We start from the raw sequence: 110,032 nt of genomic DNA, 5'->3' as shown, positions 1-110,032 counted from the left end.
TGTTAGTTTCAACATCACTTACAACCTGATTTCCCCCCTAATCGATTATCAGTGATTTATTGCTACTTGTCAAAACAAGGTGCTTGTTTAAAAAAAAATACAAGTAATATGATTATTGTGGCAGATGTTTGTGTATATAGCACATTTTATGTTTAGTTTTTCAATTTATCCCAAACTGTTTCTGCATATTGGTTATTGATTTGGACACGTTAAAACTGTGTTTTGACATTGGGGCTATTTCATATTTTCATTTCATGTAACATTTAGTAATCATGATTATTCAACCAACTGACAATTTTTTTGGTACAATTATATTGACATTGTTATCCTGTTTTTAGAACATCAGGGTTCATTCTCAGATGTGCCAACCCAAATGTACTAGAGCATGACATTGGGGACTGGGCCCCGATCCAACAACATGCCTATCTAGTGAACCCTGAAAAGAGAGAGAAACTCTACAGTGAGGTGGAAAGTTACTATGGATATTGCAGGAGTTTCCTCTTGAAATCAGACATGTCTGTGTCCTATTGGAGATGAGTTTTGTTTGGGCTCGTTCCAAGAGGACGAGAGTTCTAGAAGCTAAGGAAGGATTGTATAGAACGAAAGATGAAGGAGAAAAGATACTGTATATTATTTAGACATTTTTTTTCTTGTTTTTAATTGTTGACAGCCAGTAGACACCATGTTTATATTGTAGAAGGGAATCATTTTAGTTGATTATAATGTGAAATGGAAGTTGTTTTCTGTTGGTGGTGAGCAAACTTGTCCAAAAGAAATATAGGATATATTTGTTGTCTTAAGGGGGAAGGTGTTACAGGCTTTGGTTTTTCCATTTATGTTTTGAGGTTGAACTTTAGCTCGTTAGCACGTCTAGCTCGTTAGCACGTCTAGCTTGTTAGCACGTCTAGCCCTTTAGCACGTCTAGCTCGTTAGCATGTATAGCACGTCTAGCTTGTTAGCACGTCTAGCCCTTTAGCACGTCTAGCTCGTTAGCATGTATAGCACGTCTAGTTCCGTCAGCACGTCTAGTTCCGCCAGCACGTCTAGCCCGTTAGCACGTCTAGCTCGTTAGCATGTATAGCACGTCTAGCTCGTTAGCACGTCTAGTTCTGTCAGCACGTCTAGTTCCGTCAGCACGTCTAGCTCGTTAGCACGTAGGACGCACTGATTGGTGTCACCTCGTTAGTCAGTATGTGTTACACCTGTGCTGGCTTGTCCATCTCGTTAGTGGGAAGGTGTTTCACCTGAGCTGGTCCAGGTTCTATTTAAGAGTGTCTGGCCCAGTGCTCCAGTTGTCTTGATACATGTGGAGAGTCAACACCTTTAGTTGCTCCACCTTTTTGGTTTACTTCCTGTCTTTAAGTTTGGTGTGGGATTTTCTTTTGTTTTCCTCTTCTTGGGCAGATTTAGTGGGTCTCATGGTGGGTGTCTTTTAGGTCCCAGTTGTTGTTACTAGTCAACTTCCAGTGGACACCCCCATAGTGTCTTTCAGAGCCCCTCCTAAAAAACAAGGTATATTTTGGGTTGGATATTGCATCATATTGTTGATATTTTAATCAATGGCATTTCCTTACAATGCTCATTAGTCTTTCAGTTGTTATTGTGGTTTTTTATCCTCATATTTGTGTACTAAATATTTCTGATTATGTTCATAGTTTTTTCCTGTGAAGCCATTGTGTTGCATCCATGTCTGACATGTGCTGTATAAATAAAGCTTGATTTGATTTGAACATATTGTAAAACAAATTAACCCAATGACTGACCAATCAACAGACTCTTGCAAAACCAATGAACAAATATGTGCAAAAGCAACACATATTGGTCCATCTTAGTATAAATTCAATATATCTTCCACTGTCAAAATAGTGCAAATGGTATGCATGTTTAGTATCACTTTTCAACCAACCCAGTTCATTTGTTGAAAATGAAAAATGTTGAACTCAACAATACATCAGAGGATTCAACTACTGAGAACTGAAACAAACAAATGGATCATTCCCACCTTTCCAGCCTGCTGAAGGCGTGGTGGAGTGGTAAACACCACCCCCGGCTCTACCAGGGGCTTGAGGTGGTCTCCCACAGCTCTGATTATGTCATGTTCTGTTGCCTTGCTGTTCCATTTATTGACTGTCCCTGCAACACAGAAACACATTTAGTCTTATTATATAAACACTCAAAGTAATGTATATGGAGCATCTATGGCCTCAGTTACACCTGGCACCTAAATGACTTCTGTCATCTGATCACTCCAAGCTGCATGTCACAGTTGTCGTCGGTGAATGAGGACCAAAACGCAGCAGGTACGTGAATGCTCATCTTGATTTTTAATTACTCTCAAAATGAACATACAAAATAACAAAACCGAAAAACGAACAACTAACAAACAGTCTGCAAAGCATAGGCTCAACACAGAACAATCACCCACCAATCACACACACAAACACACCCTAATATATGGGACTCTCAATCAAAGGCAGATAGACAACACCTGCCTTCAACTGAGAGTCCCAACCCCAATTAACCAAACATAGAAACACACACACCAGACTAACCATAGAATACAAACACATAGACCATCAACCAAAAACCCGGAAATACTAAATCAAACACCCTTTACACAAACACACCACCCCGAACCACATAAAACAAATACCCTCTGCCACGTCCTGACCAAACTACAAAAACAATTAACTTTATACTGGCCAGGACGTGACAGTACCCCCCCTTAAAGGTGCTACCCCAGAAGCACCTTAACAAAAAATAACCCCAAGCAACACCAAAAAAAATTCCCCTTTTCTAAAGGGAGGGAAGGGAGGGTGGCTGCCGTCAACGACGGCACTGTGCTACACCCCCCCTCCCCAACCCACCTATTTCTGGAGGTGGCTCCGGCTCAGGCCGTTCCAGGCTGTCGGGGCAGGCTGGCAGCTCGGGACAGTCTGGGCAGTCTGGCAGCTCGGGGCAGTCTGGCAACTCGGGACAGTCTGGCAACTCGGGACAGTCTGGCAACTCGGGACAGTCTGGGCAGTCCGGCAACTCGGGACAGTCTGGGCAGTCCGGCAACTCGGGACAGTCTGGGCAGTCCGGCAACTCGGGACAGTCTGGGCAGTCCGGCAACTCGGGACAGTCTGGGCAGTCCGGCAACTCGGGACAGTCTGGGCAGTCCGGCAACTCGGGACAGTCTGGGCAGTCCGGCAACTCGGGACAGTCTGGGCAGTCCGGCAACTCGGGACAGTCTGGGCAGTCCGGCAACTCGGGACAGTCTGGGCAGTCCGGCAACTCGGGACAGTCTGGGCAGTCCGGCAACTCGGGACAGTCTGGGCAGTCCGGCAACTCGGGACAGTCTGGGCAGTCCGGCAACTCGGGACAGTCTGGGCAGTCCGGCAACTCGGGACAGTCTGGGCAGTCCGGCAACTCGGGACAGTCTGGGCAGTCCGGCAACTCGGGACAGTCTGGGCAGTCCGGCAACTCGGGACAGTCTGGGCAGTCCGGCAACTCGGGACAGTCTGGGCAGTCCGGCAACTCGGGACAGTCTGGGCAGTCCGGCAACTCGGGACAGTCTGGCCACTCCGGCAGCTCGGGACAGTCTGGCCACTCCGGCAGCTCGGGACAGTCTGGCCACTCCGGCAGTTCGGGGCAGTCTGGCCACTCCGGCAGTTCGGGGCAGTCTGGCCACTCCGGCAGTTCGGGGCAGTCTGGCCACTCCGGCAGTTCGGGGCAGTCTGGCCACTCCGGCAGTTCGGGGCAGTCTGGCCACTCCGGCAGTTCGGGGCAGTCTGGCCACTCCGGCAGTTCAGCGCAGTCTGGCCACTCCGGCAGTTCAGCGCAGTCTGGCCACTCCGGCAGTTCAGCGCAGTCTGACCTCTCTGACGACTGTTGACTGGCGGGCAGCTCTGGTGATGACTGTTGACTGGCGGGCAGCTCTGGTGACGACTGTTGACTGGCGGGCAGCTCTGGTGACGACTGTTGACTGGCGGGCAGCTCTGGTGACGACTGTTGACTGGCGGGCAGCTCTGGTGACGACTGTTGACTGGCGGGCAGCTCTGGTGACGACTGTTGACTGGCGGGCAGCTCTGGTGACGACTGTTGACTGGCGGGCAGCTCTGGTGACTGTTGACTGGCGTGGCTGGGTTGACGCACTTGTAGCCTCGTGCGTGGTGCTGGTACTGGGCTTACCAGATTATGTACACACACCTCCAGGCTAGTGCGGGGAGCGGGAACAGGACGAGTCGGACTGGGTTGACGCACTTCCGGGTCCGCACGAGAGACAGGAGCTGGAAACCCAGGGCTATGGAGGCGCACAGTCGGTCTAGATCTTACCTCCTGCACAACCCGCCTTGGCTGGATGGAACTAGTAGCCCTGTACGAGCGGGGTGCTCGTACAGGGCAGACTGGGCTGTGCAGGGGCCTGATGGTAGCCGTGCGTAGAGCGGGAGTTGGGTCGCCTGGTCCTCGGAGGCGTACCGGCGACCAGATGCGCTGCGCAGGCATCCTCCTACCAGGCTGGATGCCCGCTCTAGCACGGCACCTGCGAGGGGCTGGAATAACGCGCACCGGACTGTGCGTGCGTATGGGTGAGATAGTGCGCTCCTCAGCGACACATGGCGCTCTCCACCTCATACGCTCCTCCATATAACCACGGGTAGCTGGCTTCCGGCTCTTCTTACGCCTAGCCAAACTACCCGTGTGCCCCCCCAAAAAAAATTATTGGGGGTGCCTCTCGTGCTTCTCCTTCAGCGCGTCCATGGCCTCGTACCTCCGCCTCTCTGCCTTGGCTGCCTCAATTTCCCACTGCGGGCGGCGATAATCCCCAGCCTGGTGCCAAGGTCCGGCCCCGTCCAGAACTTCCTCCCAGGTCCACTTCTCCCGCCAGTCCAACTCGAAGTCCCTCTGCTCCTTCCTCTGCTGCTTGGTCCTTGAGAGGTGGGTGATTCTGTCACAGTTGTCGTCGGTGAATGAGGACCAAAACGCAGCAGGTACGTGAATGCTCATCTTGATTTTTAATTACTCTCAAAATGAACATACAAAATAACAAAACCGAAAAATGAACAACTAACAAACAGTCTGCAAAGCATAGGCTCAACACAGAACAATCACCCACCAATCACACACACAAACACACCCTAATATATGGGACTCTCAATCAAAGGCAGATAGACAACACCTGCCTTCAACTGAGAGTCCCAACCCCAATTAACCAAACATAGAAACACACACACCAGACTAACCATAGAATACAAACACATAGACCATCAACCAAAAACCCGGAAATACTAAATCAAACACCCTTTACACAAACACACCACCCCGAACCACATAAAACAAATACCCTCTGCCACGTCCTGACCAAACTACAAAAACAATTAACCTTATACTGGCCAGGACGTGACACTGCATTAGGTTTAGATCTACCAGGATGGGCATTGTGTTCGGAATTTCAGTCAGGCCACTGAATATGCATAAGCAATGTAAAGAGATGGGGTGAATGAGTGGGGAAAAGTACATTTGACACAAATGACCTTCATAATATCAAAGAACAAATGTGTGTCTGAGGGGAAATTAACTTTCATACAGCCAAAAGGGTTGAGAAATTACACCAATATCAGTGGACAATTTGCACTAATGTAAATAAACATAGATGATGGAACATTTTCCCTTTTGCTGACGTGATGAACCACTAAGGGGACATAAATATTTACCATCTAAACCATGTGTGACCTCTCACCTCTCTGGCTGTAGAAGTGTTCTTCCTAACCAGTCCCTCAACAGCTCTCTGACTGAGTTCCACCCTCACTGGGTCTTCAGAGGAGAGGAAGGCTGAGGAGGGATGGAAGGATGAATGGATCAGTCACTCAATAAAGTGTAGAGCTGCTGTCTGACAAAATCACTATTTTAGTAGTTCATTAAAGTAAATAAGGCTTTATGACTGCTGAATACCAACTATCAATCACTTAGATTATGTATTTTCAGGTAGAGATACATCCTTGGGATGTCCCTAGCCCGTTGAAGTTGACATTTTAAATGGTTAAGGTTAGGGTTTAAGGGTAGGGATGTCCCAAGGATCCCAGAAAGCATTGACCATCGTGCATTCTTCTGTCTCTTTTACATAGCAGGTGTAAAAGAAACACAAACAAGACAAGTAGGCACGCAGTGCATTATGGTCATTGTAGTTTAAAAATAGCATCTAATTATGTAGGGTGACCATACGTCCCCTTTTTCCCGGACATGTCCTCTTTTTGGACCAAAAAAAATGCGTCCGGCCGGGATTTCTAAATCGCCCAAAATGTCCGGGATTCGGCTTTTGCTTCCTACAGTCGCCATTCATTGTGTGCGTTTTGGGGTTTTTGCATTGCTTTGACCGCTTTCAAGCGCTCGTACTAAGACCGAAACAATTGTTAACGCTGTGATAGCACCACATTCTGTCGACATAGCTCAGAAAGCACTAGAAGACATACCTTACTGTGGTGTTTCTACTGATGGGAGCAATCACGGTGCTGTGGAAATATTCCCTCTGCTTATTCAGTATTTTGATTGGAAGAATGGTGGCGTGCAAAGTAAATTAGTCGAAGTTAAAAACACTCCAAATGAGACAGCTGATACGATCGCGCAATACATCAAAGAAACACTGGAAAATAATGGGATTTTTTCCAAATATATTGCATTTACAGTAGGGTGACCATACGTCCGCTTTTTCCCGGACATGTCCTCTTTTTGGAAAACTAAAATTTGGTCACCCTAAATTATGCCAATCTGCATGTGGGGTTGTTAGAGAAGAATGTGATTGTCAGCCCTAACAATCCATTCTAGCAGCTCATCAGGCTCTGAAAAAGTCTTCATTGATGACGTGTTCCATCTATTCCAGGGGACAGCAGAGGAACTTCATCGATTCCACTCCTTCATCAATACAAGCAGTGAACATCTGAAATTCACCCTCACCTTTGATACGCATGAAACAAGTTACCCGATGGTTGGACAATACTTTTCTCGTTAATCATCTTAAATACTTCAACTGGAAATCAACCAATCCTCTATTGTTAACGCAGTGGAAAGGTCAAATGCTTTATTATCTACACATGTAAAGTGGGTGAGACGGAGAGAAATAAAATGGTTAGGTTATGGTAAAGTTTATAAAAGATCAAATAAAATATTTTTCCCACAAATTGTTTTAAGTCCCAATGCAAAGTTACACCTCACTGTTCTATTTTTGGAGTTATTACATAAAACCAATAAGAATTCAGAAGAATGATAAAGGCAGGTGTGATGTAATATGGAAGACCGGTCTATTCCCTGTGATGTAAACAACAACAGAAAGAACTTCAAATTAAACCAATCGTTTAAACCAACGTTTTGGAAATACATAACGCTATCTAACCAAATATCAAAGAATGTTAGCTATATGCAGTTATCTTAGCCAGCCAGCTAACATTAGCTATTTAGCCAACTAGTTATGGTCAGCGAGCTGGAGCCCAACTACAAGAGACCAGTTAGAACCCGATTAACAAAACCCAACTAAAACATAACTGCAGATCAAAAGAGCAGAGACATAGAGAATGATGGCTGGGAAAATCCTCAACATCCAAAATAGATAGATTCCAGAAGTCAGTCAGCTAGTGCGCTAGCAGTAAGCCAAGGTGGAAAAAGTGACAAAACTCCCGTAGTCGACTTCACAGAGAACATGCTGAAAAGTAGTGATGGGGAAACAAAGCTTCCTGAAGCATTGACGCTTTTCAGCCTGTTGTGTCAACAAAAAAAACAAAAAAACGAGCAAGCAGGTTGATATCCCACGGCAAGAGGCACCAGAGCTACTGTGCTAACGGGTTCCCTCTAGATAACACAACCACACAGTTCATGAAAAGCATGAGGTGTGACTAACGTTTGCAAGCTTGAGCTAGATATCAACCTAGTGTGACCTTCCTGGTCCCGTCTCTCAAGTCAGTGAGTCAACACAGGAAGGAGCAATGGATGGATAGTTCATTTATTTCCAAAGCTGCAATGATGGGACACACACAGTATGGATGAATGATCAGTAGTGACGGGATATAAATAGCACTCCGATAGTAATTCTCCACAAATCTGCCGTATAATATACTAACAAAAAACAATCAAGATGTCTGTCAAAGTTATTATGATCATATAGTGGATTTAACAGTTCCTAATAATTCCTAATTTACTATAATAAAATAAATACATCGTTTCCATGTGTAATCTCATATTCACAACATCAGAATAAACTGTCATCCATTTTAGTATCAAAATATATCAAATTAACCTGAAATATTACTCAATGTCCCCCTATGGTGGTGAAGAAGTATAATCCACCTAAACTAACAGAACCGGGCTGATAAACTGGCTGGTGTTCATGAGTTTATAAAACACATACTTTATACATGTCATAAATTACCTGCATTGATGACACACAGAGTGTGGATGAATGATCAGTAGTGACAGGATATAAATAGCACTCCTAAAGAAGATGCAGTGTGGATGAATGATCAGGATATAAATAGCACTCCTAAAGAAGATGCAGTGTGGATGAATGATCAGTAGTCGACAGGATATAAATAGCACTCCTAAAGAAGATGCAGTGTGGATGAATGATCAGGATATAAATAGCACTCCTAAAGAAGATGCAGTGAGGATGAATGATCAGGAAATAAATAGCACTCCTAAAGAAGATGCAGTGTGGATGAATGATCAGGATATACATAGCACTCCTAAAGAAGATGCAGTGTGGATGAATGATCAGGATATAAATAGCACTCCTAAAGAAGATGCAGTGTGGATGAATGATCAGGATATAAATAGCACTCCTAAAGAAGATGCGGTGTGGATGAATGATCAGTAGTGACAGGATATAAATATCACTCCTAAAGAAGATGCAGTGTGGATGAATGATCAGGATATAAATAGCATTCCTAAAGAAGATGCAGTGTGGATGAATGATCAGGATATAAATAGCACTCCTAAAGAAGATGCAGTGTGGATGAATGATCAGGATATAAATAGCACTCCTATAGAAGATGCAGTGTGGATGAATGATCAGGATATAAATAGCACTCCTAAAGAAGATGCAGTGTGGATGATTGATCAGGATATAAATAGCACTCCTAAAGAAGATGCAGTGTGGATGAATGATCAGTAGTCGACAGGATATAAATAGCACTCCTAAAGAAGATGCAGTGTGGATGAATGATCAGGATATAAATAGCACTCCTAAAGAAGATGCAGTGTGGATGAATGATCAGGATATAAATAGCACTCCTAAAGAAGATGCAGTGTGGATGAATGATCAGGATATAAATAGCACTCCTAAAGAAGATGCAGTGTGGATGAATGATCAGGATATAAATAGCACTCCTAAAGAAGATGCAGTGTGGATGAATGATCAGGATATAAATAGCACTCCTAAAGAAGATGCAGTGTGGATGAATGATCAGGATATAAATAGCACTCCTAAAGAAGATGCAGTGTGGATGAATGATCAGGATATAAATAGCACTCCTATAGAAGATGCAGTGTGGATGAATGATCAGGATATAAATAGCACTCCTAAAGAAGATGCAGTGTGGATGAATGATCAGGATATAAATAGCACTCCTAAAGAAGATGCAGTGTGGATGAATGATCAGGATATAAATAGCACTCCTAAAGAAGATGCAGTGTGGATGAATGATCAGGATATAAATAGCACTCCTAAAGAAGATGCAGTGAGGATGAATGATCAGTAGTGACAGGATATAAATAGCACTCCTAAAGAAGATGCAGTGTGGATGAATGATCAGGATATAAATAGCACTCCTAAAGAAGATGCAGTGTGGATGAATGATCAGGATATAAATAGCACTCCTAAAGAAGATGCAGTGTGGATGAATGATCAGGATATAAATAGCACTCCTATAGAAGATGCAGTGTGGATGAATGATCAGGATATAAATAGCACTCCTAAAGAAGATGCAGTGTGGATGAATGATCAGGATATAAATAGCACTCCTAAAGAAGATGCAGTGTGGATGAATGATCAGGATATAAATAGCACTCCTAAAGAAGATGCAGTGTGGATGAATGATCAGGATATAAATAGCACTCCTAAAGAAGATGCAGTGTGGATGAATGATCAGTAGTCAATAGGATATAAATAGCACTCCTAAAGAAGATGCAGTGTGGATGAATGATCAGGATATAAATAGCACTCCTATAGAAGATGCAGTGTGGATGAATGATCAGGATATAAATAGCACTCCTAAAGAAGATGCAGTGTGGATGAATGATCAGTAATGGCAGGTTATAAATAGCACTCCTAAAGAAGATGCAGTGTGGATGAATGATCGGGATATAAATAGCACTCCTAAAGATGATGCATTTTCCAGTTTGCTACCAACTTGAAAGAGGGAACTTTAGCATAAAACCCACATGGAAGAAGTTACTAAAACATAAATTGCTAATTTATGATGTAAAAGGTGGATTTTATGATGTAATGTCAACTTTATACATTTGTATCCCAGGACAACTCAATTTCCAATTTCTCCAGAAATCTGCTGTGGGTTACCCAGAATCACATTGGGTTACCCAGAATAACATCCTTTATCACTGACTGTAATGTAAACACACGAGCAGCGATCTAAGGTACTGCATCTCAGTGCTAGAGGCGTCACTACAGACCCTGGTTCAAAACTAGGCTGTATCATAACAGGCCGTGATAGGGAGTCCCATAGGGCAACGCACAGTGGCCCAGCATCGTCTGGGTTAGGGTTTGGCCGGGGTTTGGCAGGGGTTTGGCCGTCATTGTAAATAATAATTTGTCCTTAGCAGGCTTTCCTGGTTAAATAAAGGTTAAATACATTTTTTAAATGTAACTGCATTACACCGTTACACTGGCATACAAACTCGGTAGCATAGAGTTGATCATCCATATGACGTTAAGAAATAGTGCATTGTGGGAAGTTTAGAAGATTTCCATAAATAAGTGAATAAATATGTAATAACACAAAAACATAACTGTTTGTACTTATAGGTAACCATATCGTGACTACAACTAGGCTACTAAGTCTTTAACCACACTGTGTTGTTATGCTGGTGAGTAAAAACTCATGCTTCCTACAATTAAACTTGTCTGAAACTAAAATAAACATTTTACTCAACTGTGTTACCCACTCCAGTCAGCAGATGGCGGTCTGGGAATTTAAGGCGATGCTGTTGGTGTGACGTATAATCTAGTGGACGGAACGCTTCTTTCAACAGCAACAACAGTTATTCACAAGCAGGCTTTAATGTGCTGGGCTTTGTTGTATAAACACAACTTTTCACCTCATAAATGTTTTATTTGGAACAATGGGTCAATATTACATAGAAATAAGATGTTATTTAACCATAAATGGTTCTCGAAAAACATTGTTCTTGTCAGCCAATTGGTTAATAACAGTGGGAATCTATTTACACAGAGAGAATTTATGGAAATATACAACTTTGAGGTTTCAAGCAAGGAATATGACACTGTTATTAAAGCTATACCTAGTGGGATAAAAACTTTACTTCAGAATAATGCATATTTTGGAATATCTCCGATTGTAAGCGATATTCAGTTGAATGGCATTGGTCTACTAGATACGAAATTCAACAATCGTTTAATAAGGGATATTTTCTACAGGAAGTCTATTCCCTCTGCTATATTTTGTTGGGCTTCATCGTTTGATGTAAACTGGCGCCGTGCTTGGCTCACTCCACACAGAAAGAAGAAAAAGACGCGTTCAGAGTGAAAGAGGAGGAGGATGTTACAGTAAAAGAAGAGGAGGATGCAGTTTATGGAGTGAAAGAGGAAGAGGGGGAGATGACTGTTACATCGATAGAGGAGGAAACTGGACATCTGGGCCCGGTTTCCCAAACGCATCTTAAGGCGTCCAATGGTTCTAACGGTGAACTTAGCCATAAGATGGTTTTGAGAAACCGTTCCCTGATTAACACTAGTAAGTACTGTCTTAAATACAGAGGCACAAACTCTGCAGTTGTTGAACTGATGTGTGGTGTTAAATCGGAAATCTGCAATTGCTACATCCATATTTGGACTTTTAAATTATTTATTTATAGGCATTGATTCTTGAAGAATATAACACATGCTTCATGAGCTTAGTTCAACTGTTGTACCCCATCAGATCCCCAAATAAGCTTGGTTCTAAACATTAGAGTAAAGAAATGTAAATCAACACTGTATACCCTCAACATGGTTAAAACTATAATGTTGATATCATGGATGGTCAGTCCTTGCATCCATAGGTCTGTCTATGAATTTGAAAGTAGTTACATTTCTCCAACCCCATAATCATCTTATTACCAAAACAGTGGTGGAATGACAGCTTTGTTATTGTTTGAACTGCAGATTGATGGGTTGTGTGGGTTTTTTAAACGGCAACAAAATGGCTGCCCAGAGGCTTGGTTTGGTAAACAGCTGAGGAATGGGGGAAGAAGTGTAACCACTCTCAAATTCATAGAGAAAGCTATTGTAGAAACCGTAACCCAACACCTAGCAACCTCTTCAAGAAGAATAGACATCTTGGCGTAACAGTTATAAGGTGTTGGCATGACAGTCGCTGGACCCAGGTTTGAGTTCAGCTCAGGGCCTCCCCCTGAATTCACTACACTATAAATACAAAGACTGGCCATCCATGATGTCATAATGATAGTTTAACCAGGTTTCTAGGCTATATAGTATATTCTAGAATTCATCCATGATGTTATAATGATAGTTTACCCTGTTTGGGATAGGGGGCAGTATTTTCACGTCCGGATAAAAAACGTACCCGATTTAATCTGGTTACTACTCCTGCCCAGAAACTAGAATATGCATATAATTAGTAGATTTGGATAGAAAACACTCTAAAGTTTCTAAAACTGTTTGAATGGTGTCTGTGAGTATAACAGAACTCATATGGCAGGCAAAAACCTGAGAAGATTCCATACAGGAAGGCCCTGTCTGATAATTTGTTGTCCTTCTGCATCTCTATCGACATTACAGCATCTGTGCTGTAACGTGACACTTTCTAAGGCTTCCATTTGCTCTCTAAAGCCACCAGAAAGTGGAATGGGGTGTCTGCTGTCTCTGGGCAAAGTACAGCAGCTCTGTTTGTGATCAGTCAGCCTGGGGACAGTGAGACTGAGATGCGCGTTCACGAGAATTCAATTTTTTTTTCTTTCAGCCTTTGAATGAATACAACGTTGCCCGGTTGTAATATTATCGCTATTTTACGAGAAAAGTAGCATAAAAATTGATTTTAAACAGCGTTTGATATGTCACAAAAACCAAAACCACAGCTAAATGCAGCACTAACCTTTGATGATCTTCATCAGATGACACTCCTAGGACATTATGTTATACAATACATGCATGTTTTGTTCAATCAAGTTCATATTTATATCAAAAACCAGCTTTTTACATTAGCATGTGACGTTCAGAACTAGCAAACTTCCGGGGAATTCGCTAACATTTTACTAAATTACTCACGATAAACGTTCACAAAAAGCATAACAATTATTTTAAGAATTATAGATACAGACCTCCTCTATGCACTCGATATGTCCGATTTTAAAATAGCTTTTTGGTGAAAGCACATTTTGCAATATTCTAAGTACATAGCCCAGGCATCACGGGCTCGCTATTTAGACACCCGGCAAGTTTAGCACTCACCATAATCATATTTACTATTATAAAAGTTTGATTACCTTTTGTTGTCTTCGTCAGAATGCACACCCAGGACTGCTACTTCAATAACAAATGTTGGTTTGGTCCAAAATAATCCATCGTTATATCCGAATAGCGGCGTTTTGTTCGTGCGTTCCAGACACTATCCGAAATAGTAAAGAAGTGTCGCGCGCATGGCGCAATTCGTGACAATAAAATTCTAAATATTCCATTACCGTACTTCGAAGCATGTCAACCGCTGTTTAAAATCAATTTTTACGACATTTTTCTCGTAGAAAAGCGATAATATTCCGACAGGGAATCTCCTTTTCGGCAAACAGAGGAAAAAATCCCAAAGGCGGGGGCGGTCGGGTCACGCGCCTAAGCCCAGTGTCCCTTGATCGGCCACTTGAGAAAGGCGATAATGTGTTTCAGCCTGGGGCTGGAATGACGACATTCTGTTTTTTCCCGGGCTCTGAGCGCCTATGGACGACGTGGGAAGTGTCACGTTAGAGCAGAGATCCTTAGTAAATGATAGAGATGGAAAAGAAGTTCAAGAAATGGTCAGACAGGCCACTTCCTGTAAAGGAATCTCTCAGGTTTTGACCTGCCATTTGAGTTCTGTTATACTCAGACACCATTCAAACAGTTTTAGAAAATTTAGGGTGTTTTCTATCCATATTTAATAAGTATATGCATATTCTAGTTACTGGGTAGGAGTGGTAACCAGATTAAATCGGGTATGTTTTTTATCCAGCCGTGTCAATACTGCCCCCTAGCCCTAACAGGTTAACTTCGGCGATGTCATTTTCAAAATAGCCTCCAACACTCTACTCAGCAAACTGGATGCAGTCTATCACAGTGCCATCCGTTTTGTCACCAATGCCCCATATACCACCCACCACTGCGACCTGTACGCTCTCGTCGGCTGGCCCTCGCTACATATTCGTCGCCAAACCCACTGGCTCCAGGTCATCTATAAGTCTTTGCTATGTAAAGCTCCGCCTTAACTCAGCTCACTGGTCACCATAGCAACACCCACCCATAGCACACGCTCCAGGAGGTATATCTCACTGGTCATCCCCAAAGCCAACACCTACTTTGGCCGCATTTCCTTCCAGTTCTCTGCTGCCAATGACTGGAACGAATTGCAAAAATTGCTGAAGTTGGAGACATATATCTCCCTCACTAACTTTAAGCATCAGCTATCTGATCAGCTTACCGATCGCTGCAGCTGTACACAGCCCATCTGTAAATAGCCCATCCAACTGCCTACCTCATCCCCATGTTTTTATTTACGTTTTTGCTCTTTTGCACACCAGTATTTCTACTTGCACATCATCATCTGCACATCTATCTCTCCAGTGTTAATTTGCTAAATTGTAATTACTTCACTACTATGGTCTATTTATTGCCTTGCCTCCGTACTCCATTTGCACACATTGTATGTAGATTTTTCTATTGTGTTATTGACTGTACGTTTGTTTATCCAACGTGTAACTCTGTTGTTTTTTTGTCGCACTGCTTTGCTTTATCTTGGCCAGGTCACAGTTGTAAATGAGAACTTGTTCTCAACTGGCCTACCTGGTTAAATAAATAAATAAAATCTTAACTTTATTGACAACACCCAAATGGATACTGTCATTAACGCGGTTCTTCAATAATTACACATAATTCTTAATGCTTTAGCAAGCATTATATTAAACAGGACATTCAAATATCCTTACAATTTTAATCCAAGGTAGTGTGAAATGCATTCATAAGCAACCTGGAAATGGAGGTTACTCCCCTGAATTTCCCCCATTCACATTCAGAATACATTGTGAAAAACTAAAATCTTTGCTCAACATTTTTGCTCCAGGCAGATATAGTACATCCATAACTATTGGTTTCCTCATTAGCAGGGAGGAGTTTCTGCAATCAAATTGCCCTCGTGCCGCAATTTTAGCAAATACAGAAAGGGGCCTATATTGGAGACCAAAAGTCGTCCGGCACACTGCTTAGAGTTTCAACAACATGAATAACGTATTTCTTGCCTACAATCATCAATGACACTACGAATGTGAAAACAAGACAAAATATGACTATTCTTGCTCATTTTAAGGCAAATATCAAATAATTTTAACATTCATTACAGACGTCAATTGTTGTCCAACATCATGGCTCCGCTGTTGGCATCACCTTTTACAGTGGATTACCGCTGTTGTGGGCCTTTAATCATCTGTCTGACTTTGTTGTTCACACAGGAGAGATACGGGACTATCGTGGATCCTCTGGGGCGCCTCAACAACCTCATGATGCTGACAAGGCAAAGAAGAGTCTCTCCAGATCAGAACACCTCAAGAAACACCTGCAGAGATCCACAAGGAAGAGAACTCACTGCTGCTCTCACTGTGGGAAGAGATGCACCTCCCCAGCAGGCATTAAAATTCACCAGAGAATCCACACAGGAGAGAGACCTTATAGCTGTAATCAATGTGGGAAGAGTTTTGGTCAATCTGGAAATCTGACTGCACACCAGAGAATACACACAGGAGAGAAACCTTATAACTGTGGTCAATGTGGGAGGAGTTTTACTCAGTCATGCAGCCTGATATCACACCAGAGAACACACACAGGAGAGAAACCTTATAGCTGTGATCAGTGTGGGAAGAGTTTTGCTGCATCCTGCTCTCTGACTCGACACCAAAGAACACACACAGGAGAGAAACCTTATAGCTGTGGTCAATGTGGGAGGAGTTTTACAACATCTGACCATCTGACTCGACACCAGAGAACACACACAGGAGAGAAACCTTATAGCTGTGGTCAATGTGGCAGGAGTTTTACAACATCTGACCATCTGACTCGACACCAGAGAACACACACAGGAGAGAAATCTTATAGCTGTGATCAGTGTGACAAGAGATTCTCCGGTAAAAGACATCTGATCAAACATCAGAAAATACATGAAGGAGTTGTTTCATGATATCAATGATATAATGTCACAATGTAGAATGTTTAAACATTGTAGTAGGAGTATTTTAATGATGTCACAATGTAGAATGTTTTAACATTGTAGTAGGAGTATTTTAATGATGTCACAATGTAGAATGTTTTAACATTGTAGTAGGAGTATTTTAATGATGTCACAATGTAGAATGTTTAAACATTGTAGTAGGAGTATTTTAATGATGTCACAATGTAGAATGTTTTAACATTGTAGTAGGAGTATTTTAATGATGTCACAATGTAGAACCCTAAACGTTTGTCCCCTGTTCTATTGATTTCAACATGATATGGATATTAACCTCGGGGAAATCCAGGCTCTGAAATGGAAGAGTACTATTTATGAGATTTAACAAAAAGTGACTAACAAAAAAAGAGCTGTGTTACACTTACCACGTTGGTGACCCACTTGAATCAAAATGCAACACTTCAAAATGTAGCGATCTGTTTTCTACAAGTTGTCCTCTAACCAGTGATATACACATTATTCCCAGATTCCATGTGGTTTTTGAGCTGTTAGTTTTAACAGGATGAGTAACCTCATCTCCCTTCTGTCACACAAATGATTTTAGCATGATATCGATGAGTTATGACATAAGTGTTGTGTTCCTTTGTTTAGCGACCCCTAAATTTAAATCCATCACTCACAAATGTAGCTGACTGTCTTCTGCAGGTTGTCCTCTAACCAGTGAGGTAAAATATATCTCCATTTCCATGTGTTTTTTAGTTGTGTTAGTTTCAACAGCACGTACAACCTGATTTCCCCCCTAATCGATATCAGTGATTTATTGCTACTTGTCAAAACAACAGTGTTTCTGGTGCTTGTGCAGTTTATAAGGAGCTTGTTTAAAAAATACAAGTAATATGATTATTTTCAGATGTTTGTGTATATAGCACATTTTATGTTTAGGTTTTCAATTTATCACAAACTGTTTCTGCATATTGGTTATTGATTAGGACACGTTAAAACTGTGTTTTGACATCGGGGATATCCCATCTAGCAACATGTAATTGAAAATATGACTATGCAATCAAATATTTCATATTTACATTTCATGTAACATTTAGTAGTGATAATTATTTATGCAACCAACTGACAATTTTTTGGTACAATTATAATGACATTGTTGCCCTGCTTTTATAATATCAGGGTTCATTCTCAGATGTGCCAACCCAAATGTACTAGAGCATGACATTGGGGACTGGGCCCTGATCCAACAACATGCCTATCTAGTGAACCCTGAAAAGAGAGAGAAGCTCCGCAGTGAGGTGGAAAGTTACTACGGATATTGCAGGAGTTTCCTCTTGAAATCAGACATGTCTGTGGTGAGGACAACTTGGTTGCTGATTGTCTCAAGGGTGGGCAGTTAAAAAGTTTTGTGTTTTGCGTTTAGCCAGTCCGTTGCCATGGATCACAATTTATTTTGACTGCATGTTTTTCCGTATTGGAGATGAGTTTTGTTTGGGCTCGTTCCAAGTGGACGAGAGTTCTAGAAGCTAGTGAGTTTTAGGAAGACGAGAGTTCTAGAAGCTAGTGAGTTTTAGGAAGACGAGAGTTCTAGAAGCTAGTGAGTTTTAGGAAGATGAGAGTTCTAGAAGCTAGGGGGGAGAATATATATATTTTTTCTTGTTTTTAATTGTTGACATCCAGTAGACACCATGTTTATATTGGTGAAGGTGAAGCATTGTAGTTGATTATAATGTGAAATAGAAGTTATTTTCAACTAGTAGAAAAATGAGGAAGGGAAGCGCTACTGAGGTACACAATAGTAAATGTTGGTAGACAGAAGGTGCTCTTTGGTAAAGGGGGTGAATTGGTCATCAAAAAGAAAGGAGGACCAAGGCACTCTTCATATAATTGATTAAAATGCCTTTATTAGTATGGCAGGTTCAATAGAAACAATGTTAAAAAAAAATCCAACGCGTTTCGGCTGCATGGCCTTCGTCAGGGAGTACAAAGAAATGATACAATGTCCTCTTTTTAACAGCTTTTCCAATTAGCCCTAATTGGAGAGGGAGTGGTTACAAAATTGATTGGACACACCTAGTAAGCAATACTATACACATTAAAAAGTGAAACACTGTGGCTGTGTCATCACAAAAAAGGAAAGATAATACAACTCCAAGCTAGAGGCACTAGAACACCCAGCAAGGTAGTTCCAACCCTAAACATGTCTGGGAGAGAAGTCAAGAACAAGAAAGCAATCTATTCCCTAGTACACTTGAACCCAACAAAACATGAACAACAGTCTAAACATAGCTGAGGGCAATTGAGAAGAAAGACCACTAAATGACAGCAAATGGACCTATCACAACCCTACAGGAATGGACCTATCACAACCCTACAGGAAGGGTGAGAAATCCATATCTTCATGTAAACCAGGGTATTTAGTGGCCTGTAGTTTGTAAATCCATATCTTCATGTAAACCAGGGTATTTAGTGGCCTGTAGTTTGTAAATCCATATCTTCATGTAAACCAGGGTATTTAGTGGCTTGTAGTTTGTAAATCCATATCTTCATGTAAACCAGGGTATTTAGTGGCCTGTAGTTTGTAAATCCATATCTTCATGTAAACCAGGGTATTTAGTGGCCTGTAGTTTGTAAATCCATATCTTCATGTAAACCAGGGTATTTAGTGGCCTGTAGTTTGTAAATCCATATCTTCATGTAAACCAGGGTATTTAGTGGCCTGTAGTTTGTAAATCCATATCTTCATGTAAACCAGGGTATTTAGTGGCCTGTAGTTTGTAAATCCATATCTTCATGTAAACCAGGGTATTTAGTGGCTTGTAGTTTGTAAATCCATATCTTCATGTAAACCAGGGTATTTAGTGGCCTGTAGTTTGTAAATCCATATCTTCATGTAAACCAGGGTATTTAGTGGCCTGTAGTTTGTAAATCCATATCTTCATGTAAACCAGGGTATTTAGTGGCTTGTAGTTTGTAAATCCATATCTTCATGTAAACCAGGGTATTTAGTGGCTTGTAGTTTGTAAATCCATATCTTCATTTAAACCAGGGTATTTAGTGGCCTGTAGTTTGTAAATCCATATCTTCATGTAAACCAGGGTATTTAGTGGCCTGTAGTTTGTAAATCCATATCTTCATGTAAACCAGGGTATTTAGTGGCCTGTAGTTTGTAAATCCATATCTTCATGTAAACCAGGGTATTTAGTGGCCTGTAGTTTGTAAATCCATATCTTCATGTAAACCAGGGTATTTAGTGGCCTGTAGTTTGTAAATCCATATCTTCATGTAAACCAGGGTATTTAGTGGCCTGTAGTTTGTAAATCCATGTCTTCATTTAAACCAGGGTATTTAGTGGCCTGTAGTTTGTAAATCCATATCTTCATGTAAACCAGGGTATTTAGTGGCTTGTAGTTTGTAAATCCATATCTTCATGTAAACCAGGGTATTTAGTGGCTTGTAGTTTGTAAATCCATATCTTCATGTAAACCAGGGTATTTAGTGGCCTGTAGTTTGTAAATCCATATCTTCATGTAAACCAGGGTATTTAGTGGCCTGTAGTTTGTAAATCCATATCTTCATGTAAACCAGGGTATTTAGTGGCCTGTAGTTTGTAAATCCATATCTTCATGTAAACCAGGGTATTTAGTGGCCTGTAGTTTGTAAATCCATATCTTCATGTAAACCAGGGTATTTAGTGGCCTGTAGTTTGTAAATCCATATCTTCATGTAAACCAGGGTATTTAGTGGCCTGTAGTTTGTAAATCCATATCTTCATGTAAACCAGGGTATTTAGTGGCCTGTAGTTTGTAAATCCATATCTTCATGTAAACCAGGGTATTTAGTGGCTTGTAGTTTGTAAATCCATATCTTCATGTAAACCAGGGTATTTAGTGGCCTGTAGTTTGTAAATCCATATCTTCATGTAAACCAGGGTATTTAGTGGCTTGTAGTTTGTAAATCCATATCTTCATGTAAACCAGGGTATTTAGTGGCCTGTAGTTTGTAAATCCATATCTTCATGTAAACCAGGGTATTTAGTGGCTTGTAGTTTGTAAATCCATATCTTCATGTAAACCAGGGTATTTAGTGGCCTGTAGTTTGTAAATCCATATCTTCATGTAAACCAGGGTATTTAGTGGCTTGTAGTTTGTAAATCCATATCTTCATGTAAACCAGGGTATTTAGTGGCCTGTAGTTTGTAAATCCATATCTTCATGTAAACCAGGGTATTTAGTGGCCTGTAGTTTGTAAATCCAAAAACTTTCCCTTTGGTTTAACTGTTTAAGACGGTCCCCTTTTCTAATAGAGGCCGGGATGTGATCAATACCCACAAAATACAGTACTGAAGCAGAGAACATTTAAAAGAATCATTAAAAATAATTGGGGAATTATCCAAAGTGATACTCTACTACGCCAAGTCTTTCCTGAGCCACCAGTCATAAGCTTTAAAAGATGTCCTACCCTAAATGATAAATTAGTACACAGTTATCTTCCGGGTGACTCTCAAAAAAAAAACTTGGCTTGACCACAAACCCAAGGGCTCTTTTAAATATAACCACTGCAGAAATATTGCACAGAAAAATTATTTTGTAGACACAGCTTCCAAAATGGAGTATTACGTCAAGCATTTCATTAACTGCAAAACCACTCATGTCATCTATAGATTGGAATGTCCACAGTGCAAGGTGTTCTACATTGGACGGACAAAGAGACGCCTTCAAGACCGTTTAGCGGAACACAAGTACGCCATACGGGTAGGCAATGACGACTACCCCATGGCAAGGCACTATAAGTCCTTACACCAAGGCAACCCTGCCTCCCTCTCTTCGCCCCAACCCGGGCTCAAACCAGGGAGCCTTGCACACATCAACAACTGACACCCCACGAAGCATCGTTACCCATCGCGCCACAAAAGCCACGGCCCTTGCAACGCAAGGGGAAACCCTACTTCAAGTCTCAGAGCGAGTGACGTCACTGATTGAAATGCTATTAGCGCGCACCACCGCTAACTAACTAGCCATTTCACATCGGTTACACCTACAAGCTGTGGGTATTGATCACATCCCGGCCTCTATTAGAAAAGGGGACCGTCTTAAACAGTTAAAACAAAGGGAAAGTTTTGGGATTAAATATTTATGTCCCCTTAGTGGTTCATCACGTCAGCAAAAGGGAATATGTTCCATTTATGTTTATTTAGTGCAAATTGTCCACTGGTATTGCTGTATGAAAGTGAATTTCCCCCCAGGCATACATACATGTTCTTTGTTATTACCCGAGCCACCTGAGCCACTGCCTGTTCACCCCGCTATCATTCAGAAGGCGAGATCAGTACAGGTGCATCAAAGCTGAGACCGAAAGACTGAAAAACAGCTTCTATCTCCAGACCATCAGACTGTTAAACAGCTTCTATCTCCAGACCATCAGACTGTTAAACAGCTTCTATCTCCAGACCATCAGACTGTTAAACAGGCATCATGAAATCATTGGCCCTTTAATAATGTTTACATATCATTTCTCATCTCATATGTATAAACTGTATCTCAGTCTATGCTGCTCTGACATTGTTTATCCATATATTCCTAATTCCATTACGAACCAGCTCTGAGTTCGCAACAAAAGGGAGACAATGTGGAGAATCAAAAATATATATTTATTAGATAACACAACCAAAATCAACAAGGTGTCTGCATGGAGAGAGTCTCCCTTCATGACTGTGGAAGAGGTCTATTTATCCTGGGACACACCCGGGCCCAGGTGTTTCCCATTTAGCTGACGACCCTCCCAGCTCCGCCCACCGGCATCCTAATAAGGAAACAAGAGCAGAGAGAATACGGCAGACAGAGGGAGGGGCGTTAAATATATTACTCTATTGTTATCATATAGAAACATCACTTGTTAGATATTACTGCACTGTGGGAACTAGAAGGACAAGCATTTCACTACACCTGCAATAACATCTGCTGAACACCTGTATGTGACCAACAACATTTATTTATTACGAAGGTAATTTGTGTCAAATGTACTTTTCCCCTCATTCACCCCACCTCTTTACATTGCTTATGCATATTCAGTGGCCTGACTGCGTCCAGACTATGTCAAAGGCCCATCCTGGTAGATCTGAACCTAATGCAGCTTGGAGTGATCAGATGACAGAAGTCACATTTAGGTGCCAGGTGTAACTAAGGCCATAGATGCTCCATATCCATTACTTTGAGTGTTATATATAACTAAATGTGTTTCTGTGTTGCAGGGACAGTCAATAAATGGAACAGCAAGGCCACAGAACATGACATAAGCAGAGCTGTGGGAGACCACCTCAAGCCCCTGGTAGAGCCGGGGGTGGTGTTTACCACTCCACCACGCCTTCAGCAGGCTGGAAACGTGATACTGTTTTTCATACCAAGAGTCTGTTGATTGGCCAGTCATTGGGTTAATTTGTTGAAATCAAATCCAGCTTTATTTATACAGCACATTTCAGACATGGATGCAACACAATGGCTTCACAGGAAAAAATAAAAAAATGAAAATAAACAGAAATATTTAGTAAACAACAAACAGAAGACTAACAACTGAAAGACTAATGAACATTCTAAGGAAATGCCATTGATTAAAATATTAATTGGATGCAACATCCAACCCAAAATATAAGCTTGTTTTTTAGGAGGGTCTCTGAAAGACACTATGGGGGTGTCCACTGGAAGTTGACTAGTAACAACAACTGGGACATAAAAGACACCCACCATGAGACCCACTAAATCTTCCCAAGAAGAGGCAAACAAAAGAAAAACCCACACCAAACTTAAAGACAGGAAGTAAACCAAAAAGGTGGAGCAACTAAAGGTGTTGACTCTCCACATGTATCAAGACAACTGGAGCACTGGGCCAGACACTCTTAAATAGAACCTGGACCAGCTCAGGTGAAACACCTTCCCACTAACGAGATGGACAAGCCAGCACAGGTGTAACACATACTGACTAACGAGGTGACACCAATCAGTGCGTCCTACGTGCTAACGAGCTAGACGCGCTAACGAGCTAGACGTGCTAACGAGCTAGACGGGCTAACGAGCTAGACGTGCTAACGAGCTAGACGAGCTGACGGAGCTAGACGTGCTAACGAGCTAGACGTGCTAACGAGCTAGACGTGCTAACGAGGTAGACGTGCTAAAGTCCAACCTCAAAACATAAATGGAAAAACCAAAGCCTGTAACACCTTAAGACAACAAATATATCCTATATTTATGTTGGACAAGTTTGCTCACCACCAACAGAAAACAACTTCCATTTCATATTAAAATCAACTAAAATGCTTCACCTCCTGTCAACAATTAAAAACAAGAAAAACACACTTATTTCTAAATAATAATATACAATTGAAATATTTTTTTCTCCTTTTTCTCTTCTTTCTATAGAATCCTAAAACTCACTAGCTTCTAGAACTCTCGTCTTCCTAAAACTCACTAGCTTCTAGAACTCTCCTCTTCCTAAATCCCACTAGCTTCTAGAACTCTGGTCCACTTGGAACGAGCCCAAACAAAACATCTGCAAAACGGAAAAAGTCAAAATGAATTGTGATCAAATGTACACCCTTTTGTTAATATGTATTGGCAATAATTAACTTAAAGGTCAGGCATGGAATAATAAAACGTATATTTTGTCAGGCTGAATGTTTGAAATATGAGGTGATTTGAGACATGATTCTTCAGTAGTGGAATAAAGACAATTAACGCTTGAATGTTGTGAAGAAATACTGGAGTGATGTAGGATTGTTAATAAAATTGATTACAGACCAAATGATTATACTGCGTCCATGTGTATTTATTTCTTTATTTTAACCTTCATTTAACAGTAACCGAAAGGTTGCTGGATTGAATCGCGAGCTGACAAGGTAAATCTGTCGTTCTGCACCTGAACATGGCAGTTAACCCTCTGTTCCCCGGTAGGCAATAATTGTCAATAAGTCAGTTATGAACAAATTCTGATTTACAATGACGGCCCAACGCTCTAACCACTAGGCTACCTGCAACTAAAGTTGAAATTAAGTTTTTTTCAAGTCACTGAAAAAACGGGCATAGTCATATTTTCAATTACATGTTGCTAGATGGGATATCCCCGATGTCAAAACACAGTTTTAACGTGTCCAAATCAATAACCAATATGCAGAAACAGTTTGTGATAAATTGAAAACCTAAACATAAAATGTGCTATATACACAAACATCTGCCACAATAATCATATTACTTGTATTTTTTAAACAAGCACCTTATAAACTGCACCAGAAACGCTGTTGTTTTGACAAGTAGCAATAAATCACTGATATCGATTAGGGGGGAAATCAGGTTGTACTGTTGTTGAAACTAACACAAATAAAATAAACACATGGAAATGGGAGATATATTTTACCTCACTGGTTAGAGGACAACCTGCAGAAGACAGTCAGCTACATTTGTGAGTGATGCATTTAAATTTAGGGGTCGCTAAACAAAGGAACACAACACTTATGTCATAACTCATCGATATAATGCTGAAATCATTAGTTTGACAGAATGGAGATGAGGTTACTCATCCTGTTAAAACTAACAGCTCAAAAACCACATGGAATCTGGGAATAATGTGTACATCCCTGGTTAGAGGACAACTTGTAGAAAGCTGCTAGATACATTTTGAAGAGTTGCATTTTGATTCAAGTGGGTCACCAACGTGATAAGTGTAACACAGCTCTTTTTTTGTTAGTCACTTTTTGTTAAATCTCATAAATAGTACTCTTCCATTTCAGAGCCTGGATTTTTCCCCTGAGGCTAATATCCATATCATGTTGAAATCAATAGAACAGGGGACAAACGTTTAGGTTCTACATTGTGACACTATTAAAATACTCCTACTACAATGTTAAAACATTCTACATTGTGACATTATATCATTGATATCATGAAACAACTCATTCATGTATTTTCTGATGTTTGATCAGATGTCTTTTACCGGAGAATCTCTTGTCACACTGATCACAGCTACAAGGTTTCTCTCCTGTGTGTGTTCTCTGGTGTCGAGTCAGATGGTCAGATGTTGTAAAACTCTTCCCACATTGATCACAGCTATAAGATTTCTCTCCTGTGTGTGTTCTCTGGTGTCGAGTCAGATGGTCAGATGTTGTAAAACTCTTCCCACATTGTTCACAGCTATAAGGTTTCTCTCCTGTGTGTGTTCTCTGGTGTGAAGTCAGAGAGCTAGATGCAGCAAAACTCTTCCCACATTGACCACAGCTATAAGGTTTCTCTCCTGTGTGTGTTCTCTGGTGTGATATCAGGCTGCATGACTGAGTAAAACTCCTCCCACATTGACCACAGTTATAAGGTTTCTCTCCTGTGTGGATTCTCTGGTGTGCAGTCAGATTTCCAGATTGACCAAAACTCTTCCCACATTGAGTACAGCTATAAGGTCTCTCTCCTGTGTGGATTCTCTGATGAATTTTAATGCCTGCTGGGGAGGTGCATCTCTTCCCACAGTCAGAGCAGCAGTGAGTTCTCTTCCTTGTGGGTCTCTGCAGGTGTTTCTTGAGGTGTTCTGATCTGGAGAGACTCTTCTTTGCCTCTTCAGCATCATGAGGTTGTTGAGGCGCCCCAGAGGATCCACGATAGTCCCGTATCTCTCCTGTGTGAACAACAAAGTCAGACAGATGATTAAAGGCCCACAACAGCGGTAATCCACTGTAAAAGGTGATGCCAACAGCGGAGCCATGATGTTGGACAACAATTGACGTCTGTAATGAATGTTAAAATTATTTGATATTTGCCTTAAAATGAGCAAGAATAGTCATATTTTGTCTTGTTTTCACATTCGTAGTGACATTGATGATTGTAGGCTAGAAATACGTTATTCATGTTGTTGAAACTCTAAGCAGTGTGCCGGACGACTTTTGGTCTCCAATATAGGCCCCTTTCTGTGTTTGCTAAAATTGCGGGACGAGGGCAATTTGATTGCAGAAACTCCTCCCTGCTAATGAGGAAACCGATAGTTATGGATGTACTATATCTGCCTGGAGCAAAAATGGTGAGCAAAGATTTTAGTTTTTCACAATGTATTCTGAATGTGAATGGGGGAAATTCAGGGGAGTAACCTCCATTTCCAGGTTGATGAGTTCATTTCACACTACTTTGGATTATAATTGTAAGGATATTTGAATGTCCTGTTTAATATAATGTTTGCTAAAGCATTAAGAATTATGTGTAATTATTGAAGAACCGCGTTAATGACAGTATCCATTTGGGTGTTGTCAATAAAGTTAAGATTTTATTGATTTATTTAACCAGGTAGGCCAGTTGAGAACAAGTTCTCATTTACAACTGCGACCTGGCCAAGATAAAGCAAAGCAGTGCGACACAAACAACACAGAGTTACAAGTGGGATAAACAAACGTACAGTCAATAACACAACAGAAAAATCTATATACAGTGTGTGCAAATGGATTAACCTGTTGGGGATAGGGGGCAGTATTTGCACGGCCGGATAAAAAACGTACCCGATTTAATCTGGTTACTACTCCTGCCCAGAAACTAGAATATGCCTATAATTGTTTGATTTGGATAGAAAACACCCTAAAGTTTCTAAAACTGTTTGAATGGTGTCTGTGAGTATAACAGAACTCATTTGGCAGGCCAAAACCTGAGAAGATTCCAAACAGGAAGCGCTCTCTCTGACCATTTCATGGCCTTCTTGATCATCTCTAACCAAAACAGGGGATCTCTGGCATGACGTGACATTTTCTAACGCTCTCAGAAGGCGCCAGAAAGGTGAATTGTGGCTTTGCAGGCCATGGCTGAAAAACATTAGCGCATTTTGTAAGTGGTCGATCAGAGAACAATGAGACTGGAGGCACGTGTACGAGCCGACACCATGTTTACTTTCTCTCTCTTTGAACGAAAACAACGACTCCCGGTTGGAATATTATCGCTTTTTTTACGAGAAAAATAGCATAAAAATTAATTTTAAACAGCGGTTGACATGCTTCGAAGTACGGTAATGGAATATTTTGAATTTTTTTTGTCACGAAACGCGTCGGGCGCGTCACCCTTCTTTACCCATCGGATAGTGTCTTGAACGCATGAACAAAACGCCACTATTTGGATATAACTATGGATTATTTGGAACCAAACCAACATTTGTTATTGAAGTAGAAGTCCTGGGAGTGCATTCTGACGAAGACAGCAAAGGTAATCAAACTTTTCTAATAGTAAATCTGAGTTTGGTGAGTACCACACTTGGTGGGTGTCTAAATAGATAGCCCTGTGATGGCCGGGCTATCTACTCAGAATATTGCAAAATGTGCTTTCACCCAAAAGCTATTTTAAAATCGGACATAGCGAGTGCATAAAGGAGTTCTGTATCTATAATTCATAAAATAATTGTTATTTTTTTTGTGAACGTTTATCGTGAGTAATTTAGTAAATTCACCGGAAGTGTTCGGTGGGAATGCTAGTCACATGCTAGTCACTTGCTAATTTAAAAAGCTGGTTTTTGATATAAATATGAACTTGATTGAACAAAACATGCATGTATTGTATAACAATGTCCTAGGATTGTCATCTGATGAAGATCATCAAAGGTTAGTGCTGCATTTAGGGGTTGCCACAATGGCGGTGGAACATTTTAGAAAGAGAGGGTCCAGATTGTCTAGCCCAGCTAATTTTTACGGGTCCAGGTTTTGCAACTCTTTCAGAACATCAGCTATCTGAATTTGGGTGAAGGAGAAGCAGGGGAGGCTTGGGGAAGTAGCTGCGAGGGGTGGGGAGCTGTTGGCCGGGGTTGGGTTAGCCAGGAGGAAAGCATGGCCAGCCGTAGAGAAATGCTCGATTATTGTGGAGTTATCGGTGGTGACAGTGTTTCCTAGCCTCAGTGCAGTGGGCAGCTGGGATGAGGTGCTCTTATTCTCCATGGACTTTACAGTGTGCCAAAACTTTTTGGAGTTAGAGCTACGGGATGCAAATTTCTGTTTGAAAAAGCTAGCCTTTGCTTTCCTAACTGACTGTGTATTGGTTCCTGACTTCTCTGAAAAGTTGCATATCGCAGAGACTATTCAATGTTTTTGTGCTGGTCGGGGGCAGTCAGGCCTGGAGTGAACCAAGGGCTATATCTGTTCTTAGTTCTACATTTTTTGAAAGGGGCTTGCTTATTTAAGGTGGTGAGGAAATTATAATGAAAGAAAAATCAGGCATCCTCTACTGACGGGATGAGGTCAAAATCCTTCCAGGATACCCGGGCCAGGTCGATTAGAAAGGCCTGCTTACAGAAGTGTTTTAGGGAGCGTTTGACAGTGATGAGGGTTGGTCGTTTGACCGTGGACCCATAACGGATGCAGTCAACGATCGCTGAGATCCTGATTGAAATCAGCAGAGGTGTATTTGGAGGGCAAGTTGGTCAGGATAATATCTATGAGGGTGCCCATGTTTATGGATTTAGGGTTGTACCTGATGGGTTCCTTGATAATTTGTGTGAGATTGAGGGCATCTATCTTGGATTGTAGGACGGCCGGGGTGTTAAGCATATCCCAGTTTAGGTCACCTAATAGAACCAACTCTGAAGATAGATAGGGGGCAATCAATTCACATATGGTGTCCAGGGCACACCTGGGAGCTGAGGGGGGTCTATAACAGGCGGCAACAGTGAGAGACTTATTTCTGGAGAGATTCATTTTTAAAATTAGAAGCTCGAACTGTTTGGGCATGGACCTGGGAAGTATGACAGAACTTTGCAGGCCATCTCTGCAGTAGATTGCAACTCCTCTCTTTTGACAGTTCTATCTTGACGGAAAATGTTGTGGTTGGGGATGGAAATTTCAGAATTGTTGGTTGCCTTCCTAAGCCAGGATTCAGACACGGCCAGGACATCACACAGGGCCTGGGTTAACCTCTACATCACCCAAGGAACAGAGGAGTAGGATGAGGGTACGGCTAAAGGCTATCAGAATTGGTCGAATAGTGCGTTGGGAACAGAGAATAAAAGGAGCAGATTTCTGGGCGTGGTAGGATAGATTCAAGGAATAATGTACAGACAGGGGTATGGTAGGGTGCGGGTACAGTGGAGGTAAACCTAGGTGTTGAGTGACGATGAGAGAGGTTTCTCCTCTGGAGGCACCAGTTATGCTAGGTGAGGTCACCGCATGTGTGGGAGTTGGGACAAAAGAGTTCTCTGAGCCATGTTGAGTAGGACTAGGGGCTCTGCAGTAAAATAAAACAACGATAACTACCATAAACAACAGTATACAAGGCATATTGACATTAGAGAGACATAAAGCAAGGCATAAAGCAATCACAAGTGTTGATTGGGAGAGCTAGCTAAGACAACAACGGGTAAGACAACAACAGTTAATCAGCTAAGACAACAACAACAGGTAAAGTGGCGATGAATGGGCAGAGAGGGTCGATTAACTACACACAGGGCCTGAGTTCTAGGCTTGGGCCAACAGATAAACAAAATGGAGTACCGTGATTAATGAACAGTCCAGCAGGCATCAGCTATGTAGCCAAGTGATCATAGGGTTCAGTGAACAGCAATATATGAAACAGGAGGGAAACTAGGTACAACATACAATCAAATCCACGCCTCGCTGGAAGCCCCGCCTTCCACAGGTGATGAGAGTGAGGCTTGGATTTATTCCTTAAATGTAATACCGCTCTTCACCGACCCAGGAAGGTGTTGTACCTCGTTTCCCTCCTTCAGGAACAGTAATTATAGTCATAAAGTTACACTCCCTTTCAGTCGGTCAACTTCGGTACAACATACTATGGGACAATACAATCATTCCCCAACTGACCCAAACGGACACTAAATGAAACGGCCCCTGGCAGACCACCCAGACCTGACCCCGCAAGATTGTTGTCAATTTATTAATTGGCTTTTGTTTGAAACACTCCTGTCAATGTTGAGTAAGGACGCACACCTGAATACGCATATAGAAGTAGGACTAGTCTACCTGAATACGCACATAGAAGTAGGACTAATCTACCTGGCCTGTGTGCAAATCATCTGGGGGTGATTCATCTCTCAACGAATCATCTGGGGGTGATTCATCTCTCAATGAATCATCTGGGGGTGATTCATCTCTCAATGAATCATCTGGGGGTGATTCATCTCTCAATGAATCATCTGGGGGTGATTCGTCTACCAGCCATCATTATCGTAGAACACTCAATCGATTCACTTTGTATGTGTGTGTTGTATTGACCTGCTGCCTTATAAGTGAATAAAGATTTAGTTTTAGAGTAACTCTGACTTGTGTGATAAGTTTGTCTCCTCATTTGATATTAAAGAAATTAACCACCACATTTGGCGATGGGGATGTGAATCTTCACTTGGTGACCGCTCCTGATGACCTGGGTAAATGGTGCACCAGGGATCCCTCTAACTTGGGATCTCAGGGAGACCACACTTCAGGAACGGAGCAGATGGACCCACCTTTGATCTGAGAGGCAGCGAGCCGAGTGGATACCACATCTCGAACGTAGTTTAAAAAAAATAAAGAGGTGAGCGAAACACGTTAAGTGGAGTTTTTAGAAAATCCTCGTAGGCTCTGAGTGTGTATTCCTGTGTAGAGGTGTAAACAGGGCCCAGTCAGGAGGCTCTGAGTGTGTATTCCTGTGTGGAGGTGTAAACAGGGCCCAGTCAGGAGGCTCTGAGTGTGTATTCCTGTGTGGAGGTGTAAACAGGGCCCAGTCAGGAGGCTCTGAGTGTGTATTCCTGTGTGGAGGTGTAAACAGGGCCCAGTCAGGAGGCTCTGAGTGTGTATTCCTGTGTGGAGGTGTAAACAGGGCCCAGTCAGGAGGCTCTGAGTGTGTATTCCTGTGTAGAGGTGTAAACAGGGCCCAGTCAGGAGGCTCTGAGTGTGTATTCCTGTGTGGAGGTGTAAACAGGGCCCAGTCAGGAGGCTCTGAGTGTGTATTCCTGTGTGGAGGTGTAAACAGGGCCCAGTCAGTAGGCTCTGAGTGTGTATTCCTGTGTGGAGGTGTAAACAGGGCCCAGTCAGTAGGCTCTGAGTGTGTATTCCTGTGTGGAGGTGTAAACAGGGCCCAGTCAGTAGGCTCTGAGTGTCTATTCCTGTGTGGAGGTGTAAACAGGGCCCAGTCAGTAGGCTCTGAGTGTGTATTCCTGTGTGGAGGTGTAAACAGGGCCCAGTCAGTAGGCTCTGAGTGTGTATTCCTGTGTGGAGGTGTAAACAGGGCCCAGTCAGTAGGCTCTGAGTGTGTATTCCTGTGTGGAGGTGTAAACAGGGCCCAGTCAGGAGGCTCTGAGTGTGTATTCCTGTGTGGAGGTGTAAACAGGGCCCAGTCAGTAGGCTCTGAGTGTGTATTCCTGTGTGGAGGTGTAAACAGGGCCCAGTCAGTAGGCTCTGAGTGTGTATTCCTGTGTGAGGGGGCACCTTGGAGGCGTAAACAGGGCCGAGTCAGTGGAGGATGATCTGAGAGTCAGTCGACTCAGACACCTATCATTGGTCGGTTGCGGGCGACCTAGAGCTGTCCTGACACTGAATTGATCACAGTGGGGATTGGTCTGTAGGGGTGAGGGGCCAGGGTGACTGTGGGTTCTGTGTGAAACACGGTACCTGGTTAAACTCTATTGGAAGAAGGACCTCATTCTGAAAAGTGTCTGTGTGACTCTCAGAAGTGGTGAATTCCAATGATTTTAAACGTGCTGCCAGGTATGCCCTGGGTTCGGTCATTTAGCGTTAAATATCTAGAATCTGTGTGAACGAGATGACAACTAGAATCTGTGTGAACGAGATGACAACTAGAATCTGTGTGAACGAGATGACAACTAGAATCTGTGTGAACGAGATGACAACTAGAATCTGTGTGAACGAGATGACAACTAGAATCTGTGTGAACGAGATGACAACTAGAATCTGTGTGAACGAGATGACAACTAGAATCTGTGTGAACGAGATGACAACTAGAATCTGTGTGAACGAGATGACAACTAGAATCTGTGTGAACGAGATGACAACTAGAATCTGTGTGAACGAGATGACAACTAGAATCTGTGTGAACGAGATGACAACTAGAATCTGTGTGAACGAGATGACAACTAGAATCTGTGTGAACGAGATGACAACTAGAATCTGTGTTTACTAGTTAAGACCATTTATAATATAGTACAAGATAGTAAGGTGCACCTGTAATTGTTTTAAACATGTAATTATTTTAAACCTGGACCCCATTTCATATTTTCTGATATGAGAGTTGTGTGACTGTGATATGAGAGTTGTGTGACTGTGGTATGAGAGTTGTGTGACTGTGGTATGAGAGTTGTGTGACTGAGTCATAATCTGATGTTTGGATAGTAACAGAGATCTATAGTTCCTCCTAGAGATCTATAGTTCCTCATAGAGGTCTATAGTTCCTCCTAGAGATCTATAGTTCCTCCTAGAGGTCTATAGTTCCTCCTAGAGGTCTATAGTTCCTCCTAGAGATCTATAGTTCCTCCTAGAGATCTATAGTTCCTCCTAGAGATCTATAGTTCCTCCTAGAGATCTATAGTTCCACCTAGAGGTCTATAGTTCCTCCTAGAGGTCTATAGTTCCTCCTAGAGGTCTATAGTTCCTCCTAGAGGTCTATAGTTCCTCCTAGAGGTCTATAGTTCCTCCTAGAGATCTATAGTTCCTCATATAGAAATATGCTTAATCAGATGATTGACATGTGGATAATAAGCTTTATTATAACGTTATCTTGGGGTTCCGTTCCTTCACTGCCCATCATAGAAGATCACGGGGTGGTATTGAGAGGGGAATGATATTTTAGAAAGCAGAGGAAGGTCTATAGTTCCTGGGAGGCTTGATTTTGCCGTGGTCTCTGGGAGGTTAGAGAGCCGTTGAGGATCCCATGGTCATTGTCTGGGAAACTAAAGTTTATTTTTTGTTCTGCTGGGAGGATGTTTGGAGAGATGCTTCGTTGCTATGGAGAGTCCCTGAAAAAGCAAATTGAATGGTTGTCGTGACTACCTGAGAATTTCTTACGTTTTATATGGATTCTGTGATGAATTGTATGTGTGTATAATGATTACTAGAGATTTGATGAAGTAATACTGGGAATATAATTAGATACAATTTAAACAACCCATATGTAGATGAACGTAGGTTTTGAGTTGGTATCTTTAATGGATCATTTGATAAAGATGAGGTTTAAGCATTATTAAACTGTCTACAAAGTCTGGGCAGTTGTCTCAGAAACTGATGTTTGTGTGTCCACTTTAGGGTAAGTTGCCCTAAGGATGAAACTATAAAACGTCCGGGTACCTTAATTGAAATAAACTGCCCTTAAGGCGTAGGGTTCTTCCCAGTATGAGAGGAGTTGCTGGATTTATTGAATAAACCTTTTTCCATAAAGTTAGAGTGAACCAAGGTGTCTGACTAGCTGTTGATGTTGAAGAAGCGTCCCGTAAAGGTTCCTGGAGTTTAGGGGTTCTTCAAATTGAACATTGAAACTGTGGGGGAACCCCTATAAGTTCCTCAAAGAACATTTTGGGGTTCATTTTTTTAACTCTCGGTCCACCCACCCTGCATTATAAAAAACATATTTTAATAACAACAATATTGACAATATTGATTTAAATAATTCATTGTTTATTTAGTGGCACCACAAATGTGAATTAATATTTACAAAACACATAAAAAAATTGCAACATTTCTGCAGACATGTCAGACCCTAATAAATAATACATTTACTTTGTATAGTGCTTTTCATGACATTTAAAATATATAAATAATAATGATGTACAATAAAAATAACATTAAAAATGAATCACAGGGAAACTAACAATATTGTAGACTTGATGCTAAATACAGATTTTTCAGCTTTAGTGTGTATATTGTATCCACTTAGTTATGTTAGGAAGTTTTCCATCTTTATGACTGGCCCTGGTAACTTCACCCCAAATTCTCTTATCCCCAGAACACAGTAACTTAACAACATAAGTGTTCTTCTGACATTTTGGGGAAATTTAACATAAAATAAAACATCCAGCCGTAGCAGAGCTCCAAGTCCCATGGGGACGTCCTCGAGGGCCTGGATGTTCTCCCCATCAAAGGCCAGCGGGATTTCACTCTCATGATGAAATGGATTTCCACCGATGTGCAGTAAAGAAGTGAAGAGAGGTGAAATCTGTGTCAACAAAAGTAAGGAAAGATTAATACACATACAATTAACAAAGAACATAACAAATGTTCAGCTGTAGTTTTATATAAGCATGCACACCTATGTTTATGAAGAAACAGATGATTGGTGCATAGACATACCTTGTCACGGACATAAAGGCCACTCGGGTCCTCATTGAAGAGGTAGGGCAAGAGCAGAATCGCTGCTGTGGTCTCCATTTACATTATTTACATTATAGTCATTTAGCAGACGCTCTTATCCAGAGCGACTTACAGTAGTGAATGCATACATTTCATACAATTTCATACATTTTTTTTTTTTTTTTTTTTTTTCTGTGCTGGCCCCCCGTGGGAATCGAACCCACAACCCTGGCGAACCCACAACCCTGGCGTTGCAAACACCATGCTCTACCAACTGAGCTACAGGGAAGGCTAAATGTCTCCAGTCCTAGTAAAGTAAAGCAATGATCTTACTACACTTGATAATTTTATTACAAAATACATTAGAGAAAGGGAAGGAATAAGAGCAGATATACCTCTTCTGTATTGTCCTTCAGGGACTGTCAAAATAGCAGGATGATGTCCTCACCCCTGCCTCGCCTCTCTACCTCTGATAGTCCTTGAATTCTCTTATTGTCTATATCCATTCCATGGACTTGATTCATTTCTGAGAAGATCTGAAAAGATCATTTGCACACATTTGTATGCTAATAGATTTCAGTTTGTATTGACTGCTATGTAGGTTAAATGTACACTTCAAATGCAGCTGTCCTACAACATATCTGTACCTTCTTCTTGATCCCAATTGCATTGTGTCCATGTTCTGTCCTATAAGAGTTTCAAAGGAAGAGAAAATGTGTCAAAGAATAGTCTTTAAAAAAAACAAATATATATATTAAGTAAATATTGAAAGATTAATGGCATCAACATACAATGTAATGTAAAATAGAATAACATATTGGAGAAAGCACTAGCCAATACAGTACTGCCATACAGTAACAGTACTGCCATACAGGCATAATATCACATTTCAAGATATCTTTGTACACAAATTGTTCAATATTTTATCAGGCTGACTTGAAAGATTATACGCAACATTTTGCTGCATGGCAATACTGTGTTTGGATTCTGAAGGGCATTTATACAAAAGAGGTAGTCTAGACACTGTATTAATACCATTATGCATTTGAATCCCATCTACAGCTACCATCAAGATATTAATTTCCCTCCACAAGGGGGCGGACATGTAACGTTTCCAAAATGGGATAGTATTGTACATGTAACGTTTCCAAAATGGGGTAGTATTGGACATGTAACGTTTTCAAAATGGGATAGTATTGTACATGTAACGTTTCCAAAATAGGATAGTATTGTACATGTAACGTTTCCAAAATGGGATAGTATTGTCCATGTAACGTTTCCAAAATGGTATAGTATTGTACATGTAACGTTTCCAAAATGGGATAGTATTGTACATGTAACGTTTCCAAAATGGTATAGTATTGTACATGTAACGTTTCCAAAATGGGATAGTATTGTACATGTAACGTTTCCAAAATGGGATAGTATTGTACATGTAACGTTTCCAAAATGGGATAGTGTTGTACATGTAACGTTTCCAAAATGGGATAGTATTGTACATGTAACGTTTCCAAAATGGGATAGTATTGTCCATGTAACGTTTCCAAAATGGTATAGTATTGTACATGTAACGTTTCAAAAATGGGATAGTATTGTACATGTAATGTTTCCAAAATGGGATAGTATTGTACATGTAACGTTTCCAAAATGGGATAGTATTGTACATGTAACGTTTCCAAAATGGGATAGTATTGTACATGTAACGTTTCCAAAATGGGATAGTATTGTACATGTAACGTTTCCAAAATGGGATAGTATTGTCCATGTAACGTTTCCAAAATGGGATAGTATTGTCCATGTAACGTTTCCAAAATGGGATAGTATTGTCCATGTAACGTGTCCAAAATGGCATAGTATTGTCCATGTAACGTTATGCCCCCTTGTGAGTTAATAGTATTGCATGCTGTAGCAGGCTATATAAAGAGGAAGACCTCCATTGACGATTCAGTTCGTTGTAACATCTCGTCTGGACAGGTCACCGTCCTTAGTTAGTTAGTTAACGAAGCTAACGTTAGTAGAAGCTGCTGCAGCTCCAATACAGTATGAGGTGAGACGGTGAACTGATGTTGAATTACACCTCTGTTGCTAGGCAGAACTTTAGTCACATGAGTTCTTCCTCACTTGACCTGACCTGACCTCAGCCTAAATTCCTCACTCCTCCCCACCTCACGGCTGTCCTGTTGACTTGTTCCAGACTGTGGCCCTTCTCCTCCCCACCTCACGGCTGTCCTGTTGACTTGTTCCAGACTGTGGCCCTTCTCCTCCCCACCTCACGGCTGTCCTGTTGACTTGTTCCAGACTGTGGTCCTTCTCCTCCCCACCTCACGGCTGTCCTGTTGACTTGTTCCAGACTGTGGCCCTTCTCCTCCCCACCTCACGGCTGTCCTGTTGACTTGTTCCAGACTGTGGTCCTTCTCCTCCCCACCTCACGGCTGTCCTGTTGACTTGTTCCAGACTGTGGTCCTTCTCCTCCCCACCTCACGGCTGTCCTGTTGACTTGTTCCAGACTGTGGCCCTTCTCCTCCCCACCTCACGGCTGTCCTGTTGACTTGTTCCAGACTGTGGCCCTTCTCCTCCCCACCTCACGGCTGTCCTGTTGACTTGTTCCAGACTGTGGTCCTTCTCCTCCCCACCTCACGGCTGTCCTGTTGACTTGTTCCAGACTGTGGTCCTTCTCCTCCCCACCTCACGGCTGTCCTGTTGACTTGTTCCAGACTGTGGTCCTTCTCCTCCCCACCTCACGGCTGTCCTGTTGACTTGTTCCAGACTGTGGTCCTTCTCCTCCCCACCTCACGGCTGTCCTGTTGACTTGTTCCAGACTGTGGTCCTTGTCCTCCCCACCTCACGGCTGTCCTGTTGACTTGTTCCAGACTGTGGCCCTTCTCCTCCCCACCTCACGGCTGTCCTGTTGACTTGTTCCAGACTGTGGCCCTTCTCCTCCCCACCTCACGGCTGTCCTGTTGACTTGTTCCAGACTGTGGCCCTTCTCCTCCCCACCTCACGGCTGTCCTGTTGACTTGTTCCAGACTGTGGCCCTTCTCCTCCCCACCTCACGGCTGTCCTGTTGACTTGTTCCAGACTGTGGCCCTTCTCCTCCCCACCTCACGGCTGTCCTGTTGACTTGTTCCAGACTGTGGTCCTTCTCCTCCCCACCTCACGGCTGTCCTGTTGACTTGTTCCAGACTGTGGCCCTTCTTCTTCCATAGGATCCCTGACGTCTAACAATAACACATTCTGACAGAATATAAACGTTCTACATTCCCTTCTCTCAAACAGTGACATGAATAAGGATATTTCATATTTTCAAGTTCAGAACCCATCACCTGCTATGTAAAAGAGACAGAAGAATGCACAATGGTCAATGCTATCTGGGATCCTTGGGACATCTCTACCCTAAACCCTAACCTTAACCCCTACCTTAACCATTATAAAAGTCAACTTCAACAGGCTAGGGACGTCCCAAGGATGCATCTCTACCTGAAAATACATGATCTAAGTGATTGATAGTTGGTATTCAGCAGTCATAAAGCCTTATTTACTTTAATGAACTACTAAAAATAGTGATTTTGTCAGACAGCAGCTCTACACTTTATTGACTGACTGATCCTTCCATCCCTCCTCAGCCTTCCTCTCCTCTGAAGACCCAGTGAGGGTGAAGCTCAGTCAGAGAGCTGTTGAGGGACTGGTTAGGAAGAACACTTCTACAGCCAGAGAGGTGACACATGGTTTATATGGTAAATATTTATGTCCCCTTAGTGGTTCATCACGTCAGCTAAAGGGAATATGTTCCATCATCTATGTTTATTTACATTAGTGCAAATTGTCCACTGATATTGGTGTAATTTCTCACCCCTTTTGGCTGTATGAAGTTAATTTCCCCTCAGACACACACATTTGTTCTTTGATATAATGAAGGTCATTTGTGTCAAATGTATTTTTCCCCACTCATTCACCCCATCTCTTTACATTGCTTATGCATATTCAGTGGCCTGACTGTGTCAAAGGCTCATCCTGGTAGATCTGAACCTAATGCAGCTTGGAGTGATCAGATGTCACATTTTAGTGCCAGGTGTAACTGAGGCCATAGATGCTCCATATCCATTACTTTGAATGTTTTATATATTACTAAGTGTTCATTTCTGTGTTGCAGGGGCAGTCAATGTTTACCACTCCACCACACCTTCAGCAGGCTTCAAAAGTGGGATTGATACTGTTTTCATACTAAGAGTCTGTTGATTGGTCAGTCATTGGGTTAATGTGTTGAAATCAAATCAAGCTTTATTTATACAGCACCTTTCAGACATGGATGCAACACAATGGTTTCACAGAAAAAAAACTAATTAAAAAAATGAAAATAAACAGAAATATTTAGTACACAACAAACAGAAGATTAACAACTGAAAGACTAATGAACATTCTAAGGAATTGCCATTGATTTAAATATTAATTGGATGCAATATCCAACCCAAAATATAACTTGTTTTTTAGGAGGGGCTCTGAAAGACACTATGGGGGTGTCCACTGGAAGTTGACTAGTAACAATAACTGGGACCTAAAAGACACCCACCATGAGACCCACTAAATCTGCCCAAGAAGAGGAAAACAAAAGAAAAACCCACACCAAACTTAAAGACAGGAAGCAAACCAAAAAGGTGGCGCAACTAAAGGTGTTGACTCTCCACATGTATCAAGACAACTGGAGCACTGGGCCAGACACTCTTAAATAGAACCTGGACCAGCTCAGGTGAAACACCTTCCCACTAACAAGATGGACAAGCCAGCACAGGTGTAACACATACTGACTAACGAGGTGACACCAATCAGTGCGTCCTACGTGCTAACGAGCTAGACGTGCTAACGGGCTAGACGCGCTAACGAGCTGGACGGGCTAACGAGCTATACGTGCTAACGAGCTAGACGTGCTAAAGTCCAACCTCAAAACATAAATGGAAAAACCAAAGCCTGTAACACCTTAAGACAACAAATATATCCTATATTTTTGTTGGACAAGTTTGCTCACCACCAACAGAAAACAACTTACATTTCATATTATAATCAACTAAAATGCTTCACCTCCTGTCAACAATTAAAAACAAGAAAAACACACTTATTACTAAATAATAATATACAATAGAAATATTTTTTTCTCCTTTTTCTCTTCTTTCTATAGAATCCTAAAACTCACTAGCTTCTAGAACTCTCGTCTTCCTAAAACTCACTAGCTTCTAGAACTCTCGTCTTCCTAAAACTCACTAGCTTCTAGAACTCTCGTCTTCCTAAAACTCACTAGCTTCTAGAACTCTCGTCTTCCTAAAACTCACTAGCTTCTAGAACTCTCGTCTTCCTAAAACTCACTAGCTTCTAGAACTCTGGTCCACTTGGAACGAGCCCAAACAAAACTCATCTCCAATACGGAAAAAGTCAAAATAAATTGTGATCAAATGTACACCCCTTGGTTAATATGTATTGGCAATAATTAACTTAATGGTGAGGCATGGAATAATAAAACATGTATATTTTGTTTGAAATATGAGATGATGTGAGACATGCTTCTTCAGTAGTGGAATAAAGACAATTAACGCTTGAATGTTGTGAAGAAATACTGGAGTGATGTAGGATTGTTAATAAAATTGATTACAGACCAAATTATTATACTGCGTCCATGTGTATTTATTTCTTTATTTTAACCTTCATTTAACAGTAACCGAAAGGTTGCTGGATTGAATCGCGAGCTGACAAGGTAAATCTGTCGTTCTGCACCTGAACATGGCAGTTAACCCTCTGTTCCCCGGTAGGCAATAATTGTCAATAAGTCAGTTATGAACAAATTCTGATTTACAATGACGGACCAACGCTCTAACCACTAGGCTACCTGCAACTAAAGTTGAAATTAAGTTTTTTTCAAGTCACTGAAAAAACGGGGCATAGTCTTCTTTTCAATTACATTTTTCTAGGTGGGATAGCCCGATGTCAAAACACAGTTTTAACGTGTCCAAATCAATAACCAATAAGCAGAAACAGTTTGGGATGAATTGAAAACCTAAACATAACATGTGCTATATACACAAACATCTGCCACAATAATCATATTACTTGTAATTTTTAAAACAAGCACCTTATAAACTGCACCAGAAACGCTGTTGTTTTGACAAGTAGCAATAAATCACTGATATCGATTAGGGGGGAAATCAGGTTGTACGTGCTGTTGAAACTAACACAACTAAAATAAACACATGGAAATGGGAGATATATTTTACCTCACTGGTTAGAGGACAACCTGCAGAAGAAAGTCAGCTACATTTTGGAGTGATGCATTTAAATTTAGGGGTCGCTAAACAAAGGAACTTATTTGTCATCACTCATCGATATCATGTTGAAATCAATTATGCAAGAGGAGGGACATGAGGTTGCACATCCTGTTAAAACGAACAGCTGAAAAACCACATGGAATCTGGGAGTAATGTGTACATCCCTGGTTAGAGGACAACTTGTAGAAAGCTGCTAGCTACATTTTGAAGTGTTGCATTTTGATTCAAGTGGGTCACCAATATGGTAAGTGTAACAGAACTATTTTTTTGTTACTCACTTTTTGTTAAATCTCATATATAGTAACTCTTCCATTTCAGAGCCTGGATTTTCCCCCTGAGGCTAATATCCATATCATGTTGAAATCAATAGAACAGGGGACAAACGTTTAGGGTTCTACATTGTGACATCATTAAAATATTCCTACTACAATGTTAAAACATTCTACATTGTGACATCATTAAAATACTCCTACTACAATGTTAAAACATTCTACATTGTGACATCATTAAAATACTCCTACTACAATGTTAAAACATTCTACATTGTGACATTATTTCATTGATATCATGAAATAACTCCATGAATTTTCTGATGTTTAATCAGAGATCTTTTACTAGAGTATCTCTTCTCACATTGATTACAGCTATAAGGTTTCTCTCCTGTGTGTGTTCTATGGTGTCTAGTCAGCATGCTAGAACAAGTAAAACTCTTCCCACATTGAGCACAGCTATAAGGTTTCTCTACCGTGTGTGTTTTCTGGTGGTATATCAGGCTGCTTAGCAGAGTAAAACTCTTCCCACATTGATTACAGCCAAAAGGTTTCTCTCCTGTGTGTGTTCTCTGGTGTGCTGTCAGGCCGCCAGGTGAAGCAAAACTCTTCCCACATTCATCACAGCTACATGGTTTCTTTCCTGTGTGTGTTCTCTGGTGTGATATCAGGGCGATTAAAATAGGAAAACTCTTCCCACATTGATCACAGCTATAAGGTTTCTCTCCTGTGTGTGTTCTCTGGTGTGATATCAGGCTGGTTGACAGAGGAAAACTCTTCCCACAGTCAGAGCAGAAGTAAGGTTTCTCTTTTGTGTGATTTCTCAGGTGTATTTTGAGTTCTGATGAAGATTTAAAAAATGTCCCACAATCAGAGCAGCAGTGAGAATGATCACTTGTGTGAATTCTCCGGTGTGATATAATGCCTGATGAGGTGCATCTTTTCCCACAGTCAAAGCAGCGGTGAGATCTTTTCCCTGTGGTTCTCCGCTGGCGTTTCTTGAGGTGTTCTGATGTGGAGAGACTCTTCTCTGCCTTGTCAGCATCATGAGGTTGTTGAGGCTCCCCCAGAGGACCCACGATAGTCCCGTCTCTCTCCTGTGTGAACAACAAAGTCATACAGATGGTTAATGGCCCACAACAGCGAAAATCCACTGTAAAAGGTGATGCCAACAGCGTAGCCATGATGTTGTACAACAATTGACGTTTGTAATGAATGTAATGATTACTTGACATTTGTCTTAAAATGAGCAAGAATAGTCATATTTTGTCTTGTTTTCACATTAGTAGTAACATCGATGATTGTAGGCTAGAAATAAGTTATTCATGTTGTTGAAACTCTAAGCAGTGTGCCAGACGACTTTTGGTCTCCAATATAGGCCCCTTTCTATGTCTGCTAAAATTGCCAAAACTGACCCATCTTGCGGGGTCAGGTGAAAAATGGGTGTCTGATTATTTCTGGCTGGGTACTCTCCTGACAATCTAATGTTTTGCTTTCGTTGTAAAGCCTTTTTGAAATCGGACAGTGTGGTTAGATAAAGGAGAGTCTTGTCTTTAAAATGGTGTAAAATAGTCATATGTTTGAAAAATGGAAGTTTTCGGATATTTGAGGAATTTGTAATTCGTGCCACGCCCATCATTGGATATTGGAGCGGTGTTCCGCTAGCGGAACGTCTAGATGTAACAGGTTAATATCTCAATGTTCAAAGTTTAGCCCGAATCCAACAATAGTCATAAAGTTACACTCCCTTTCAACTTCGGTACAACATACTATGGGGAAATACAATCATTCCTCATGCCGACCCAAACGGACACTAAATGAAACGGTCCCTGGCAGACCACCCAGACCTGACCCCGCAAGATGCGTCAGTTGTCAATTTATTAATTGTCTTTTGTTTGAAACACTCCTGTCAATGTTGAGTAAGGACGCACACCTGAATACGCATATAGAAGTAGGACTAGTCTACCTGGCCTGTGTGCAAATGTAGGTCTATAAATGTGCCCATTTGGTGATGTCAGATAGTATTTCTGATTGTCTTAACGCACCACCACTAATGAGTTGGAGCTTCTCAAAGTAATTTTTTCTTCATTTCCAAACAACACATAAAGTCTAATCAAAATCATTTGCCGATGACAATAGTTCCTCAAAGTATTTTAGTAAAATATTTCCAGCTCTCGCCCTTTCGATAACCACTCAGCATAAAAAGGGAAAAATGTAATTCTCTGATCCTGTGGAAATGTCATAAAATACCTGATTACTTCTTAGCCTTTGCACAAATAGCCTACAGCTGTGTCTGTCCAGAACTCACTGGAGCAGGAAACTGAGGGTGTAGAATATTTTATACAATGTTGCAAGCTTGCTATCCGAGTTTCACTGACCCAGTTGATAGTTGATATAATGTTTCAGGTTTGTTGTAGACAGGCCATGTGCAGCCAAAGTGATTTCTAGGATATTTATTTTTATCAGGATATTTTCTGCCTGCAGAATGCAGGTCAGGTCACGTTGACGACTGACCCCCTCTAGTCAGGTTATAGTGATGACTGGCTCCCTCCCTCTAGTCAGGTTATAGTGATGACTGGCTCCCTCCCTCTAGTCAGGTTATAGTGATGACTGGCTCCCTCCCTCTAGTCAGGTTATAGTGATGACTGGCTCCCTCCCTCTAGTCAGGTTATAGTGATGACTGGCTCCCTCCCTCTAGTGAGGTTATAGTGATGACTGGCTCCCTCCCTCTAGTCAGGTTATAGTGATGACTGGCTCCCTCCCTCTAGTCAGGTTATAGTGATGACTGGCTCCCTCCCTCTAGTCAGGTTATAGTGATGACTGGCTCCCTCCCTCTAGTCAGGTTATAGTGATGACTGGCTCCCTCCCTCTAGTCAGGTTATAGTGATGACTGGCTCCCTCCCTCTAGTCAGGTTATAGTGATGACTGGCTCCCTCTAGTCAGGTTATAGTGATGACTGGCTCCCTCCCTCTAGTCAGGTTATAGTGATGACTGGCTCCCTCTAGTCAGGTTATAGTGATGACTGGCTCCCTCCCTCTAGTCAGGTTATAGTGATGACTGGCTCCCTCCCTCTAGTCAGGTTATAGTGATGACTGGCTCCCTCCCTCTAGTCAGGTTATAGTGATGACTGGCTCCCTCCCTCTAGTCAGGTTATAGTGATGACTGGCTCCCTCCCTCTAGTCAGGTTATAGTGATGACTGGCTCCCTCCCTCTAGTCAGGTTATAGTGATGACTGGCTCCCTCCAGTCATTTGTGTGTTTAAATTATTTAATCAAACAGCTTAAAGCATCAGACAAGTTCAGTACATATAGTTGATTTTATTAAAACACATGGGGTGATTGGTAGAAAGAACATATGACTCTTGGTTGACCAAGATGTATTTTAGTTGGGGACAGCACTAGAACATGATGTTGGGGCTCCCGAGTGGCGCAGCGGACACTGCATCTCAGTGCTTGAGGCTTCACTACAGACACCCTGGTTCAAATCCAGGCTGTATCACAACCGGCCGTGATTGGGAGTTCCATAGGGCGGCGCACAATTGGCCCAGCGTTGTCCGGGGTAGGAAGTCATTGTAAATAAGAATTTGTTCTTAACTGACTTGTCTAGTTAAATAAAGGTTACATTTAAATACATTTAAAAAATAGAGTTTCATGACAAACCATTTTTTACAAATCCGGCAAGGCACCAATTTTGAGAAGGGTTTAAAACAAAGGTTTCAAACCAATTCATGAATGTAATTGAATCTAGGTATGTCTTGCCTTTAATGTAATGGCATGAAAAACAATTGGCTGAATATTATACAATGACTTAACAGCTCTAATAATTTGCCTCCACAGGAAATCTACACTGGCAATTCTAGAATATACTATATAGCCCAGAAACCTGGTTAAACTATCATTATGACATCCTGGATGGATTCTAGAATATACTATATAGCCTAGAAACCTGGTTAAACTATCATTATGACATCATGGATGAATTCTAGAATATACTATATAGCCTAGAAACCTGGTTAAACTATCATTATGACCTCATGGATGAATTCTAGAATATACTATATATCCTAGAAACCTGGTTAAACTATCATTATGACATCAGGGATGAATACTAGAATATACTATATAGCCTAGAAACCTGGTTAAACTATCATTATGACATCATGGATGAATTCTAGAATATACTATATAGCCTAGAAACCTGGTTAAACTATCATTTTGACATCATGGATGAATTCTAGAATATACTATATAGCCTAGAAACCTGGTTAAACTATCATTATGACATCATGGATGGCCAGTCTTTGTATTCATAGTGTAGTGAATTCAGGGGGTTGTCCTGAGCTGAACTCAATCCTGGGTCCAGTGACTGTCAAGCCAACACCTTATAACTGTTACGCCAAGATGTCTGAACTTCTTGACGAGGTCACTAGGTTTTGGGCTACAATAGCGTTCTCTATGAATGTGAGAGTGGTTACAATTCTCCAGCTCCCATCCCTCAGCTGTTCACCAAACCAAGTCTCTGAGCAGCCATTTTGTTTCTGTTTTAAAACTAGGTTGTCCCTTTAAAAAAGCCACACAATCAATCAACCAACCTGCAGTCCAAACAATAACAGAGCTTTAATTCCACCACTGTTTTGGTAATAAGATGATGATGGGGCTGGAGAAATGTAACTAGTCTCAAATTCATAGACTGACCTATGGATGCAAGGACTGACCATCCATAATATCAACATTATAGTTTTAACCATGTTGAGGCTATACAGTGTTGATTTACATTGTTTCTGAACATTGGAGTAAAAAAAGCTTATTTGGGGTTCTGATGGACCCTGGTTGAACTAAGCTCATGAGACATGTGTTATATTCTTCAAGAATCAATGGCTATAAATTAATAATTTAAAAAGTCTAAATATAGATGTAGCAATTTAATATTTCCCCTTTAACACCAAACATCAGATCAACAACTACAGAGTTTGTGCCTCTGTATTTAAGACAGTACTTACTAGTGTTAATCAGGGAACGGTTTCTCAAAACCATCTTATGGCTAAGTTCACCGTTAGAACCATTGGACGCCTTAAGATGCGTTTGGGAAACCGGGCCCAGATGTCCAGTTTCCTCCTCTATCGATGTAACAGTCATCTCCCCCTCTTCCTCTTTCACTCCATAAACTGCATCCTCCTCTTCTTTTACTGTAACATCCTCCTCCTCTTTCACTCTGAACGCGTCTTTTTCTTCTTTCACAGTAACGGCCTCACCCTCTACTTCTTGTTTTACTGTGATGTCCTCCTCTTCATTAGCAGGAGAGTAGCTCAGTGACCGCATGGTCGGAGATGTTAGCTAGCTAGGCTAATGCTAACTTAACCAGCCCGCTAGCTGAATAATAACAACAACACCGTAAATATGAAATTAAATCGGATAACTAACTAGACGACAGAAGTGGGTTTAAAACACAGTGGCTAATATACACTAAAGCGTCTAATGAGCTTTATCGGTTCGGCTATTTTGTCTAGCAAGCTACCGGGGTGGCTGACGAACTGTTGCTACTGTTGAAAGAAGCGTTCCGTCCACTACATTATACGTCACACCAACAGCATTACCTTAAATTCCCACACCGCCATCTGCTGACTGGAGTGGGTAACGCAGTTGAGTAAAATGTTTATTTAATTTTCAGACAAAAGTTAAAGGGTAGGAATCCGGGACGTCGATAGGCTTAAATATTCATTAGCCTAAATATTCATTAGGGACATCGCTGGTACTAAAATATTAATTAGCCCCCCCCTAAATAAATCAATATCAGTCAATATATTTTTTCTGTGATTTATTTTTTTCGTCAACCGTTCCATCGCATCTTAAACTTTTTATGGGGCCGCACTAGGACCGGGGGAGGCTGCTGCTGCACTAGTGACTGTTAGAATTTCTTCAGTAAAGATGGTGGACAGTGTAATAAAGATAATCTAACGTTTTACCTAATGATATATAAGGAGGGCATTTGCACAACATGTTTCACAACAGCACACAACAAAATTCCAGAGACATATTGAGCAACCAACTGATACCAATCACGACCACACCCAGAGGACAGATGGCTGACTTAAGCCCTAGCCACACGAACTGACCACTGGTGTAAAGAACAACATTCCATGAATATCGCAAGCACCCAGACATGAATTACCAGAAATACACACACACACACACACACACACACACACATACACACACACACACACACACACACACACTTAGGTGTGTTGGACTCCGAGGACAAAGGACACTGCCAAGGGCCAATGGGAAGTGGACACCACCTGGAGAGTGGACCGTCCCTCCACTCATCGACCAGTCAGGAGAGCGGACCTACTAGACTCAACGTCAACACACTGTTATTTCATTGTATAAATTGGATGTATACTATGTTTCGGGGCTCTCTTCTGCTAGTTCCCTATGAGCTAAACGAAGGAGTCCGTGCACGCTCAGCCAAATATCTTTGTCTCATAATAAACTGCCTTACTATAAACTGAATCACCCGGTCCAACGTCTTGACTTGGTCTCCTTCTCAAATAACTAATCATCAACAACAGAAACACTAGGAGAGAGGGGTACCCCTACACAGAACTGAACTGGATCAAAGATGGCGGACAGAAATACTAGGAGAGAGGGGTACCCCTACACAGAACTGAACTGGATCAAAGATGGAGGACAGAAATACTAGGAGAGAGGGGTACCCCTACACAGAACTGAACTGGATCAAAGATGGCAGACAGAAATACTAGGAGAGAGGCGTACCCCTACACAGAACTGAACTGGATCAAAGATGGAGGACAGAAATACTAGGAGAGAGGGGTACCCCTACACAGAACTGAACTGGATCAAAGATGGCGGACAGAAATACTAGGAGAGAGGGGTACCCCTACACAGAACTGAACTGGATCTAAGATGGCGGACAGAAATACTAGGAGAGAGGCGCTGGAAGATGGCGGCGAGTGTAGACGAGATTTCAGCTTGCTCCGAGTAACCTTAACTTTTATCCCTCTCAAACTTACTTAAATGTAACGGAACTTGGCTTATAGTAAACACAATAGAGAACAACACTTAGTTGACCGATAATTTGATTCATAACTTTGAGAAATGGAAGGACAAAATGTGCGAAAGAGCAAAGGGAGGAGAAGGCAGTTGCTAGCTGAGCACTCATACGTTGGAGAAAAACCGCCACCTGACTCCTCAGGAGAAGAAATGGAGGATTCTGGACATTCGGTTGATTCTGACAATGCAGTCAATAGTCCTGCACCCAAAAAGACACATAAAGAATTATCTTTGCGCGAACTACAGATCAACATAATCGATGCTGTAAACGAAAGAGCCGACGGTCTGGAGAAAATGATACGCGAAAACACATCAAAAATAGTTGACCTCGAGACCTCTCTGAATCATGCATACAAGAGTATCGAAGAGCTTAAACTTGCAAACACTGCTACGTCTGAGAAATGCATTGCTCAGGAGAAGACCATCGCAGACATGCAAGAGCGCTTATCGGAAGCAGAGCGATACCGGAGAAGGTGGGGGCTACGGCTTTACGGTGTCCCCGAGAACCAGGATGAGAATGTGAAGCGCTTAGTAAGAGACATCTGTAACCGTGTGGCACCGGACTTTCCCGATGGATATATGGATATGGCTGTGGATGTCGCTCATCGTATTGGGAAGAAACAAGATGCCATCGTCAGCCGATCGATCATCATCCAGTTTGCTTTTCGCACAGCGAGAGATGCAGTTTGGAAGAAAGCAAAGGAAAGCGCCTTTCTGAAAGAAAGAAAACTTAGATTCGGTGAGGACTTGACTGCAGCAGACAAGGCAGCAAAGGCAAAATTGTGGCCTCTCGTACAACAGGCCCGAAATCAAGGAAACGGTGGATACTACCGGGGAATCAGAGCTTTTTTCGCCAACGGTAAATAAATACGACCGGGGTGATTTGATTTGTTCTGTCGGTAGGTTTACAAGGTAGTTCCTTCCCCACTGCAAACTGAACGTTCTACTTTTGAAACATGGTGTTACTATTTTACAAGTTAAGAATTCTGTTAATACATATATGAAGCAACTTTTTATAGAGAGGGTAAAGTTGAGATTGCATAGGATTTTTCTTTCTATTCTATAGATATGGACTTGAAGTTTATGTCAATCAATGCCAGGGGGATACGTAACATGTTGAAGAGAAAAGCTTTTTTTTGTTTTGTAAGGACTGCAACGCAGATCTTGTATTCGTTCAAGAAACACATTCATGCAAAGAGGACTATAATTATTGGAAAAATCAGTGGGGCAGTGACATTTTTTTGGCCCACGGGACAAATCATTCAGCTGGGGTTGCAATTTTAGCACACAATTTCAAAGGGACATTTTTGTTTACTCAAATGGACTCCAATGGACATTGGCTAGTAGCGGTCATCAACCACATGGACAGATTATTTGTGTTGTGTAATGTATATGGATACTGTTCTAGTCCTCCAAATAACTTACTTCTAGAGGAAATTGAAGAAATTGTTAAAAATCTTCTGAGAAAATATCCATCCAGTCAGATAATAGTTGGTGGAGATTTTAATATGGTTTATTCTAATGAGACTGATAGATTGCCTCATAGGCCTAACATTGGTGTGAACAAGTTGGTGAATTTCTGCCAAAGCCTGGACTTAATTGACATATGGAGAGTAAAAAACCCTGGAGAGATACAATACACATGGAGTAATAGAGATCGTTCCTTACAATCAAGAATTGATTTGTGGGTGATAACCTCTAGTCTTGTGCCCAACACTGTAGAGGTGAAAATACTGCCTGCAGTCCTGACGGATCATAAAGTCATATGGTTGACTGTAAGAATATGCAGTAATGATGCTAAGAAATACTCTGGTGGTTACTGGAAACTAAATAACTCATTGTTATTGCATGATGATTTAAAAAATGTGATTAAGAATCTAATCTCTGTTTACTGGAGTTTAGCTACATCTAATGCAGAATATGGGAAATATTGGGAACTGCTGAAATTTTAAATCCGCTCAGCCTGTATTACTTATGGAAAACGGCTTGCTTTAAGAAGGAGATGTGAGGTAGCTGAACTCTCTAAGACAATTGCCGATATCACAGATATTGAGCATCTTGATCTTAATGAGAAAGCTAAATTGAATGATTTACAGAATCAACTCGATACATTGTATGAGGAAAAGGCTAGAGGAGCTTTCATAAGATCTAGAAAACAATGGCTTGAAAAAGGTGAAAAGAACAGTAGATACTTTTTTAATTTGGAGAAGAGGAGAGGGGAACTCAACACACTTCGGAAACTTAAAATTAATGGGGTTACCACTGAGGATAGAGAGTTGTTATCAGAATTTACCACTAAATTTTATGAGAATCTTTACTCCTTAGATAACAATTTGTGTGACTCTAAGGATCTCCTTGATTCTATAGAGAATGTTAATTCGATTAGTGAAGAACTCAATCAGTCTTGTTGCCAAGATTTATCCATTATGGACATCCAGTACGGGGTTGCTCAGTTAAAAAAGAACAAATCTCCAGGTTGTGATGGATTAACCTCTGAATTTTACAAAACCTTCTTTGAAGAAATAGCACCTTTTTTACTTGAAACCTTTAAGGAGGCTATAAAGAAGGGAGAACTACCTGCCTCTCTGAAGCAAGGGGTTATTACTCTTATACCTAAACCACACAAGGATCTCCTAAGTATTGATAATTGGCGTCCAATCACACTCCTAAATAACGACTACAAAATTATAGCCTTAATCTTTGCAAAAAGGTTAAAGTCTTGCTTAAATGATCTGATTGATGAATGTCAATCAGGGTTTATGAAAGGGCGCCATATATCTAATAATCTGAGGCTGATATTAGACTTGGTTGAGTATCGTGATCTATTAGATGACTTCCCTGTTATCCTATTTCTGGATTTTCAGAAAGCATTTGATACAGTAAGTCACAATTTTATCTTTGATTGTCTTAAGCATTTGAAATTTGGTCGTTTCTTTGTTGATGCTATTAGAACTCTGTATAATGGTGGCAATAGCTGTATCAAACTCTGTCATGGAACATCCTCAAGATTTAACATTTACAAAGGAATACGACAAGGTTGTCCAATTTCACCTTTTTTATTTTTGTTAGTTTCTCAAATGTTATGCTCATTAGTTCATAAAAGTCCATTTGAAGGCATTACATTCCAGTCCAGAGAGATCAAGATATCCCAACTGGCGGATGACACCTCACTTTTTTTGAAAAATGTATCTCAAGCTAGACTAGCATTGGATATCGTGAAGCAGTTCTCCAAAATCTCAGGCTTGACTTTAAATCTTTCCAAATGTGAGTTGTTTGTTGTGAAAGGAGCTGTCAACCCAGCAGATTGTAACATCTCTGAAAAAGATACTGTAACCTACCTCGGTGTAAAGATCACCAAAAATCTTAAGGCTATGAATGATCTTAATTTGAACCCTGTAACTGAATCTGTCAAAAAAAAAATTCCTCATGGTTAGGGAGGGATTTAAGTCTTCAAGGAAGGGTGCTTTTATCCAAAGCTGAGGGGCTATCTCGTGCATCCTATCTTTTTTCATCTATTGACATTCCCAAATCCACTTGCTGTACCTTAGATAGGCTTTTGTACAACTTCATATGGAAAAACAAGCCACATAAGATAAAAAGAGATGTTATCACCAACAGGGTTTGTGATGGCGGTCTAAATGTCTTAGATTTCACTCTCTTCAATCAGATATCAAAGGTCAACTGGATTAAAAGGTACATAAAAAATCCTCATAGCTTCTGGAATATTATACCTCATTTTGTTTTTCAGAAGTTCGGTGGGCTTAATTCTTTACTACAATGTCCATATATTGTGGGTAAAATTCCTGTGAAACTGGCGGTTTTTCACAAGCAGGCTTTAATGTGCTGGGCTTTGTTGTATAAACACAACTTTTCACCTCATAAATGTTTTATTTGGAACAATGGGTCAATATTACATAGAAATAAGATGTTATTTAACCATAAATGGTTCTCGAAAAACATTGTTCTTGTCAGCCAATTGGTTAATAACAGTGGGAATCTATTTACACGGAGAGAATTTATGGAAATATACAACTTTGAGGTTTCAAGCAAGGAATATGACACTGTTATTAAAGCTATACCTAGTGGGATAAAAACTTTACTTCAGAATAATGCATATTTTGGAATATCTCCGATTGTAAGCGATATTCAGGTGAATGGCATTGGTCTACTAGATACGAAATTCAACAATCGTTTAATAAGGGATATTTTCTACAGGAAGTCTATTCCCTCTGCGATATTTTGTTGGGCTTCATCGTTTGATGTAAACTGGCGCCGTGCTTGGCTCACTCCACACAGATTTATGGTGACCAATAAAGTAAAGGAGATCTCCTTTAAGATAATCCATAGATGCTATCCGTGTAATAGCTTGATTTCTAAATATATATTTGACGTTACCAGTGAATGCAGTTTTTGTGAACTAGAAACTGAATCTATTGAACACTTATTCTGTAATTGTTTATATAGTGAAGTGTTTTGGACTGATGTAAAACTATATCTTAGCCGCAAATTGCATACAACCATTGATATTACTAAGTTTGACATATTATTTTACTACACTGATTCCACAATTGAACGTGAGTATGTCATAAATCTCTTTATTTTATTAGGAAAATCTTTTATCCATAAATCAAAATTTATGAAGAAAAAGCCCCTTTTCTTAATTTTTTTATCTGATTTGGGACAGTACGTAGAATCTTTAAAACGTATACAAAACAATATGTCAAAAAAATGTATTCGATATATGTCTGTATTTGATTTGATATAATAGTTTATTATTTTTTTTTTTTTCTCTAATTTCTTTGGATTCCCTCTGGCTGTTAGCAAGTTAAATAAAGATTTGTGCAAACTTAAAAAAAAAGAAAAAAAAGAAGAGTTCTGTCCACTAGATTATACGTCACACCAACAGCATTACCTTAAATTCCCAGACCGCCATCTGCTGACTGGAGTGGGTACCGCAGTTGAGTAAAATGTATATATTTTTTTCAGTAGGGAGGCTATATACAGGCACCGGTTAGTCGGGCTAATTGAGGTAGTATATACATGAATGTGTAGTTAAAGTGACATACATATATGATAAACAGAGAGTAGCAGCAGCGTAAAATAGGGGTTGGGGGGGGGCGGCACAATGCAAATACTCCGAGTAGCCATTTGATTACCTGTTCGGGAGTCTTATGGCTTGGGGGTAAAAGCTGTTGAGAAGCCTTTTTGGCCCCCCTTCGCGTGAACGCGCACGCACTCAATTCTTCTTCCGCCATCTGCTGACTGGAGTGGGTAACGCAGTTGAGTAAAATGTATTTTTTATTTTGGCTTCGGTGTTGTGCCGAATTCTTCATTGCTGCGACTTGCTTGCTAGTTGAAGTTTCTGATCACGTCAGGCTACGTTTCATTTTATTTTTCATGACGGTTTGATCGTGGGGAGGCACTAGTAATGTCTGCAGTTTTCGGTTTGGCTATGTGTTTCACGTGTATTAGTCTATTAATGATTCATTTCGGTTGCCTATCCTGATGTGAAGTTTGTGCTATAGAAAGTATTTGACTCTAGCCACAAAATAAAAAGGGGGGGGGGGGGGGAGATTTCAGCAAGGCTATTTTACATTTTAGTCATTTAGCAGACACTCTTATCCAGAGCGACTTACAGTAGTGAATGCAGACATTTCATTTCATGCATTTTTTGTAATTTTATTTTTTTCGTACTGGCCCCCCGTGGGAATCAAACCCACAACCCAGGCTTTGCACACACCATGCTGGCGTAGCAAACACCATCCACCCTCCCCATCAACCATCAATAGGACACCCCCAGCACCTCCACCCTCCCCATCAACCCTCAATAGGACACCCCCAGCACCTCCACCCTCCCCATCAACCCTCAATAGGACACCCCCAGCACCTCCACCCTCCCCATCAACCCTCAATAGGACACCCCCAGCACCTCCACCCTCCCCATCAACCCTCAATAGGACACCCCCAGCACCTCCACCCTCCCCATCAACCATCAATAGGACACCCCCAGCACCTCCACCCTCCCCATCAATAGGACACCCCCAGCACCTCCACCCTCCCCATCAACCCTCAATAGGACACCCCCAGCACCTCCCCATCAACCCTCAATAGGACACCCCCAGCACCTCCACCCTCCCCATCAACCCTCAATAGGACACCCCCAGCACCTCCACCCTCCCCATCAACCCTCAATAGGACACCCCCAGCACCTCCACCCTCTCCATCAACCATCAATAGGACACCCCCAGCACCTCCACCCTCCCCATCAACCCTCAATAGGACACCCCCAGCACCTCCACCCTCCCCATCAACCCTCAATAGGACACCCCCAGCACCTCCACCCTCTCCATCAACCATCAATAGGACACCCCCAGCACCTCCACCCTCCCCATCAACCATCAATAGGACACCCCCAGCACCTCCACCCTCCCCATCAACCATCAATAGGACACCCCCAGCACCTCCACCCTCTCCATCAACCATCAATAGGACACCCCCAGCACCTCCACCCTCTCCATCAACCATCAATAGGACACACCCAGCACCTCCACCCTCCCCATCAACCCTCAATAGGACACCCCCAGCACCTCCACCCTCCCCATCAACCCTCAATAGGACACCCCCAGCACCTCCATCATCCCCATCAACCTCCCCCCACCCCTCAACCACAAAACACTATAATGACAATAATAATAGAAATTAAAATACAAAAAAATATATGTAACAGTATAGTTTCCGTCCCTCTCCTCGCCTTGAACCAGGGACCCTCTGCACACATCAACAACTGACACCCCATGAAGCATCGTTACCCATCGCGCCACAAAAGCCACGGCCCTTGCAGAGGAAGGGGAACAACTACTTCAGGTCTCAGAGCGAGTGACGTCACCCGCTTGAAACGCTATTTGCGCGCATCACCGCTAACTAACTAGCCATTTCACATTGGTTACATATAGACCAAGATATATATATATACATACACACATGTACAGTACATATAGATCAACATATTGACAGGACACTCAACATGTACACTACATATAGATCAACATATTGACAGGACACTCAACTTATCTCTTATCTCTTTTCCTCCATCAGATATGCAGCTGACATTTCCACCTGGATGACATCACATAATCAGCAACACGGAGATGCTCTTCATCCGAGGGAATGCCTGCATTGTTACATCATTTACATTCCAGCCCTAAGGAATACCTGCTCATTCTCATTGTTACATCATTTACATTCCAGCCCTAAGGAATACCTGCTCATTCTCATTGTTACATCATTTACATTCCAGCCCTAAGGAATACCTGCTCATTCTCATTGTTACATCATTTACATACCAGCCCTAAGGAATACCTGCTCATTCTCATTGTTACATCATTTACATACCAGCCCTAAGGAATACCTGCTCATTCTCATTGTTACATCATTTACATTCCAGCCCTAAGGAATACTTGCTCATTCTCATTGTTACATCATTTACATACCAGCCCTAAAGAATACCTGCTCATTCTCATTGTTACATCATTTACATACCAGCCCTAAGGAATACCTGCCCATTCTCATTGTTACATCATCCCAGATGATCACATGTCATTTACATTCCAGCCCTTGTCAGCTCCAGATTTGACTATTTCAACTCTCACCCTGCTGGAATCCCTGCATTCTCAGATTCCCGTCCACTGATTAGCACCCTGGACAGGCTCCCTACTGCACCTCACATTATGTTCAGGATTGTAATTCTAGCCTACAGGGCCAGAAAATGACCAGCCCCTTCATACCTCTCGGCCTGGATAAAGTGCTGTACTGTTGTTCTTTCTCTGTGATCTACAGTTGAGTCATTCTTGAAGTCGTCTTCTCTTTCAGGATTCAGTGGACAACCACCAAGACTTGGCTGTGTGCTGTTGCCTAATTGGTTGAATGAGTTGAGCTGCAGACATCATAACTGCAAAGTCCCTTGTTGTTTGTAAATGCTGATTATATAACCACCTATTCAAAAAGCACTTTGATACTGATTTACTTTTGTACTAGGAATACACTTCTCCCTGTTGCTCTATGTTTATAATACAAACATGTTGTTGTGCTTTTACTCTCGCAGTGAACAGGTTAGGTAGCAGTTTTCTACTGATCATACTGCATATAATATACTGTATATGTTACATTTTAGAATATGGAAGATTCCATCATGTAATACGACATCTACCATAACATGTATTTATGGTTTCAGCATATACTGTACAAATTGATAACTTTAAAATAAATCTGATTTGCTAAAGGTACATTGATTCTCCCCTGATCCTCTTTATTCTCCCCTGATCCTCTTTATTCTCCCCTGATCCTCTTTATTCTCCCCTGATCCTCTTTATTCTCCCCTGATCCTCTTTATTCTCCCCTGATCCTCTTTATTCTCCCCTGATCCTCTTTATTCTCCCCTGTCCTCTTTATTCTCCCCTGTCCCTCTATTCTCCCCTGATCCTCTTTATTCTCCCCTGTCCTCTTTATTCTCCCCTGATCCTCTTTATTCTCCCCTGATCCTCTTTATTCTCCCCTGTCCTCTTTATTCTCCCCTGATCCTCTTTATTCTCCCCTGATCCTCTTTATTCTCCCCTGATCCTCTTTATTCTCCCCTGATCCTCTTTATTCTCCCCTGATCCTCTTTATTCTCCCCTGTCCCTCTATTCTCCCCTGTCCTCTTTATTCTCCCCTGATCCTCTTTATTCTCCCCTGATCCTCTTTATTCTCCCCTGTCCCTCTATTCTCCCCTGATCCTCTTTATTCTCCCCTGATCCTCTTTATTCTCCCCTGATCCTCTTTATTCTCCCCTGATCCTCTTTATTCTCCCCTGATCCTCTTTATTCTCCCCTGTCCCTCTATTCTCCCCTGATCCTCTTTATTCTCCCCTGATCCTCTTTATTCTCCCCTGATCCTCTTTATTCTCCCCTGATCCTCTTTATTCTCCCCTGATCCTCTTTATTCTCCCCTGTCCCTCTATTCTCCCCTGATCCTCTTTATTCTCCCCTGTCCTCTTTATTCTCCCCTGATCCTCTTTATTCTCCCCTGGTCCTCATTATTCTCCCCTGATCCTCTTTATTCTCCCCTGATCCTCTTTATTCTCCCCTGTCCTCTTTATTCGCCCCTGTCCCTCTATTCTCCCCTGTCCTCTTTATTCTCCCCTGATCCTCTTTATTCTCCCCTGATCCTCTTTATTCTCCCCTGAGCCTCTTTATTCTCCCCTGTCCTCTTTATTCTCCCCTGATCCTCTTTATTCTCCCCTGATCCTCTTTATTCTCCCCTGATCCTCTTTATTCTCCCCTGATCCTCTTTATTCTCCCCTGATCCTCTTTATTCTCCCCTGTCCTCTTTATTCTCCCCTGATCCTCTTTATTCTCCCCTGATCCTCTTTATTCTCCCCTGATCCTCTTTATTCTCCCCTGATCCTCTTTATTCTCCCCTGATCCTCTTTATTCTCCCCTGTCCCTCTATTCTCCCCTGATCCTCTTTATTCTCCCCTGATCCTCTTTATTCTCCCCTGATCCTCTTTATTCTCCCCTGTCCCTCTATTCTCCCCTGATCCTCTTTATTCTCCCCTGAGCCTCTTTATTCTCCCCTGATCCTCTTTATTCTCCCCTGATCCTCTTTATTCTCCCCTGATCCTCTTTATTCTCCCCTGATCCTCTTTATTCTCCCCTGATCCTCTTTATTCTCCCCTGACCCTCTTTATTCTCCCCTGTCCTCTTTATTCTCCCCTGATCCTCTTTATTCTCCCCTGATCCTCTTTATTCTCCCCTGTCCTCTTTATTCTCCCCTGATCCTCTTTATTCTCCCCTGATCCTCTTTATTCTCCCCTGATCCTCTTTATTCTCCCCTGATCCTCTATTCTCCCCTGATCCTCTTTATTCTCCCCTGATCCTCTTTATTCTCCCCTGATCCTCTTTATTCTCCCCTGATCCTCTTTATTCTCCCCTGATCCTCTTTATTCTCCCCTGATCCTCTTTATTCTCCCCTGTCCCTCTATTCTCCCCTGATCCTCTTTATTCTCCCCTGATCCTCTTTATTCTCCCCTGATCCTCTTTATTCTCCCCTGATCCTCTTTATTCTCCCCTGATCCTCTTTATTCTCCCCTGTCCTTATTTCTACATTTAGTTAACCTCAAATGACACAACAGGTTTGGTTTGTCTTTTTAATCATAACATATGGTATTGTCTTGCCTCACAGATATCATGATATACAATAAAGACAGAATGAAGTGATTTATTTTCCATCACTGTGGCTAGTCCAAGATCCAACGTATTCCACATCCAGACACACTCATTGTTCTTCTGACTATAAGGTGATATGGCTCCACTGCTATGGAAAACACACTGTATATTATCAGCATCACAGATGATAAAGATTGTAATGATAAGTTTGTATTTACACGTCACCATGTGTTTTCCAAAACAATATATAAACGTGGGCGTCTTTCTGTGGGTTGCTGAAGCCTCTTTTTTGTGAAAGAGTGCTTCGTTTTACTGTTAATGGCGTTTATACTGTAGAGTATTTTTATTTTTTGAAGTGTCACAACATATCATGGAAGACGTCAGGCCTACCTACACTACGCCATACTTCTCATTTGACCTTTCAGTAAAGCAACAACAAGAAGCTTCATTGATGACTGACATTAGGCAAGGTTATCCAAATTACACAACTGGCAGAAATGTCACAACGTTGCAGATTATTACAACACAGTTGATTGATTTCATTTGGAAAACGGATGTTTTCAGAAGAATGGATCCTGCAACCGATAGTAACTTTGTCAATTACAAAAGCAATGGTGGCTGTCCCGTGGGCTTGACCAAGGAGGGGAAAAAAACATTTTTTTCTGAAAAAGGCCATTGATTTTGTTGTTGAAGGCGAGATTTACAAGTACACTTTATCTGTGGATTGTTCCGTTATTAATTGGTCTAAAACTATCAACCCGTTGTCTTATCTACCACCATGACTATAATATTTATTATATCGTCTTATACCAATTTGAAACCGTTATGACACAAGGCCGAGTTGAGTCGTTTACACCCAATCTTCCTCAGAGATCAGCCTTTTAATAGCAAATCTCGTGTCAATTCGATGTTGTTGTGTTAATTTGTAGTTGGCAAAACGTTTTTGTGACGTCAGATCTACTAGTGTTCAACCTAAAACATCATTTAATTTAACATTGGGATTAATAACGCATCGTTTACGCTCACCTGTGCATATGACTAAATAGCTGACTATCAAATCCAAACGGCTGAGAGATTTATCTAAATGTCATAGTTTCATAGAATCTAACCTTTATCAAAATATATACAGACGTCACCGGCCGTCTAGCCACCGCCGATCCACTTTTCATTTTCCATTTGTTTTGTCTTTGTTTTACACACCTGATTTCTCTCCCACAATTACTGGTTCATTATTTAACCCTCTGTTTCCCCATGGGGTTTTGTGAGTGATTGTTTATTGTTTTTTCGGTCTGTCATGGTGTGCGTGTATTTTTTACTTTGTATTTTTGACATTTTGAGTAAAAGTACATTGATTACTCATATCTGCTGTCCTGCGCCTGACTCTCTACACCAGCTACACATAGGACCCATTACAGCTATAGTACAGCAGGTACAAAGACACCTCCCGTGCCTTCTGGACAAAGGTCGTCTGTGCTGCTGAGGAGGCCAACAACATCTTTGTTGTGTTCCATGCAAGCAAAAAACTAGAGATGCAATCTCAAAAATATTTTATTGGCCAGGGATGTCCGCTGACATAGACAAATGGGTAATTATAAATCTAACGTCCTCTTATCTAAATTAAACTGGCTATTCTATTCTGATACTTCTTGTGAAAAAAATATGCAAATGTTTTTGTGTTTGTTTTAATAGTTGGCAATTTGCTATTGAGAACTATTGAAACACTTCTGAAAACTATAGCTCTATCAGTCCTAATATTTTTCCTCCTTCAATCAGGTGTCACAATGTGTACCTCGTCAGGCCAGCATGACATCTATAAAACAGGAGGTGGAGTACACTCCAATAGTGCTATGTGGCTTTACAATTACATTCCTCCTTTTACAAAATGTAATATATTTATTTTGAGAATATAAAGTCATAATGTTAACATTTTACATTTAGTGTACATTTGTTACTATGTTATTACATAACTTTAGCTTAGCTGTCAAAACAACATTGCAGTTACACAGTAACAGCTATGTAATTGTAGTTTATCAGTGTAGGTTATAGGTGGATACACGGTATAGGACTGAGTATAATCTGATTGGTCCCATTGGGAGCTGCCTCACATGTATTCAAATTGGACATGGATAGTTTTCCAGGTGGTACTGTCTGGACCTGGGGGCGACCAATCATGTGTACTTTCTGGAGTAATAGACTCAAACACTATTGTGAAGGTGTGAGGTTTCACAGTAGACCTGTGGGGGATTGTGTGAGTGTGGAGACCTCTCCCCCAGTCACTCCTCTGATTTATTGTCCTGGTTACCTGGAGAGAGCCACAAAAGACAGTTGTTTTTCTGTAGTTCAATAGTAATATCCTCTAAAACTATCTGATGACAAACAAACTTTGCTGCCCTGTTTCCAATTGTCCACATGGCTGGGAGAACCTATTCAAGTAAGTAAGTAAATAGATTATGAAAATGTAAAAAAAACAACAATGTATTATTAGCTAACTAGCTACAGTGCAGGCTAACTCAGATGAGCTGCTAAATGAGCTAGCTATCTATCTAGACAACTACACATACTGTATAGATAGATAGCTAAGTGAATGAAATATCACCATCTACCTAACTACATATTAGCTAGCTATCTTGATGTATTTATCACTGTAAAAAACAAACTCCACATGCATTTGTAGGTAGCTAGCTAACAGCCATGGAGGAGAGTGAAAGGATAGCAGCCCCAACTGTCAGTGAGAGAGGAGGCTATTCTGGATAGGGCAGGTACTTTTGTGTAGTTCCTGTCCCTAGAAGTGAGGATGGAGATAATAGTAACATAATATTCAGTGTGGTGTAATCTGACTATAATGAAGTCTGTTTCTTGTGAGGTTTTCTGTCCTCAGATAAAGAGCTCTATGAAAGCCAGTCTACATATGAAGAGGTCCCAATGAAGAGCAGTGGTTCTCAGTCCTGGGGACTCAGAGGGGCACATTTTGGTTTTTGCCTTCACACTGCACAGCTGATTCAAATGATTCAAACTCATCTTCAAGCTTCAAGTGGTATTTATGTATTCATTTGTGATGCCATCCTTGATATGATCCTGTTATTGTCACATGCTACACATGTACATATGTGTGCCCATGCATCTATCAATCCAATGTTATCATGATTTGTTATCAGGGATATTATACTTTAGTAATCCACAATGACCTGGTGATGTAACAGTCTAATAATTACATTGTCTTCCATATTCCTACAGATACCTTGTAACTGGAGATTCCTTCAAAATGATTGCCTACAGTTACCGTGTAGGGCACTGCAAGGTTGGGTGACCAGGGTCATCTGGGACTGCCTCCTGGAGGAATTCAGGTGTGTGAAGGCTACCTGTGTCCTGCGTAACTTCATGAGGATGGACACGAGGACCCTAGACTACACTATGCACAACCAAAGGCTCTTTTAAGAGCCATTCACATTGCAATAAGAGTATTCTTCCATTTACTGAGCTATGTCAACTGCAGTTATTCAATTCACAGTTTCTCTCCCTTTGATTTCTACTTCTCAGGTGAGGGTGCTGTTTAGGTAAGGGTGTGATGTCTGTACAAAAACAAAACAGGCTATTTTAAATCACCCATATTGAAAAAATGTAGAACAATTAGACACCCTATAACCCACACCTACACACACATGTATCAATCTGATGGATTGTGTTGTGCAGTAAGCAGGTTCAGGTGTATAACTGTGGCTCCTTCCACCTTCGATCGAATAGGCAAGAGGGCCAACCATGGAGAATAGTAAGACACTTCATTATTTCTATAACTACGCTGTATTGTTTATCCTTGTGGGTCCGTTCATGTTTTTCAGCATAAAGTACTCTGCAGCCACTTAGTGTGGTGTGGACACCAGGTGAGGCCACACACAGATTCCTGTTGAACACTGTCGCTTTAACTACCTTATTTTCTCAATAACAGTCTCTCTCCTTCACTTCATCCCTCTCTCCCCTTCTCCCTAAATCCTCTAGGTTATATCAGCTGTGTCGGTGAACCCCTCCTGCATCTGAACTGGCTACATAGAGGGCACAGCATGATCAGAGGTGAGAGGTCACTTGGTCAGGTCAACAGGAAGTATTATTAAAGAGATGCTTTACATTGAAATACAGATAGAGATGCAGTAGTCCCAGAGTTAATGATCCCAGGTCAGTTTATATTATACAGGAAGTATTAGTAAAGAGATGCTTTACATTGAAATACAGATAGAGATGCAGTAGTCCCAGAGTTAATGATCCCAGGTCAGTTTTGCATTTCACCTCCTGATTGATGACTAACAATGTTAGAATAAAAAATAAAAACAAGGTTTAAACATGCTCTCTTTCTCTCTCCATCTGTCCCTCGTCTGCAGATATGTTTTGATGTGAGAGAATGCCAACCCCCAGTCCCATCATCGCCACCTCACCTGCTTTTAAGAACCTTTGGGCCGACTAGAGACACTATTATGTAATTGTGATGAACTGAGAGAATATTTATGTAGCACTGTGATTCATTAATCATGTGCTGCCTTCCCTGCTCCTATGTGCTTACCTCTTTCCCTTTCTGTCTTTTACACCTCTCTCACCACCTCCTCTTTCTTCCTCTGTTTTTATAATGCACAACAGATGTGCATTGAAGTACAGATTAAACTTGTATTTATAACACTTGGATAATGAGCTTTTCAATAAAGCGTTTCACATTCTCTACTGGTTGAAATGAAGTGTAATGTGATGAAATACTCCACCTATCCTGTGTTTATCAGATCAATGCAGATGAAGGGCATTAGATGTTGAGATGAACCAGTGTTAGAGTATTTACATGATGCATAGGAAGTGTAGTGTTCTGTTTTTTAACATTATATTTCTGTATATATGAATTAACTAGTTAAATCCTGTTTCTAGTCTATTAGTTACAATGCGTAACCATTGATGTCCCAGGACCAAGATTGGTAAACACTGTTGAAGAGTATAATTGTAATACATGCATGCAGACACAGCGTCATTCAAAGACTGGAATTTGATACTCCTGGTATTGGATATGACTGAAAAATAATCTCAAAGACATTCATACCTAAACTGCACCTTTATTTGCCAAGGTAGAGTACATGATCAGTGAATATATTAAATGTACAGGCTACAATGTGGGGATCTCATGCATGGTAATAACTACATGTATATACGACTTGCATCCTTGGCACAACATGATATTATATTCTACTCAATCCATAGGCTTCATTAATGTCATTCAGGCTGTTTTGAAGTTGATACAACTGGCTATGATAGCTGAGGTTCATAGGTTCTGAACTAATATGTATACCAAACGTTTGGGTCCATACACAGATCGGCTAGATAGCTAGCTACACATCCATAGGCATACAGGTATTTTAATCATCCACTGCACAATAAGCAAGAACATAGCTAGCTACGTTATTTCATCTATCTGCATGGCAAATATCAGCAAGGCAAGCTAACACAATTGTACATTCAATTTTCAGTAAATTCTTCAGCTAACTAGATTCTATACATTCACTGTTTCACAAAACGACAGCCTGGTTTGCTGGTTGTTTCAGGAGTCCCTAAAACAACCAGAATGACAATTACATACTCATGTCACAACACCCATAATGCTAGTCAGCTAGCTGGCTAATGTTAGCTAGTCAGCTAGTTGGTTAATGTTAGCTAGTCAGCTAGCTGGTTATTGTTAGCTAGTCAGCTAGCTGGTTAATGTTAGCTAGTCAGCTAGCTGGTTAATGTTAGCTAGTCAGCTAGCTGGCTAATGTTAGCTAGTCAGCTAGCTGGTTAATGTTAGCTAGTCAGCTAGCTGGTTAATGTTAGCTAGTCAGCTAGCTGTTTAATGTTAGCTAGTCCGTTAGCTGGCTAATGTTAGCTAGTCAGCTAGCTGGTTATTGTTAGCTAGTCAGCTAGCTTGTTAATGTTAGCCAGTCAGCTAGCTGGCTAATGTTAGCTAGTCAGCTAGCTGGTTAATGTTAGCTAGTCCGTTAGCTGGCTAATGTTAGCTAGTCAGCTAGCTGGCTAATGTTAGCTATTCAGCTAGCTGGCTAATGTTAGCTAGTCAGCTAGCTTGCTAAATCGCGATTTTCGTAAATAAACTTTATGATAAGAAAAAGCATAATCGTTTGTCTCTACATTAACTAACATTCCTGTCAACTGTACATGTTTCTGCATGATTCGTTATGACGTTATAATCCCTTACATTTGCTTCCATCCTAGTATTTCTGTCCGCCATCTTTGATCCAGTTCAGTTCTGTGTAGGGGTACCCCTCTCTCCTAGTATTTCTGTCCGCCATCTTTAATCCAGTTCAGTTCTGTGTAGGGTTACGCCTCTCTCCTAGTATTTCTGTCCTCCATCTTTGATCCAGTTGAGTTCTGTGTAGGGGTACCCCTCTCTCCTAGTATTTCTGAAGAAAGTCTAACAGTCACTGGTGCAGCAGCAGCCTCCCCCGGTCCTAGGAGTTTAAGATGCGATGGAACGGTTGACGAAAAAAAAAAAATCACAGAAAAAAATATATTGACCGATATTGATTTATTTAGGGTGGGGGGGGGGGGCTAATGAATATTTTAGGACCAGCGATGTCCCTTATTCCTACCCTTTAACTTTTTGTCTGACAAAATAAACATTTTACTCAACTGCGTTACCCACTCCAGTCAGCAGATGGCGGTCTGGGAATTTAACGCGATGCTGTTGGTGTGACGTATAATGTAGTGGACGGAAGTCTTCTTTCAACAGCAGCAACAGTTAGTCGGACACCAGGGTAGTTTGCTAGACAAAATAGCCGAACCGATAAAGCTCTTTAGACGCGTTAGTGTATATTAGCCTCTGTGTTTTAAACCCACTACTGTCGTCTAGTTAGTTATCCGATTTAATTTCATATTTACGGTGTTGTTGTTATTATTCAGCTAGCGGGCTGGTTAAGTTAGCATTAGCCTAGCTAGCTAACATCTCCGACCATGCGGTCACTGAGCTACTCTCCTGCTAAAGAAGAGAATATCACAGTAAAACAAGAAGTAGAGGGTGAGGCCGTTACTGTGAAAGAAGAAAAAGACGCGTTCAGAGTGAAAGAGGAGGAGGATGTTACAGTAAAAGAAGAGGAGGATGCAGTTTATGGAGTGAAAGAGGAAGAGGGGGAGATGACTGTTACATCGATAGAGGAGGAAACTGGACATCTGGGCCCGGTTTCCCAAACGCATCTTAAGGCGTCCAATGGTTCTAACGGTGAAATTATCCATAAGATGGTTTTGAGAAACCGTTCCCTGATTAACACTAGTAAGTACTGTCTTAAATACAGAGGCACAAACTCTGCAGTTGTTGAACTGATGTGTGGTGTTAAAGCGGAAATATTCAACAGCTACATCCATATTTAGACTTTTAAAATTATTTATTTATAACCATTGATTCTTGAAGAATATAACACATGCCTCATGAGCTTAGTTCAACTGTTGTACCCCATCAGAACCCCAAATAAGCTTTTTTTTACTCCAATGTTTAGAAATGTAAACCAACACTGTATAGCCTCAACATAGTTAAAACTATAATGTTGATATCATGGATGGTCAGTCCTTGCATCCATAGGTCTGTCTATGAATTTGAAAGTAGTTACATTTCTCCAACCCCATAATCATCTTATAACCAAAACAGTGGTGGAATGACAGCTTGTTGTTGTATGAACTGCAGATTGCTGGGTTGTGTGGGTTTTTTCAACAGTAACAAAATGGCTGCCCAGAGGCTTGGTTTGGTAAACAGCTGAGGGATGGGGGAAGGAGGAGTGTAACCACTCAAATTTATTCATCCAGGATGTCATAATGATAGTTTAACCAGGTTTCTAGGATATATAGTATATTCTAGAATTCATCCATGATGTCATAATGATAGTTTAACCAGGTTTCTAGGCTATATAGTATATTCTAGAATTCATCCATGATGTCATAATGATAGTTTAACCAGGTTTCTAGGCTATATAGTATATTCTAGAATTCATCCATGATGTCATAATGATAGTTTAACCAGGTTTCTAGGATGTATAGTATATTCTAGAATTCATCCATGATGTCATAATGATAGTTTAACCAGGTTTCTAGGATATATAGTATATTCTAGAATTCATCCAGGATGTCATAATGATAGTTTAACCAGGTTTCTAGGATATATAGTATATTCTATAACTGCCGGTGTAGATTTCCTGTGGAGGCAAATTATTAGAGCTGTTGATAAGTCATTGTATAATATTCAGCCAATTGTTTTTCATGCCATTACATTAAAGGCAAGACATACCTAGATTCAATTACATTCATGAATTGGTTTGAAACCTTTGTTTTAAACCCTTCTCAAAATTGGTGCCTTGCCGGATTTGTAAAAAATGGTTTGTCATGAAACTCTATTTTTTAAATGTATTTAAATGTAACCTTTATTTAACTAGACAAGTCAGTTAAGAACAAATTCTTATTTACAATGACTGCCTACCCCGGACAACGCTGGGCCAATTGTGCGCCGCCCTATGGAACTCCCAATCACGGCCGGTTGTGATACAGCCTGGATTTGAACCAGGGTGTCTGTAGTGAAGCCTCAAGCACTGAGATGCAGTGTCCGCTGCGCCACTCGGGAGCCCCAAAATCACTATAACCTGACTGGAGGGAGCCAGTCATCACTATAACCTGACTGGAGGGAGCCAGTCATCACTATAACCTGACTGGAGGGAGCCAGTCATCTCTATAACCTGACTGGAGGGAGCCAGTCATCACTATAACCTGACTGGAGGGAGCCAGTCATCACTATAACCTGACTGGAGGGAGCCAGTCATCACTATAACCTGACTGGAGGGAGCCAGTCATCACTATAACCTGACTGGAGGGAGCCAGTCATCACTATAACCTGACTGGAGGGAGCCAGTCATCACTATAACCTGACTAGAGGGAGCCAGTCATCACTATAACCTGACTGGAGGGAGCCAGTCGTCAACATAACCTGACTAGAGGGAGCCGACCAGTTCTGAAAGCCTTTTGCCGTACCCTCACCCTACTCCTCTGGTGATGTAGAGGTTATCCCAGGCCCTGTGTGTCCCCAGGCGCTCTCATTTGTTGACTTCTGTAACCGTAAAAGCCTTGGTTTCATGCATGTTAACATCAGAAGCCTCCTCCCTAAGTTTGTTTTACTCACTGCTTTAGCACACTCCGCCAACCTTGATGTCCTTGCCGTGTCTGAATCCTGGCTTTGGAAGGTCACCAAAAATTCAGAAATTTCCATCCCCAACTACAACATTTTCCATCAAAATGAGAGGAGTTGCAATCTACTGCAGAGATGGCCTGCAATGTTCTATCATACTTTCCAGGTCTAAGCCCAAACAGTTCGAGCTTTTAATTAAAAAAATGAATCTCCAGAAATAAGTCTCTCACTGTTGCCGCCTGTTACAGACCCCCCCTCAGCTCCCAGCTGTGCCCTGGACACCATATGTGAATTGATTGGCCCCCATCTATCTTCAGAGTTTGTTCTGTTAGGTGACCTAAACTGGGATATGCTTAACCTCTCTAGGGGGTGTGGGACGCTACCGTCCCACATGGCCAACATACAGTGAAATTGCAGAGCACCAAATTCAAAAACAGAAATACTCACTATAAGAATTCATAAAACATACAAGTGTTATACATCGGTTTAAAGATTAACTTCTTGTTAATCAAACCACGGTGTCAGATTTCAAAAAGGCTTTACCGTGAAAGCATACCATGCGATTATCTGAGAACAGCGCCCAGCAGACAAATCATTACAAACAGTTACCAGCCAAGTAGAGGAGTTACACAAGTCAGAAATAGCGATAAAATGAATCACTTACTTTTGATGATCTTCATATCGTTGCAACTCACAAGACTCCCATTTACTCAATAAATGTTTGTTTTGTTCGATAAAGTCTCTCTTTATATCCAAAAACCTCCGTTTTGTTCATGCGTTTTGTCCAGTAATCCACAGGCTCAAAGGCAATCACTACAGCCAGACGAAAAATCCTAAAAGTATCAGTAAAGTTCGTAGAAACATGTCAAACGATGTTTATAATCAATCCTCAGGTTGTTTTTAGCCTAAATAATATATAACATTTCAACCGGACAATAACGTCGTCAATATAAAAGGTAAACAAGAAAGGTGCGCTCTCGGTCTCGCGCATGAAAAATCTCTGAGATACTGAATGGTCCACTCATTCAGAGTGGTCTTACACTCTCATTTTTCAGGATGCAAGCCTGAAACTATTTCTAAAGACTGTTGACATCTAGTGGAAGCCATAGGAAGTGCAATTTGAGACCTAAGTCAATGGAATCTGTATAGGCAGTCAATGGAAAACTACAACAACAACAAATCCCACTTCCTGGATGTATTTTTCTCAGGTTTTCGCCTGTCATATCAGTTCTGTTATACTCACAGACATTATTTTAACAGTTTTGGAAACTTTAGAGTGTTTTCTATCCAAATCTACCAAGTTTACTTTGGCACGCTTTTCATCCAGAGGTGAAAATAGTGCCCCCTACCCTAGTGAGGTTAACACCCCGGCCGTCCTACAATTCAAGCTAGATGCCCTCAATCTCACACAAATTATCAAGGAACCCACCAGGTACAACCCCTAAATCTGTAAACATGGGTACCCTCATAGATATTATCCTGACCAACTTGCCCTCCAAATACACCTCTGCTGTTTTCAATCAGGATCTCAGCGATTACTGCCTCATCGCTTGCATCCGTTATGGGTTTGCGGTCAAACGGCCACCCCTCATCACTGTCAAATGCTCCCTAGAACACTTCTGCGAGCAGGCCTTTCTAATCGACCTGGTATACATATTCGTCACCAAACCCACTGGCTCCAGGTCATCTATAAGTCTTTGCTAGGCCGACTTCACTCAGCTCACTGGTCACCATAGCAACACCCACCCATAGCATGCGCTCCAGGAGGTATATCTCACTGGTCATCCCCAAAGCCAACACCTACTTTGGCTGCATTTCCTTCCAGTTCTCTGCTGCCAGTGACTGGAACGAATTGCAAAAATCGCTGAAGTTGGAGACATATATCTCCCTCACTAACTTTAAGCATCAGCTATCTGAGCAGCTTACCGATCGCTGCAGCTGTACACAGCCCATCTGTAAATAGCCCATCCAACTGCCTACCTCATCCCCATGTTTTTATTTACTTTTTCTGCTCTTTTGCACACCAGTATTTCTACTTGCACATCATCATCTGCACATCTATCTCTCCAGTGTTAATTTGCTAAATTGTAATTACTTCACTACTATGGTCTATTTATTGCCTTGCCTCCGTACTCCATTTGCACACATTGTATGTAGATTTTTCTATTGTGTTATTGACTGTACGTTTGTTTATCCAACGTGTAACTCTGTTGTTTTTTTGTCGCACTGCTTTGCTTTATCTTGGCCAGGTCACAGTTGTAAATGAGAACTTGTTCTCAACTGGCCTACCTGGTTAAATAAATAAATAAAATCTTAACTTTATTGACAACACCCAAATGGATACTGTCATTAACGCGGTTCTTCAATAATTACACATAATTCTTAATGCTTTAGCAAGCATTATATTAAACAGGACATTCAAATATCCTTACAATTTTAATCCAAGGTAGTGTGAAATGCATTCATAAGCAACCTGGAAATGGAGGTTACTCCCCTGAGTTTCCCCCATTCACATTCAGAATACATTGTGAAAAACTAAAATCTTTGCTCACCATTTTTGCTCCAGGCAGATATAGTACATCCATAACTAGTGGTTTCCTCATTAGCAGGGAGGAGTTTCTGCAATCAAATTGCCCTCGTGCCGCAATTTTAGCAAACACAGAAAGGGGCCTATATTGGAGACCAAAAGTCGTCTGGCACACTGCTTAGAGTTTCAACAACATGAATAACTTATTTCTAGCCTACAATCATTGATGTTACTACGAATGTGAAAACAAGACAAAATATGACTATTCTTGCTCATTTTAAGGCAAATATCAAATAATTTTAACATTCATTACAGACGTCAATTGTTGTCCAACATCATGGCTCCGCTGTTGGCATCACCTTTTACAGTGGATTTCTGCTGTTGTGGGCCTTTAACCATCTGTCTGACTTTGTTGTTCACACAGGAGAGATACGGGACTATTGTGGATCCTCTGGGGAGCCTCAACAACCTCATGATGCTGAAGAGGCAGAGAAGAGTCTCTCCAGATCAGAACACCTCAAGAAACACCTGCAGACATCCACAGGGAAGAGAACTCACTGCTGCTCTGACTGTGGGAAGAGATTCACCTCATCAGGCATTAAAATTCATCAGAGAACACACACAGGAGAGAGACCTTATAGCTGTGGTCAATGTGGGAAGAGTTTTGGTCGATCTGACTCTCTGACTCTACACCAGAGAATACACACAGGAGAGAAACCTTATAGCTGTGATCAATGTGGGAAGTGTTTTACTACATTTGGCACTCTGACTCTACACCAGAGAATACACACAGGAGAGAAACCTTATAGGTGTGATCAATGTGGGAAGAGTTTTGGTCGATCTGACTCTCTGACTCTACACCAGAGAATACACACAGGAGAGAAACCTTATAGCTGTGATCAATGTGGGAAGAGTTTTACTACATTTGGCACTCTGACTCTACACCAGAGAATACACACAGGAGAGAAACCATACAGCTGTGATCAATGTGGGAAGTGTTTTGGTCAATCTGGCCATCTGGTATCACACCAGAGAATACACACAGGAGAGAAACCTTATAGCTGTGGTCAATGTGGGAAGAGTTTTGCTGCATCTCGCAGTCTGACTCTACACCAGAGAATACACACAGGAGAGAAGCCTTATAGCTGTGATCAATGTGGGAAGAGTTTTGCTGCATCTCGCAGTCTGACTCTACACCAGAGAATACACACAGGAGAGAAATCTTATAGCTGTGATCAATGTGGGAAGCGTTTTAGTCAATCTGGTTCTCTGACTCTACACCAGAGAATACACACAGGAGAGAAACCTTATAGGTGTGATCAATGTGGGAAGAGTTTTGGTCGATCTGGCTCTCTGACTCTACACCAGAGAACACACACAGGAGAGAAACCTTATAGCTGTGGTCAATGTGGGAAGAGTTTTACTACATCTAGATATCTGACTTTACACCAGAGAACACACACAGGATAGAAATCTTATAGCTGTGGTCAATGTGGGAAGAGTTTTACTACATCTAGCACTCTGACTCAACACCAGAGAACACACACAGGAGAGAAACTTTATAGCTGTGGTCAATGTGGGAAGAGTTTTACTACATCTAGATATCTGACTTTACACCAGAGAACACACACAGGATAGAAATCTTATAGCTGTGGTCAATGTGGGAAGAGTTTTACTACATCTAGCACTCTGACTCAACACCAGAGAACACACACAGGAGAGAAACTTTATAGCTGTGGTCAATGTGGGAAGAGTTTTACTACATCTAGATATCTGACTTTACACCAGAGAACACACACAGGAGAGAAACCTTATAGCTGTGGTCAATGTGGGAAGAGTTTTACTACATCTAGCACTCTGACTCAACACCAGAGAACACACACAGGAGAGAAACCTTATAGCTGTGATCAGTGTGACAAGAGATTCACAGATAAAAGACCTCTGATCAAACATCAGAAAATACATACATGAAGGAGTTGTTTCATGATATCAATGAATTAATGTCACAATGTAGAATGTTTTAACATTGTAGTAGGTGTATATTAATGATGTCACAATGTAGAACCCTAAACGTTTGTCCCCTGTTCTATTGATTTCAACATGATATGGATATTAGCCTCAGGGGGAGAATCCAGGCTCTGAATTGGAAGAGTTACTATTTATGAGATTTAACAAAAAGTGACTAACACAAAAAGAGTTGGTGTAATTCATTGATATCATGAAACAACTCCATCAATTCATTCATGTATTTTCTGTATGTAGTAAATGATGTAGTAAAACTCTTCCCACATTGACCACAGCTATAAGATTTCTCTCCTGTGTGTGTTCTCTGGTGCACTGGCAGATAGCTAGATTGACCAAAACTCTTCCCACATTGACCACAGCAATAAGGTTTATCTCCTGTGTGTGTTCTCTGGTGCACTGGCAGATAGCTAGATTGACCAAAACTCTTCCCACATTGACCACAGCTATAAGGTTTATCTCCTGTGTGTGTTCTCTGGTGTACAGTCAGACCTCTAGATGAAACATAACTCTTCCCACATTGATCACAGCTATAAGATTTATCTCCTGTGTGTGTTCTCTGGTTTAAAGTCATTGAGCCAGATGTAATAAAACTCTTCCCACATTGATCACAGATAAAAGGTTTCTCTCCTGTGTGTGTTCTCTGGTGTGATATCAGGCTGATTGACTGAGTAAAACTCTTCCCACATTGATCACAGCTATAAGATTTCTCTCCTGTGTGGATTCTCTGATGAATTTTAATGCCTGATGAGGTGAATCTCTTCCCACAGCAGCAGTGAGTTCTCTTCCCTGTGGGTCTTTGCAGGTGTTTCTTGAGGTGTTCTGATCTGGAGAGACTCTTCTCTGCCTCGTCAGCTTCATGATGTTGTTGAGGCTCCCCAGAGGATCCACGATAGTCCCATATCTCTCCTGTGTGAACAACAAAGTCAGACAGATGATTAAAGGCCCACAACAGCGGAAATCCACTGTAAAAGGTGATGCCAACAGTGGAGCCATGATGTTGTACAACAATTGACGTCTGTAATGAATGTTAAAATTATTTGACAATTGTCTTAAAATGAGTAGGAATAGTCATATTTTGTCTTCTTTTCACATTAGTAGTGACATCGATGATTGTAGGCTAGAAATAAGTTATTCATGTTGTTGAAACTCTAAGCAGTGTGCCAGACGACTAATTGGTCTCCAATATAGGCCCCTTTCTGTGTTTGCTAAAATTGCAGCACGAGGGCAATTTGATTGCAGAAACTCCTCCCTGCTAATGAAGAAACCGATAGTTATGGATGTAGTATATCTGCCAGGAGCAAAAATGGTGAGCAAAGATTTTAGTTTTTCACGATGTATTCTGAATGTGAATGGGGGAAATTCAGGGGAGTAACCTCCATTACCAGGTTGATGATGAGTTCATTTCACACTACTTTGGATTATAATTGTAAGGCTCATTTGAATGTCCTGTTTAATATAATATTTGCTACAGTATTATGAATTGTGTGTAATTATTGAAGAACCGTGTTAATGACAGTATCCATTTGGGTGTTGTCAATAAAGTTAAGATTTTATTTTTTATTTCACCTTTATTTAACCAGGTAGGCCAGTCGAGAACAAGTTCTCATTTCCAACTGCGACCTGGCCAAGATAAAGCAAAGCAGTGCGACAAAAACACAACAGAGTTACACATGGGATAAACAAACGAACAGTCAATAACACAATAGAAAAATCTGGAGTACGGAGGAAAAGCAATAAATAGGCCATAGTAGCGAAGTAATTACAATTTAACACTGAAGTGATGGATGTGCAGATGATGATGTGCAAGTAGAAATACTGGGGTGGAAAAGAGCAGAGAAAGTAAATAAAAACATGGGGATGAGGTAGGCAGTTGGATGGGCTATTTACAGATGGGCTGTGTACAGCTGCAGCGATCGGTAAGCTGCTCAGATAGCTGATGCTTAAAGTTAGTGAGGGAGATATAAGTCTCCAACTTCAGACATTTTTGCAATTCGTTCCAGTGATTGGCAGCAGAGAACTGGAAAGAAATGTGTCCAAAGTAGGTGTTGGCTTTGGGGATGACCAGTGAGATATACCTGCTGGAGCGCGTGCTATGGGTGGGTGTTGCTATGGTGACCAGTGAGCTGAGTTAAGGCGGCCTAGCAAAGACTTATAGATGACCTGGAGCCAGTGGGTTTGGCGACGAATATGTAGCGAGGGCCAGCCGACGAGAGCATACAGGTCCCAGTGGTGGGTGGTATATGGGGCTTTGGTGACAAAACGGATGGCACTGTGATAGACTGCATCCAGTTTGCTGAGTAGAGTGTTGGAGGCTATTTTGAAAATGACATCGCCAAAGTCAAGGATCGGTAGGATAGTCAGTTTTACGAGGGTATGTTTGGCAGCGTGAGTGAAAGAGGCTTTGTTGCGAAATAGGAAGCCGATTCTAGATTACATTTTGGATTGGAAATGCTTAATATTAGCCTGGAAGGAGAGTTTACAGTCTAGCAAGACACCTAGGTATTTATAGTTGTCCACATATTCTAAGTCAGAAACGTCCAGAGTAGTGATGCTGGATGGGCGGGTGCAGGCAGCGATCGGTTGAAGAGCATACATTTAGTTCTACTAGCGTTTAAGAGCAGTTGGAGGCCATGGAAGGAGTGTTGTATGGCATTGAAGCTCGTTTGGAGGTTTGCAAACACAGTGTAAACAGAATGGGCCAGATGTAAACAGAATGGTGTCTTCTGCGTAGAGGTTGATCAAAGAATCACCCGCAGCAAGAGCAACATCATTGGTATATACAGAGAAAAGAGTCGGTCCGAGAATTGAACCCTGTGGTACTCCCATAGAGACTGCCAGAGGTCCGGACAACAGGCCCTCCGATTTGACACACTGAACTCTGTCTGAGAAGTAGCTGGTGAACCAGGGGAGTCAGTCATTTGAGAAACCAAGGCTATTGAGTCTGCCGATAAGAATACGGTGATTGACAGAGTCGAAAGCCTTGGCCAGGTTGATGAAGACGGCTGCACAGTACTGTCTTTTATCGATGGCGGTTATGATATCATTTAGTACCTTGAGCGTGGCTGAGGTGCACCTGTGACTAGCTCGGAAACTGGATTGCACAGCGGAGAAGGTACGATGGGATTCAAAATGGTCAGTGATCTGTTTGTTAACCTCTTATGGCTAGGGGGCAGTATTTTCACGGCTGGATAAAAAACGTACCCGATTTAATCTGATTATTAGTCCTGCCCAGAAACTAGAATATGCGTATAATTATTAGCTTTGGATAGAAAACACTCCAAAGTTTCTAAAACTGTTTGAATGGTGTCTGTGAGTATAACAGAACTCATTTGGCAGGCCAAAACGTGAGAAGATTCTGTACAGGAAGTACCCTGTCTGACCATTTCTTGAACTTGTTTGCCATCTCTATCCATTACAAATGATCTCTGCTCTAACGTGACACTTCCTACGGCTCACATGGTCTCTCAGAAGGCGGCAAAAAGCTGAATGACGTAATTCAAAACCCTGGCTGAAACACACGAGCGCTTTTGCTAAGTGGTCTATCAGAGGACAAAGGGCTTAGGCTCGAGCACTGGCCGCCCCCGCCTTTCTGTTTTTCCCTCCGTTTACAGACACGCAGATTCCCGGTCGGAATATTATCGCTTTTCTATGAGATAAATTGCATAAAAATGGATTTTAAACAGCGGTTGACATGCTTCGAAGTACGGTAATGGAATATTTAGAATTTTTTTGTCACGAAATGCGCCATGCGCACGACCCTGATTTACCATTCGGATAGTGTCTAGAACGCAAGAACAAAACACCGCTGTTGGACATAACGATGGATTATTTGGGACCAAACCAACATTTGTTATTGAAGTAGAAGTCCTGGGAGTGCATTCTGACGAAGAACAGGAAAGGTAAGACCATTTTTATTATAGTAAATCTGATTTTGGTGAAGGCTAAACTTGCCGGGTGTCTAAATAGCTAGCCCTGTGATGGCCGGGCTATGTACTTAGAATATTGCAAAATGTGCTTTCACCAAAAAGCTATTTTAAAATCGGACATATCGAGTGCATAGAGGAGTTCTGTATCTATAATTCTTAAAATAATTGTAATGCTTTTTGTGAACGTTTATTGTGAGTAATTTAGTAAATTGTTAGTAAATTCCCCGGAAGTTTGCTAGTTTGCTAGTTCTGAACGTCACATGCTAATGTAAAAAGCTGTTTTTTGATATAAATATGAACTTGATTGAACAAAACATGCATGTATTGTATAACATAATGTCCTAGGTGTGTCATCTGATGAAGATCATCAAAGGTTAGTGCTGCATTTAGCTGTCTTCTGGGTTTTTGTGACATTATATGCTAGCTTGAAAAATGGGTGTCTGATTATTTCTGGCTGGGTACTCTGCTGACATAATCTAATGTTTTGCTTTCGCTGTAAAGCCTTTTTGAAATCGGACAGTGTGGTTAGATTAACGAGAGTCTTGTCTTTAAAAAGGTGTAAAATAGTCATATGTTTGAAAAATGGAAGTTTTCGGATTTTAGAGGAATTTGTATTTCGCGCCACGCCCATCATTGGATATTAGAGCAGGTGTTCCGCTAGCGGAACGTCTAGATGTAAGAGGTTAACTTGACTTTCGAAGACTTTAGAAAGGCAGGGCAGGATGGATATAGGTCAGTAACAGTTTGGGTCTAGAGTGTCACCCCCTTTGAAGAGGGGGATGACCGCGGAAGCGTTCCAATCTTTAGGAATCTCGGACGATACGAAAGAGAGGTTGAAAAGACTAGTAATAGGGGTTGCCACAATGGCGGCGGATAATTTTAGAAAGAGAGGGTCCAGATTATCAAGCCCAGCTGATTTGTACGGGTCCAAGTTTTGCAACTCTTTCAGAACATCAGCTATCTGAATTTCGGTGAAGGAGAAGCTTGGGGAAGTAGCTGCGGGGGGTGGGGAGCTGTTAGTGCAGTACGCCACAGGATGTTTTTGTGCTGGTCGAGTGGCAGTCAGGTCTGGAGTGAACCAAGGGCTATATCTGTTCTTAGTTCTACATTTTTTGAAAGGGGCATGCTTATTTAAGGTGGTGAGGAAATTATAATTAAAGAACAAGCAGGCATCCTCTACTGACGGGATGAGGTCAATATCCTTCCAGGAGACCAGGGCCAGGTTGATTAGGAAGGCCTGCTTGCAGAAGTGTTTTAGGGAGCGTTTGACAGTGATGAGGGGTGGTCGTTTGACTGCAAACCCATAACGGATGCAGCCAATGAGGCAGTAATCGCTGAGATCCTGACTGAAAACAGCAGAGGTGTATTTGGAGGGCAAGTTCGTCAGGATAATATCTATGAGGGTGCCCATGTTTATGGATTTAGGGTTGTACCTGGTAGGTTCTTTGATTATCTGTGTGAGATTGAGGGCATCTAGCTTGGATTGTAGGATGGCCAGGGGTGTTAAGGATATGCCAGTTTAGGTCACCTAACAGAACGAATGCTGAAGATAGATGGGGGGCAATCAATTCACATATGGTGTCCAGGGTACAGCTGGGTACAGCTGGGAGCTAATTTTTTTAATTAGAAGCTCGAACTGTTTGGGCATAGACCTGGAAAGTATGATAGAACTCTGCAGGCCATCTCTGCAGTAGATTGCAACTCCTCCCCCTTTGGCAGTTCTATCTTGACGGAAAATGTTGTAGCTGGGGATGGAAATTTCAGAATTTTTGGTGGCCTTCCAAAGCCAGGATTCAGACACGGCAAAGACATCAAGGTTGGTGGAGTGTGCTAAAGCAGTGAGTAAAACAAACTTAGGGAGGAGGCTTCTGATGTTAACATGCATGAAAACAAGGCTTCTACGGTTACAGAAGTCAACAAATGAGAGCGCCTGGGGACACACAGGGCCTGGGTTAACCTCTACATCACCCGAGGAACAGAGGAGTAGGATGAGGGTACGGCTAAAGGCTATCTGAACTGGTCGTCTAATGCGTTGTGAACAGAGAATAAAAGGAGCAGAATTCTGGGTGTGGTAGGATAGATTCAAGGCATAATGTACAGACAGGGGTATGGTAGGGTGCGGGTACAGTGGAGGTAAACCTAGGCGTTGAGTGATGATAAGAGAGGTTGCATCTCTGGAGGCACCAGTTATGCTAGGTGAGGTCACCGCATGTGTGGGAGGTCGGACAAAAGAGCTCTCTGAGGCATGTTGAGTGGGACTAGGGGCTCCGCAGTAAAATAAAACAATGATAACTACCCTAAACAACAGTATACAAGGCATATTGACATTAGAGAGACAAAGCGAGGCATAAAGCAATCACAGGTGTTGATTGGGATAGCTAGCTAAGACAACAACGGGTAAGACAACAGTTAATCAGCTAAGACAACAACAACAGGTAAAGTGTCGATGAATGGGCAGAGAGGGTCAGTTAACTACACACAGGGCCTGAGTTCGAGGCTGGGGCCGACAGATAAACAAAACAGAGTACCGTGATTAATGAACAGTCCAGCAGGGATCAGCTATGTAGCCAAGTGATCATAGGGTCCAGTGAACAGCAATATATGAACCAGGGAAGCCGTTAGGTAGTCGTTACTATGCTAGCCGGGAGACGCGCCTGGCTTGAGGCTAACTGGTGCTAGCTTCGGGACAAGGGCGTCACCGACGTCTGGCAAAGGCCAGTTGAGGGCACATCGGACGGAATTACGTCGGCAGACCAGTCGTGATGGATCGTCGGGGCTCCATGTCAACAAAGGGTCCAGGCCAATTGGCAAAAGAGGAATTGTAGCTGGAGAAATTTTGTTTGCTAGCCGGGAGATGCACCTGGCTCAAGGCTAACTGGTGCTAGCTTCGGGACAAGGGTGTTAGCCACTATAGCCACTCCGGTGCAAAGGTCCAGAGCTTACGGCAGGAATCCGGTGATGTAGTGGCTTCTAGTTGTGTTAGTGAAGAGTCCAGGAGGCATCAGCTGTGTAGCCGAGTGATCATAGAGTCCACTGAGCAGGCCGGGAGATGGGCTGGGCCACTCGGTAGCAGCTAGCTAGCTGCGATTATCCGGTGTAATGGTCCGCTAGCAGTGGCTAACAAGGACTAAATAGCTAGTAGCTAATTAGCTGGTTAGCTTCTGATGGCTAGCTTCTGATGGAGGTTCTAGCTATAAGGTCTAAAAAAATAGCAGATCCGTATCACATTGGGTGAGGCGGGTTGCCAGAAGTAATATTTAATTTAAAAATGGAAAAAGAGATTGAAATATATTGCAATATACATTTGAAGTCGGAAGTTTTCATAAACCTTAGCCAAATACATTTAAACTACATCTTTCACAATTCCTGACATTTAATCCTAGTAAATATTCCCTGTCTTAGCTCAGTTAGGTTCACCACTTTATTTTAAGAATGTGTAATGTCAGAATAATAGTAGAGAATTATTTATTTCAGGTTTTATTTCTTTCATCACATTCCCAGTGGGTGAGAAGTAGGAAATACATTCAATTAGTATTTGGTAGCATTGCCTTTAAATTGTTTAACTTGGGTCAAACGTTTTGGGTAGCCTTCCACAAGCTTCCCACAATAAGTTGGGTGAATTTTGGCCCATTCCTCCTGACAGAGCTGGTGTAACTGAGTCAGGATGTAGGCCTTATAGCTCGCACACACTTTTTCAGTTCTGCCCACAAATTTTCTATAGGGTTGAGGTCAGGACTTTGTGATGGTCACTCCAATACCTTGACTTTGTTGTCCTTAAGCCATTTTGCCTCAACTTTGGAAGTATGCTTGGGGTCATTGTCCATTTGGAAGACCCATTTGTGACCAAGATTTAACTTCCTGACTGATGTCTTGAGATGTTGCTTCAATATATCCACATGATTTTCCTCCCTCATGATGCCATCTATTTTGTGAAGTGCACCAGTCCCTCCTGCAGCAAAGCACTACCACAAAATTGTTATACATTTTGTCAACGTTTATGAGTTCTTCTGTAAATTAATGTGCCCATTCACCGATAGTTATGGGGAGAAAACATTTTCTGAACGTCATGCACCAATGTAAAAATTGGGTTTTTGGATATAAATATGAACTTGATCGAACAAAAAATGCATGTATTGTGTAACATGATGTCCTAGGAGTGTCATCTGATGAAGATTGTCAAAGGTTAGTGCTTAATTTTAGCTGTATATCTGGTTTTGTGATGGCTATCCGTCTTTGGAAAATGGCTTTTTTTGTTGCTAAGGTGCTATCCTACAATAATCTAATGTTTTGCTTTCACCGTAAAGCCTTTTTGAAATCGGACAATGTGGTTGGATTAACGAGTAGAGTATCTTTAAAATGCCGTATAATACTTGAATTTAAATTTTGAGAAATTTTTGGGGGGAATTTCGCGCCGTGCTATCTCACTGGTTGTTGTCCAACCAATCCCGTTAACCTCTCTAGGGTATGTGGGACGAAATCATCCCACCTACTCAACAGCCAGTGGAATCCCGTGGCGCGTTATTCAAATACCTTAGAAATGCTATTACTTCAATTTCTCAAACATATGACTATTTTACACCAATTTAAAGACAAGACTCTCGTTAATCTAACCACACTGTCCGATTTCAAAAAGGCTTTACAAAGAAAGCAAAACATTAGATTATGTCAGCAGAGTACCCAGCCAGAAATAATTAGACACCCATTTTTCAAGCTAGCATATAATGTCACATGAACCCAAACCACAGCTAAATGCAGCACTAACCTTTGATGATCTTCATCAGGTGACACTCCTAGGACATTATGTTATACAATACATGCATGTTTTGTTCAATCAAGTTCATATTTATATCAAAAACCAGCTTTTTATATTAGCATGTGACGTTCAGAACTAGCATACCCACCGCAAACTTCCGGTGAATTTACTAAATTACTCACGATAAACGTTCACAAAAAACATAACAATTATTTTAAGAATTATAGATACAAAACTCCTTTATGCAATCGCTATGTCCGATTTTAAAATAGCTTTTCGGCAAATGCACATTTTGCAATATTCTGAGTAGATAGCTCGCCGTCACGGGCTAGCTATTTTGACACCCACCAAGTTTGGCCCTCACCAAACTCAGATTTACTATTAGAAAAATGTGATTACCTTTGCTGTTCTTCGTCAGAATGCACTCCCAGGACTTCTACTTCAATAACAAATGTTGGTTTGGTTCAAAATAATCCATAGTTATATCCAAATAGCGGCGTTTTGTTCGTGCGTTCAAGACACTATCCAAGGGTGACGAAGGGTTACACGCCCGACGCGTTTCGTGACAAAAAAATTCTAAATATTCCATTACCGTACTTCGAAGCATGTCAACCGCTGTTTAAAATCAATTTTTATGCTATTTTTCTCGTAAAAAAGCGATAATATTCCGACCGGGAGTCGTTGTTTTCGTTCAAAGACGAAATAATAAAAACATGGGGTCGCCTCGTGCACGCGCCTCCAGTCTCTGTTCTCTGATCGACCACTATCAAAATGCGCTAATGTTTTTCAGCCAGGGCCTGCAATGCCACCATTCAGCTTTTTGCCGCCTTCTGAGTGCCTATGGGAGCCGTAGGAAGTGTCACGTAACAGCAGAGATCCCCTGTTTTGGATAGAGATGATCAAGAAGGCCAAGAAATGATCAGACAGGGTACTTCCTGTACAGAATCTTCTCAGGTTTTGGCCTGCCAAATGAGTTCTGTTATACTCACAGACACCATTCAAACAGTTTTAGAAACTTTAGGGTGTTTTCTATCCAAATCAAACAATTATATGCATATTCTAGTTACTAGGCAGGAGTAGTAACCAGATTAAATCGGGTACGTTTTTTATCCGGCCGTGCAAATACTGCCCCCTATCCCCAACAGGTTAAGCACCAGCTGTTAGAGCAGCTCACAGATCACTGCACCTGTACATAGCCCATCTATAATTTAGCCCAAACAACTACCGCTTCCCCTACTGTATTAATTTATTTATTTTGCTCCTTTGCACCCCATTATTTCTATTTCTACTTTGCACTTTCTTCCACTACAAATCTACCATTCCAGTGTTTTACTTGCTATATTGTATTTACTTCACCACCATGGCATTTGTTGCCTTACCTCCCTTATCTCACCTCATTTGCTCACATTGTATATAGACTTATTTTTCTACTGTATGTTTGTTTTACTCCATGTGTAACTCTGTGTTGTTGTATGTTGTCGAACTGCTTTGCTTTATCTTGGCCAGGTCGCAATTGTAAATGAGAACTTGTTCTCAACTAGTCTACCTGGTTAAATAAATGACTTGTTCTCAACTAGCCTACCTGGTTAATTAAAGGACTTGTTTTCAACTAGCCTACCTGGCTAATTAAAGGACTTGTTCTCAACTAGCCAACCTGGTTAATTAAAGGACTTGTTCTCAACTAGCCTACCTGGTTTAATAAAGGACTTGTTCTCAACTAGCCTACCTGGTTAAATAAAGGTGAAATAAATATAATGTCTCATCAGAGTAGGAGCTCTGACCTAGGAACAGATCCCACCTGTCCATCTAAAACTGATCTGAGACCAGCCTTCCTACTGAGACGCTTGATAAGAGTAGGAGCTCTGACCTAGGAACAGATCCCACCTGTCCATCTAAAACTGATCTGAGACCAGCCTTCCTACTGAGACGCTTGATAAGAGTAGGAGCTCTGACCTAGGAACAGATCCCACCTGTCCATCTAAAACTGATCTGAGACCAGCCTTCCTACTGAGACGCTTGATAAATACAGCCTTCGGATGGGATTCCTTCTTCTACATGTCAGATGTTCTACAACAATAGATTTATGTCTGGATGAATGGCCGTGTTTGAGAGCATCAAAACTGATGTACCATGGGTAAATTGCGACTGACTGATGTACAAATAATATCGAGCAGTTATACACACGATGCAAGGTGATCAGTCAGTTGACTCAACTTTAAAAAATAAAAAAGTCGGCCGCCATGTCGAACGAACCCAATGTTAATCAACACAGTATGGACCCAACAGACCCATCAGAACAGGGTTTCCTGACCCTCTACTCAGGGACCAGAACCCAACGTTAATCAACACAGTATGGACCCAACAGACCCATCAGAACAGGGTTTCCTGACCCTCTACTCAGGGACCAGAACCCAACGTTAATCAACACAGTATGGACCCAACAGACCCATCAGAACAGGGTTTCCTGACCCTCTACTCAGGGACCAGAACCCAACGTTAATCAACACAGTATGGACCCAACAGACCCATCAGAACAGGGTTTCCTGACCCTCTACTCAGGGACCAGAACCAAATGTTAATCAACACAGTATGGACCCAACAGACTGGTTAAATAAAGGTGAAATAAAAAATAAATAAAATAAAAGATCAATGTCCCTGTTTTATTAGATAGTACTCACTGTATTTACTGGTGTTAATCAGATCAATGTCCCTGTTTTATTAGATAGTACTCACTGTATTTACTGGTGTTAATCAGATCAATGTCCCTGTTTTATAAGATAGTACTCACTGTATTTACTGGTGTTAATCAGATCAATGTCCCTGTTTTATTAGATATTACTCACTGTTTTTACTGGTGTTAATCAGATCAATGTCCCTGTTTTATTAGATAGTACTCACTGTATTTACTGGTGTTAATCAGTTCTCCAGTCTTCTCTTCTTCGTCCTCCTCTAATGTGACAGTAATCTCCCCCTCTTCATCCTTCATTCCAAAAACGTCTTCATCTTCTTTCACTTCATCCTCCACTCCAAAAACTGCATCTTCCTCCTCTTCTTTCACAGTAATATCCTCCTCTTCTTTCACTGAAACGTCTTTCTCTTCTTCTTCTTTCACGGTAACAGCCTCACCCTCTACTTGTTTTTGTATTGTAACAGCCTCCTCCTCCTCTTTCACGAGAGCTTCTTTCTCCGTCCAACAGACCTCTTCTTTAGCAGGAGGAGAGTAACTTAGTGAGCGCATGGTCGGGGATGTTAGCTAGCTAGGCTAGTGCTAACTTAACCAGCCAGCTAGTTGACTTACAACGTAAATATTAAATGAAATGGGGTAGCTAGTTGTTTCCACATAAGTATGTTTAAATCACAGTGGCAATTAAACCACGAAATTGTCCAAACAGCTTGAATGTTCAGACTTTGTCGCCTAGCGAGCTACCGAGGTGGCTGCAGTTGTTGAAGAAGCGTTCCGTCCACTAGATTATACGTCACACTAGAAACATCGCCTGAAAGACACATATCGCCATCTGCTGTCTGGATGGAGGAAACGCAGTTGAGGAGGGAAAACTATTTTTATTCTTCATTGAATTATAATATTATAAAGCAGTTTAGGGAAACGTTTTTTTCCTCTCCATTAAATATGAATATTATATCAACACGTATAAAGAGCAACAAGTGTTGTTTGATTAGTTCAGATTTTTTCTGAGAATTTAAAACAAACTCTACATCTACTCCACATCTGTATTTCTGATTCGGTCAAATAACTAGATATCAAAATAAGCACCTAGTTATTGATACCCTTGATAAAGATGAGCTAAAATTACTGTATGAAATAAATAAATTAACTTTACCCACTACCAGGATATTTTAGCCCAAAACCTGGTTACCTCTCTGCTAGGAGGCTGAAACTTGGCCATAAGTGGAACTTACAGCAAGACACATCAACATCCACAAAGAAATGGTCAATTGGGCACAAAATCAACATTTTCAATGGCCATCTCAGTCTTCGGACTTGAACTCCATTGAAAACCTGTGGTTTGAATTGAACAGGGCAGTCCATAAGACAGACTAAATTAAACAAAGACCTGGAGAGATTCTGTATGGAGGAATGGTCTAAGGTCCCACCCAATGTGTTCTCTAATCTCATAAAACATTTCAGTGTCGTTATCCTCCCAAGGGGAGGGTGCTGGAGTATTGAAAACATGGGTGGCAATAATTCAGACCCCTACATTTTGAGAATTACATGTTAAACTAAATCTCTTTCTCTGAGCAATTGTATTAGTATAAAATAATATAATTTCCCTTTATTTTTTGGTGTAACAATACATCATGTAGATGTATATAATTAACATTCTAGGTCTATACTGCTCCTACAAGGTGTAACAATACATCATGCAGATGTATATAATGAACAGACTAGGTCTATACTGCTCCTACATGGTGTAACAATACATCATGTAGATATATATAATGAACAGACTAGGTCTATACTGCTCCTACGTGGTGTAACAATACATCATGTAGATATATATAATGAACAGACCTAGGTCTATACTGCTCCTACATGGTGTAACAATACATCATGTAGATGTATATAATGAACAGACTAGGTCTATACTGCTCCTACATGGTGTAACAATACATCATGTAGATGTATATAATGAACAGACTAGGTCTATACTGCTCCTACATGGTGTAACAATACATCATGTAGATGTATATAATGAACAGACTAGGTCTATACTGCTCCTACATGGTGTAACAATACATCATGTAGATGTATATAATGAACAGACTAGGTCTATACTGCTCCTACATGGTGTAACAATACATCATGTAGATGTATATAATGAACAGACTAGGTCTATACTGCTCCTACATGGTGTAACAATACATCATGTAGATGTATATAATGAACAGACTAGGTCTATACTGCTGCTACATGGTGTAACAATACATCATGTAGATGTATATAATGAACAGACTAGGTCTATACTGCTCCTACATGGTGTAACAATACATCATGTAGATGTATATAATGAACAGACTAGGTCTATACTGCTCCTACATGGACTAACAATACATCATGTAGATGTATATAATGAACAGACTAGGTCTATACTGCTCCTACATGGTGGAACAATACATCATGTAGATGTATATAATGAACAGACTAGGTCTATACTGCTGCTACATGGTGTAACAATACATCATGTAGATGTATATAATGAACAGACTAGGTCTATACTGCTCCTACATGGTGTAACAATACATTTGTAAACAGTGTGCGGGCCTTCTTGTTCTTTAACAAAGCTTTTGTAAACAGTGTTTGTTGCATGCAGCAATTCAACCATGAAGGCCTGATTCATGAAGTCTCTGAACACACAGTCTCCTCTGAACAGTTGATGTTGAGATGTGTCTGTTACTTGAACTCTGTGAAGCATTTATTTGGGCTGCAATCTGAGGTGCAGTTAACTCTAATGAACGTATCTTCTGCAGCAGAGGGAACTCTGGGTCTTCCTTTCCTGTGGCGGTCCTCATGAGAGCAACCCATACCTTGTCACAACACAACTGATTGGCTCAAATGCATTAAGATGGAAAGAAATTCCACAAATTAACATTTAACACCTGTTAATTGAAATGAATTCCAGGTGACCACCTCATGAAGCTGGTTGAGAGAATGCCAAGAGTGTGCAAAGCTGTCATCAAGGCAAAGGGTGACTGCTTTAAAATATCTCAAATATAAAATACATTTTGATTTGTTTAATCCTTTTTTGCTTACTACATGATTCCATATGTGTTATTTCATAGTTTTGATGTCTTCACTAATACTCTACAATGTACAGAATAGTAAAAATAAAGAAAAACCATTGAATGAGTAGATGTGTATAAACTTTTGACTGGTACTGTATGTAAATGTGATATTTCAGTTGATGTTTTTGTTACATTTGAAACATTTATAAAAACCTGTTTTTGCTTTGTCATTATGGGGTATTGTGATGTCATTCTGGGGTATTGTGATGTCATTATGGGCTATTGTGATGTCATTATGGGCTATTGTGATGTCATTATGGGGTATTGTGTGTAGATTGAGGGTAAAATATTGATTTAATTCATTTTCGAATAACGGAGCAAAATGTGGAAAAAGTGAAGGGGTCTGAATACTTTCCGACTGCACTGTATATATAGGGGCAGTACTTAGTGACATCACTTCCTGAAACAGGAGGTACAAATATATAACATAGGTTCACAATATCAACATTCAATGTATCAAAATATATGACCAAGCTGGAAGTGTAAACGCCAGCTCAGCCACAATCCTAGAGGTTCACTGATGATCAACCTCCTCCTTCACATCTGACTCCTGATGATCAACCTCCTCCTTCACATCTGACTCCTGACGATCAACCTCCTCCTTCACATCTGACTGCTGATGATCAACCTCCTCCTTCACATCTGACTCCTGATGATCAACCTCCTCCTTCACATCTGACTCCTGATGATCAACCTCCTCCTTCACATCTGACCAGCTATCTATTTATCACTGTAAAAAACAAACTCCACATGCATTTGTAGGTAGCTAGCTAACAGCCATGGAGGAGGGTGAAAGGATAGCAGCCCCAACTGTCAGTGAGAGAGGAGGCTATTCTGGATAGGGCAGGTACTTTTGTGTAGTTCCTGTCCCTAGAAGTGAGGACGGAGATAATAGTAACATAATATTCCGTGTGGTGTAATTTGACTATAATGAAGTCTGTTTCTTGTGAGGTTTTCTGTCCTCAGATAAAGAGCTCTATGAAAGCCAGTCTACATATGAAGAGGTCCCAATGAAGAGCAGTGGTTCTCAGTCCTGGGGACTCAAAGAGGGGCACATTTTTGTTTTTGCCTTCACACTGCACAGCTGATTCAAATGATTCAAACTCATTATCAAGCTTCAAGTGGTATTTATGTATTCATTTGTGATGCCATCCTTGATATGATCCTGTTATTGTCACATGCTACACATGTACATATGTGTGCCCATGCATCTATCAATCCAATGTTATCATGATTTGTTATCAGGGATATTATACTTTAGTAATCCACAATGACCTGGTGATGTAACAGTCTAATAATTACATTGTCTTCCATATTCCTACAGATACCTTGTAACTGGAGATTCCTTCAAAACGATTGCCTACAGTTACCGTGTAGGGCACTGCAAGGTTGGGTGACCAGGGTCATCTGGGACTGCCTCCTGGAGGAATTCAGGTGTGTGAAGGCTACCTGTGTCCTGCGTAACTTCATGAGGATGGACACGAGGACCAGGAGGGGATCTGCAGCTCGCCGCCGTGTGCCAGAGGAGGAGTCTGCTGCTCTGCAGGATGTTTCAAGGATGGGGTCCAACAACGCAGCAAGAGAGGCAATCCGTGTGCAGGAGATCTTCACCTCCTACTTCTTCAAAGAGGGTGCTGTTCCCTGGCAACACCATAGACGTCACTATGCACAACCAAAGGCTCTTTTAAGAGCCATTCACATTGCAATAAGAGTATTCTTCCATTTACTGAGCTATGTCAACTGCAGTTATTCAATTCAGTTTCTCTCCCTTTGATTTCTACTTCTCAGGTGAGGGTGCTGTTTAGGTAAGGGTGTGATGTCTGTGCAAAAACAAAACAGGCTATTTTAAATCACCCATATTGAAAAAATGTAGAACAATTAGACACCCTATAACCCACACCTACACACACATGTATCAATCTGATTGATGGATTGTGTTGTGCAGTAAGCAGGTTCAGGTGTATAACTGTGGCTCCTTCCACCTTCAAAGAATAGGCAAGAGGGCCAACCATGGAGAATAGTAAGACACTTCATTATTTCTATAACAAACACTATATTGTTTGTCCTCATGTGTCCGTTCATGTTTTTCAGCATAAAGTACTCCGCAGCCACTTAGTGTGGTGTGGACACCAGGTGAGGCCACACACAGATTCCTGTTGAACACTGTCGCTTTAACTACCTTATTTTCTCAATAACAGTCTCTCTCCTTCACTTCATCCCTCTCTCCTCTTCTCCCTAAATCCTCTAGGTTATATCAGCTGTGTCGGTGAACCCCTCCTGCATCTGAACTGGCTACATAGAGGGCACAGCATGATCAGAGGTGAGAGGTCACTTGGTCAGGTCAACAGGAAGTATTATTAAAGAGATGCTTTACATTGAAATACAGATAGAGATGCAGTAGTCACAGAGTTAATGATCCCAGGTCAGTTTTTTATTTCACCTCCTGATTGATGACTAACAATGTTAGAATAAAAAATATAAACACAAGGTTTAAACATGCTCTCTCTCTCCATCTGTCTCTCGTCTGCAGATATGTTTTGATGTGAGAGGAGGCCAACCCCCAGTCCCATCATCGCCACCTCACCTGCTTTTAAGAACCTTTGGGTCGACGAGAGATACTATTATGTAATTGTGATGAACTGAGAGAATATTTATGTAGCACTGTGATTCATTAATCATGTGCTGCCTTCCCTGCTCCTATGTGCTTACCTCTTTCCCTTTCTGTCTTTTACACCTCTCTCACCACCTCCTCTTTCTTCCTCTGTTTTTATAATGCACAACAGATGTGCATTGAAGTACAGATTGAACTTGTATTCATAAGACTTGGATAATGAGCTTATTCAATAAAGTGTTTCACATTCTCTACTGGTTGAAATGAAGTGTAATGTGATGAAATACTCCACCTATCCTGTGTTTATCAGATCAATGCAGATGAAGAGCATTAGATGTTGAGATGAACCAGTGTTAGAGTATTTACATGATGCATAGGAAGTGTAGTGTACTGTTTTTTAACATTATATTTCTGTATATTTGAATTAACTAGTTAAATCCTGTTTCTAGTCTATTAGTTACAATGTGTAACCATTGATGTCCCAGGACCAAGATTGGTAAACACTGTTGAAGTGTATAATTGTAATCCATACATGCAGACACAGCGTCATTCAAAGACTGGAATTTGATACTCCTGGTATTGGATATGACTGAAAAATAATCTCAAAGACATTCATACCTAAACTGCACCTTTATTTGCCAAGGTAGAGTACATGATCAGTGAATATATTAAATGTACAGGCTACAATGTGGGGATCTCATGCATGGTAATAACTACATGTATATACGACTTGCATCCTTGGCACAAAGTTATATTATATTCTACTCAATCCATAGGCTTCATTAATGTCATTCAGGCTGTTTTGAAGTTGATACAACTGGCTATGATAGCTGAGGTTCATAGGTTCTGAACTAATATGTATACCAAACGTTTGGGTCCATACACAGATCGGCTAGATAGCTAGCTACACATCCATAGGCATACAGGTATTTTAATCATCCACTGCACAATAAGCAAGAACATAGCTAGCTACGTTATTTCATCTATCTGCATGGCAAATATCAGCAAGGCAAGCTAACACAATTGTACATTCAATTTTCAGTAAATTCTTCAGCTAACTAGATTCTATACATTCACTGTTTCACAAAACGACAGCCTGGATTGCAGGTTGTTTCAGGAGTCCCAAAAACAACCAGAATGACAATTACATACTCATGTCACAACACCCATAATGCTAGTCAGCTAGCTGGCTAATGTTAGCTAGTCAGCTAGCTGGCTGATGTTAGCTAGCTGGGTAATGTTAGCTAGTCAGCTAGTTGGCTAATGTTAGCTAGTCAGCTAGTTGGTTAATGTTAGCTAGTCAGCTAGTTGGTTAATGTTAGCTAGTCAGCTAGCTGGCTAATGTTAGCTAGTCAGCTAGTTGGTTAATGTTAGCTAGTCAGCTAGCTGGTTATTGTTAGCTAGTCAGCTAGCTGGTTAATGTTAGCTAGTCAGCTAGCTGGCTAATGTTAGCTAGTCAGCTAGCTGGTTAATGTTAGCTAGTCAGCTAGCTGGTTAATGTTAGCTAGTCAGCTAGCTGTTTAATGTTAGCTAGTCCGTTAGCTGGCTAATGTTAGCTAGTCAGCTAGCTGGTTATTGTTAGCTAGTCAGCTAGCTTGTTAATGTTAGCCAGTCAGCTAGCTGGCTAATGTTAGCTAGTCAGCTAGCTGGTTAATGTTAGCTAGTCCGTTAGCTGGCTAATGTTAGCTAGTCAGCTAGCTGGCTAATGTTAGCTAGTCAGCTAGCTGGCTAATGTTAGCTATTCAGCTAGCTGGCTAATGTTAGCTAGTCAGCTAGCTTGCTAAATCGCGATTTTCGTAAATAAACTTTAAGATAAGAAAAAGCATAATCGTTTGTCTCTACATTAACTAACATTTCTGTCAAATGTACATGTTTTTGCATGATTCGTTATGACGTTATAATCCCTTACATTTGCTTCCATCCTAGTATTTGTGTCCGCCATCTTTGATCCAGTTCAGTTCTGTGTAGGGGTACCCCTCTCTCCTAGTGTTTCTGTCCGCCATCTTTGATCCAGTTCAGTTCTGTGTAGGGGTACCCCTCTCTCCTAGTATTTCTGTCCGCCATCTTTGATCCAGTTCAGTTCTGTGTAGGGGTACCCCTCTCTCCTAGTATTTCTGTCCGCCATCTTTGATCCAGTTCAGTTCTGTGTAGGGGTACCCCTCTCTCCTAGTATTTCTGTCCGCCATCTTTGATCCAGTTCAGTTCTGTGTAGGGGTACCCCTCTCTCCTAGTATTTCTGTCCGCCATCTTTGATCCAGTTCAGTTCTGTGTAGGGGTACCCCTCTCTCCTAGTATTTCTGTCCTCCATCTTTGATCCAGTTCAGTTCTGTGTAGGGGTACCCCTCTCTCCTAGTATTTCTGTCCTCCATCTTTGATCCAGTTCAGTTCTGTGTAGGGTTACGCCTCTCTCCTAGTATTTCTGTCCTCCATCTTTGATCCAGTTGAGTTCTGTGTAGGGGTACCCCTCTCTCCTAGTATTTCTGAAGAAAGTCTAACAGTCACTGGTGCAGCAGCAGCCTCCCCCTGTCCTAGGAGTTTAAGATGCGATGGAACGGTTGACGAAAAAAAAAAATCACAGAAAAAATATATTGATTGATATTGATTTATTTAGGGGGGGCTAATGAATATTTTAGGACCAGCGATGTCCCTTATTCCTACCCTTTAACTTTTTGTCTGACAAAATATACATTTTACTCAACTGCGTTACCCACTCCAGTCAGCAGATGGCGGTCTGGGAATTTAACGCGATGCTGTTGGTGTGACGTATAATGTAGTGGACGGAACTCTTCTTTCAACAGCAGCAACAGTTAGTCAGACACCACGTTAGCTTGCTAGACAAAATAGCCGAACAATAAAGCTCTTTAGATGCGTTAGTGTATATTAGCCACTGTGTTTTAAACCCTCTTCTGTCGTCTAGTTAGTTATCCGATTTAATTTCATATTTACGGTGTTGTTGTTATTATTCAGCTAGCAGGCTGGTTAAGTTAGCATTAGCCTAGCTAGCTAACATTCCCAACCATGCGGTCACTGAGCTACTCTCCTCCTGCTAAAGAAGATGACATCACAGTAAAACAAGAAGTAGAGGGTGAAAGAAGAAAAAGACGCGTTCAGAGTGAAAGAGGAGGAGGATGTTACAGTAAAAGAAGAGGAGGATGCAGTTTATGGAGTGAAAGAGGAAGAGGGGGAGATGACTGTTACATCGATAGAGGAGGAAACTGGACATCTGGGCCCGGTTTCCCAAACGCATCTTAAGGCGTCCAATGGTTCTAATGATGAATTTAGCCATAAGATGGTTTTGAGAAACCGTTCCCTGATTAACACTAGTAAGTACTGTCTTAAATACAGAGGCACAAACTCTGCAGTTGTTGAACTGATGTGTGGTGTTAAAGCGGAAATCTGCAATAGCTACATCTATATTTGGACTTTTAAATGATTTATTTATAGCCATTGATTCTTGAAGAATATAACTCATGCCTCATGAGCTTAGTTCAACTGTTGTACCCCATCAGAACCCCAAATAAGCTTTTTTTTACTCCAATGTTTAGAAATGTAAATCAACACTGTATAGCCTCAACATGGTTAAAACTTTAATGTTGATATTATGGATGGTCAGTCCTTGCATCCATAGGTCTGTCTATGAATTTGAAAGTAGTTACATTTCTCCAGACCCATCATCATCTTATTACCAAAACAGTGGTGGAATTACAGCTTTGTTATTGTTTGGACTGCAGATTGGTTGATTGATTGTGTGGCTTTTTTAAAGGGGGACCTAGTTTTAAAACAGAAACAAAATGGCTGCCCAGTGACTTGGTTTGGTAAACAGTTGATGGATGGGGGAAGGAGAAATGTAACCACTCTTAAATTCATAGAGAAAGCTATTGTAGCAACCGTAACCCAACACCTAGCAACCTCGTCAAGAAGTTAAGACATCTTGGCTTAACACTTATAAAGTGTTGGTGAAACATACCTAGATTCAGTTACATTCATGAATTGTTTTGAAACCTTTGTTTAAACCCTTCTCAAAGTTGGTGCCTTGACGGATTTGTAAAATACGGTTTGTCATAAAACACTTTTTTATTTATTCATTAACATTATTCATTTTATTTTTTATTTATTCATTAACCTCTTATGGACAGACATTCCACTAGCGGAACCCCGTTCCGCCTGCAGAACCCCTAGCCGACTGCCAATGGCATCGCACCGCGCGAAATACAAAACCAACTACAATACCACAATTCAATTTTCTCAAACATATGGCTATTTTACACCATTTGAAAGATAAGACTCTCGTTAATCCAACCACATTGTTCGATTTCAAAAAGGCTTTACAGAGAAATCTAATGTTTTGCTTATGTTAGGAGAGTACCCAGCCAGAAATAATCACACGGCCATTTTCAAAGCAAGCATATATATCACAAAAAAACAAAACCACAGCTAAATGCAGCACTAACCTTTGATGATCTTCATCAGATGACACTCCTAGGACATTGTTATACAATACATGCATGTTTTGTTCAATCAAGTTCATATTTATATCAAAAAACAGCTTTTTACATTAGCATGTGATGTTCAGAACTAGCATACACACCGAAAACTTCCGGTGAATTTACTAAATTACTCATAAACCTTGACAAAATACATAACAATTATTTTAAGAATTATAGATACAGAACTCCTTTATGCAATCGCGGTGTCAGATTTTATAATAGCTTTTCGGCAAAAGCACATTTTGCAATATTCTGAGTACATAGCTCGGCCATCACGGCTAAACTCAGAATTACTATTAGAAAAATTGGATTACCTTTGCTGTTCTTCGTCAGAATGCACTCCCAGGACTTCTACTTCAACAACAAATGTTGTTTTGGTCCCAAATAATCCATAGTTATATTCAAATAGCTCTGTTTTGTTCGTGCGTTCAGGTAACTATCCGAAGGGTGACGCGCGGGAGCATTTCGCGACAAAAAAAATTGAAATGTTCCTTTACCGTACTTAGAAGCATGTCTAACGCTATTTAAAATCAATTTTTATGCAATTTTCCTCGTAAAATAGCGATAATATTCCAACCGGACGATATTGTATTCATTCAAACTGGTGAAGAAAAACATGGAGTACTCTCGTGGCTGCGCATCTCCAGGCTCTGAGCCACTAGGCTGACCACTCACAAACAGAGCTGCTGGACCCTGCCCAGAGACAGCAGAGATCCCATTCCACTTTCTGGCGTCTTCAGAGAGCCTATGGGAACCTTAGAAATTGTCACGTTACAGCAGAGATACAGTATTTTCGATAGATAGGCAAAAGAAGCACCAGAAATTGTCAGACAGGCCACTTCCTGTATGGAATCTTCTCAGGTTTTGGCCTGCCATATGAGTTATGTTATACTCACAGACACCATTCAAACAGTTTTAGAAACTAGAGTGTTTTCTATCCAAATATACTATGCATATTCTAGTTTCTGGGCAAGAGTAGTAACCAGATTAAATCGGGTACATTATTTTCACCCGGTCGTGAAAATAGTGCCCCCTAGCCCTAACAGGTTAATTAACCTCTTGAGGACCCCTTCCCGCTCGGATCCCGTTACCGGGATTCGATTTGACAACAGCCAGGGTGCCAAATTCAAAACTACAAAAATCTCATAATTAAAATTTCTCACACATACAAGTATTATACACCATTGTAAAGATAAGATTCTCCTTAATCCAACCACAGTGTCCGATTTCAAAAAGGCTTTACGGCGAAAGCAAAACATTAGATTGTGTTAGGACACCACCTTAACAAGAAAAGCTACACAGCCATTTTCCTAGCAAGGAGAGGCGTCACAAAAACCAGAAATACAGCTAAAATGAAGCACTAACCTTTGACGATCTTCATCAGATGACACTCCTAGGACATCATGTTACACAATACATGTATGTTTTGTTCGATCAAGTTCATATTTATATCCAAAAACCCCATTTTACATTGGCGCGTAATGTTCAGAAATATTTTGCCTCCAAAACTTCCGGTAAATGAGCACAATGAGCATACATATTACAGAAATACTCATCATAAACCTTGACAAAATATATAACAATTATTTAAAGAATTATAGATACACTACTCCTTAATCCCCTGAGTTTTCCACCATTCACATTCAGAATACATTGTGAAAAACTAAAATCTTTGCTCACTATTTTTGCTCCAGGTAGATATAGTACATCCATAACTACCGGTTTCCTCATTAGCAGGGAGGAGTTTCCGCAATCAAATTGCCCTCGTGCCGCAATTTTAGCAAACACAGAAAGGGGCCTATATTGGAAAACAAAAGTTGTCTGGCACACTGCTTAGAGTTTCAACAACATGAATATCTTATTTCTAGCCTACAATCATCAATGTCACTACGAATGTGAAAACAAGACAAAATATGACTCTTCTTGCTCATTTTAAGACAATTGTTAAATAATTTTAACATTCATTACAGATGTCAATTGTTGTATAACATCATGGCTCCGCTGTTGGCATCACCTTTTACAGTGGATTACCGCTGTTGTGGGCCTTTTAATCATCTGTCTGACTTTGTTGTTCACACAGGAGAGATACTTAACTATCGTGGATCCTCTGGGGAGCCTCAACAACCTCATGATGCTGACGAGGCAGAGAAGAGTCTCTCCAGATCAGAACACCTCAATAAACACCCGCAGAGATCCACAGGGAAGAGAACTCACTGCTGCTCTGACTGTGGGAAGAGATTCACCTCCCCATCAGGCATTAAAATGCATCAGAGAATCCACACAGGAGAGAAATCTTATAGCTGTAATCAATGTGGGAAGAGTTTTGGTCAGTCTGGAAAGCTGATTTTACACCAGAGAACACACACTGGAGAGAAACCTTTTAGCTGTGATCAATGTGGGAAGAGTTTGACTTCATCTAATCATCTGACAGTACACCAGAGAATACACACAGGAGAGAAACCTTATAGCTGTGATCAATGTGGGAAGAGTTTCACTACATCAAGCATTTTGACTGTACACCAGAGAAGACACACAGGAGAGAAACCTTATATATGTGGTCAATGTGGGAAGAGTTTTGGTCAATCTGGAGAACTGACTTTACACCAGAGAATACACACAGGAGAGAAACCTTTTAGCTGTGATCAATGTGGGAAGAGTTTCACTACATCAAGCATTCTGACTGTACACCAGAGAAGACACACAGGAGAGAAATCTTATAGCTGTGATCAATGTGGGAAGAGTTTTGGTCAATCTGGAGAACTGACTTTACACCAGAGAATACACACAGGAGAGAAACCTTATATATGTGGTCAATGTGGGAAGAGTTTTGGTCAATCTGGAGAACTGACTTTACACCAGAGAACACACACTGGAGAGAAACCTTTTAGCTGTGATCAATGTGGGAAGAGTTTTACTACATCTGATCATCTGACAGTACACCAGAGAATACACACAGGAGAGAAATCTTATAGCTGTGATCAATGTGGGAAGAGTTTCACTACATCAAGCATTCTGACTGTACACCAGAGAAGACACACAGGAGAGAAACCTTATAGCTGTGATCAATGTGGGAAGAGTTTTACTACATCTGATAATCTGACAGTACACCAGAGAATACACACAGTAGAGAAACCTTATAGCTGTGGTAAATGTTGGAAGAGTTTTGGTCAATCTGGACATCTGACATTGCACCAGAGAACACACACAGGAGAGAAACCTTATAGGTGTGGTAAATGTGGGAAGAGTTTTGGTCAATCTGGACATCTGACTCAACACAAGAGAACACACACAGGAGAGAAACCTTATAGCTGTGGTCAATGTGACAAGAGATACTCTGATAAAAGATCTCTGATCAAACATCAGAAAATACATGGAGTTGTTTCATGATATCAATGAAATAATGTCACAATGTAGAATGTTTAAACATTGTAGTAGGAGTATTTTAATGATGTCACAATGTAGAACCCTAAACGTTTGTCCCCTGTTCTATTGATTTCAACATGATATGGATATTAGCCTCAGGGGGAAAATCCAGGCTCTGAAATGGAAGAGTTACTATTTATGTGATTTAACAAAAAGTGACTAACAAAAAAAGAGCTGTGTTACACTTACCACATTGGTGACCCACTGGAATCAAAATGCAACACTTCAAAATGTAGCTAGCTGTTTTCTACAAATTGTCTTCTAACCACTGATGTACACATTATTCCCAGATTCCGTGTGGTTTTTGAGGTGTTAGTTTTAACAGAATGTGCAACCTCCTCTCTCCCTCCTCTCACCCAAATGATTTCAACATGATACCGATGAGTTATGAAAAATAAGTGTTGTGTTCCTTTGTTCAGTGACCCCTAAATTTAAATTAATCACTCCAAAATGTAGCTGACTGTCTTCTGCAGGTTGTCCTTTAACCAGTGAGGTGAAAGATATCTCCCATTTCCATGTGTTTGTATTTTGTTGTCAAGTTTCAACAGCACGTACAACCTGATTTCCCCCCTAATCAATATCAGTAGTTTATTGCTACTTGTCAAAACAACAGTGTTTTTGGTGCTTGTGTCCATGGCGAGGACAACTTGGTTTCTGATTGTCTCAAGGTGGGCAGTCAAAGAAAATTGTGTTTTGCATTTAGCCAGTGAGTTGCTATGGATCTTATTTTGACTGCATGTTTTTCCGATTTGGAGATGAGTTTTGTTTGGGCTCCAAGTGGACGAGAGTTCTAGAAGCTAGTGAGTTTTAGAAAGACTAGAGTTCTAGAAGCTAGTGAGTTTTAGGACGACAGTCAGAAGCTAATTTTATACATTTATATTTTTTTCTATTTTTTAATTGTTGACAGCCAGTAGACACCATGTTTATATTGGTGAAGGTGAAGCATTGTAGTTGATTATAATGTGAAATGGAAGTTGTTTTCTGTTGGTGGTGAGCATTCTATTAAGGTGTTAGTCTTTGGTTTTTCCATTTATGTTTTAAGGTTGGACTTTAGCCCGTCTAGCTCGTTAGCACGTCTAGCTCGTTAGCCCGTCTAGCTCGTTAGCACGTCTAGCTCGTTAGCACGTCTAGCTCGTTAGCCCGTCTAGCTCGTTAGCACGTAGGACGCACTGATTGGTGTCACCTCGTTAGTCAGTATGTGTTACACCTGTGCTGGCTTGTCCATCTCGTTAGTGGGAAGGTGTTTCACCTGAGCTGGTCCAGGTTCTATTTAAGAGTGTCTGGCCCAGTGCTCCAGTTGTCTTGATACATGTGGAGAGTCAACACCTTTAGTTGCTCCACCTTTTTGGTTTACTTCCTGTCTTTAAGTTTGGTGTGGGTTTTTCTTTCGTTTTCCTCTTCTTGGGCAGATTTAGTGGGTCTCATGGTGGGTGTCTTTTAGGTCCCAGTTGTTGTTACTAGTCAACTTTCAGTGGACACTGAGAGCAAAACTGCAAGATTATGTTATAATACTTTTATTGCATCAAATGGTTGTTTTATGCAACAGAATAGAGGGTTCTTAGAACTATTGTGTCTGTGTGTTCTACTGAGGATGGGCCTCTGGGAGAAAACACTGACAGGAGATTTACAATGTCTTTTGGGTGATAAAACCTAAAGAGACTGCATTCCAGAACATGAGTTAATGTTTCTGTTCTATATGGTACCAGGGAGAGATGACCCCAGGGCCAGACCCTGGTCTCTACACAAAGAGTACTGTTTTTACAGCAGATACTCTCTGCTGAGAATTATAAGTATCTTTCATACAGATCTTAACCTTGTGACCCGTTCTATACATCTGTTGTTGGTCATGTAGGTTAAAAGGGGTGCATCTTGGCTGTAAAAGACCTTTGTACTTTTGTCTCATGGCTCTCAACGAATCATCTGGGGGTGATTCATCTCTCAACGAATCATCTGGGGTTGATTCATCTCTCAATGAATCATCTGGTGGTGATTCATCTCTCAACGAATCATCTGGGGGTGATTCATCTCTCAACGAATCATCTGGGGGTGGTTCATCTCTCAACGAATCATCTGGGGGTGATTCATCTCTCAATGAATCATCTGGTGGTGATTCATCTCTCAACGAATCATCTGGGGGTGATTCATCTCTCAACGAATCATCTGGTGGTGATTCGTCGACCAGCCATCATTATCGTAGAACACTCAATTGATTCACCCTATATTTGCGTGTTGTATTGACCTGCTCCCTTATTAATAAGTGAATAAAGATTTAGTTTAAGATTAACTCTGACTTCTATGATAAGTTTGTCTCCTCATTTGATATTAAAGAAATTAACAACAGTTGACGACGGGGATGTGAATCTAGACTTGGTGACCGCTCCTGATGACCTGGATAAATGACCTGACTCCTGACGACCTGGGTAAATGACCTGGCTCCTGATGACCTGGGTAAATGACCTGGCTCCTGATGACCTGGGTAAATGACCTGACGACCTGGGTAAATGACCTGGCTCCTGATGACCTGGGTAAATGGTGCACCAGGGATCCCTCTAACTTGAGATCTCAGGGAGACCAAACTTCGGGAACGGAGCAAATGGACCCACCTTTGATCTGAGAGGCAGCGAACCGAGTGGATACCATCAGTATAGTATATATAGTGGATACCATCAGTATAGTATATATAGTGGATACCATCAGTATAGTATATATAGTGGATACCATCAGTATAGTATATATAGTGGATACCATCAGTATAGTATATATAGTGGATACCATCAGTATAGTATATATAGTGGATACCATCAGTATAGTATATATAGTGGATACCATCAGTATAGTATATATAGTGGATACCATCAGTATAGTATATATAGTGGATACCATCAGTATAGTATATATAGTGGATACCATCAGTATAGTATATATAGTGGATACCATCAGTATAGTATATATAGTGGATACCATCAGTATAGTATATATAGTGGATACCATCAGTATAGTATATATAGTGGATACCATCAGTATAGTATATATAGCGGATACCATCAGTATAGTATATATAGCAGATACCATCAGTATAGTATATATAGTGGATACCATCAGTATAGTATATATAGTGGATACCATCAGTATAGTATATATAGTGGATACCATCAGTATAGTATATATAGTGGATACCATCAGTATAGTATATATAGTGGATACCATCAGTATAGTATATTTATATACCACATCTTGAACGTAGTTTAAAAAGAAAGAGGTGAGTGAAACACGCAAAGAGGAGTTTTTAGAAAGTCCTCGTAGGCTCTGAGTGTGTATTCCTGTGTGGAGGTGTAAACAGGGCCCAGTCAGGAGGCTCTGAGTGTGTGTTCCTGTGTGGAGGTGTAAACAGGGCCCAGTCAGAAGGCTCTGAGTGTGTATTCCTGTGTGGAGGTGTAAACAGGGCCCAGTCAGTAGGCTCTGAGTGTGTATTCCTGTGTGGAGGTGTAAACAGGGCCCAGTCAGGAGGCTCTGAGTGTGTATTCCTGTGTGGAGGTGTAAACAGGGCCCAGTCAGTAGGCTCTGAGTGTGTATTCCTGTGTGGAGGTGTAAACAGGGCCCAGTCAGGAGGCTCTGAGTGTGTATTCCTGTGTGGAGGTGTAAACAGGGCCCAGTCAGGAGGCTCTGAGTGTGTATTCCTGTGTGGAGGTGTAAACAGGGCCCAGTCAGTAGGCTCTGAGTGTGTATTCCTGTGTGGAGGTGTAAACAGGGCCCAGTCAGTAGGCTCTGAGGCTGTCAGCTATCTATGAACTGGATGAAAACTAGAATCTGTGTTTACTAGTTAAGACCATTTATGGTATAGTATAAGATAGTACGGTGCACCTGTAATTTTTTTAAACCTGGACACCATTTTAGAAGTATTGAAAGATGTAAATGTATGAGTTGCATTATCCTAGGAACAAACCATTAGATAGAAATGTGAAAATATTCCTGCAGGTTAAAATATTGTTGAAAAACAACTAATTGATTAGGTAGGTTTGGGAATAGCATTGTGTGACTGTGATATGAGAGTTGTGTGACTGTGGAAATGAGTCTTAAACCTGTTAGGGCTACCCCCCCACTTCTCTTAATTTCCGCCTGAAGACATACCCAAATCTAACTGTCTGTAGCTCAGGCCCAGTAGCAAGGATATGCATTTTCTTGGTTTCATTTGAAAGGAAACACTCTGAAGTTTGTGGAAATGTGAATTGAATGTAGGAGAATATAACACAATAGATCTGGTAGAAGAAAATACAAGGAAACAAACATACGTTTTCTGGTTTCTATTGTTGTTGCACCATCTTTCAACTGAAAAGGAACAGCCAAACATTCAGATAGGATGCTGGGGATAATTTCTATGCAGAATGTAAGAGGGCAACAGTATCTGAGAAAAGTTTGCTCACCACCAAAAGAAAACAACTTCCATTTCACATAATCAACTACAATGCTTCACCTTCACCAATATAAACATGGTGTCTACTGGCTTTCAACAATTAAAAATAAGAATATACAATCGTACTATTTTTTTCTCCTTTTTCTGTCTATAGAATCCTAAAACTCACTAGCTTCTAGAACACTCGTCTTCCTAAAACTCACTAGCTTCTAGAACACTCGTCTTCCTAAAACTCACTAGCTTCTAGAACACTCGTCTTCCTAAAACTCACTAGCTTCTAGAACACTCGTCTTCCTAAAACCCACTAGCTTCTAGAACACTCGTCTTCCTAAAACTCACTAGCTTCTAGAACTCTCATCTTCCTAAAACTCACTAGCTTCTAGAACTCTCGTCCCCTTGGAACGAGCCCAAACAAAAATCATCTCAAATACGGAAAAACATGCCGTATAACAAAACTCAAATCAAATTGTACTGCGCCGAATACAACAGACCTAACAGTGAAATGCTGACTTACGAGCCCCTAACCAACAGTGCAGTTTCAAAAACATACAGAAAAGAATAAGAGATAAAACTCATCTCCAACACGGAAAAACGTGTCAAAATAATATGTGATCCATGGTAACGCTTTGGCTAAACGAACAACACAAAACCTTTTGACTGCCAACCCCAGAGACAATCAGCAACCAAGTTGTCCTTACCACGGACATGTCTGATTTCAAGAGGAAACTCCTGCAATATCCGTAGTAACTTTCCACCTCACTGCAGAGCTTCTCTCTCTTTTCAGGGTTCACTAGATAGGCATGTTGTTGGATCGGGGCCCAGTCCCCAATGTCATGTTCTAGTACATTTGGTTTGGCACATCTGAGAATGAACCCTGATATTCTAAAAACAGGGCAACAATGTCAATATAATTGTACCACAAAAATTGTCAGTTGGTTGGATTACTAAATGTTACATGAAATGTAAATATGAAATAGCCCCAATGTCAAAACACAGTTTTAACGTGTCCAAATCAATAACCAATATGCAGAAACAGTTTGGGATGAATTGAAAACCTAAACATAACATGTGCTATATACACAAACATCTGCCACAATAATCATATTACTTGTAATTTTTTTAAACAAGCACCTTATAAACTGCACAAGCACCAGAAACACTGTTGTTTTGACAAGTAGCAATAAATCACTGATATCGATTAGGGGGGAAATCAGGTTGTACGTGCTGTTGAAACTAACACAACTAAAAAAACACATGGAAATGGGAGATATCTTTTACCTCACTGGTTAGAGGACAACCTGCAGAAGACAGTCAGCTACATTTTGGAGTGATGCATTTAAATGTAGGGGTCGCTAAACAAAGGAACACTTACTTGTCATAACTCATCGATGTCATAACTCATCGATATCATGTTGAAATCAATTGCGCGAGAGGAGGGAGATGAGGTTGCACGTCCTGTTAAAACTAACAGCTCCAAAACCACACGGAATCTGGGAATAATGTGTACATCCCTGGTTAGAGGACAATTTGTAGAAAACAGCTCGCTACATTTTGATTCAAGTGGGTCACCAATGCTGTAAATGTAACACAGCTCTTTTTTTGTTAGTCACTTTTTGTTAAATCACATAAATAGTAATCCTCCAATTCGGAGCCTGGATTTTCCCCCTGAGGCTAATATCCATATCATGTTGAAATCAATAGAACAGGGGACAAACGTTTAGGGTTCTACATTGTGACATCATTAAAATATATTGATATCATTTAACAACTCCTTCATGTATTTTCTGATATTTGATCAGAGGTCTTTTATCAGATTATCTCTGGTCACAGCTATAAGATTTCTCTCCTGTCTGTGTTCTCTTGTGTACTGTCAGCTCTCCAGATCGACCAAAACTCTTCCCACATTGATTACAGCTAAAAGGTTTCTCTCCTGTGTGTATTCTCTGGTGCACTGTCAGAGAGCCAGACCTACTAAAACTCTTCCCACATTGATCACAGCTATAAGGTTTCTCTCCTGTGTGTGTTCTCTGGTGCACTGTCAAACCTCCAGATCGACCAAAACGCTTCCCACACTGATCACAGATATAAGATTTCTCTCCTGTGTGTGTTCTTTGGTGTAATGTCAGCTGGCCAGATTGAACAAAACTCTTCCCACATTGAGTACAGCTATAAGGTTTCTCCCCTGTGTGAATTATCTGATGAATTTTAATGCCTGATGAGGTGAATCTCTTCCCACAGTCAGAGCAGCAGTGAGTTCTCTTCCCTGTGGATCTCTGCAGGTGTTTCTTGAGGAGTTCTGATCTGGAGAGACTCTTCTCTGCCTCGTCAGCATCATGAGGTTGTTGAGGCTCCCCAGAGGATCCAAGATAGTGAGGTATCTCTCCTGTGTGAACAACAAAGTCAGACAGATGATTTAAAGGCCCACAACAGCAGAAATCCACTGTAAAAGGTGATGCCAACAGCGGAGCCATGATGTTATACAACAATTGACGTCTGTAATGAATGTTAACATGATTTAACAATTGTCTTAAAATGAGCAAGAACATTCATATTTTGTCTTATTTTCACATTAGTAGTAACATCTAAGATTGTAGGCTAGAAATAAGTTATTCATGTTGTTGAAACTCTAAGCAGTGTGCCAGACGACTTTTGGTCTCCAATATTTGATTGCAGAAACTCCTCCCTGCTAATGAGGAAACCGATAGTTATGGATGTACTATATCCGCCTGGAGCAAAAATGGTGAGCAAAGATTTTAGTTTTTCACAATGTATTCTGAATGTGAACGGGGAAAACTCAGGGGAGTAACCTCCATTTCCAGGTTGATGATGAGTTCATTTCACACTACTTTGGATTATAATTGTAAGGATATTTGAATGTCCTGTTTAATATAATGCTTGCTAAAGCATTAAGAATTATGTGTAATTATTGAAGAACTGCGTTAATGACAGTATCCATTTGGGTGTTGTCAATAAAGTTAAGATTTTATTTATTTATTTAACCAGGTAGGCCAGTTGAGAACAAGTTCTCATTTACAACTGTGACCTGGCCAAGATAAAGCAAAGCAGTGCGACAAAAAAACAACAGAGTTACACGTGGGGAAAACAAAACGTACAGTCAATAACACAATAGAAAAATCTACATACAATGTGTGCAAATGGAGTACGGAGGTAAGGCAATAAATAGGCCATAGTAGTGAAGTAATTACAATTTAGCAAATTAACACTGGAGAGATAGATGTGCAGATGATGATGTGCAAGTAGAAATACTGGTGTGCAAAAGAGCAAAAAAGTAAATAAAAACATGGGGATGAGGTAGGCAGTTGGATGGGCTATTTATAGATGGGCTGTGTACAGCTGCAGCGATCGGTAAACTGCTCAGATAGCTGATGCTTAAAGTTAGTGAGGGAGATACATGTCTCCAACTTCAGCGATTTTTGCAATTCGTTCCAGTCACTGGCAGCAGAGAACTGGAAGGAAATGCGGCCAAAGTAGGTGTTGGCTTTGGGGATGACCAGTGAGATATACCTCCTGGAGCGTGTGCTATGGGTGGGTGTTGCTATGGTGACCAGTGAGCTGAGTTAAGGCGGAGCTTTACATAGCAAAGACTTATAGATGACCTGGAGCCAGTGGGTTTGGCGACGAATATGTAGCGAGGGCCAGCCGACGAGAGCGTACAGGTCGCAGTGGTGGGTGGTATATGGGGCATTGGTGACAAAACGGATGGCACTGTGATAGACTGCATCCAGTTTGCTGAGTAGAGTGTTGGAGGCTATTTTGAAAATGACATCGCCGAAGTTAACCTGTTAGGGCTAGGGGGCAGTATTGACACGGCTGGATAAAAAACATACCCGATTTAATCTAGTTACCACTCCTACCCAGTAACTAGAATATGCATATACTTATTACATATGGATAGAAAACACCCTACATTTTCTAAAACTGTTTGAATGGTGTCTGTGAGTATAACAGAACTCAAATGGCAGGTCAAAACCTGAGAGATTCCTTTACAGGAAGTGGCCTGTCTGACCATTTCTTGAACTTCTTTTCCATCTCTATCATTTACTAAGGATCTCTGCTCTAACGTGACACTTCCCACGTCGTCCATAGGCGCTCAGAGCCCGGGAAAAAACAGAATGTCGTCATTCCAGCCCCAGGCTGAAACACATTATCGCCTTTCTCAAGTGGCCGATCAAGGGACACTGGGCTTAGGCGCGTGACCCGACCGCCCCCGCCTTTGGGATTTTTTCCTCTGTTTGCCGAAAAGGAGATTCCCTGTCGGAATATTATCGCTTTTCTACGAGAAAAATGTCGTAAAAATTGATTTTAAACAGCGGTTGACATGCTTCGAAGTACGGTAATGGAATATTTAGAATTTTATTGTCACGAATTGCGCCATGCGCGCGACACTTCTTTACTATTTCGGATAGTGTCTGGAACGCACGAACAAAACGCCGCTATTCGGATATAACGATGGATTATTTTGGACCAAACCAACATTTGTTATTGAAGTAGCAGTCCTGGGTGTGCATTCTGACGAAGACAACAAAAGGTAATCAAACTTTTATAATAGTAAATATGATTATGGTGAGTGCTAAACTTGCCGGGTGTCTAAATAGCGAGCCCGTGATGCCTGGGCTATGTACTTAGAATATTGCAAAATGTGCTTTCACCAAAAAGCTATTTTAAAATCGGACATATCGAGTGCATAGAGGAGGTCTGTATCTATAATTCTTAAAATAATTGTTATGCTTTTTGTGAACGTTTATCGTGAGTAATTTAGTAAAATGTTAGCGAATTCCCCGGAAGTTTGCGGGGGGTATGCTAGTTCTGAACGTCACATGCTAATGTAAAAAGCTGGTTTTTGATATAAATATGAACTTGATTGAACAAAACATGCATGTATTGTATAACATATTGTCCTAGGGTTGTCATCTGATGAAGATCATCAAAGGTGAGTGCTGCATTTAGCTGTCTTCTGGGTTTTGGTGACATTATATGCTGGCTTGAAAAATGGGTGTCTGATTATTTCTGGCTTGGTACTCTGCTGACATAATCTAATGTTTTGCTTTCGTTGTAAAGCCTTTTTGAAATCGGACAATGTGGTTAGATTAACGAGAGTCTTGTCTTTAAATAGCTGTAAAATAGTCATATGTTTGAGAAATTGAAGTAATAGGATTTTTAACGTTTTGAAAATCGCGCCACAGGCTGCCAGTGGCTGTTACGTAGGTGGGACGAATTCGTCCCACCTAGCCCATAGAGGTTAACCTCTATGGGCTTTTTACATGCTAATGTAAAAAGCTGGTTTTTGATATAAATATGAACTTGATTGAACAAAACATGCATGTATTGTATAACATAATGTCCTAGGAGTGTCATCTGATGAAGATTATCAAAGGTTAGTACTGCATTTAGCTGTGGTTTTGGTTTTTGTGACATATCAAACGCTGTTTAAAATCTATTTTTATGCTACTTTTCTCGTAAAATAGCGATAATATTACAACCGGGCAACGTTGTATTCATTCAAAGGCTGAAAGAAAAAAAAATTGAATTCTCGTGAACGCGCATCTCAGTCTCACTGTCCCCAGGCTGACTGATCACAAACAGAGCTGCTGTACTTTGCCCAGAGACAGCAGACACCCCATTCCACTTTCTGGTGGCTTTAGAGAGCAAATGGAAGCCTTAGAAAGTGTCACGTTACAGCACAGATGCTGTAATGTCGATAGAGATGCAGAAGGACAACAAATTATCAGACAGGGCCTTCCTGTATGGAATCTTCTCAGGTTTTTGCCTGCCATATGAGTTCTGTTATACTCACAGACACCATTCAAACAGTTTTAGAAACTTTAGAGTGTTTTCTATCCAAATCTACTAATTATATGCATATTCTAGTTTCTGGGCAGGAGTAGTAACCAGATTAAATCGGGTACGTTTTTTATCCGGACGTGAAAATACTGCCCCCTATCCCAAACAGGGTAAACTATCATTATAACATCATGGATGAATTCTAGAATATACTATATAGCCTAGAAACCTGGTTAAACTATCATTATGACCTCATGGATGGCCAGTCCTTGTATTCATAGTGTAGTGAATTCAGGGGGAGGCCCTGAGCTGAACTCAAACCTGGGTCCAGTGACTGTCAAGCCAACACCTTATAACTGTTACGCCAAGATGTCTGAACTTCTTGACGAGGTCCCTATGAATTTGAGAGTGGTTACATTTCTCCTTTCCCCATCCCTCAGCTGTTTACCAAACCAAGCCTCTGGGCAGCCATTTTGTTTCTGTTTTAAAACTAGGTTGCCCCTTTAAAAAAGCCACACAATCAATCAACCAATCTGCAGTTCATACAATAACAAAGCTGTAATTCCACCACTGTTTTGGTTATAAGATGATTATGGGGTTGGAGAAATGTAACTACTCTCAAATTCATAGACAGACCTATGGATGCAAGGACTGACCATCCATGATGTCAACATTATAGTTTTAACCATGTTGAGGCTATACAGTGTTGATTACATTGTTTCTAAACATTGGAGTAAAAAAAGTTTCTTTGGGGGTTCTGATGGGGTACAACAGTTGAACTAAGCTCATGAGGCATGTGTTATATTCTTCAAGAATCAATGGTTATAAATAAATAATTTTAAAAGTCTAAATATGGATGTAGCTGTTGAATATTTCCGCTTTAACACCACACATAAGTTCAACAACTGCAGAGTTTGTGCCTCTGTATTTAAGACAGTACTTACTAGTGTTAATCAGGGAACGGTTTCTCAAAACCATCTTATGGCTAAGTTCACCGTTAGAACCATTGGACGCCTTAAGATGCGTTTGGGAAACCGGGCCCAGATGTCCAGTTTCCTCCTCTATCGATGTAACAGTCATCTCCCCCTCTTCCTCTTTCACTCCATAAACTGCATCCTCCTCTTCTTTTACTGTAACATCCTCCTCCTCTTTCACTCTGAACGCGTCTTTTTCTTCTTTCACAGTAACGGCCTCACCCTCTACTTCTTGTTTTACTGTGATGTCCTCTTCATTAGCAGGAGAGTAGCTCAGTGACCGCATGGTCGGAGATGTTAGCTAGCTAGGCTAATGCTAACTTAACCAGCCCGCTAGCTGAATAATAACAACAACACCGTAAATATGAAATTAAACCGGATAAGTAACTAGACGACAGAAGTGGGTTTAAAACACAGTGGCTAATATACACTAACGCGTCTAAAGAGCTTTATCGGTTCGGCTATTTTGTCTAGCAAGCTACCGTGGTGTCTGACTAACTGTTGTTGCTGTTGAAAGAAGCGTTCCGTCCACTACATTATACGTCACACCAACAGCATCGCCTGAAATTCCCAGACCGCCATCTGCTGACTGGAGTGGGTAACGCAGTTGAGTAAAATGTTAATTTTGTCAGACAAAAAGTTAAAGGGTAGGAATAAGGAACATTGCTGGTCCTAAAATATTCATTAGCCCCCCCCCCCCTAAATAAATCAATATCAGTCAATATATTTTTTCTGTGATTTATATTTTGTCGTCAACCGTTCCATCGCATCTTAAACATCTTACCGGGTCGACACTAGGACCAGGGGAGGCTGCTGCTGCACTAGTGACTGTTAGACTTTCTTCAGCAATACTAGGAGAGAGGGGTACCCCTACACAGAACTGAACTGGATCAAAGATGGCGGACAGAAATACTAGGAGAGAGGGGTACCCCTACACAGAACTGAACTGGATCTAAGATGGCGGACAGAAATACTAGGAGAGAGGGGTACCCCTACACAGAACTGAACTGGATCTAAGATGGAGGACAGAAATACTAGGAGAGAGGGGTACCCCCCTGACTTGGCCTTCCCTGTATCTCAGTTGGTAGAGCATGGTGTTTGCAACACCAGGGTTGTGGGTTGATTCCCACGGGGGGCCAGCACAGAAAAAATTAATAAAAAATGTATGAAATGTATGCATTCACTACTGTAAGTCGCTCTGGATAAGAGCGTCTGCTAAATGACTAAAATGTAAAATGTACACAGAAATGAACTGGATCAAAGATGGCGGACAGAAATACTAGGAGAGAGGGGTACCCCTACACAGAACTGAACTGGATCAAAGATGGTGGACAGAAATACTAGGAGAGAGGGGTACCC

At 41.2% G+C, this 110,032-nt stretch overlaps 1 protein-coding gene across 1 annotated transcript; it reads left to right on the top strand.

Annotated features, from left to right (window-relative positions):
• The first annotated feature begins 16,069 nt into the window (after positions 1-16,069).
• On the top strand, positions 16,070-99,764 carry LOC145876073 (uncharacterized). The gene is made up of 5 exons (XM_082971847.1): positions 16,070-16,086; positions 16,358-16,581; positions 24,569-24,577; positions 71,055-71,858; positions 96,264-99,764. The coding sequence occupies exons 1-5, from the start codon at positions 16,070-16,072 to the stop codon at positions 97,448-97,450; spliced, it is 2,241 nt and encodes a 746-aa protein (XP_082827973.1). The 3' UTR covers positions 97,451-99,764.
• The last annotated feature ends 10,268 nt before the right edge of the window (positions 99,765-110,032 follow it).

Source organism: Salmo salar, unplaced genomic scaffold (genome assembly GCF_965601325.2).
Source record: "Salmo salar unplaced genomic scaffold, fSalSal1 ptg000432l, whole genome shotgun sequence".
In the NCBI taxonomy this organism is placed as follows: domain Eukaryota; kingdom Metazoa; phylum Chordata; class Actinopteri; order Salmoniformes; family Salmonidae; genus Salmo; species Salmo salar.
This window is presented reverse-complemented; position numbering and strand designations above follow the sequence as displayed.

Bases quoted from the DNA above. Each gene is read 5' to 3' on its own strand.
- LOC145876073 (XM_082971847.1), top strand. The intron at 71,859-96,263 runs GTGGTCAATGTG...AGAGATCCACAG, and splicing joins AGGAGAGAAACCTTATAGCT to GGAAGAGAACTCACTGCTGC.